At 42.6% G+C, this 132,459-nt stretch overlaps 1 protein-coding gene and 2 pseudogenes across 9 annotated transcripts; 2 read left to right on the top strand and 1 right to left on the bottom strand.

Moving 5' to 3' along the window:
* The first annotated feature begins 14,721 nt into the window (after positions 1 to 14,721).
* LOC118554025 (U6 spliceosomal RNA) lies at positions 14,722 to 14,830 on the top strand (annotated as a pseudogene).
* Positions 14,831 to 44,455: 29,625 nt separating this feature from the next.
* Positions 44,456 to 101,563, top strand: NLRP3 (NLR family pyrin domain containing 3). 9 transcript variants are annotated; one of them, XM_078067701.1, is made up of 10 exons: positions 44,456 to 44,479; positions 46,302 to 46,630; positions 49,639 to 49,737; positions 50,228 to 51,992; positions 54,077 to 54,250; positions 56,410 to 56,580; positions 58,104 to 58,274; positions 87,828 to 87,998; positions 88,481 to 88,651; positions 91,837 to 92,254. In XM_078067701.1, the coding sequence occupies exons 2-10, from the start codon at positions 46,348 to 46,350 to the stop codon at positions 91,934 to 91,936; spliced, it is 3,105 nt and encodes a 1,034-aa protein (XP_077923827.1). In that variant the 5' UTR covers positions 44,456 to 44,479; positions 46,302 to 46,347; the 3' UTR covers positions 91,937 to 92,254. The 9 variants fall into 9 exon arrangements, 8 of the variants coding, with proteins under 8 accessions (XP_077923827.1, XP_077923831.1, XP_035957907.1 ...); XM_078067702.1 differs by lacking the exons at positions 44,456 to 44,479; positions 91,837 to 92,254 and adding exons at positions 45,875 to 46,135; positions 101,262 to 101,563; XM_078067704.1 differs by lacking the exon at positions 44,456 to 44,479 and adding an exon at positions 45,875 to 46,135 and having other exon boundaries at positions 46,302 to 46,534.
* Positions 101,564 to 111,855: 10,292 nt separating this feature from the next.
* On the bottom strand, positions 111,856 to 112,866 carry LOC118542111 (olfactory receptor 2H2-like; annotated as a pseudogene).
* Positions 112,867 to 132,459: the final 19,593 nt, after the last annotated feature.

The raw sequence follows: 132,459 nt of genomic DNA, 5'->3' as shown, positions 1-132,459 counted from the left end.
CGCACCCGTGGGAGGAGGAATCACCGGCAGGTGCGAACCTCCATCCTCTTCATTAACTACAGCTGCTCCCCGGGTTCTGCTTAACGGGGGCGGGGGCAGTGTTGTCCTCTCCTCCCTCTTCCAGAAACGTCGCCAAACGCCAAAAAAGCGACCCAAATATACATTTCAAAGAGGCGTGAGAGGAGTCTGGGCTTCCTTCAGAACAAGGAGAATGTAAGGAATTTTGTTGTGGTTTTTCCACTCCTAGAGCAGGTGACCTAGTTCTGATGATGGAGGGGCTGCTGCTTCTCCTCGCTCTGTGTCAGCGTGTCGTTCCCGGAAATTTGTTCTCATTTTCACGCGTTTGCACACACATGCATACAGGGTGAGACGAGTTTCTTTGGCTTTCAATTTAAGAAAATGTGAAAGACAGTAGCCATATTAAACCCTGAGTTCCTAAAGAGCAGTCTGTGGGGTTACCTATATTGTACCCGAATCCCGGCCGCCCCCTCAAACCTTCCCAGTAGGAAACACAGGGCGAGAGCACGTCAGTCTCCATTTCTCAAAATGCGGTGTGCGGATACTCCCAGGACTTACGTGGTAGCTGGGAAGTTTGCACCTTTTGGCCCCCTTCGTCCATTCCGCTCCCTGCCCCCCGGCCAGCTCTGTATTTTAATGTGGAACAAAAGACGAGTTCCCCAGGCGGGGAGGGGCTGTAAAGCCCCAAGCGTCAATCTGCCCAAGCTCCGTCCGGGGACTAGACGCGCGCTGGGAGGCTGCGTCGCGGTGGCTCCGCAGGAACGCGAGGGCCAAGGTGCGCGCGTACCCGCGGGAGTGGAGCGGGGCGCGTAGTTCACGAGCCCCCTGCACAATGCCTGCTCCGAGCGCTTATCAGCGATCGTGTACTCTTCTAAAAATAAAGTGGCTTGCTGGAAGACTGAAAAACTCTCTAAAAATAAAAAAAGTAGTGTACTGTGCGCCCCGCCTCCCCCGGGAGATCCCCTGGAGCCGCCTCTCCGTGCCTCCCCGGCCTGTCGCCGCGAGTGACTTCCCTGCAGTCTTGGCCGGAGGTTACCCTGAGGCGTTCAGGGCATCAGGGCACGCGCTGGCGGGAATGCGCACCACGGGTCCTCCAAGACGGGACGAAACGCGGGGTGACAAGGGCGCGGCCTCCGTGCCGCGGGGGTTCAGGCTGCAGAGGGGCTCCAGACGCGCGGGTGCTGCGCAGACCCGGCGTGCCCAGCTGGCCAGCTGGGGCGCACACGTGCGGTGAAATGGTGACCCGCGTAGAGCCGCAGGTCCGGGGCGTTTTTATTTTATTTCTTATACAAATTGCAAGGTCAAGCGTTTCCCGCGGGACTCCTGTGGAGTCCAACGTAAGTCCGCCCGGTGCACCCCCGAGCGTAGCGGAGGTAAAACTGCCCACCAGGTTTACTTCACTGTCGCCGCCAGAGGGCGGAGAAGGGGCCGGAGCCGCGTTTGGCGTTCGGGTTCAAGTTGTGCTTTCTCCAGCCTGCCGGCGAGAAGGTGATTTGGGAAGGGTCACCCTGGGAACCCCGGGGCTGGCTCCCTTCCCAGTGCTGACGCGATTCCTCACATCTGAGCGGCCACAGCGACTGGCCGGGGGACGCGCGCCAGGCTCCCAGGGTCCCCGCGCCCCGGACGCACGAGCGCCCCACCGCCCACGCGCACCCGGGCCGCCCGGCTGAGCGCCCCCGCAGCGCGGGGTGGGGCTTCTCTGCGGAGTCCTCCCATTCCTCCTCCTCCGCCCTCCTCCTCCCCCTCCTCCCCTTCCTCCCTCTCCTCACCTTCCTCCTCCCCCTCCTCCTCCTCCTCCCCCCTCCTCCCCCCTCCTCCTCCTCCTCCCCCTCCCTCCCTCCTCCTCCCCCTCCTCCTCCCTCCCTCCCCCTCCTCCCCTCTCCTCCCCCTCCCCCTCCTCCCCTCTCCTCCCCCTCCTCCTCCTCCCCCCTCCTCCCCCCTCCTCCCCCCTCCTCCCCCCTCCTCCCCCTCCTCCCCTCTCCTCCCCCCTCCTCCCCCCTCCTCCCCCTCCTCCCCTCTCCTCCCCCTCCTCCCCTCTTCCTCCCCCCCTCCTCCCCCCTCCTCCTGCCAAGCACCCTACAAGTTGTCCCTTCGGTGTATGCTTCCCAGACGCGGTGTAAAGCACACCATTTGCCTACACTGTGGTCAGTGACGGATAATATCAAACTTCTAAAGTTTCAGCAAATCTGACCAGTGAGGGGTAGGTTCCTTCTGTTCCCATTTGCGTCTCCTCCTCTCTCTGTGGATAACCGTGTTTATGTCGATGACAGCCAGCATCGAAGGCGGCCCCTGTTGCTCACACCCTGTGGTCCCTCCCCATGCCGCAGGGTCCCTTTGTGGGCCCCTCAGCAGCTGCCGGCAAGACGAGGTGACAGAGGGTTGTGGCTCTCGTCCTGTCGGTCCCCCTCAGTCTCTCTCATCCTTGCTCCGGGAAGGCCGGCGATAGAGGACCAGTCTTAGGGGAGGGCCTTGTGGCCGGGAACGCAGCTCCCACCAGCGGCGGGCGGTGGGAGTGGGAGTGGGAGTGAGTCCTCAGACCCACAGCCGGAACCCACACCCCGGATGCACAGCCGCCATCTAACCCGGGTTTGCTCCAGGAAGCCCCTTGTTACACACATGGCAACAGCCAGCCCGTACGGCTTTTCTGCTCGCTTACTTGTAGCAGGTTTTTACACATTTTGGATATTAGTAATTTGTTGTATAAAATGAGAATATTTTCACCAATGCTATCCTGCATCATTTGATGTTTTAACTTTATGGCATCTTTTGGGGCACCTGGGTGGCTCAGTCGGTTAAGCGTCAGCCTTCCACTCGGGTCATGATCCCAGGGTCCTGGGATCGAGCCCCGCATTGGGCTCCCTGCTCGGCGGGAAGCCTGCATCTCCCTCTCCCTCTGCCACTCCCCCTGCTTGTGCTCTCTCGCTGTCAAATAAACAAAATCTTAAAAAAAACACCAAAACCCTTTATGGCTCTTTTGTCAAATACAAGGTTTAGAACCTGGGAACTGTGAAGCCGATTGGGGATAACCATTTCCAATTGAAGTCGGGGGAGAATACTGTCAAACTGAAGAAGATGCTTGGAGGTGTGGTGAGCGAGAGCTCTGAGACAAATTCCCGTCCAGGAGGCTCCGAGAGGGCGGTTGAGGGGAGTGTTTGCAGCGAGCGCAGATCAGCCACGGGGCTGCCACCGGCAGGGTGTGCGCTCCTGCACGTCCTCGACCTCCTCTGCCCCGCCGTGGGCTCACCTGTCCAGTGATGGTACCAAACAGGGTTCCTGTGGGAATGAAACACTGAATCCCTGTGCTACAGGACGCGAGACACAAACGGATGCCTGGACTCTGGGCTGCAGCAGGTACCCCACCCCCCGTGTACGGCTCACAGGGGGCTCCACGTCCCGGTTTAGAGTGCGGTCTTCTGCCTCACGGAGCCGGTGTTGTGGTGTCCGCTGTGATCATCCCCGGGCTTCGGCGTCCTCGGTGACGGAGTGGAGGTGTCGATCCTCCAGAGTGCGTGCCACACAGGATGGCTGTGAGTGTCTGGTAATAAATATATATTTGGTCTTTGTCCCTGGCTCCTGACACAGAATTTCTAGAACCCTTGGATTTACGGAGTGCGATGGGTCAGAGGATCACTTTTGGTCATTCCCAACAAGCCCCTTTTAAACATGCCTGAGTTTAAGCTACTGAGGGGCCTCTAGGTGGGGCCCCCGCATTGCCCTGGGTTGGGGGCTGGTTGGTGGACAAACCCATCATGTGAGTAGAGCATTGGAACCTTCAGCCCCATCCTCAGACCTCCCGGGAGGGGAGAGGGCTGGAGATTGAGTTCAATCACCAATATGCCCAGGCATTTAATCATTCATGCATGTGTAATGGCACCTCCATAAATACCCCAAGTGAGGGGGTTCGGGGAGCTTTCAGAAGGGTGAACACGGAGCCGTGGCAGGACGATGACGTGCCCACAGAGGGCACGGAAGCTCCGTCCCCTGCCCCAACCCTAATACCTTGTCTGTGTGCGGCCTCCATCGGGCCGTTACTGAGTTGTATCCTTTATGATAAACTAGCAAAGTGCTTTTCTGAGTTCTGTGAGTCATTCTAGGAAGGTCTGAGCTTGAGGTGGGGGGTGGGCATGGAAACCTTTGAATCTAGGAGCTGTCATGAGACGTGTGGGACCGAGCCCCGAGCCGGTGAGATTGCTCCGGGTATCTGTCAGAATCGAGTTATCGGGGAATTGGTGAGTGGAAATGAAGGATTAAATAGGGCGATGTTAGCTGTTTTCATTGTCCTCACACACAGTCTTCCAGGACGATCTTGAAATTACTGAGAAAGAAGAAACTGAGTCCTTTTCTCTTGTTTAAATCTGTCTTGATTGACACCAAGCCCCCTTTTTAGTTTTAGGTTTCTCTGTCTTTATTTTATTTTTTATTCATTTATTTTTTTTTGAAAGATTTTATTTATTTATTTGAGAGAGAGAGAATGAGCAGGGGGTAGGGACAAAAGCACAGGGAGAAGCAGACTCCCCGTTGAGCAGGGAGCCCGATGTGGGGCTTGACCCCAGGACCCCAGGATCATGACCCGAGCCGAAGGCAGATGCTTCACTGACTGAGCCACCCAGGCGCCCCTCATTTTTTATTTTTTTGAAAGTTTACTTCTTTCTTTATTTTTTAGTAATCTCTGCACCAGGCATGGGGCTCAGACTCACGATCCTGTGATCAAGAGTTGCATGCTCTTACAAGAGAGCCAGCCGGGCGCCCCAAACCTGAGTCCTTTTAAACCAACGCGTGTAAGTCAACGGATGCTGACCCTGTGGTTGTATTTGCAGACCTCGGGGCTGCCTCCTGGGGCCGTCGGGTGCGACGAGCATGTAGACATGCTCCAATAGTTGGGAGTGAAGGAAAGCGGAGAAACCGGGGAGGCAAGCCTGTCTGACCTGCCGAGTCGGCGCCTCTTCCACGCCTCGCTTCCTCTGGGTCATTCCAGAAGAGTGGGTGTCCAGGGGTAACCGTGTGAGGTAGCCGCCGCGAGTGTCTGTGATGGAGGTAAAGCTCGAGCGCTGCTGGGAGCAGTGGGGGGGATTGCAGGGCTGTGCTTCCACCAGGCTGCCGGAGACACAGGCCGTGTTCGAACCGGTGACCTTGGGCCGCTGTAAGGACCACGGCCGGGCAGGTTCTATGGCAGAGGTTACAGGTCGCCGTTCTGGGGGCTGTATGTCTGCGATTGGGGCCGTCAGGGCTGTTTCGTTCTGATGTCTCCCGGGCAGTGTGCTCCCACCGCCTCTTGGTGCTCGTGAAGACATGGGGGAGGTCTGTCTTCCTGTTCCTGTGAGGACACTGACTCCAGCCTGAGGCTCCACCCTGTGACCTCATCTAACAGGAGTCGCGTCCCAGAGCCCCAGCTCCCAACACCCTCCCATGGGGCTAGAGCTCCAGCTGAGGCCTCAGTCCACAGCCGGCTTGCACACAGCTCATGTGAGTCCGACCGGAAGCCTTGTGATCATCCCCACGGCCAGGCCGCCGTCCCCGGTTGTGCGGCGTGCGGCCTTCTGCGGGGAGCGGAGCACCACACACGGAGCCCCTCAGCCACACGTAGGCCGAGGGCTCTGCTGTGAGGCGACCCGCCCCGAGCTCTCTGGTCGGGATATTTGGGGTGTGGGATGAGGGCCATGGGGACCGGGCGGGGCTCTGGTCACATATCCAAACGTCATCGCGGCTCGTGTGTCCGCTCACCAGCCGAATCATCAAGCCCGGCCTTGTCCTGCGTGTGCTTCCCACGGGCCCACAGGGGCCCCCGGAGCCCGAGCTGGGCAGTGGGGTGTGTGTCCAGTCGTCCCGAGGGCTGAGGAGCATCACCAGCACTTAGTGAGTGGGCCAGGTTCTGCCTCAAGACATACATTCGTCCTAAAATACCAGTACTGTCTGCTCCTAGCGCCCTGCACCCCCTCTGTGAACACGGGGATGGTGCAGGAAGGCACGCGGGTGGCGGTGTGCATGAATTTGCTGGGGCGGCCGTAACAGAACCATAGAAATTTGTGTTTCCACAGTTGTGGAGGCTGAAGTGTGAGATCACGGTGTGGGCGGGGCTAGCTTCTGCTGAGGCCTCTCTCCTTGGCGTGTTGATCACCATTTTGGGCTCCCACGGCCATCCCTCTGTGCGAGTGGGTGTCCTAATCTCTTCATGTAAGGACATCAATCATATTGAATCAGGGCCAATTCAAGTGACCTAATTTAACTGTATTACCTCTCCAAAGACCCTATCTCCAAGGTGAGCCCTCTTCCACTGTTGGTGGGAATGCAAGTTGGTACAGCCACTTTGGAAAACAGTGTGGAGGTGCCTCAAAAATTTAAAAATAGAGCTACCCTATGACCCAGCAATTGCACTCCTGGGTATTTACCCCAAGGACACAGATGCAGTGAAAAGAAGGGCCATATGCACCCCAATGTTCACAGCAGCAATGTCCACAATAGCCAAACTGTGGAAAGAGCCGAGATGCCCTTCAACAGATGAATGGATAAAGAAGATGTGGTCCATATATACAAGGGAATATTACTCAGCCATCAGAAAGGATGAATACCCAACTTTTACATCCACATGGATGGGACTGGAGGAGATTATGCTAAGTGAAATAATTCAAGCAGAGAAAGTCAATTATCATATGGTTTCATTTATTTGTGGAACATAAGGAATAGCATGGAGGACATTAGGAGAAGGAAGGGAAAAATGAAGGGGGGGGAATCGGAGGGGGAGATGAACCATGAGAGACTATGGACTCTGAGAAACAAACAGGGTTTTAGAGGGGAGGGGGGATTGGTTAGCCCGGTGATGGGTATTAAGGAGGGCACGTACTGCATGGAGCACTGGGTGTTATACGCCAACAATGGATCGTGGATCACCACATGGTATAGTGGATAACTGAACATAAGAAAAATAAATTACGGTATTCCCTCCTCCCTCAAAATATACACCCCCCCCCAAAAAAAACAAAGACCCTATCTCCAAATATGGTCACATTCAGAGGTCCTGGGGGTTAGGACTTCAGCACAGGAATTTGGGAGGAACACCAGTGGGTCTGCAACACAGAGGAGGGGGTATGAAAGCGTCGTATGTTCAAGCAGCTGGGACGCATCAGGAAGCCTCTCTAGAGCGTTTCCCATTGCACCCATGACGGCAGGAAGTCCCAGGGAGCTGGGAGCACTCCCCGGGCCGTGTGAGTTCCGACCCGAGCACAAGCACACGGGTGTGGACCGCGCTGCCCTATCCCGTTCTGGTGGGCCCCGTTGATCTCTGCTGATCCCTCAACCTTCCGGGGACGTGAGCATTTTCTCAGGCACGCACGGGCCTGTGGAGCCTTGGAGGCCTGTAGATTGACTAGGGGAGAGTGGTGGGTTCAGGGTACTGAGTCCTGCTAGCCGAGGTTGGGGCTCAAGTTTTCTCTGATGCCCCTCTACACCCCATGATGTCTCTTCATATAGTCCCTGCACATTGCTTTCTTTTTTTCCCCCTTAACTTTATATTGAAAAAATGACATATGCTCATTTTAGACAAGTTGGAAAGTATAGAAAAGTATAAAAGAACAGAAAAAAATTCGTTATTAAAAATGTCTTCCCCAGAGGTCACTTTTATCACAATATTGCCAAACAGTCCTCTAAAGTCTTGCATAGCTTTTCAAGTAGTTGAGTTTATATTAGTTAATATAAATGCTCTCCTTACTGGTACAAAATGAGCATGTCCCTGGACACTTAGTCTGAGTTTTAATAGCTACAAACATTTTGTTACTTAGATGTGCCATGAGTTTTAACCATTCACCTTTTATTAGAATTGTAGGGTGGGTCCAGTTTTTTTCCACCATCATAAATAAAACTGAAACGAACATACACATGAAGATACAAAGTGCTTGCACATTTCTTTCTTTTTAAAGCTTTTTATTTATTTCAGTCACTTTTTATTTTAATACATTTCATTTATTTTCGAGAGACAGAAAGAGAGCATGCACAAGCAGAGGGAGAGGGAGAATCTCAAGCCGGCTCCCCACCGAACGCAGACCGATGGGGCTCGATCGCACTGCCCACGAGGTCGTGACCTGAGCCGAAACCAAGAGTGCAGGCTTCACCCACTGAGTCACCCACGTGCCCCTGGCTCACATCTTAAACACCATTCACCTGTTTGGTGTTTGTTCTTTTTGTTTGCTGTTATAAATATGTTTTCTTCCTTTTTACCTCTAATTTGTTTTGATACATGGAATGTACTGATTTCTGCAGTTTTGGGTTCAGCGGCAAGTTTCAACTTGCCTAGTGCTCTCAACAATTTCTGAGTTACCTCTCGGGCAAGGAAATTAGATTTCCTCAGGAAACCATCACATGGTCTGGAAAGAATGACAATGCGACGTTCCTGTTTGGTCCTTATACTGCTCATTTTTCTCTGACCTGACTGTGCAGGTTGCCACCTCCGGACCAGGGTTAAAAATACCCGTGGGTGGACTGGTCCTGCTCCCACGTGTAACGAGGACACTACTAGTTTTTCCATTCTGCGTGAGGTCGACTTTTGGGAGTCGTATCAGTTTGCTAGGACCGTCCTAACAAAGCACCACTAACCACATGAATGGACAGGTAGAAATTTATTGTCTGTCTGTTCCAAGGGCCGGGCAAATCTGAAATCACGGTGTTGACAGGGTGACGCACTCGGACACCCAGGACAGAGCCCTTCCTTGCTGCTTCTAAATGCCGGTGTTTGCCGGCAACCCTCGGCGCCCCTTGGCCTGCAGGTGCTCTGCCTGCATTCTCCCATGGCTGTCCCTGTGTCCGGGTCCTCACATTGTCCTCTCCCTCTGTCTAAGGACTAAGGGTCCACCCTCTTCAGGTACGACCTCGTCTTAACTCCCTACTTCTGCAACTAGCGTTACAACTGAACACGTTCTGCGAGTTAGGACTCCGACCTATCAATGCCGTCCGTAACTGGGGCGAGAGATATGCTCATCATCACGGCATGTACTTGGTCCTATGACTGTTACCGTAAGGAGTATTTACAAATCAGCAATCGATCAATAAAACATCAATAAAGACACTGAATTTTATTAAGTGTATCGCTAGCTTTCCTGGAGACGACCGAGTGATTGCTTTCATGCTCTTGTCCTATTACTGTGGTGAGCGCCATTAACCGGTTCCATTCTTTTCCAGTGTTACTGAGGTGCCCTTGACATACCGCCCCGCAGACGTTTAGGGTGTACAGCATGAGGACTTCGGTATCACAAAATGACTCCAAGATAAGGTCACTGAACATTCGTCATCGCATATACATACAAAACAGAAAACAGAATTTTTTTTCCCCCCTTGGGATGAGAACTTTTACGATTTACTCTCCTAGCAACACCAAGCGTACCATCGAGCTGTGTTAACTCTAGTCGTCATGATGTACGTCCCATCAGTGGTGCTTATTTCTTGTATAATGGGGAGCCTGGAAGGTTGTGCCTTGGCCCACCTTCATCCAGTTCTCCTGCACCCCCTGCCTCTGGTAACCACAAATCTCCTTCTGCATGGTTTTTTGGTTTTTTTTTTTAATTGCACACACAAGTGAGGTTGGACAGTACTAATCTTTTTCTGTCTGACCTATTTCACTTAGCATAAAGCCCTCAAGGTCTATGTTGTTGCAAATGGCAGGATTTCCCTTTTTTAATATACATATTATATATTAAAAACACATATATAATTATATTGCATACAATACAATATAATTATATATTAAAATATATATACAGTATATACAATTATATTGTATACAATACAATATATATATTATATATTAATATATATATACAATTATATTGTATACAATACTATATATATTATATATTAAAAAATATATATATACACAATATATACAATTATATTGTATACAATACAATATATATATTATATATTAAAAACATATATACATACATACCCCTGGGAGGGCTGCCTGGAGGAGTCACATCCCGTCCCTTCTGGAAACAGGTGCGCTCTCGGGGAAGGGAGCTGCGTGGGAGACGTGTAGGACTCGGATTTCAGGACTGGCTGCTTTTGCAACCACAGGGCGTTTTTCTCACAAAAGGTCATATATGTATATATATGAGAGAGAGACAGAGAGAGAAGGAGAGAGGAGAGGGAGAGATACCGCATTTTCTTTATCCACTCATCCATTGATGGACACTTAGGTTGTTTCCACAGCCCGGCTACTGTGCATAATGCTGCAATGAATGTGGGGGTACCGGCATCTTCAGCACTAATTTCATTTCCTTTGGATATATACCCAGAAGCTGAATTGCTAGCTCATATGGTAGTTCTACTTTTTAAGTTTTTGAGGAACTTCCCCACTGTTTTCCCTAGTGGGTGTACTAATTTACAGTTCCACCAACACTGCACAAGATTAACCAATTTCTTAACACTGGAAAGTCTCTCTCCACCCCCCTGCCCCCCCCTTTTTAAGTCTTTTGCTGCGCTACCAGATCCAGGGGTTTGTGGGTGCTCAGCAAATTTGTGTCTGTATTCCTCCTATCTGGTTGAAGCTGGAAGGAAGGAGCACCTTCCTCGAGTCCTGGAGCAGAGAGCTCAGGCAGGAGAACGGAGCAAGGCAGAGCTGACAGGGCTGAGAGGCAGGGGAGGTAGAGGGACACAGGCAGCACCCGGGTTTGCAGCTTGCCCTCTTCATTCTGTGGGTCCCAGGACGGAGGCTCTCGTCCCTGCAGCGACCTCTGTGGGCTCCCTACTAATGGCTGAAGACAACGTATCCTCCAGGCCCTGCGTGGCCTGACTGCACCACCTGAACCACTAAGCACTGTTGGATTAAAGAGAAAGACAGCAGGAGCGTTTTTCACACATGGAGGGCATCAGGACGTGGAGTTTGCAGAGGAAGGATAGCCCAGTGCCCCAAGAGCAGTCCCGCGTGCAGGGCCGAGCGGCGGGAACGTGCTCGCACCAAGGATGTGCATTCACAACAGTTCTCTTCCGCAGTTCTCCTTCGGGTTCTGTGAAGAGAAGACCGGCCGTCGTTTTGTGGTGACTCACGCAACTTCTCTTTTCAGACCGGTCCTCCCTAACATATTCAGATTTCTCTATAAAGCTCTAGCCAAAATTTTTATTTATTTATTTATTTTAATAGGTAAGAGGTAACATGATAATGCATAATAGCGTCAGAGGCTGTCAAAGCAGCAGATGGAGATTTGGGAGACACTCCAGATGGCTACGTGCAGTTCTTCAAGCGCAGCTGGGGAACCCTCCGAGCCCTGGCAGCCTTTCAGGGGATCCGCGAGGCTCCCACTACTTTCACAATAGTATGGAGACATCTCTTTTTCCGTCTCACAAGCGCGCAGTGGAATTTCAGTAGGCTCCGTGATGTATGGTATTGCAACAGAGAGAATGCAGAAGCAGATGTGAGAATTCAGTTTTCCACTCAATCAGACCTTCAGGAGATGTGCCAAGTGTAAAACAATGTCACTCCTCTTACAAGACGTTCGTTTGTTTTGGGAAACAGTTTTATAAAAACTGTGTTATGGAGGTTCACGTGTTTATTATTATTTTAAAACAAAGTAATAATTACTTAACATTTTTCTCCCCGTTAATTTATGACACCGTAAATATTGATGGATGTGGTGCTCCCACGAAGGCCCCCGGGGGTTCTCATTTCGGGGAGTGGAAAGGGTCCTTGAGACCAAATCCGTGGAGAACTGGTGCTGCAGACTTTTAAACGCTGAGCACGCCACCCTCTTCAGCCCTGCCGAGTCTCGGTCAAAGGGAGAGCATTAGATGGCACGGTTTCCAGCGTCGCTCCTGAACAGTTGCACGCTTGCAGGCGCCTTTCTGTGGCTGGCTGTCCCTGAGGCGCGAAGAGGAGCTGAAGGGAGGCGAGGGTGCAGGGAGCGCAGGGCCCCGCAGGCGTGGGGGCTCCGCGGTGCCCGGCTCAGAGGCTCAAGGCGTGCAGAGCCGGGGATCTGATTTAAACAGGATTGCGGATCTGCGAGCACAGAGGGGCGCAGGCAAGGTCCCGCGGGGCTGGATCACAGCCTGGAGAGGGTGTGGAGAGGGCGTGCCGAAGTCACGAGCTCGCAGCTCCGCGGGTGCGCAGCAGGGCGCACGGAGCCTTTGGTCCCAGTTCCCAGCAAAGGAGGCGCAGGCTCCCGCAGGCTCAGGGAAGGGAGCTGGGGCGGGGGTGGGGGTGGGGGGCCGCTGGGAGGGCTGCCTGGAGGAGTCACATCCCGTCCCTTCTGGAAACAGGCGCGCTCTCGGGGAAGGGAGCTGCGTGGGAGACTTGTAGGATTCGGATTTCAGGACTGGCTGCTTTTGCAACCACAGCGCGTTTTTTTCTCGCAAAAGGTCATAATAATCACTGGATGCCAGACTCACTACCCCTCCTGTCCTCGCCCACCCCTACAGGCGGCGACATGCCCCTTCATCCGGACAAACAGCATCTTCCGCCAGCCTCCCGGCCGTTCCCTGTCCCGGCCGTTCCAAGGCCTCGCGCGCGCCTCTCTCCTGGGTTTCCAGGCCTGTGCATGCTCCTCGGTGCGTCTTTTTCTTCATCTGCATCTGGGGGGGAGGGCGCGAGAACTGCCGCTGACAGCCACGAGCAGTAGAGGGCGGCAACGAGCAGCAGGCCGAGCTGGGGGCCACCCGGACCCCCGAGTTAGGCCCGGGCAGCTGTTGGGGCTGCAGAGGCCTGCGGGCCACGCATCAGGGTTCGCTTAGAGTCCTGGGCGGGAGAGCCAGAGAGATGCGGAGACAGACGGAGGCCGGGCCGGGCCCGCTGAGATCCCCCAGCGAGGCTGGCGCCGCGCTCGGGGTCTGGAAAGGAGAAGTGTCTGGAATGTGGGCAGGAAAAGTATTACGACAGCACGAGTCAGGCCGCTTCCATCCCCCCCCCCCCCCCCCGCTTTGTGATTTGAGTGCATTAAAAAAAAAAAAAGGAGAAGAGATGACAAAGCAGAGTTACGAAACGGGCGTGTGGGCCCTGGTTACCTGGGTAAACCTGCATTTCCATCTATTCAAGGTCCCGTGCAGTGATATCTTATTTCTAGGCGCCCAAAAAGGCAGTGATGGGGCTCTCCGCCCGGCGCAGAATTTAAAGTTCTGTTTCTGAACACGGTCATCTCACTCTGGGATTCTAGCCGAACTGGGGCGTTTTATACGAGTAGGAGCTTCAGCGACAGTTGTTGTTAAAGAAAAAAAATCACCCTGACACTTGTTACAGTGGGAAGACTTCGCAGGACTGTTGTGAACGGAGGTCTTCTCGCGGTAGGGAGAGCGATCCCGCTCAACCTGAAACCCCGCAGAGACAACTGGGGATTCACGCCGGAAACCAGGCAGGGCGCCGGGCTGAGGACCTCCTGAAACCCACCCAACAGCATTCTTGCCAGAGGCCCAGGGGGCTGAGCCTTCCAGGGTGGGGGTGAGAAGCCTGATCGGAGTCCTCGGGCGGGGGCAGGGCTTCGCAGGAGTCTCGGGGAAGCTGGCAAGGCCGGCAGAAGGCAGGGTGAGGGCCAATTTCAGGGCCTCCTCAAGAGCAGGCTCAAAGGAACCTGAGAGGATTCTGGTCAAGGTGAGGCTTCTGTCACTGTGCGACGTTACCTGAAAGGCTGATTTTTTTTTTTTTTAAATCTCCTACCATACTTAGAAATACCTTCAATAATATTGTGCTTTGAACAAAAGCCTTGCAGAAATATGAAAAAAATATTAGAATGATGTACTGCAGGGAGTATTGATGTAGGGAAGACATTAGGGTTCGAAGCCGACGGCCAAGAAAGAGTTCTCGAGACGTCTTTGGTACAAAAAGGTGGTTTTATTAAAGCGCAGGGACAGGACCCGTGGGCAGAAATAGCTGACCCGGGGTCATGAGGAGTGGCCCAGTATATACTTTCAAGTTGGGAGGGGGTTGGGAGAGCTTAAGTCTCTAAGGAATTTTGGAAGCAAGGTTTCCAGGACCTTGAGGGGGGCCAGCTGTTGTTGGGAGAAGGTCCTTTATTACCGTCTAATAAAACCTGAGTCATGAGTCCCTTCAGATGTCTATCGGTGGCCCGTATGCCTGGGGGATGATGGCCAACATGTATCTTGGGAGGTAGAGATAAAGGAAGTTTCCAAAAGAACTTTTATATGTTAAAGTAGACTCACAGGATCCTGGGGGGTCGGGCTAAGATTGCCTGTTGCCCTGAGCAAAGTATTAACATCCAGGCAGCTGAGTCCCTAGAGGAAGGTCACTCTGCCTGTTTGAAGGACTTGTCAGTGGGCTGTAGGTAGTGAGGAAATTTAATAATTGTTCTTCTGCCTTTATTTCCCACATCAAAATGGCCAGGAAATAGGCCTGGGCTTACACTTGTGTGTGTGTGTGGAAAATTATATATATCTCCACACTTTGACTTTTATGTTGATTATTTTTTCCAGCTTGATTGAGATATAGTTGACGTATAACACTGTGTCAATTTAAGGAGTACAGATTGTTGATTGGATACATTTATATGTTGCCGAATGGTCACCCCCATAGCCTGAGCTAGCGCCTCCGTCATAGCACATAATTACTGTCTCTTTTCCTAGTGAGAATATTTAAGATCTACTGCTTTTGCAACTTTCGAGTATGTAATACAGTATGGTTGACCATAATCCTTGTGTGCTGTTGGCGGAAATGTAAATTATTTCAACGACTTTGGAAAATAGAATGCAGGTTTCTCAAAAAATTAAAAATAGTACGACCATGTGCTCACTTCGGCAGCACAGATATTAAAATTGGAACAACACGGAGAAGGTTAGCGTGGCCCCCCTGCGCAAGGATGACACGCAAATTTGTGAAGCCGTCCATATTTTTAGAGAAATTTTCATTCCAATGAATTCATATATTATTGGACATTTACATAATTCAGGGTCAGAATAAATTGAAGTCTGTTGGTCCATGTGGCTTAGTGTCCCACCTTCACATTAAATGTCATGGCTATCTTTTATTTGAGAGAGAGAGAATGAGAGAGCGCACATGAGAGGGGGAGGGTCAGAGGGAGAAGCAGACTCCCTGCTGACCAGGGAGCCCGAAGCAGGACTCGATCCAGGGACTCCAGGATCATGACCTGAGCCGAAGGCAGTTGCTTAACCAACTGAGCCACCCAGGCGCCCCACCCCCGTCATGGCTATCTTTTAAGCATGAAAAAAAAAAAGAATAGAATTACCATATCATCCTGCTATCCCACTTCTGGGTATATCTCCAAAGGAAATGAAAACAGGATATCAAAGAGCTATCTTCACTCCCATGCAACATTACTCACTTTAGCCAAGATATGGAAACAACCCAAGCGTCCACCAATGGAGAGTGAGGGAGCTCCGATCTAGTCTGAGGCTTCTGATCTGCATCACAGAGGTGAGGATGCTTGCTTGCATCCTGGCCTGGGAACAGACAGGCACCTTTCCCTCCCAGTGTCTTCCATGATTATTCCCTACTATTCCCGCATCCTCCTCCGGCCCTGAGGCCTCTCCTTCCCCTTCATCAAGGCTAACCGTAGGCAACATGATGATGGGGACTTCAAGCTACTCCCTCCATCCACCCTGATTCTTTCCTAAATACAAAACTCCGTGCTTCTTTTTACGAGCACCTGTCCTCAGAGGTGGTGTGGATGGACCTGTTTATGTTACATGCATTTGAGCCTTTGCATTTTTCACATGGGACAAAAGGATCTGTTATCTGAAAAGACAATCCTAGACGTTTGTGAGCTGACAAGCTTGGGGAAGTATTGTTTAAGACAGGAGTCCCTCCCTAGTTCCCCTCCTGTTGGAAGCCGGCCAGTTGCCCCAAAGCCAGTTCACCTAACAGCAGTTTGCCCAATGCTCAATCACATTTGCCCTAAAATTGTACAACTCAGACTTCGCTTTCACATATTTTAGGATAGTTTCAGCACCTTTTGTGATTTGTCTATTAGATGGCATTTCCTATTTGTCTGCAATTTATCTAAAAAAAAAAAAAACCACACCTATTCAGTATCTAACCTGCTTTATTCTCAGGTTACCAATAAGAAACACACTTTTCAATACTTAATGTGTGGCTTACTATATTTTCCCATTTGACCCTTCTCCTTGGGGTTTTGCTCTGTTTAAATGGGCATTTATCAGTGTTCCCAGCTCACCTATTAGCATGGTTTGTGTGGGGATCCTGCGCTTGCCTGCATGCGGCTGTGATCTTGCTCATCTAGTGGTGCTTGTCTACACTTGGGTTCATGATGCTGGAAAGGGCTCAGGGATGTCCCTGTTGTCTTACTGTTACTGATTTCTAGTGTTAACCCATTATTGTAAGAGAACATGCTCTGTGTGATTTAAATTCTTCTAAATTTACTGAGATTTTTTTTTTTTTAATGGTCCAAGGCAAGGTCTACTTTGATAAATGTGCCAATGTTCTATGACCCCTTGGAAAAAAATGTGTGTTTTGCTGTTTTTGGGTGGAGTGTTCTGTGTATGTCAGTTCAATCCAGTTGGTTAATTTGGTGTTCAGTTCTTTTATGACCTCCCTGAATTGCTGTCTGTTCTATTGATTACTGAGAGTTGAAGTCCCAACTGCGATTGTACATCTATATATTTCTTCTTTCAGCTCTATCCGTTTTTGCATTCTCTTGTTCGGGTTTTTAAAAAAAGTGTTAATTTTTGTATACTGTATCTTTTTTTCCTGCTTTAGCTTTTCAACTTACCTCTATCATTGTATTTAGAATGACTGTAGATAGCTGTGGAATCTGAGTATGATGGGGTGGTAGGTAGGGTGAAAGACAAACCCCCCTGTTGGCCCCATTGGAACCTTGGAGTGGGGAGGGATAGAGGTGAGGGTGTTTTCTAGTGCTATTTGAGTGGGTATTGCCCTCCCAATTTTCTGTTTTTTGGTCTCCCTTTTCCTGGTGCTTTGACTAAGGGCAAGACACTTTTTTGCAACATTTTTTTTTTCGGTCGACTGTTGGTGGTTCTGGGTTGGAGATATGGGGGAATCTTTTTTCTCTACCCTTTTATGTTCTCAGTTGGGGCCCCAGTAACAAAAGACATTAACAAGAGAGAAGCTTACAGATTTGTTTACTATTAGTTTTATATGACATGGGAACCTTCATGAGGGAATAAAGATCTGAAGAAGCAGTTAAGTCTGAACATTTTTACAAGAGGTTTGATGAAGAGTGGGAAGTCATGGAAAGATGTGATAGGACAAAAAAAGGGTATAAGATAAAACTCCCAGTTATTTTACCAGCAAAAATGGGTTTATTCAGGAATAGCAGAGAATTGAGGTTTTATGACCTGCTTCAGGGGGAAGGTCAGAAAGTCCTTCCTTCACTTGCCATTTCTTAATTCCTTCATCCTGAAATATTCCATTATGCCAAGGGGCCATATTTGGGGGCAGAGTGTCCTGAACTCCATCAGAGGATTCTTTCCTGCTCTATCCAGGATGTAAGGGAGGCAATAAGGAAACCCAGGGGCCTTACCGTTCTGTGGTCATGATATCCCAAGGTCCACCTTCTTCTTTAGAACTTTCAGAGACTTCTTATGCTTTTTTTGTTGTGTTGTATCCAGGATTCTTTAGTTGTGCAAAGGAGGACTTGGGATGGAGTTCCTTCATTTTGGTGGAGCCACAGGACCCTACCTCAGATTTTAAAAGAATCTATTTATTAGAGTATAAACTACTTCATTCTTTTTAGCAACTGTGGAGCATTCCGTGGTCTGGGTGTATCACATTTTATTTAAACTGTAGAATGGCGTTTATTGAAAATAAACTCTGTAACCCCCACTGGGATTTCCATCACCCACTTTCCTTTAGGAGCACCAACCCAAAGCAATCTACACATTCGATGCAATTCCTATCAATATATCACCATCTTTCACAGAGCTAGAACAATCCTAAAAGCAATCTTGATCAAGAAAAGCAAAGCTGGTGGCATCACAATTCCGGACTTCCAGCTCTATTACAAAGCTGTCATCATCAAGACAGTATGGTACTGGCACAAAAACAGACACATAGATCAATGGGACAGAATAGAGAGCCCAGAAATGGACCCTCAACTCTATGGTCAGCTAATCTTTGACAAAGCAGGAAAGAATGTCCAATGGAAAAAAGACAGTCTCTTCAACAAATGGTGTTGGGAAAATTGGACAGCCACATGCAGAAGAATGAAACTGGACCATTTCTTTACACCACACACAAAAATAGATTCCAAATGGTTGAAAGACCTCAACGTGAGACAGGAGTCCATCAAAATCCTAGAGGAGAACAGAGGCAGTAACCTCTTTGACATCGGCCACAGCAACTTTTTTCATGACACGTCTCCAAAGGCAGGGGAAACAAAAGCAAAAATGAACTTTTGGGACTTCATCAAGATAAAAAGCTTCTTCACAGCAAAGGAAACAGTCAACAAAACTAAAAGGAAACCTATGGAATGGGAGAAGATATTTACAAAGGACATATCAGATAAAGGGGAAGTATCCAAAACCTATAAAGAACTTATCAAACTCAACATCATAAAACAAATAATCCAGTTAAAAAATGACCAGAAGACATGAATAGACATTTTTCCAAAGAAGACATACAAATGGCCAACAGAGACATGAAAAGATGTTCATCATCACCATCAGGGAAACACAAATCAAAACCTCAATGAGATACCACCTCACACCAGTCAGAATGTCTAAAATTAACAAGACAGGGAATGACAGATGTTGGCGAGGTTGTGGAGAAAGGGGAACCCTCCTACACTATTGGTGGGAATGCAAGCTGGTGCAGCCACTCTGGAAAACAGTATGTAGTTTCCTCAAAAAGTTGAAAATACAGCTACCCTAGGACCCAGCAATTGTACTCCTGGGTATTTACCCCAAAGATACAGATGTAGGGATCCGAAGGGGCACGTGCACCCCGATGTTTATAGCAGCAATGTCCACAATAGCCAAACTGTGGAAAGAGCCAAGATGTCCATCGACAGATGAATGGATAAGGAAGATGTGGCATATATGTACAATGGAATATTATGCAGCCATTAAAAATGAAATCTTGCCATTTGCAACGATGTGGATGGAACTGGAGGGTATTATGCTGAGCGAAATAAGTCAATCAGAGAAAGACATGTATCATATGACCTCACTGATATGAGGAATTTGAGAAACAAGACAGAGGATCATAGGGGAAGGGAGGGTAAAATGAAACAAGAAACTGGAGGGGGAAACAAAGCATAAGAGACTCTTAATCTCAGGAAACAAACTGAGGGTTGCTGGAGTGGAGGGGGGTGGGAGGGGTGGCTGGGTGAGGGACTTTGGGGAGCGTATGTGTTATGATGTGTAAGAATTGTGTAAGGCTGTTGAATCACAGACTTGTACCTCTGAAACAAATAATACATTATACGTTAATAATAATAGTAAAAAAAAGAAATTCACCTTCCTGAAGCAGGCAAAATACAGACTTAATCCGTCGGGCCTGAATGAATTTGCTTAGTTCCCATTAGTTTTAATGGGGCTGCACAATTAATCTATATCACCTAAAACAAGAGCTGTTTCAGGAACCAAATCACACAATTCAGTTTTCAGTCATGGAATAGTAAACATAGCTGGTAGAACAGGACCTTTTTTGATCTGCTCCATTTTATGTTTTAACTTAAACTTGATTGCCTACTAGTCCTTTAAGATAACATTTTTGCTGTAAAATAGTTTCATTTTGTGATGAAACACACCAACTGAATCATGAGGAATAAAATGAAGATTTCTCCAGACCCAGGGAGTGGGCCGTGTCAGCACCTTTGCGGCGCTGGGTAGTATGAGCTGGTGTGTGTTCGGTAGCCTGTCTCCGTACACACACGTTTATGTACACACATCCTCACAGGGTACCCTTGGCCTACTATGACTGGGGGTGTGCGTAAAACGTTTGAAAAGTGTTCTCATGCCAAATGGTAATTTCCTCTGACCTGCAAAGTGAAATTTAAACCAATCCCATGTCTTTATTAATACTTTTTTTAAAAGCTTTCTTATTGTTTTAGGTCATCTCTACACCCAGCATGGGGCTTGAACCTACAACCCTGAGATCAAGAGTCATACCCTCTACTCACTAAGACAGCCAGGCACCCCCCCTTTTTTTTTTAACAGTCCTAAAGGTAGAACCTTTTCTAACTAGATCAACATGAGTGTAAGTTGTGTAACTTATTATGAATATCATGGATATGCTCTAAATTTAAATTTTAAGAAGAAATACCATTGGAATTATGTTGATTACAGCTGATTTTAAGAAGTCACAGGGAGGTGCATAAGATCACTTGGAACATCATGTTTCTTATGACTGTACTTATATTCTCACAAAAGTTCTATACCATTTAGTTTAAAAATTTTGTATCAAATATTTGGAAAATTAGAAGCTTCTTTTTAACATGTGTTGATATGACTTGAATTATTATTTTCTGAAATTAAGAGCCCTGAATCTACCTGTAAATCTTTTCACATAATGTCATTTAAGCCTTTGTTTTATTATTGTTGATTTACAGCTTAGTTATTACTTAGGTTTTCTTTATAAGAATGCCATCAATGTGCATGCTTCTATGTTTTCCAAAAAACAAAAAAAAAAAAAAAAAAGAAAAAAAGGATGTGTCTGGATGAATGTATAAGAAAAAATAAAATCTTTCACTGTGAAAAAAATAAAAGAAAGAAAGAAACTATTGCCCATAGTGTGCACAGAATGCAATGGGATTAAGAAGAACGCATCAGGACCAGAAGGTTAGAGGTCAACTTTACTTCCCTACAGAACATCAGCAGCCTATGGTTAATGGCTCCTGAAGAAGATCAGTCCATACCTCTCTGGAGAAACTGGATACATCCAGAGGAAATAACTTATCGTATTTTTAAAAATTAAAAAAAATTTTTAAGTAGGTTCCATGCTCATCATGGAGCCCACTGTGGGGTTTGAACTCATGACCCTGAGATCAAGACGTGAGCTGAGAACAAGGGTCGGTCGCTTAACTGACTGAGCCACCCAGGTGCCCCATGAAATAACTTACCTTAAATTTGGAGTATCTTCAATAAAGTGGATAGTTTCATACCCTGCTCCACAAGAGAAGATCCTATTCCCATTTATAAGACTCACCCATGCCCTCAGAGCCTTAATCTATTCTTTTAGTGTCTCACTGTTAAATATAACAGATAATCAAGGATCTAGAGACATTTAAGGAAAACCTGCAAGAGAGAGAAAAAACGTGTGAAACCAAATGCAGAGGCAAAATCACGCTAAGAGAACAAAGTTAACAATACACCTATAGAGACAGATAAATGAGAACAGGATGTCATGAAGTAAGAATAATCTGATAACTAGAACTTTTAGAAGTTGAAATGCTCAGAGTCAATAAGAAAATGTATGGGATGGAAGCTAAGATACATAGAGTCTATTAGAAGATAGATATAAATGATAAACGGATTAAAGAGTCTGGGTGGATCAACCCAGAAAGGCTTACAAAGTCAATTATTTAGATTTTTAGAAAAATAAAACAGAGGAAATGGGGGAAGGTGGCATAATCAAAGAAATCACGTAAGAGGTTTTTCCAGTACTGACTGGCATTCTTTTTCAAATTAAAAGGGCTCCTTGAGTATCAATGCATAAAAGAGTCACATTGTTCTGAAATTTTAGGCCCAGGGAAGAAATGATCTTACCAGCACCCAGAGAAGAGGAGGAAATGAGCAAAGAGAAAGAAATCACATATAAAGTGACAAGAATTCAGATGTCATTGTGTTTCTCAAAATCAACATTTGATGCTAGAAGGATTCTCGACCTAAATTTTTCAACCCAGATAAACTATTAATCGAGTATGAGTACAAAGCATACACACTGTCCAGCATGAAGGGCTCGGGATATTTATCTGATGATTCTTTTCTCAAGAAGCTACGGGAAGAGAAGGAAGCAAATTAAGAAATAAAGATATGGGATCCTAACAATGAGGGCACTGAGTCAGGTCACTCAAGGAACCGTTCTAGACCTAGAGAGAAACCTGTCCAAGCTACGTCAGGAAGACTGAGGACCTGGATGACAATTTTTAGGAAAAAAGAGACAGAGAGAGACAGACAGAGACTCATAGGATTGATGGTTTGATAGCACATGTAATGGAGTGTCCGGATACAGCAACAAATCAAAACAAAAATTATGAAAAAATGAAGGCAATCATTACTCATGAAACATAAAAAAAAAAAAAAAGTAGAAGCAGATAATCTTGGATGAGTCCCTGGCTTTGCGTGAAGAGCATGAGCGAGGCCATAAATCGGTATGGCTTGCCTCACACTACGATGGGCTATACTGGGGGAGAGGATGGGGACGAAGGGAAGGAGAGGTGTGAAAGATCTAAATCTGCAGTTGTCATAGAAGGAAGTGGACAGTGGCTAAAACTGAAAAATCAAGAAGTAGCCGTGTAAACAAACTCAAAAGGAAAGAGATGAAGGGAGAAGAGTGCCCACATGGATCAGAGGAGGTGCTCCTGAGAGTGGGATGGGACAGGATCTTCACCCGGATGCACAGGAGGAGAAGCCCGGATCGCAGAGACTTAAACAAGACTGTTGTGGTTGTTGTTTGCCTTCTCTTCAGAGGAAGGTGACCTGGTCATGATGTCGCTGAGGCCCCGAGTGTTTTAACTGTTTATGTGCAGGCTTCCTCAGCCTGCAGTTTTTGGTTTCACAGATTCCGGACGGCGCTCGTAGCCTTGGAGTCTGCAGCTGCATTCCTGGCAGGTGCAAGAGGAAGGCGCACTCCAGCTGTCTTCCTCTGGGTAAAATAGGAGCTTTGGAAAAAGAGTAGTTGTACTGATACACTGTTACTCGCATCTATATTATTCAGCTATTTAAAGTATGCCTTTCAAAAGTTTCCAGTGGATTCGTGCCATGGTGCAAGCTTTGCCACAGTTACTTTTGGAACACTGTCATCACCGCAGATGTTCTAGTGGGGAACGTTCTGTCCCCGCGAGAAATCACTCCCCACTTCCTCCCAAATCCTCAGTGCTAGGCAACCGTGAACAAACCCTCTGTCTCTGTCCACCTGCCTACTGTGGACAGTTTATAGAAATGGAATCATATGTGGTCTTTGCGAGCAGCTTCTCTCTCTTCCTCTGTGTTTCAGAATCACGCGTGGGATTGCGCTGTTGATTACTGAATAGGGTTCCACTGGGTGGACACGCCACGCTGTGTTCAACCCCTCGACCGTTGCTTCCGTGTTTTCGCTGTTATGAATCATGCTGTTGAGCCCCGAGTGAGCAGGGGAAAGGTGATCGGGGCTCCCAGATGCAGCTTGCCGGCCACTTGGACTGGAGGGGGATGAGAAATCCCGGGGTGCTGTCCTCTCCCTCTCTGGTGAGACCCTGCATCCCACCACTGAGGCATGAGGGGGGAGGGGGCTGTATCTTCCTGGCCTCGTTCACCCAGGCTGGAGCTCTCCTCCTCCCAGGGAGAGGCAGGGCACACAGAGGGGAAGGAAGGAGCTACTTCGTGGCTGGGGTCACAGCTTCTCACTGTTCCTAGGAAGATTTAGGAGATTTTCTTGGGTAAATGCATCCTCATTGGCTGTCTACCTTTAGGACAATTTCCAGAAACTTTTTTTTTTTTTTAAAAAGGTTTTATTTATTTATTTATTTATTTATTTATTTATTTATTTATTTATTATTTCTGCATTTATTTATGTATGTGTGTAATCTCTACACCCACTGGGGGCTTGAACCCATGACCTCGAGATCAGGAGTAACACACTGGTCTCACTGAGCCGGCCAGGCGCCCCTCCAGAAACTTTCAAATGGTTGTTATTTTTATGCATTTCACCAGTTGTGGTTGTTTTGCTTGGGAATGGGTCCACGGAGCTCCTCACGCTGCTGTTCCGGAAGTGAAATACTTTTTTTTCCCCCTTATAACACTCATGATGATTAGACCATTTAATTTTTTTTTTTTGTATTTACCAATTTATCTAAAATGTCTTTAAAGTAACAATCTTCTGAAAGAAAGAAAGCGAGGTAAACATCAACATTCTTGCAAATCAATGCTTGTTTGTAACTATGTTTTCTCTTTAGAAACCTTGTTTCTAATCCAATCGAAATTAGAAAAATCAATGTTTCCTAGTAATAAAGTCTAAAAAGGTGCTGCCCAATCCAGAGTAAAAATTATATATATATATATATATATATATTTTTTTAATTTTATTATGTTATGTTAGTCACCATACATTACATCATTAGTTTTTGATGTGGTGATCCACGATCCATTGTTTTCGTATAACACCCAGTGCTCCATGCAGTACATGCCCTCCTTAATACCCATCACCAGGCTAACCCATCTCCCCACCTCCCTCCCCTCTAAAACCCTGTTTGTTACTCAGAGTCCATACTCTCACATGGTTCATCTCTCCCTCCGATCCCCCCCCCCTCATTTTTCCCTTCTTTCTCCTAATGTCTCCATGCTATTCCTTATGTTCCACAAATAAGTGAAACCATATGATAATTGACTTTCTCTACTTATTTCACTTAGCATAATCTCCTCCAGTCCCATCCATGTTGATGTAAAAGTTGGGTATTCATCCTTTCTGATGGCTGAGTAACATTCCATTGTATACATGGACCACATCTTCTTTGTCCAGTCATCTGTTGAAGGGCATCTCGGCTCTTTCCACAGTTTGGCTATTGTGGACATTGCTGCTATGAACATTGGGGTGCATATGGCCCTTCTTTTCACTACATCTGTGTCTTTGGGGTAAATCCCCAGGAGTGTAATTGCTGGGTCATAGGGTAGCTCTATTTTTAAATTTTTGAGGAACCTCCACACGGTTTTCCAAAGTGCCTGTAACCACCTTGCATTCCCACCAACAGTGTAAGAGGGTTCCCCTTTCTCCACAACCTCTCCAACATTTGTTGTTTCTGGCCCTGTCCATTTTTGCCATTCTAACTGGTGGAAGGTGGTATCTCAATGTGGTTTTGATTTGAATTTCCCTGATGGCTAGTGATGATGAACATTTTTTCATGTGTCTGTTAGCCATTTGTATGTCTTCTTCAGAGAAGTGTCTTTTCATATCTTCTGCCCACTTTTTGACTTGATTATTTGTTTTTTGGGTGTTGAGTTTGAGAAGTTCTTTTTTTTTTTTTTTTTAAAGATTTTATTTATTTATTTGACAGAGAGAGACATAGCGAGAGGGGGAACACAAGCAAGGGGAGTGGGAGAGGGAGAAGCAGGCTTCCCGTGGAGCAGGGAGCCTGATGTGGGGCTCGATCCCAGGACCCTGGGATCACGACCTGAGCCGAAGGCAGACGCTTAACGACTGAGCCACCCAGGCGCCCCTTGAAAAGTTCTTTATAGATCTTGGATACCAGCCTTTTATGTGTAGTGTCATTTGCAAAGATCTTCTCCCATTCTGTGGGTTGCCTCTTTGTTTTGTTGACTGTTTCCTTTGCTGTGCAGAAGCTTTTTATCTTGATGAAGTCCCAAAAGTTCATTTTTGCTTTTGTTTCACTAGCCTTTGGAGATATATCTTGAAAGAAGTTGCTGTGGGTGATGTCAAAGAGGTTACTGCCTATGTTGTCCTCTAGGATTTTGATGGATTCCTGTCTCACATTGAGGTCTTTCATCCACTTTGAGTTTATCTTGTGTATGGTGTTAGAGAATGGTCGAGTTTCATTGTTCTGCATGTGGCTGTCCAATTTTCCCAGCACCATTTATTGAAGAGACTGTCTTTTTTCCATTGCATGTTTTTTCCTGCTTTGTCGAAGATTATTTGACCATAGAGTTGAGGGTCCATATCTGGGTTCTCTATTCTGTTCCATTGGTCTATATGTCTGTTTTTGTGCCAGTACCATGCTCTGTTGGTGATCACAGCTTTGTAATATAGCTTGAAATCGGGCAACGTGATGCTCCCAGCTTTGTTTTTCTTTTTCAACATTTCCTTGGTGATTCGGGGTCTTTTCTGATTCCATACAAATTTTAGGTTTGTTTGTTCCAGCACTTTGAAAAATGTCATTGGAATTTTGATTGGGATGGCATTGAAGGTATAGATTGCTCTGGGTAGCGTAGACATTTTAACAATGTTTATTCTTCCGATCCATGAGCATGGAATATTTTTCCATCTTTTTCTGTCTTCTTCAGTTTCTTTCATGAGTGTTCTGTAGTTCCTAGAGTATAGATCCTTTACCTCTTTGGTTAGGTTTATTCCGAGGTATCTTATGGTTTTTGGTGCTATTGTAAATGGAATCGTTTCTTTAATATCTCTTTCTACAGTTGTGTTGTTAGTGTATAAGAAAGCAACTAATTTCTGTGCACTGATTTTGTATCCTGCCACATTACTGAATTGCTGTACGAGTTCTAGTAATTTGGAGGTGGAGTCTTTTGAGTTTTCCGCATAAAGTATCATGTCATCTGTGAAAAGAGAGAGTTTGACTTCTTCTTTGCCAATTTGAATACCTTTATTTCTTTTTGTTGTCTGATTGCTGTTGCTAGGACTTCTAGTACTATGTTGAACAATAGTGGTGAGAGTGGGCATCCTTGACATGTTCCTGATCTTAGGAGAAAGACTCTCAGCTTTTCCCCATTGAGGATGATATTCACTGTGGGTTTTTCATAGATGGATTTTATGAACTTGAGGAATAGTCCCTCTATCCCTATACTCTGAAGAGTTTTAATCAGGAAAGGATGTTGTATTTTGTCAAATGCTTTTTCTGCATCAATTGAGAGGACCGTATGGTTCTCTCCCTCCTCTTATTAATGTGTCTGTCACATTGATTGATTTGCGAATGTTGAACCACCCTTGCATCCTGGGGATAAATCCCACTTGGTCGTGGTGGATGATCCTTTTAATGTATTGTTGGATCCTATTAGCTAGGATTTTGTTGAGGATTTTGGAATCCATATTCATCAGGGATATCGGTCTGAACTTCTCCTTTTTGATGGGGTCTTTTTCTGGTTTGGGGATTAAGGTAATGCTGGCGTCATAGAATGAGTTTGGAGGTTTTCCTTCTGTTTCTATTTTTTGAAACAGCTTCAGTAGAATAGGTATTATTTCTTCTTTGAATGTTTGGTAGAATTCCCCAGGGAATCCATCAGGCCCTGGACTCTTGTTTTTTGGGAGGTTTTTGATCACTGCTTCCATCTCGTTACTGGTTATTGGCCTATTCAGGTTGTCCATTTCTTCCTGTTGCAGTCTTGGCAGCTTATAGGTTTCCAGGAAGGCCTCCATTTCATGCAGATTGCTCAGTTTATTGGCATATAGTTGTTGATAATAATATCTAATAATTGTTTCTATTTCCTTGGTGTTAGTGGTGATCTCTCCCCTTTAATTCATAATTATATTAATTTGGGTCCTTTCTCTTTTCTTTTGGATAAGTCTGGCCAGTGATTTATTGATCTTATTAATTCTTTCAAAGAACCAACTTCTAGTTTTGTTGATCTGATCTACTGTGTTTCTGGTTTCTAATTCATTGATTTCTGCTTTAATTTTAATTATTTCTCTTCTAATGCGTGGCTTAGGCATTGTTTGTTGCCTTTTCTCTAGTTCTTTAAGGTGTAGAGTTAGTTGGTGAATTTGGGATTTTTCTATTTTTTTGAGTGAGGCTTGGATGGCTATGTATTTCCCCCTTAGGACCGCCTTTGCAGTATCCCATAGGTTTTGGACCGATGTGTTTTTGTTCTCTTTGGTTTCTATGAATTGTTTAAGTTCTTCTTTGATTTCCTGGTTGACCCAAACATTCTAGAGCAGAGTGGTCTTTAGCTTCCAGGTGTTTGAATTTCTGCCAAATTTTTTCTTGTGATTGTGTTCCAGTTTTAAAGCATTATGGTCTGAGAATATGCAGGGAATAATCTCAATCTTTTGGTATCGGTTGAGACCTGATTTGTGACCCAGTATGTGGTCTATTCTGTAGAAAGTTCCATGTGTGCTCGAGAAGAATGAGTATTCTGTTGTTTTAGGGTGGGATGTTCTGTAAATATCTATGAGGTCCATCTGGTCCAATGTGTCATTCAAAGCTCTTGTTTCCTTGTTGATTTTCTGCTTAGATGATCTGTCTATTGCTGAGAGAGGAGTGTTGAGGTCTCCTACAATTAACGTATTGTTATCAATATGACTATTTTGGTTAACAGTTGGCTTATGTAGATGGCTGCTCCCATGTTGGAGGCATAGATATTTACAATTGTTAGATCTTCTTGTTGGATAGACCCTTTACGAATGATATAGTGTCCTTCTGTGTCTCTAATTACAGACTTTAGTTTAAAATCTAATTTGTCTGATATAAGAATTGCTACCCCAGCTTTCTTTTGAGGTCTGCTGGCATGGAAGATGGATCTCCATCCCTTCACTTTCAGTCTGGATGTATTTTTAGGTTCAAAATGAGTCTCTTATAGACAGCTTATGGGTGGGTCCTGTTTTTTTATCCAATCTGCAAACCTGTGCCGTTTTATGGGAACATTTAGGTCGTTCACGTTGAGAGTGATTATTGAAAGATATGAATTAATTGTCATCATGTTGCTTGTGAAGACGTTGTTTTTATACATTGTCCCTGTAAATTTCTGTTGTTTATATTACTCTTGGGGTCTTTCTTCTTTTATAGAACCCCCCTTAATATTTCTTGCAGAGTCGGCTTAGTGGTCACATATTCTTTCAGTTTCTGCCAGTCTTGGAAGCTCTGCCTCTCTCCATCCATTCTAAATGACAGCCTTGCCAGATAAAATATTCTTGGCTGCATGTTCTTCTCATTTAGTACCCTGAATATGTCTTGCCAGGCCTTTCTGGCTTGCCAGGTCTCTGTGGATAGGTCTGACGTTATTCTGATGTTCCTCCCTCTGTACGTAAGGAATCTCGTCCCCCTAACTGCCCTTAAGAAGGTTTCCTTGGTTCTAAGATTTGCAAGTTTTACTATTACATGCCGGGGTGTGGGCCTGTTTTCCTTTATCTTGGGAGGGGTCCTTTCTGCCTCTAGGACTCGAATGTTTGTTTCATTCCCCAGATTAGGGAATTTCTCAGCTCTGATTTGCTCAAATATATCTTTTAGTCCTCTCTCTCCACTGCCTCTGGGATTCCAATTATTCTGACATTGGAAGCTTCATGGTGTCACTTATTTCTCTGATTCTATTTTCATGGATTCTGAGTTGTTTTTCCCTGGCCTCCTCTTTTCCCTTTTTATCTATTTTATTGTCTTCCAGGTCGCTTATTTGTTTTTCTGCCTCAGTTACCCTAGCTGTTAGATTATCTAAATTGGATTGGATCTCGTTGATAGCATTTTTAAGTTCTGCCAGTTCACCTTTTATTTCTGCCCTTAGAGACTCTGTGTTGCCATTAATTGATTTCTCCATTCAAGCTATTGTCTTCACAATTGCTAGCCTGAATTCCATCTCCTACATCTTGGTTATATCTGCATCCATTTGTAAATCTGCAGCATAAGTCATAATCTCTGAGTCTTTTCTATTTTGGGGGCTCCTCCTAGTCATTCTGTTGATGGGTGTTTGAGGGAATGTATAGAGTCCAAATTATTGACCACAACCCAAGCAAGATGCACCTGTTTTCTTGGGACCTTAAGGTTGCTGGTCTCTTGTTTTCCCCGCCTGTCTTCTGCGGGAGGGGCCTGCCATGGTGTTACTCAGGCAACCCTATTTGGGCGGAGTTGCCCTGACCCCTGTGGAGGGGGATGGGCTCAGCAGGAATCAGTCTTTGGGGCTTTTGTTCTCTGGTGGCTTTCCTTGGCAGCTTTCTGCATCTCTTCTGTGAGTCAGAGCAGAAGAGACCATTTCCAACCCTCTGCCTCAGCACAGAGAGATCACAGTCTGTTCTTCAGTGAGCTCTCCAGGCCACACCGTCTGCATTTCTGTCCGTGCTGCTATAAACTGCAGCGGCCTGGGTTGTGCGCCCTTCCGCAGCACCCCCAGTCCTGCCTCCAGGTCGGGGCACGTCTCTGCCCTTTGTGCTTCTAAAACCGCCAGCCACCCTCAGTTTGCAGGCGCGACCCCGCCGCTCCGGGTTTCCGCCCTGGGGGCTGCCCTAACGTCCTTTCCCCACCGCTAGCGGTCTGCGAGTCTGTGCCCCGTCCCCTAGTGTGGGAGGCTGTCGCTCATCGGCGGTGTGGGATCCCCATGGCCAGGCACCCTCCCGCTGCCGTTTATCCTCCGATATCTGCCTGCAGAATCATGGCTCCCCATTTCGTACCTCAAAACCAACCGCCTGCGATATTCTGTTTGTAGAGATCCAGATCTTCTTACATCTCAGGCTGATTTCATGGGTGCTCAGAGTGGTCTGGTAGATATCCAGCTCAATTCCGGGAACCAGTTGAAATAGGTTCCCCTACTCCTCCGCCATCTTTCCTCTGTCACCTGCCCCTTGGGGTTGGGGAGGCGGTCACCTGCTGCTGCGACCAGAGTCCAGGGAGAAGGTGGATGAAGACCAGAAGCTAGACCATTTATTTTTAATCATAATCTTGAAACTCCTTGCACTGAAAAGTAAAGTCTCAGCGTAAACCATAAACTTCTGCTTCTGGCTATGATGAACAGCAAATATCCAACAAAAGCATGCACCAGAAGGGACTCTGCAAGCTTGATCTGAAAACACACCACTGTTTGGGGCCAGGTGGCCGGGGCAGATGGCCAGGGCAGGCAGGCCCTGTGGGGCTGGGACCCAGGGCAGATGCAAGCACCCAGCATTTCCAGCCGCTCTCCTCCTTAGGGAAATTAGCTAATTTACGGGTGGTGCTGGAGGCCAAGCAGGATGTGGCCACGTAGAGCCCGCAACGTCCTCATAGCCGGCTCTCCTGCAGCGTCTCAGCTCCTGGGGATGCACACTCAGTGTGCTGTGTCCAACCCCACCTTCCCTCATTGACCAGCTGGTTTCTCATAAAGGATGCAGATGAACAACCGGATGGTCCTCAGGGTGAGGTCCAGAGGCATCCTGAGTGCAGGAACTTCTCTGGAAGTGGATCTTCATAAGAGCTTCCTACAAAGGGCCACTTGGTAGCTTCTACTGAGATGTCCCTGACCAGGGTTGTGACACGCGTCTGCTCCTGTCCATGAGGGAGGCTGGGAACGAGTACCTGACCCAGAGCCCCATGCACCCCACGTGGGGAGGGGGGAGAGTGGGCTGCCAGGGAAGGGTGAGACTACCGTGTGGTTTTTAAAATCAGGTGTAGAAATTATTATAGAAGTTAATTTCAACTCTATGGTCAACTAATCTTTGACAGATCAGGAAAAAATATCCAATGGAAAAAAGACAGTCTCTTCCATAAATGGTGCTGGGAAAATTGGACAGCCACATGCAGAAGAATGAAACTCGGCCATTCTCTAACACCATTCACAAATATAAACTCAAAGTGGATGAAAGACCTCAATGTGAGACAGGAATCCATCAAAATCCTAGAGGACAACATAGGCAGTAACCTCTTTGACATCGGCCACAGCAACTTCTTTCAAGGTACATCTCCAAAAGCTAGTGAAACAAAAGCAAAAATGAACTTTTGGGACTTCATCAAGATAAAAAGCTTCTGCACAGCAAAGGAAACAGTCAACAAAACAAAGAGGCAACCCACAGAATGGGAGAAGATATTTGCAAATGACACTACACATAAAAGGCTGGTATCCAAGATCTATAAAGAACTTCTCAAACTCAACACCCAAAAAACAAATAATCAAGTCAAAAAATGGGCAGAAGATATGAAAAGTCACTTCTCTGAAGAAGACATACAAATGGCTAACAGATACATGAAAGAATGTTCATCATCATTAGCCATGAGGGAAATCCAAATCAAAACCACACTGAGATACCACCTTACACCAGTTAGAATGGCGAAAATTAATTTCAAAATATGAAAGCAAGCTGAGCTCCACATCATTTCACAGTATTTTCTCCTTTTGTTACAGAGTGGCTTACGTTTGTCCTCTGGCAGGTTTGTTTGGTTTCCTCCTTTTCCAAAGAGCGGGCATGGATGGCATTGGTATTTTTAAGGTTCTTATCTGTTCTTGATTATTTGCTTCAATGAATTGGCTGCATCCACCATTCTTAAGCCAACTTTTGCTTTAAGATTTTGATTAAATGATGCTGAGATTTTGATCAAGTCTGGGGGCAGCTTGATTGTTATGTTTTATAGATGCCTTTATCTGTTGACTTTTGTCCATAGGATTATTTCTCAGCCTTTGAAAGATATGCCCAATTGTTGTACATCCTGAATCATTTTCCCTTGAGACACATTGTGCCTTTTCAGCTAGTAGATTCAAGCAAGCCTTTAGTTTAGGAAAGTTTTCTTTAAGTTTTTGATTTTATTTTTCTTTTTTCCTATTGCATTTGCTCTTGTCTTCAGGGACAAGATTTATGTATATGTTGGATCTCCTTTTTCTCCACATCCTCGCCAACACCTGTCTCTTGTGTTGTTGATTTTATCCATTCTGACTGGTGTGAGGTGGTATCTAGTTGTGGTTTTGGTTTGTATTTTCCTGATGATGAGTGATGTTGAGCCTCTTTTTATGTGTCTGTTGACCATCTGGATGTCTTTTGGAGAAAATGTTTATTCAGGTCTTCTGCCCCTTTTTAATCAGCTTATTTTTATTTTGTTTACTTTTGGTGTAGAGTTTTACAACTTCTTTATATAGTTAGATATTAGCCCCTTATCAGATATACCATGTGCAAATATCTTCCCCATTCAGTAAGTTGCCTTTGTCATTTTTGTGCAAAAGCTTTTTAATGGCTGTGTTCCTTTCTGGAGGCTCTGGGGGGTGGGGATTGTTTTCCTGTGTTTTCCAGCTTCCAGAGTCCTCCTCACAGGGAGTCACTCTGAACTCTTCCCTCCCTCCGTCCCTTCCCCTTTTAAGGACCTGTGATGATGTAAGGTCAACGATGAGCAAGCTTCATGCCCTCTGCTGTCTTAACTGCTCTGGGCCATACACTGTAACATGCTCATGGCTTATGAAGATTGGTGTGTGGACACGGGGTGGGAGCGTTATTATGCCTAGACCTTCCAATCCCGAGGAGGGTGGGGCTGGAGTGGCTGCTTCTCTCCCGTGCATGTTCCTCACCCTGGAAAACCCTGCATTCCCTTTATTTCCATTGCAGAAGGGCTCCCTCCTTGCGTCCCTCTGATGCCAGCCCCAGGCTCCATGTGCCTGGGAGCCTCTCCTGCTTGGTGACTTCATCAGGTGGAGGTTCTTTCTCAGTCTCTTTCTTCTTGTCCTCAGTTGACTTAGAGATGACGCAGGGTTGGGGGCTTCTCCTCTGCCTTCTTTAACAGGAAGTCTTTTCAGCTTTTTGCATTATTATCTTTTTAAAGTTGCCAAAGGTCCTTAGAACAAAGAGGTGACACAGAACTGTGTGACGCAGGTGTATCTTCCTGCACACAGTCACCTCTCTTAGGGGTGACCGGAGAGGCAAAAATGTGTGTCGTGTCTATGTTTTAGTCTTTTCTCTATGCTTATAATCAAATTTTACATGTTCAATCCATCAGCAGTTTATGTAGGTGTATCTGGTAAAGTGAAGTATAATTGCTTACTTTTAGCTTTATGAACGTGAAAAGTAGCATTTATACTACAGCTCTGGTTTACTCTCTTCTGGGCTAAATGTTCACATTATTGTGCCATGATTACCACCGTCCGTCTCAAACTGGACCTCGTACCACTCAACAATTCCCCATGTCCCTCCCCTTGGTCCCCGCCAACCAGGAACGTTGGGGAGCACTAACGGGGCAGCATCTGAAGGAAGATGAAGCAACGAGCCACAGTTGGAACCCCATGACAAGGGTCTCCGGCGCTAGCACTCCTTGGAAAGAGTGATTCTATAGAAAGGCTTGTGGACACAGGCAAAGAGGTGGGAACAAAACAATCTTGTACAGATACAGGGCACAGGATGTTTGTTCGGAGGACTTGCCTTTTATGAAGTAGGAACTGAGACCTTTTTTTCATGATCACCAGCCAAATCTTCTTCAATCCATGTCCCTGGTGTAGAGGTCCAAGAATCAGCGGCTTATACGCCCATGGAAACCCATCTTGCCGGGGGAGGTGGTGGTTCCAGAGACGTGGCACACAGTAGCGGCATCAGGTGCCTCGGCCAGGCTTCTCCCTGCAAGAGCTCACAGACTCAGTCATGCAAAATCACAGTTTTATTTCCCAACCCTGCCTCTGTCTTCATGCAGCTCTGCCCTGCCTGCACATTGCCTTTCTGCCATGTGACTTGCTTCTGTCAACTGCACTTACAGTGGAGTCTTTTTCAAGGAAAGCCTGGATGCCTTGGGACCATGTGTCTCCTGTCCCTTCCCTTGTCCCTGGCACAGGGAGTGCATCCAGCTCCTGGGCTGCTCTCTGTCTTTGCTGGACCTCTCGGAGGTCTCCCTGACTGCACCTGGCTACCCGTCTTCCTCCCAGCTGCATCTGGCACCATGTCTTCATTGGTCTCGTGTGCTCTGGGATTTCTGGTTGTCCCAGAAGGCATGCTCCCTCCTTGGGTCTGGGCCATGGAGGGTTTTGTGCATACATCATGGCCTGACCACCTGGCCCCTCACACACCATTTCCTTGTTTTTGAAGAGGGACTTCTCTGAGAGGTGTGTGCTCTTTTTGAGCTACATTTGGGATAGTGAGGCAGGTTTTCTTGTGTGTTTGGATCCCCTCCACCTACTAGGAGCTTTTGTAATGCTTCATCTGGGGGATTGCACCACAGCTGTGTGGTTGGGCTCTGGGTCCTTACTCAGGGACTGTATTAGTCAGGTTCTCCAGAGAAACAGTGTCAGTAGATGTGTACATTTATGTATAAATACTATAAACTGAATGTTGGTGTCACCCCCGAAACTCATATGTTGAAACCTAATCCCTGATGAGATGGCATTTAGAGGTGGGGCCTTTGGGAGATCTTGGGTGACTAGAATGTAGTTAGAGCTCTTGTGTAGGATCTCAGGGAGAGCCCTCCCTCCTCCTGCATATTAGACAGATGGCCTTCTATGAGCCAGAAAGCAGGCCCTCATCAGATGCTGAATTTGCTGACTCCTTCATCTTAGACTACATGGCTTCCAGAACTGTGAGAAATAAATGCTTATTTTTTTCAGCCACCCATTTTATGGTCTGATATTTTTGTTATAGTAACCTGAACAGATGCAATATATATGTATATATTGTACATCTATCATATTTATATATGGATCTATATTTATTTCCCTATCTATCATCTATCTATCATCTATCTATCTATCTATATCTATCTATCTCTCTCTATCATCTATCATCTATCTATCATCATCTCTCTATCATCTGTATCTATCATCTATCAATCAATCTATCATCTATCAATCTATCATCTATCTATCTATCATCTATCATCTATCTATCTATCTATCTTCTATCATTTATCTATGGGGATTTTAAGGAATTGGCTCATGTAATTGTGGAAGCTGGCAAGTCCAAAATCTGCAGGGCAAGCTGGAGACCCACAAAGAAGTGATGTTGCAGTTTTGAGTCTGAAGGCAGCTTACAGGCAGAACTCCTTCTTCCTTGGGGTATCTCAGTCTTCTCTCTTAAGACCTTCAACTGGTTACACGAGTTGATCTCATCTAAAAAAATACCTTCACAGCAGCATCCAGACTGGTGCTTGACCAAATGTCTGGGTACGATGGCCTGGTCAAGTTGACACATTAAATTACCCACTGTAGGGACTCTCCATTTCTCCAATTCAGCCGCATATTAAAATTTTCATGTTCTTTGAAATTGTTTTTACAACACCTCACAGTCTTCCCTGTGCTATAGTATGAGATGAAATTTATTTTCTGAATTCATGAATGCTCATGCTGCTGGGAGCTCAACAAAGCTTTTCTCTCTCAAAAAGACTATATTCGACCATACAAGTCCTTTGTTCAAGGTCATCATTCTAACTTGAAATTCAGAGCTGACTGAAAACTCCTTATTTTGTGACCATGTAGCCACAGGGAAAACTATGAGAAGCAAAGAGTTAAGGAATGCTAGTGGCTGACAGCAGGAGAGTTCTTGAGAAATATTTCATAGTCCTAGGGCACAGACACCCACCCATTAGCACAGGTACGTTGTCAGCATATTACACCTGTACCAGGAAGTCTTAGCTCAGAGTCAACTCCAGGGAAGTGGAAACTCAAAGAGAAGAATAGTCATATCTCAAAAATAGCATCTACTCTGTATGTTGCCTTTGCATCTAAGGAACAAAAAAAACACCCATGAAATTGACTTAAACATCGAAGCATTTTATTGTTGGGCTGGTTGCTTCAGTGGACATGTTCCATGCATTCCTGGCTCTGCCATCCTTCCTGTTTTGTGCTCCCTCCACAAAATGGCCTCAGTGTTCCAGGCAATATTGCAAGCCCTGATGTGAGCTCCTCCATTGGTAAAGAACCAAACATTATCAAAATTCTTTCATAGGAGCACAGACTGCGCCCCCACCTCCCCGCCGTGAAGTTTTGGTCTTCCAGGACTTACTCACTAGTTCACTCCTTAAAAAATCATTATTAGAAGAACAAGATCCAATGTTTGGCTTGTATAAATTGGAATACACCCCTGGAGTTGGAGGAAAGAGTTGGCTTTTCCTGAGTCTTGTGGGGAAACGATAGATACTTATGCAAAATTGGAGTCCTATTACCAAGGAAGAAGATGGCCAATGGATGCTGGTCTGACCACCTAAGGGATCTGCTCCACTCCTGTGGAGTTCTGCCCTCATTTTAGGGTACAGTACATACTTAGCCTTTTGCAGCTCAGATTTTGACATGAATTAGAAAGTGGGAGAGAAAGGGTTAGCACCTGCTGGGGTAGAGAAAAAAGACCATGATTAGATAGGAGACTGGTATACTGATGAAGGCTGGAAGAGAAGGGCAGCCCAACTGTCCCTGCAGTTCTATTTCAAGGTGACCAAAATTCCACCAACTTGATACCTGGGTTAGTACCATTCTCTCTTTGTTTTTCTTTTTAAATTACAAAATTATAGGGGCACCAGGGGGACTCAGTCAGTTAAGTGTCTCCCTTCAGCTCAGGTCATGATCTCAGGGTCTTGGGATTGAGCCCCATGTAGGGTCCCTGCTCAGCGGGGACACTACCTCTCTCTTACTCTCCTTTTTGCTCTCTTTCTCTTAAATAAATAAATAAATAAAATATTAAAAAAATAAATTACAAAGTTATATATGCTTGTTGGAAAAAAGCTGATTAACAAAGAAATGTACAAAATAATAGCATTCTCTCTTTTTTTTTGAAGATTTTTTATTTATTTGAGAAAGTGAGAGATAGAGCATGAGCAGAGGGGGAGGGACAGAGGGGGAGGGGCAGACGGAGAGGGAGAAATAGGCTTCCCACTGAGCAGGGGGCCCTATGCAAAGCGGGACTTGATTCCAGGACCTTGGGATCATGACCTGAGCTGAAGGCAGATGCTTAACCAACGGAGCCACCCAGGTGCCCCACATTCTCTATTAATGTAGAAAATAAATATCCTCTGAAGCTTTCACTTCATATTTGTAGTTTCAAATATAGTTTTTTCAGATTTGTCTACACATGTACTAGTAAGGGCATATATATATTTTAAAAAATAAGTAATACCGTATGTACCTTCAATAAATTGCTTGTGTCTAATAGAATAATAATTCTGTAGGAAATTTTTTAAGGTTTCCAAGCAACAGAAGTTAAGCTCCAGGCAGCCCTTTCAGATAATGAAAAGAGTCAGACCAGGGCTGACAAACTCTGCAGTTGATGCACATGTCCTATTTTGTGCTTTCCCAACATGTGGCTATGAGCTCTGAAAATGACACTAAAGTAGCTAGAACGGAACTGTTCATTTTAATTAACCTAAATTTGAAACAACCAACACCACAGAAATACACTCAAAAGAGAATATTCTGAAAAGCTACATGCTAACAAATGGGAAAATTTGGAAGAAATGAATAAATTCCTAGAAATATATAAACTATTGAAGCTGAAACAAGAAGAAATAGAAAAAAATAGAATAGACCAACAAGCAGCAAAGAAACGGAATCAGTAATAAAAACCTCCCAAGAAATGAAAGTCCAGAGCCAGATGGATTCATAGGGGAATTCTACCAAACATTTAAAGAAGAGTTAATACCTATTCTTCTCAAACTATTCCAAAAAATAGAAAAGGAAAGAAAACTTCCAAATACATTCTATGAGACCAGAATTACCCTGATACCTAAACCAAATAAAGACCCCACTAAAAAAAAAACAAAAAACAAAAAAACAGAAGTACATGCCAATACCCCCGATGAACATGGATGCAAAAATTTCTAACAAAATACTAGCAAATTTAATCCAACAGTACATTAAAAGACCACAATCAAGTGAGATTTATTCCTGGGCTGCAAGGGTGGTTCCATATTCACAAATCAATCAATGTGATACACCAAAGCAATAAGAGAAAGGATAAGAACTATAACATTTATTCATGATAAAAACCCTCAACAAAGTAGGTTTAGAGGGAATGTATCTCAACATAGTAAAAGCCACATATGAAAAACCCACAGCTAACATCATCTTCAATGGAGAAAAACTGAAGCTTCTCCCCTGAGGTCAGGAACACGACAGGGATGCACTCTCACCACTATTGTTCAACATAGTACTAGAAGTCCTAGCCTCAGCAATCAGACAACAGAAAGAAATAAAAGGCATCCAAATTGTCAATGAAGAAGTCAAACTCTCACTCTTCAAAGACGACGTGATATTCTATGTAGAAAACCTGGAAGACTCCAGCAAAGAACTGCTAGAGCTGATACACGAATTCAGTAAAGTCACAGGATACAAAATCAATGTACAAAAATCTGTTGCATTTCTACACACCAATAATGAAGTAGCAGAAAAAGAAATCAAGGAATCAATCCCATTTGCAATTGCACCAAAAACAATAATATACCTTGGAATAAACCTGACCAAAGAAGTAAAAGGTCTGTACTCTGAAAACTATGAAACACTGAAGAAAGAAATTGGAGATGAAACATAGAAATGGAAAAACATCCAATGCTCATGGATTGGAAGAACAAAGATTGTTAAAATGTCTATACTACCCAAAGCAATCTACACATTCAATGTAATCCCTATCAAAATACCACCACTTTTTCTCAGAGCTAGAGCAAACAATCCTAAAATTTGTATGGAACCAGAAAAGATCCCAAATAGTCAAAGCAATCTTGAAAAAGAAAAGCAAAGCTGGAGGCATCACAATGCTGGACTTTAAGCTGTATTACAAAGTTATGATCATCCAGACAGTATAGTATTGGCACAAAAACAGACACATTGATCAATAGAACAAAATAAAGACCCCATAAATGGACCCTCAACTCTATGATCAACTAATCTTTGACAAATCAGGAAAGATTATCCAGTGGAAATAAGACAGTCTCTTCAATAAATTGTGTTGGGAAAAATGGAGAGCCACATGAAGAAGAATGAAGCTGGACCATTCTCTTACACCATACACAAAGATAAACTCAAAATGGATGGAAGAGTTCAATGTGAGACAGGAATCCATCAAAATCCTAGAGGAGAACACAGGCAGGAACCTCTTCGACCTCGGCTGCAGCAACTTCTTGCTAGACACGTCTCCAAAGGCAAGGGAAACAAAAGCAAAAATGAACTATTGGGACTTCATCAAGATACAAAGCTTCTGCACAGGGAAATAAACAGTCAACAAAACTAAGAGGCAAGCCATGGAATGGGAGAAGCTATTTGCAAATGACATTACAGATAAAAGGCTCGTATCCAAGATCTATAAAGAATTTCTCAAACTCAACACCCAAAAAAATAATCAAGTCAAAAAATGGGCAGAAGACATGAATAGACATTTCTCCAAAGAAGACATCCAAATGGCTAACAGACACATGAAAAAATGTTCAACATCATTAGCCATCAGGGAAATTCAAATCAAAACCACAATGAGATACCATCTTACTATCAGTTAGGATGGCAAAAATTGACAAGGCAAGAAACAAAAAATGTCGGTGAGGATGTGGAGAAAGGAGAACCCTCTTACCCTGTTGGCGGGAATGCAAGTTGGTACAGCCTCTCTAGAGAACAGTATCGAGCTTCCTCAAAAAGTTAAAAATAGAACTACCTTATGACCCAGCAATTGCACTACTAGATATTTATTCAAAGGATACAAAAGTACTGATTCAAAGGGGCACCTGCACCCCAATGTTTATAGCAGCAATTTCCACAACAGCCAAATTATGGAAAGATGTCCATCAACAGATGAACAGATAAAGATGTGGTTCATATATACAATGGAATATTACTCAGCCATCAGAAAGAATGAAATCTTGCCATTTGCATCAACATGGATGGAACTGGAGGGGATTATGCTACGTGAATAAAGCAATCAGAGAAAGACATTTATCAAAGGACTTCACTCATGTGTGGAATTTAAGAAACAAAACAAACAAGTGAAGGGAAAAAAGAAGAGAGAGGGAGAGAAAACAAGAAACAGATTCTTCACTATTGAGAACAAAGTGAGGGTTACCAGAGGGGAGGTGGGTAGAGGAGGATGGGTGAACCAGTTGTGCACTTGTCGTGAGCACTGAGCAATGTGTGGAATTGTCAAATCACTATGTTGTGCATCTGAAACTAATATTTCACCATATGTTAGCTAACTGGAATTTAAGTAAAAGCTTAAAATTAAAAAAAATCCTTAGAAAGTGGGGGAAAAGTGACTTTGAATCTCCATAGACACTGGCGGCTAGTGTCTCCTGTACAGATCAGTGGAGGGCTGACAGACGGAAGGGCACAGCCATCCCTGCACACTGCGAGAATCTCTCTTCCAGGAAACCAATGTCCTTCTCGCAGCCCATGTGGGAGAAGTGAAACTGTCTCCCCTGCCCACCCAGAGGGGATGATTGATGTGTCATGGTGTTCCCAGTGTGGGTGGAGGGAGCAGGGTGAGGATTTGGGGTGTCCTGCTCTGTTATTCCTGCTTTGCTTGGGTTTTCTAATATGATCCTGACTTTCAATGTTTTAAGTCTTTGTCCCCAGGTATGGAGTCTGGATTTTTGGGTCAGAAAAATCCGTGTGGCATTTCCTGGCTCTGCTCCCACCTGCTGAATCAGGGCTTGTCCCGGTCTCTTGGACTAGGACGTAGGGAGGGCGAATCACGTCTGCGCTGGCCGTATTTCTTTTCCCCTCACATCTGGCAGGCTGTTGTCCCTGTGGCTTACGTCAGTCATTGGTTTCCAGAGTGAGTTTACTTTTGTTTTCTTTTGGTTTCCTGTAGTTTGTTCAATGAGAAAGAATTTGTGGCAACTTTGGGTTTTCCTTACAGTGTGAGCTTCAAGTGTTTAATGGGCTTTTTTTTTTCAGTGCACCATGTAAAATTGTGGCTCTCCCCACTGTTTTTCGAGGAGGCATGAATACAAACAAAGAAGAAATGTTATGCTTCACTTTTGTGTTGGCTTTTGTATTCCCGCATCTGAAAGAGAACTTGTTTTGAATGCGGGATAACATGCACAGCATGGTGATTTTGTTCTTATCTAGTTTTCGTACGTGATTAGGGTATCTTTCCAAAATTCTGGAATGAATTTTGAACAGTGTACTTTGCATTCCCTCTGGTATTGTTTTTTGAGCCTCACAGCAAAGAGCATGGGTGAGCTGACAGGGATAGCAGGAGCCGAGCGTAAGTGTGGTGAAGGCTGGACATCGTATCTGTTCTTCCTCAGCCTCCCAGTGACTACTGCCTCTACGTAATTGTATCTAGTCAAACTGCATGGATTTTCAAACGATTTCTTGAGTTTCCCTAGTTCCCTACAAACCTGTTACGACGGCGTAAACAAGTACAACACAACCGTTTCTACCAAGTGCTGTCAAGGAGACAGAGGTACCGGAGCCCTCACGCATGGCTGGTGGTGCAACCACTTTGGAAGATAGTTTGACAGTTCCTTAGAGCTCAAGCACAGTCTTCTCACACCATCCTGCCATTCCACTCCTGGATATTTACTCAAGGGAAATGAAAGCATACACAAAAATCTGCATGCAAATATTTACAGTGGCTTTATTAACAGTTGCCCAAAACTGGACACAACCCACATATGGTTGTGTGGGAAGCGGATAAACACACTGTGGTTTGTGCATATGGTGGAATCCGTCCCAGCAGCGAAAGGGCATGGGGACTGCAGCACAAGGAGCGAGGCTCATGTGCATCAGAAGGAATGGAAGGACCTGGACGCAAAGGCTGCATATGCCGTCGGATTCTGTGTCTCTGACACTCTGGAAACCAGGCCAGTGGATGCCTGTGTCTGCGGGTGGGGATGGAGCGTGGCTAGGAAGAGGGAGAAGACGTTGGGGGGTGTTGGGAGTATTCCGAATGTCCGTTGTGGTGGTGGTTATGCGACCTTACATGCTGGTGAGAAGTCATCGATCTGTACAAGAAGAAGGCAAGAAGTCTTACTGTTTTGCTATGTTAGGAAAGATATACATACACTGATGAAAAACCGGGAAAAGTACCTGATTATTCGAGAAGGGAAAATTCATAATTAGTTGTTTTGATCATCCTAAGACAAAAAAAGTGTATTCTTGTCCCTAGAAGTCAGAAATCTCAAGTTCAAGGATCAATCCCACCATCAACTGGTTGGCCATATCCTTAAAAATGCCTAAGTCCACCCAGTTACTATTTGCTCATCTGTGAAACAAAATTGGAACCTGTCCTCTTCCTTCCACTGGCAGGTTCTGATAATCCTGCAACTGTGAAGGTTTCTTTTAGATCTACTCTGAAGAAGTGGTGTCTGTTAACTGATTATTTCTTCCTCATATGAGTGATGCCTGGTTATGGCAACACAATAAAATTCAAATAGTACAGAAAGATAGAAAAGAAAAAGGAAAAGCTCTCTCATCCTCAAAAAAAAAAAAAAAAATTACAATGCCTGGTTCTTGGTTCAGCCGTTCCTCTTGGGCGTGATTTTCCATGTCTGTGTCCTGAGCGTCTGAAATGCTTGCTGCTCCCTGGGACCGGCAGTGCTTGGCACTCAGGTCTGCTCTCCTGCCCTCGCTATGGTAGGAGTAGGTACCTCTCTTTCTTCTCACAGGGCATCCTGCACACAATTCTATAACAATGGTAGTAGCAGGACTTAACCACTGACTCCAGCTTCTCTGAATCAGGTTCTGCCCACTTAGCCATTTGTTCAATCCCTACGACAACCCTCTGCCCTCAGTGTCCCATTGGCACAGAGACAGAACTAGCGCCCCTCCTCTGGATGTGGAGTCTTGTCCCTCTCCCGGCAGGGCCCCACACGGGCCTGGGGAGCTGAGCACCTGTCCTGCACCATGCTCTATGAGACACAGGCCACTCTCGCACCGTGGGCCTGCAGCCGTCACCAGTGCTGGGAAACACCGTCTGGGTGCTTCTCTGTCCTCCCGCTCCTCGGGGGTCCAGCACGGGGCTTTTCAGGCTTGCGTTCTTGCCCGGCACACACCAGGTGCTCCATAAATGTTCGTAGAACAAGTGAGTCGGTCAGTCAGGGAGCGGAGTTTGTGTCTGTCCAAAGGAATTGAAATCAGGACCTCGGAGAGATGCCCACACGCCCACGCCCACTGGAGTAGTACTCCCAATAGTTAGATATGGAAACAAGCTGAGTGTCCATAAAAGGAGGAATGGATGAAGATGATGCAGCGTACATATCTACATCACACGCCATGGCTACTATTCAGCCATAAGAGAAAAGGAAATCCTGGCATTTGCAACAGCATGAGTGGACCTTGAGAGCATTATGCAAGGTGACATAGTGAGACAGAGAAAGACAAATGCTATATGACACCACTCGTGTGGAATCGGAATTAGTCAAAATCATAGAAACAGAGAGTGGAATGGCAGTGGCCAGGGGCTGCGCAGGGGAGGACTGGGGAAGTATCAGTCAGGGGCACCAAGTTTCTGTGATGCAAGATGACAAAGTCCTGGAGATCTGCTGTGGGGCATAGAGCCCATAACTGACCATTCTGTGTTGTGCACTAAATATTTACTAAAGGATAGATTTTGTATTAAGTGTTCTTACCATACAAACAAAAGAATAATGATAAAATAACAACAACAATAATAAAGGGGTGGGAGGAAACTTTGGGGGGAGATAAATGTGGTCTGGTGGAGGTGATGTTTTCACAAGCGTATTCTCACTTCAATAAAGTGGTTGCAGACAGTGACAGGTGATGTGGAGAGCCTGCAGCCTGCGGACTGCCTCCGGGTGATGGCTTGATGGCTGGTCGTGCTCTTGATCCTCTACCTGCCAGCCCTGGTGGGATCCTCCATCCCACTGTGCTCTCTGCCATCACAACCCTCCCATGGCTGCTGTGAGACCCGGAAGGAACATCCCCACCCCAATGGCCACTGAGGACAGTGCAGACATCTCTGGCTACAACCAGAGTTAAGAACACTATTCATTTGGTTTGGAAAATCCAGTGATATGAGTAACTGTTAGTCTCTGACTTTGCCTGTGATGCAAGCTCGTTTACTCCATGCTGAGCCCACATCCTTCCTGCCCCTGCTGGGCTGTGACCACTATAAATGCATCAAGTTTCCTCTCAGGCTGTTTCTGAGGCTGGCGTCTGGGTGAGTCCAGCTCTGTGGAGCTGTGTGGCTGAAAGGGTCTGGGGAGAAGTGAGGAGGGGATGTTGAGGGCCAGAGTTGTCTTGTTTAAGGCACTAGGGATTTCTTCTGCCAGCTTCCAAGTCTGCCCTTTAACAACAATTCTGGAAGTCCTTATATGTTTCTCATTATTGGGCTCTGTGCATGTATGCAAGTGTGTGAGTGCAGGGACAGGAACAGCAACTATAACTTACACCCACAACTGCAGCGGATTTGCCAAGCATCCCCCCCCGGGAGTGGATGGAGGGGATGCGTATGAGGAAAGAATTGCCCTGGACACCAAGGGACACAGGAGGTAAAGGTCAGGATAGAGTGCCCTAGGCTTAGGGACAGAGGAGAGGTAGAGTCCTGGTGTGGATGGAAGGACTGATGGAGGGGGACCTGGGAAGGTCTGTAAAACTGATGGATCTATCTGGACATGGCCCACCTCCCTGTCAAATGCATGAGGAATGAATTTGGTGGGTGCGTGGAGCCAGGGGTGAGAGTCAAGATGAAGGTAAAGGAGAGGTGAGCAGGCTTCAGTTGTGCACACTCAGCGGCGGTCACTCTATATTCCCACGTGCACTGTTCCACAGCTCCACAGGCCCTCTCCCTCCAGTTAGCATCATTTATGGCTTTGGGTGGACGTGCTTTCCCAAATTCAGTCATGTGAGGGGATCGATCCCAAACAAAGCCAACATGTTCATCAATCCAAAATCTGGGAGACGTGGAAGAGAGAAAGACACAGCAGCTGGCCTCTGCTCTTTGTGGAACCCTAATTCTACATAGGAAAACAGAGGCTTTGCATAGTAAATGCTGGGAATGTGTTTTTTGTCTTTTAACCACCTATTTTATTTTCTTTGATCTTTTTTGTTGGTGTCCGACTAAGAAACCTAGTTAAGTGGTGGAAGAAAGAGTCACACACCTTTTCATGCTTTGAAAGTAGTATTTAGGGACATGAGTTCAGAAATCAGTGACCCTGATCTATATCCTGGCTTTGAACCTCTTTTTTTTTTTTCTGTGAAACCCTGGGCAAGTCACTTAGTTTCTCCTAAGACTCGGTTCCTCTTCCATAAAATGGGTCTAGGCAAATGTGTACGAGAGACTCTCAGTAACCGTGAGCTCTAATAATGACTATGATTGTGAATGTTGCAAGGGGAGACCTCAAGGAGATGTCATGTGTTTATCATTCCCTCTATGCACCCTGAGTGTCATCTCATTTGTTTCTATCGATCAACAGATGGATGGAAGTGCAGTCGGAGACCATCCCCTTCTCCGCATGCATCTGTCTTCTCCTTTTTCCATCTAGCCATGTGTTACTCTGTTAACATCATACTTACTCATTTCCTGGGTCAAAACAGAAACAGGGAACCAGAGCCTTTCAAATGCAAGGAACTGAAAAGCCATATTTTCCATTCTGTCATTTTGTAGATAAAGAAACAGAAGCTGAGGAAGAGTTTGTCCTAGGCCATTGCCCAGGAATCAGTGAGAACAAAGTTCTCCCCGTGGTATGTTGAGGTAGCACTGTGAAGTGGGTTGGGCATATAGTACTGTTGACGTGATTGCGTTTGTGGGTTTAAGACACCGTTCTTCCATGGCTCAGGACACACTCCTGAGTCAAGCCAACAGGAAATCTTTCTGGTGGGTATTTGGGTCACTTTTCAAAACTAAAGATGGCAGCTCATTATGATCTGGTTATATATATATTTTTCCTTTGTATTCTGGGTTTTTCATGGTTTAGTTCTCTCTAAAGAGGGCAGACTTTTAAGAAGACTCTCCTTGCCTGTGTGCTGTTTTCACTGTCCAGCTTCCTGGTGTGGACCTATACCCAAGGACCCTGAGAAAAGACGCAGATGAGCATGGCAAGTGTCCGTTGCAAGCTGGCCCGTTACCTGGAGGATCTGGAGGATGCAGACTTTAAGAAGTTCAAGATGCACTTACAAGACTATCCTTCTCAGAAGGGGTGCAGCCCACTCCCTCGGAGTCAGACAGAGAAAGCCGACCACATGGATCTGGCCACTCTGATGATTGACTTCAACGGTGAGGAGAAGGCATGGGCCATGGCAGTGTGGATTTTTGCTGCAATCAACAGGAGAGACCTTTATGAGAAAGCTAAGAGGGATGAACCAGAGTGGGGTGAGTGGAAGGAAGACAGCATTTTTTACAAAATTGTGATAAAATACATATAACATAAAATTACCATTTAAGCCATTTCTAAGCAGTGTTAGGCACATTCATGTTGTGCAATCAGTCTCCACAACTTTTCTACATCTTGCAAAACTCTGTACCCACCAAACAACAATTCCTTGTTCCCCTTCCCCTCAGCCCCTGGAACCACCACCTTCTGTCTCTACGACTTTGACTACTCTTGGTACTTCTTATAAACTGCATCATAAAGTGTTTGTCTGTTTGTGTCTGGCTTACTTTATGTAGTATAAAGTCCTCGAGCCTCTTCCATGTTGTCACATGTGACATGATGTCATTCCTTTTTAAAGTAGAATGATATGTCATGGTATGTGTATACCACATTTTGTTCATCTATTCATCCATCAGTGGATATTCAGATTGCTTCTAGCTTATTGTGAATAATGCTGCTAGGAACATGAGGGTACGAACCTCTTTGAGACCCTGCTTTCAGTTCTTTTGGGTATATGTTCAGAAGTGGAATTATTGTATTATATAGTAATGCTAGGTTTCATTCTTTGAGGAACCACCATAATGTTTTCCAGAGTGGCTGCCCCATTTTGCACTCCCATCAACAGTGTACAAGGGCTCTATTTTTTCATCATCCCCACCAATGTTTATTTTTTTTTGTTTTGATAGTAGTTATTCTAATGGGTGTGAGATGATATCTCATTGTGGTTTTGATTTGCCTTTCCCTACTGACTACTGATACTAAATGATTTTTCATGTGCTTGTTCACCATTTGTTTATCTTTGGAGAAATGTCTATTCAACTTTTTCCCATATTTTAATTGGGTTATTTGTTTTGTTGTGGTTGACTTGTAAGGGTTCTTTATATGTCCTGGATACTAACACTTTATCAGATATATGATTTGCAAATATTTTCTCCCATTCCATGGATTGCCGTTTCACTCTGTTGATGGTATCCTTTGATTCAATGAAATTAGTATGTTTGTTTTTTAATAATTCCTTCTATCATCTTGGCTCTATCCTCTTTCTTCCTCTCATGATAGCACTATGAGAAGTTGGAGGAAAGAAGTTTGCTTTTTTCTAGCTTCTTTAAAAATGCAAGTCAGGGCTCGTCTACCCCTAGGAACTGTGGACATGTTGGGGGTGAAGTTTTTTGCTTCCTGGCTTGGTGTTCTGATCAAGGGAAGAGCACAAGCAAGGGCTCAGAGGAATCTAGAAAATCACAGGATGATGATGTTGAGCTAGTGGAAAGGAGGTATAAAAATGAATCAGCAGATCAGGAGAAGCATGGTGAGTGGGGCAGCAATATGGGTGAAATGAAGGAGAGAAACGTGACATGGGGGCATGAGACAGGGGTGCACAGCAGTGGGAGGTTATAAACAAATTACATATAATAACACAATTATAATTGTGTCAGTACTTATGTACTCACTAACCAAATTAAAGTGTAATAATCACAGTTACAGAAGTAGTTTACTAAGCAGTTTTTATGGATTTTGGTCATTCCTCATAAAATCTCCATGAGGCTGGCATTTTTTTTTTTTTTGTAGGCTGTACACCCCAATGTAGGGCTTGAACTTGCAACCTCTAGATCAAGAATTGCATGCTCTGCCGACGCCCAGCCAGGCGCCTTGAGGCTGGCACTTTCAGATGAACTTTCAATTTCATTACTAAATGAAATATGCCAGTCACAAAAAGACAAAGGCAGTATGATTCCGTTTGTAAGAGGTACTAGAGTAGATAAATTTATAGAGACAGGAAGTGGTTGCCAAGGGCTTCAGGCCGTGTGGACTGTGGAATTGTTGTTTAACGGCCATGGAGTTTCAGTTTTGCAAATAAAAGATAGTTCTGGAGATTGACCAACAATGTAAAGTGAGCCTGAAAGAGGTTCTGGTTGCCCGTGGCTCTGTTTCAGTCACAGAGCCAAGGCCTGGATTCAGTGCTGGGTGTGTCTTGGCTGGAGTCTGGCTCTTAACCACTGTGCTATCTTGGCTTCTGTACCTGGGCTGTGAGGTGGAAGAATTATACCTAGGGTTCGAGGTTTGTTTGTTCTTTGCTGGGGAGGACCAGGTTGTAGGGTTTTAGATAAGAATTAAGTCACGGTTTTGGTTTGAGTCAGTGTTTAGATTTTGTTTTGTGATTGGGTTACCAATAGCATTTGCATTCAGAATGAGTAGACACCTACCAGGAATCCTTTATGTTGCTCTTGGGTTCATCTGCTAAATGTTTCCCCTGGTGCTTAGCACTTGCTCTGTTGTACCTAACTGAAGCGCCTCTTCATTGGGATGTGTAATTTAGTGACTCTTTAGATCTGTAATTCTCAACTGTAGATGCATGTTGGAGCTTTCAAAATATAATGGTGCTGGTCCCCACCTCAGATAAATTGAAAATAATCACTGGGGGTGGAGCTTTTTTAAAGCTTCCTAGGTGAATCTCAAGTCAGCTGGGGATTGTGAACCACTGAATTCGACAAACCAGCTTGGTAATTCTCAATCATAAAAACCCAGAATGCGGGTACAATTAATTTCAGGCATTTGGGGGCAGGGGAGGAGAATCCTGCTGGCCCATAGCCATCTGGGGGTATTTAGACATTTAGTGTGGGGATGGCCTCAAAACCAGGGCACCAGGGGGAGTCTGCCAAAGACAAACAAGGATAAGAGAAACCTTGCCTGTCTCATGTGTTCACCGATTGATTTCTGGGCCTGGGAGAGATCCCGAGACTGGATACAGTGGGGACACAATGCTAGGTGTGTGAGTGACAGTGACATACAGTACTTTGAAATTAGGAGTGCACAAATGCCACAAACTGATGTTCAACTGTACACCTGTCATCCACAGCTCTGGCATGGGGGCACGTTTGGGAGATGTCTGAGATAGGTGACTTTGAGCTGTGCCAGGTGTTGAGTACTGGGTCTCAATTACATCACCTTAGTCAGGAGTCCTGGTTTTTAACTTTGTATTTCCTTTTCCTTCCCCCCCCCCCCCCCCCAGATAATGCACATGTGGTATGCCGGGAAGAAAGCCTTGAAGAGGAGTGGATGGGTTTATTAGGGTATCTGTCCAGAATCTCTATTTGTAAAAAAAAGAAAGGTAAGCAATGGGGGTAGTGCTTCCTGTTGGGTTTGGAAACCCAGGTTTGGAGCCTGGGAAGCTTGATCATTCTATATGTTCCTCCACCTTGGGGGGCAAAGGCCCACTTCAGGAAATCCACTATAGCTAAAGAAACAGATCAGTGTTCACATGGCTCCTTGTAGTCACAGAACCAAGGGAAGGTGATTGAGTGTCTCAGGTTCTAAAAGGTATGGGCTGCAGACTACCTAAAGGAATACGATTGAATATAAAGGATTTTCTGGCAGGTCACAGTGCCTATGGCACTTTGCTATTCTTCTGTTCAACTGTCTATAGGAAGATTCTGACATTCTAGATTTTCTGGGACTGTCCATACCCACGCAGTGAAGAGAATCTGCACCTCCCTTTGCTTAGCTCTCTGGTCATCACTCCCTGTGGACTACAGACCCTTGTCGATAGCTCATGTATGCTTGGACTTCTCCCAAAGTCTACTTTTCTGTCTTTGCTCCAGATTACTGTAAGAAGTACAAAAAACACGTGAGGAGCAGATTCCAGTGTATTAAAGACAGGAATGCCCGTCTGGGTGAGAGCGTGAACCTCAATAAACGCTACACGAGGCTGCGTCTTGTCAAGGAACACCAGAGCCAGCAGGAGAGGGAGCATGAGCTCCTGGCCATTGGCAGGACTTCAGCCAAGACGCTGGACAGCCCCATGAGTTCCCTGAGTATGGAATTGCTGTTTGAGCCTGACGACCAACACTCGGAGCCTGTTCACACAGTGGTATTCCAGGGAGCAGCAGGCATTGGGAAAACCATACTGGCCAGGAAGATCATGTTGGACTGGGCATCAGAGAAGATTTACCGGGACAGGTTTGACTATTTGTTTTATATCCACTGTCGGGAGGTGAGCCTTGGGACACGGAGGAGCCTGGGGGACCTGATCGTCAGCTGCTGCCCTGACCCAAACCCACCCATATACAAGATTGTGAGCAAGCCTTCCAGGATTCTCTTCCTCATGGATGGCTTCGATGAGCTGCAGGGCGCCTTTGATGAGCACACGGAGGCTCTCTGCACAAACTGGCAGAAGGTGGAGCGAGGAGACATTCTCCTGAGCAGCCTCATCAGAAAGAGGCTACTTCCTGAGGCCTCTTTACTCATCACCACAAGACCTGTGGCCCTGGAGAAACTGCAGCATTTGCTGGACCGTCCCCGTCATGTGGAGATCCTGGGTTTCTCAGAGGCCAAAAGAAAGGAATATTTCTTCAAGTATTTCTCTGATGAGCAACAAGCCACAGAGGCCTTCAGGCTGATTCAGGAGAATGAGATCCTTTTTACGATGTGCTTTATCCCCTTGGTCTGCTGGATTGTGTGCACTGGGTTGAAGCAGCAGATGGACAGCGGCAAGAGTCTTGCCCAGACATCTAAGACCACCACTGCAGTGTATGTCTTCTTCCTCTCCAGTTTGTTGCAATCCCGCGGAGAGAACCAGAAGCACCAAGTCTCTGCCAACATCCGGGGTCTCTGCTCGTTGGCTGCAGATGGAATCTGGAACCAGAAAATCCTGTTTGAGGAGTGTGACCTTAGGAATCATGGCCTTCAGAGGGCCGATGTGTCTGCTTTCTTGAGGATGAACCTATTCCAAAAGGAAGTGGACTGTGAGAAATTCTACAGCTTCATCCACATGACTTTCCAGGAGTTCTTTGCTGCCATGTACTACCTGCTGGAAGAGGAGGAACAGGGAGGGATGAGGAACCTGCCATGGAGTAGTTCCAAGCTTCCCAACCGAGATGTGACCGTCCTTCTTGAAAACTATGGCAAATTTGAAAAGGGGTATCTGATTTTTGTTGTCCGTTTCCTCTTTGGCCTTGTAAACCAGGAGAGAACCTCCTACTTGGAGAAGAAACTGAGTTGCAAGATCTCGCAGCAAATCAGGCTGGAGCTGCTGAAATGGATTAAAGAGAAAGCCGAGGCCAAGAATCTGCAGATCCAGCCCAGCCAGCTGGAGTTGTTCTACTGTTTGTATGAGATGCAAGAGGAGGACTTTGTGCAAAAGGCCATGGGCCATTTCCCCAAAATTGAGATCAGTCTCTCCACCAGAATGGATCATGTGGTTTCTTCCTTTTGTATTGAGAACTGTCACAGTGTGGAATCACTTTCACTGAGGCTGCTTCATAACTCCCCGAAGGAAGAGGAGGATGAGGAGGAGGAAGAGGAAGGGCAACACTCTGAGGTGGATCACTGTGTCCCCCTAGATCCTCGTGCTGCCTATACTCACCGGTAAGACAATTTGGCTTCGGGCAGATAATGGAATGGTAGTGTTGCCCTCCGCTTTCTAGCCACCTTTCTCTGGGCACTTGCTTTCTCTGCCTGCTTCTCAACTGTCTTTAAAATGTGGTTGCCACAGCTCCATAATAATGCCACCATCATCCATTTCTACCAGACTCCTTCAGTGGCAGAGATTGACTAATAGAGGAAAGGGAGGTGGACAAATGGATGAGAAAAAAGCCAATGAAGAAAATAAGCAAATGTTTGGTGGATGCCAAGTCAGTGCAAGGTATTATGTGGGGTAGAGAGTTGAACAGAAATGTTGTAAACTCAAATTGCTTGCAATCTACTTGGGGTTCAAGGAGCAAAACAACCCCAGTGACTGTCTCAGGAACACAGAGGACAGAAGGCCTTTAGTGCTGGGTGCTGGGGGGAGGTTTCTCAGAGGAGTGAGGTTGGGAGCCTGCCTTGAAGGACTGGTTGGATGTGGGTGAGTGCAGGAGAAGGTAAAGGGATTTTGGCAGTAGGGTCTGATGTCTGAGGAACAGTGTACGTAGGAGACTATGCTGAGGGATGTGGCTTCATTGGAACAGATAGAATGAGGGGAAAGTGAGGGAAATAGGGCTGGGAAGGAGAGGGTGCTTTTAAGCTCCTGCGTTATGTTTATAACCAGGAAGTCACCAACAGCACCCTCTTTGGGGTCGGTTCACCAGTGTTGCAGGAGATTGGAAGCCAGTTGCTGTGTTAGGACAGCAAAGCAGTTCAGTTACCTGGCCTCTGAAGTCCCTGCTTGGGAACTACCACAGCTACAGTGGGAGGGTGGATGCTCTGTGAACGCTTGGGTTTAACGTGCATAGAAAGCACTTGATATGGGACAAAATAAAGGAGAAAGGGGACTGGCCCTTCCACCAGGAATAATGAATTTTCAGCTCCCTCTCTCACCGTAGGCACCACTAGCAGGATGACCTTTTTATTTATCATTTGGTCATCAAGGACCACCCTCTGGGGCTTCAGTGGTGGCTAAGACCCAGGCCCTGTTCATAGCAACTTAAGGTTCAGTTGTGGGGACAGCTGGGAAACAAGGACAGACAGTAGAGAGGGATGGGCTATGGCAAGAACACCTATAGAATGTGCCAGAAGCACATGGTGAGGAGCCCTTGACCAGCTGGACTCTGAGAGATGGAGCATGAGAAACCTGAGTGTGGTCAAGGGGCAGCTTGAACCAAGGGAACAGTGGGTTCAGAGGGCAGAGGCTGGGGAAGCAGGTACATCCCTATGATGAAGTTCAGAATAGCTGGAGAGGGTGAGAGAAAGAGGGAAGGAGGCACACCTGCTCCTTAGGGCCCTAAAAACTATGCCGAGAAGAAACCTGACCAAGATCACACAGCTGTGAAGAAGGCTTGTATAGACTTGGACTAAAACTCCTGATGAAAAGCCTGACGCCCATCTCGTTAGATGACAGTTACCTTCTTCTGAGGGCAGGAGCTTGCTTTGTGTGTTCCAGAACCTTCTGAAGACCAGCAGCATGGGCATCCACCCCATGCTTGTTCGAAGTGCAGAATGGCAGGCCCAATCCTAGACACACAGAGTCAGAATCTGCATTTTAACAAGAGCCGCACGTTGGAACCATGTGGAAGTCTTAAAACTATCGATACACTTGGTCCCGCCTCAGAGATTCTGACTTTAGTCCTATGGTGTGGCCTGGCCTCAGGATTTTTGAGAGCATTGCTGATGCTATTATGCAGCCAATGTGAGATCTGGATCTCACAATGTGGTCTCTGGATCACTTAGCAGAGTGTCCAAGGCCATGGGCATGACAGCGGACTGACGACAGGGGGAGGGGAAAGACATCTGAGGGAGGCGCTGGAGGGTGTGCAAAGGCAGCCAGTCAGACTCATGCTGTTTCCATAATAAGGTGTGCAGGACAATCTTACCAGACCTCCCCCCCCCCGCCCTCGACCTTTGTTATTCCTCAGTAGGCAATCTTTGGTTCTGTGAGTCAGTTCTTAACCCTTGGGAGGTCTTTGTCTGAACTGGTGCCAGCCATTCCTGATTTTCTTTTCTTTCTTTCTTTCTTCCTTCTCTACAATTTCTAGGTTGGTGAATTGTCATGTCACCGTCAGCCTTTGGCAGGGTCTCTTCTCGGTCCTGAGCACTAACTCACTGAACCTCACTGAACTGAACCTCAGTGACAATGCTCTGGGGGACCCAGGGATAAAGGTGTTATGTGAAATGCTCCAGCATCCTGGCTGTAATATTCGGAGACTGTGGTAAGAACCTGTGTGCATGTGTGTGTGTGTGTGTGTGTGTATGTGTTTGTATCTGTGAGTGACATAGATAGAGGACTGGAGGAAGACCTCAGGGTCCAGATCAGTGGTTTATTAGTTTTCTAGGGCTACTATAACAAAGTTCCAGAGACCAAGACGCTTAAACAACAGAAATTCATATTCTCATAGTCCTGGAGGCTGGAAGTCCAAGATGAAGGTGTCAGCAGGGTTGGTTTCTCCTGAGGCCTCTCTTATTGGCTTCCAGATGGTGGTCTTCTCCTTGTATCTTCACATGGTCTCTGTGTTCATGTCTGATCTCCTCAAGGACACCAGTTGGGTTGGATTGGGGCCTGTCCTCATTTAACTCTTTAAAAGCTGATCTCTAAATATAGTCACAATTCTGAAATTCTAGGGATTAAGACTTCAACATATGATTTTTTTGGAGGGGTGGACACAGTTCAGCCCATAACAAGTGGGAAGGTAGAATGGATTGGAGGCCAGTTGTTTGGGAAGTTTCAAATGGGGAAGAATGAAGAGGAACTGAAAGTAAGCCATTTGTTGGTGATAATGACAAAAAGTGCATGACCTTCAATATCTTCCCTTTCCTCACTGGCCATCATCATAGATGAGAATTGGAGAGTTTCATCAGATACAATGGCTACTTGGGCTGGACCCCATCAAAACATTTTGTATAGGTTCAAATGTCACAGGGAATCTCTTTCAGCTTTCTTAGTAAAGAGTGCTTGCTCTGGGCTCACACTGTGAATCAGATTCACATTCCCCAATTGGAGATACGGGTTCTGGGCCATCCCACAAACCCTCTTCCATCACACATCTGCATTTTTGATGAGCTACACAGCCAGCGCTAAAGCCCATCACTCCAGGGTATTTTCATACATCCCTTTCTTGATCACCATACCACCGCAACACCAACCTTGTCAGTTATCTCCTATACAAACCAGTAACTCAGGCCCAGCAACCATGACTGTTTGCCAGGATATTGCAATGGCCCTCAAGACCATCAGCTTCATGGGGCAGGATTTGTGTTCATCTTTCCACTGTCTCTACAATGTCTGGACAAGTGTCCTAGCACACATTAATGCTTAAAAATACATACTGAATGAATACTGACTGGTCTCCCCACGTCCACTTTTACCACTTATAAATTTATTTCCCATACAGAAGTCAGAGGGTTATTTAGAAAATTCTACTTTGATTATGCCATTCCCTGGTTTAAATGTTTTCTCTTTGTTCTTTTGATAAATTACAAATCCTCTTCTTGCCTTCAAGGCTCTGGCTGGTTTTGGCTCTTCACCTGCCTCTCTGTCTCCATCCCATGCCAGTCTCCCCACTGCCCTGGTGGGTGCCCCTGTGTGATTCCAGAGAGTGAGACACAAACAGGGAGACATGGGTGATGATGAGATATTTTGCAGGTAAACAGAGGTTTAGTCATGCATTTACCTCTAGTCGGTGTGAAGAAAGGGGTAGAAAGGAAGATTTTTTAACAGGCGCTAGGACGATGAACTATTCAACTGGAAAGGAGAATGTTGTTCTTGTTCCTCTGACAGGGACATCTAGTAGTTGTTGGTGGTGGTGGTGATGGTGATAATGGTGTGTGTGTGTGTGTGTGTGTGTGTGTGTGGTTGTAAATCAAATCAAGAATTAAAGCTTCCTGCTATTTCAGTGTAGGTGGAGGGCTGGGATTTAATCATTAAACAGAAGGATGGGGAGAAGATTGACAAAGATAAGTAGATGGGTAAAGCCCCAGAGAGAACAGTGTCCACCTGAGGATTTTCACAGTGAGGAACATGTGATACAGAGGTGGAACACACAGGTTCACCACCGTGTTCCTTTATAAAACAGGGACATGCAGTATACACTGGAGAGCTGACCATTACTTATGGAGGGGGTTCACTGACGCACTCAGCAGTTGTGGTCTCAGGCTGTAGCTTGTGAGCCTGGGAGGTAACTTCACAATGTCTTGGGCTGCGTAGAGGAGTTCTGATAAGATCACACTTTCACCTAACTTTCCTTAAAATTTTCCCTTTGTAACATGAGACCACAAATGCCCCCATTTGGTGCTGAAAACAAGCATAAACCAGAAGGCAGTGACAGAAGCAGCCTGTGTTCTGACGCTTTCTGCTTCTGTACTTGGCATGAAGGTTGGGGCAGTGTTGCCTTTCCTATCAGTGCTGCTTCAACATCTCCTCGGTCCTGAGCAGCAACCAGAAGCTGGTGGAATTGGACCTGAGCCACAACACCCTGGGAGACTTTGGAATTAGACTTCTTTGTGTGGGGCTGAGACATCTATTCTGCAATCTGAAGAAGCTTTGGTGAGTCTGAGCTATTTTTCTTCTCAAAGAATGAGCTGGGGCTTCAATGATCCATGATGGCCTTCACTGCTCAGAAGATTTCCAGGTGTTCATCAATAATTCAATGAGTTACTGTTTGTTGTGGGAAGAGCCACAAACTAAGCCTTAGAAAGGAACTTAATCAAATTAATCATGCTCACTTTTAAGGTGTTTACAGTCTAGCTGAGAAAATACAACCAGTGAAATGCATTGCTCCAGAACGGTTTTGGGACTTTATGACAAACTCTTGGTCTCCACACCAAACAGGAAAAGAGGTGCTAACACAATGCAGACACTTGATATTTTATGCAGCCCTTCACTAAATGCTTCTGGGAGACTTGAATTTTGAATAAGAGAAAACATGGTGGGATTGGTTAGCCCGGTGATGGGTATTAAGGAGGGCACGTACTGCATGGAGCACTGGGTGTTATACAAAAACAATGGATTGTGGATCACCACATCAAAAACTAATGATGTAATGTATGGTGATTAACATAACATAATAAAATTAAAAAAAAGAGAAAACACTTGAAAATGGTAGGACCAATTCACACCCATTAGGATGGTTATTATAAAAAAACAAAACAACAAAACACAAGGGTGGGTGAGGAGAAATCGGAACCATCATAATTGCTGGTGGGAATGTAAAATGGTATAACTGGTGCGGAAAACAGTACGTCAGTTCCTCAAAAAAGTGAATATAGAATTACCGTATGAACCAGCAATTTCGCTTCCGGGTATATATAAAAAACAGTGAAATCAGGTATCCAAACATGTATTTGTACACCTGTGTCCATAGCAGCATTATTCACAATAGCCAGAAAGTAGAAACAACTCAAATACCCATGGATGAATGAATGGATTAAAAATGTGGTAGGGGGGTGGGGTTGGGGGTGGGGGAATGTGGAATGTACATGCATACAGCCTTTCGGGGGAATTTGGACACATGCTGCAACATGGATGAATCTTGAAGACGTTATACTAATTACAATAAGCCATATGCAAAAGGGCAGATATGTATGATTCCACTTACAGGAATGACCTAAAATAGTCAAATTCATAGAGACAAGAAATAGAATAGTGGGTCCCAGGGGCTGGGGGAGGGAGGAGTGGGGAGTTAGTGTTCAGTGGGTACCGAGTTTCAGTTTGGAAAGATGAAAAACTTCTGGCGATGGATGGTGGTCACAGCTACACAGCAATGAGAAGGTACTTAAATACTACTGAATTGTACACTTAAAAAGGATTACAGTGGTAAATTTTATGTTATGTATATTTTACCACAATAAAAATAGGTGTAGGGAGCTGAAAAGATGGAGTATTGGTATGGGCTTGGAAAGTGTTTATCTGCTGTAACACCAAACAAAAGGAAACGAACAGTTAATGTACGGTTTGGACACTTTTCCCGTGAGTGGACTGGACTGGGGGCAGCATCAGAGCAGGTGCTTCCGTGACTCACAGACGGTGAGGCGAGAAAAGTGTATGACATTGTGCCGTCTCTGTGGAAGGTTGGTCGGTTGCTGTCTCACCTCAGCATGTTGTGAGGACCTTGCATCCGTCCTGAGCACCAGCCGGTCCCTGACCAGACTCTACTTGGGGGAAAATGCCCTGGGAGACACAGGAGTTGGAATTTTATGTGAAAAAGCAAAGCATCCACAATGTAAGCTGCAGAAACTGGGGTAAGTCTTCATTGGTGTCTCAGCAGAAAAGCACCTTCTCTTCAGGGATGTATTGCTTGGGAAGCATGGATGGGGGCTGCTCTATAATAGGTTGATCAGACCGACTTGAGGGTAGAGATTGGAGGAGACAGTATATGAAGTGCTTGGAAGCAGGAGATACTACCTTCTACTAGTAAGGTATTTATGACTACAGAATTAGATATTCTTAGAGTTGAAAGAAACCCTAGGGACTGTTCAGCTCAATCCCCCACTGAGGGAAACACTTGCTTCTCAGACACTCACATGCATAGTCACTGGTTTCACGTGTGGACATTCCGAGCACACCAGCCATTGCTGTACAATGTGGCCACTGCATTAGGAGAGAGTTCTTATTTCTACGCAGCACCTTCTTTGATTTCTGTGTGTTGGTCCTTGTTCTGCTCCCCAGGGCTCTGCTGAAAGGTGTTGATCTCAATTCCCCAGAGACAACACTCACACTCCAGGCCTTCTCGTCTCTTGCCTCGACATCTCTAAATTCTCAAGAAGGATGTGGGTTCACATCTTCACCTACATAGTCATGCTGTCCTAGGGAAGGGCTGTTCTGTTCATGTCCCTGTTTGAAGTACATTGTCCAGACCTGAACCTGATACTCCTAAAGATGTACGGTGGACTGTAACTGTCACGGGGGGGGGGCAGGGGGCTCTGACTTCCTTATGTTTCTGGCCATCACATCAGATCACAAGTTCATATTGGAATTTTGCAGCAAATAATAGTGTGAAATTCTGACATGTTTTCTAACATTAACAGCCAAATCTCTGTGGACCCCAACTGGGTGTCTTACAAGTCAATTCAGTTTTGACACTATAAACCCAGAGGCAGCACAGACCCCACAGGTTAAGGGCCTAGTCCTGCACCCTCCCCACACTGGCAATGTCCGATACCAATGCAAGCAATGGGCACAAGTTACTTGTGCTTCTTTCTGACTCAGCTATGAACTGCGGGTTTCCAGAATCCTCTCCTCAGGTTTGAAAACTTGCCAGAACAGCTCACAGAAATCAGTGAAACACAACTTACATTTACATTTATTATAAAAGATATTATAAAAAATACAAATAAACAGCTAGATGAAGAGTCATATAGGGTGAGGTCCAGAAGGATCTGGAGCACAGGAGCTTCTGTCCCCATGTAGTTGGGGCATTTCAAACTCCCAGCATATGGATGCATTCACCAACCCAGAAGGTCTCCAAATCTCCTTGTTCAAGAGACTTCATAGAGTTTGATCTCCAGCCTTCCTCCTTTCTCCTTCCTCAAGATTGGTGGATGGGCTGAAATTTCCACTTTGCCAATCACTTGATCATTCTGGTGACCAGCCCCATCCTAAGGCCATCTATGGGAGCCACCTTCAGTCACCTCATTACTATAAACTCAGGTGTGATCAGAAGGGGCTCCTTTGAATAACAAAAGAGACTGCTCCACTTAGGACATTCCAAGGGTTTTAGAAACTCTGTGCCAGGAACTGGGCACAAAGACTAAACATATTTCTCATTATGACACAAAAATACCTACTGATAATTATGTGCTTACACATGTATCATGGCTCTTCCATGATCTTTACATGGATGACCTCAGCTGACCTCATAAAAATTATGCCAAGTAGATATCCGTGTCTCCAAAATGAAGCCAAGAGAGCTTAAGACCTTTGCCCAAGGACACCTGGATAGAAGGCAGGGGAACCAATGCAGACACAGCCCAGTGCGACCCCCTGCCTACTCCCTTAACTCCAGGGAAATACTGACTCATGATGTGTTGCTGGTGGGCTTTCTAGGGGGCTTCTACATCCTGCTCTCTCCGACCTGTGTGGGCCTCACATTCAGCTCTGCTAAATTTCATCTTATCTTTCTTCTGATGGATTGTTTGGGCATTTTTGGATTGTGATTCTGTCATTGTTACCTCTACCTACAACAAGCAAACTGTAAATGTCTTCATTCACATTACTGATATAAATACCAACCAGATGAGCACCAAGACAAAATACAGCAGGAAGGGCCTTTAATGAGGAATAATCCATTAATTCATCATTACAACCTACATATGTTCACAACATCCTTCTCCCTGTCCCATCAACCCATCCTCACATATCACCGTATCTCTTTCCTTGAAAAACCCCATCTTCCATGCCTCCATATCCTCTCCTTATTACTCTATCTCAGCAGTTTGGCTTCTACTCCTGGTTTGTTCCACGGACATCTTTTGGCCCCTTTATTTCTGGGCCTCCTCGGGGCTCACTTGTAGGTATTGACAGTTGCAGTGAGTAAGACACACCAAGAGTCAGTTTTCACAAACACTCTCATGGGGGCAGCAGACATTGGATAATAGACAAACCATATACAATACCTGTAAGTGGTATAATAAAAACGAGTTGGCAGTGAGGCCTGCTTTCTTGCCCAAGTGTTCAGCAAACGCCTCTTGAGCGACATGGGATCAGGTACTAACTGAAGTCAAAGTGTGAGCCATGCAGGAGCCAGGGAAAAAGAAACACTCCAGGGAAAGAATAGAAGTGAAGAGGCCCAGAGCATAGACTCTCAGTTGGCCCTCAGTGATCCTGGTTCTGACTTATACATCCTTCCCATCTCTATTTTAGCTGACATCTGTTGCCTATAATCCTGCTCATCATCTTCCTGAAACTCTTCTGTCTTGTTTTTGGGGCATTGCTCAGTCTTTCCTGCTAATTTTATAGCTTCTGCTTCTCTGTGTCCTACATTGACTTCTCTTCCTGTGGTCTGGGGATTTCACCACTGGTTTTCTTTTTTACTGTTGTTGGTACATTCCCTGGGAACTTTTATATGCCCCTTAGCTTCAGAAACAATGTGTATAGAGATGGCTCTGAAAACAGGTCTTAAACCCAAGTATAGCTCATTAGCTTTTTTTTTTTTTTAAACAGATTTCTCTGCCTTAGAGCAGTTTTAGATTCACAGAAGGATTGGGAGGAAGGTACTGAGATGTCCCACATGCCCTCTGCCCCGACACATGCATAGCCTCCCCTGTTATCAGCATCACTGACCAGAGTGAGACATTCATTACAGTTGATGACTGAAGGACATACCATAATCACGCAAAGTGCACAGTTTACACTGGCACTCGCTCTTGGTTATGTACATCATATGAGTTTGGGCAAGTGTAAAATGACATGTATCTACTACTATACTATTACAGAAAGTACTTTCGCTGCCCCCAAATCCTCTGTGCTTGGATTCTTCATCCCTCCCTTTTGCTAATCCCTAGCAACTACTGTTTTTTTTTTTTGTTGTTTGTTTGTTTGTTTTGTTTTTTAATTGAAGTAGAGTTAACACACGATGTTATATTAATTTTAGGTGTACCACAAAGTGATTTGGCAATTCTATACATGATGCTATGCTCACCATGATAAAGTCACCATGCAAAGTTATTACAATTTTATTGACTATATTCTCTATGCTGTATTTTTCATCCCCATAACTAATTTTTTTTTATAACCAGAAGTTATCCCCTTCACCTATTTTGCTCACCCTCCCCCAACCTCCCCCATCCTCTGGGAACCACCAGTTTGTTCCCTATATTTATGATTCTGTTTCTGTTTTTTGTTGATTTCTTGATTTTTGTTTTTTAGATTCCACATATAAGTGAAATCATATGATATATTAAATAGGATAGTTTTTCTCAATTTCTTTTTCTGTTCCTTCATTATTAGTGTATAGAAATGCAACCAATTTCTGTATATTAATTTTGTATCCTGCAACTTTACTGAATTCATTTATCAGTTCTAATAAGTTTTTTTTTTTTTTATTATTGGTGGATTCTTTAGGGTTTTCTATATATAGTATCATGTGATTGGCAAATAATGAAAGTTTTTCTTTTTCCTTATGACTTTGGATTCGGATTCCTTTTTTTTTCCTTGTCTGATTGCTGCAGCTAGGACTTCCAGTAATATGTTGAATAAAAGTGGTGAGAGTGGACATTCTTGTCTTATTCCTGGTCTTAGAGGAAAAGTTCTCAGTTTTCCACAATTGAATATGATGTTACCTGTGTTTTTCACATATGGCCTTTATTATGTTGAGGTGTATTCCCTCTAAACCCACTTTGTTGGGAGTTTTTATCATGAATTATGTTGTATTTTGTCAAATGATTTTTCTGCATGTATTGAGATGACCATATAGTTTTTGTTCTTTCTCTTGTTAATGTGATGTATCACATTGCTTGGTTTGTAAATATCAAAGCACTTTTGCATCCCTGGATAAATCCTACTTGACCATAATGAATGATTTTTTAATATATTGTTGAATATTTTGTTGAGAATTTTTTCATCTATGTTCATCAGGGTTATTGGCCCTGTAGTTCTCTCTCTCTCTCTCTCTCTTTTTTTTTTTTGGTAGTGTCTTTGTCTGGTTTTGGTATCGGAGTAATGCTGACCTCAGGGAATGAATTAGGAAGTTTTCCTTCCTCTTCTTTTGTTTGGAATATTTTGAGAGGAATAGGCAATACTCTTCTTTAAATGTTTGGTGGAATTCACCTGTGAAGCTATCTGGTCCTGGACTTTTGTTTGTTGGTAATTATTTGAATACTGATAAAATTTCATTAATTGGTCTGTTCAAATTTTTTATTTCTTCCTGATTCAATTTTGGACACTTATGTTTCTAAGAATTTATCCATCTCTTATAGGTTGTCCAATTTGTTAGCATATAAGTTTTCATAAAATTCTCTTATACTCATTTGTACTTCTGTGTTGTCTGTTGTTTTTTCTCCTTCATTTCTGATTTCATTTATCTGAGTCTCCTTCCTCTCTTGATGAGCCTGGCTAAGGGTTTATTCATTTTGTTTGTAGTTTCAAAGAATCAGCTTCTGGTTTCATTGATCTTTTCCACTGTTTCTTTAGTCTCTATTTGATTTATTTATGCTCTAATCTTTATTATTTCCTTATTTCTAGCTTTTAGCTGTGTTAGTTCATCTTTTTCTTGCTCTTTCAGGTGTTACATTAGGTTGTTTATTTGAGATTTTTCTTGTTTCTTGAGGTAGGCTTGTATTGCTATTAAGTTTTCTCTTAGAGGGGCGCCTGGGTGGCTCAGTCGGTTAAGCGTCTGCCTTCGGCTCAGGTCATGATCCTGGAGTCCCAGGATCGAGCCCCACAAGTCTGGCTCCCTGCTCAGCGGGAAGTCTGCTTCTCCCTCTCCTTCTGCCCCTCCCCTTGCTCCTTCTCTCTCTGTCTCTCTCTCACTCTCTCTCACTCACTCTCTCAAATAAATAAATAAAATCTTTAAGGAAAGTTTTCTCTTAGAACAGCTTTTGCTGCATCCCAAAGATTTTGGATTGGTGTGTTTTCATTTCCATTTGTCTCCATGTTTTTTTTTAAATTTTTTATTGTTATGTTAATCACCATACAATACATCATTAATTTTTGATGTAGTGTTCCATGATTCATTGTTTGTGCATAACACCCAGTGCTCCATGCAGAACGTGCCCTCTTTAATACCCATCACCAGGCTAACCCATCCCCCCACCCGACTCCCCTCTAGAACCCTCAGTTTGTTTTTCAGAGTCCATTGTCTTTTTTTTTTTTTAATTTCCTCTTTGATTTTTTGGTTGACCCATTCATTGTTTAGGAGAATGTTGTTTAAACTCCATGTATTGGTGCTTCCCAGATTTTTTCTTATAATTGATTTCTGGTTTTATACTGTTGTCAGAAAAGATGCTTGATATAACTTCAAACTTCTTAAATGTATTGAGATTTGTCTTGTGGAGAATGTTTTATATGCACTTGAAAAGAATGTGTATTCTGCTGTTTCTGGGCGGAATGTTCTGTATATATCTGTTAGCTCCGTCTGGTCCAATGTGTTGTTCAAAGCCACTGTTTTCTCATTGATTTTAGGTGTGGATGATCTATTCATTGGTGTAATCGGAGTGTTAAAATCCCCTATTATTATTGTATCACACTCATTTTCTCCATGTCTGTTAATAACTGCTTTACTTTTTAGGTATTCCTGTACTGGGTGCATAGATATTGACAATTGTTATATCCTCTTGTTGGATTGTTCCCTTTATCATTATATAGTGCCTTTTGTTTTTTTGTTACAATCTTTGCTTTAAAGTTTGTTTTGTCAGATACAAGTATTACTACCATGGCTTTTTTTTTCTTTTTCTATTTGCATGGTATGTTTTTCAATCCTTTCACTTTTAGCCTCTATGTGTCTTTAGGTCTGCAGTGAGTTTCTTGCAGGCAATATATAGATGGGTCTATTTTTTTTTTTTTTTCATTCAGTCAACCTATGTCTTTTGATTGGAGTACTTAGTCCATTTACATTTAAAGTAGTTATTGATAAGCATGCATTTGTTTCCATTTGGTTAATTGTTTTCTGGTTTTGTAGTTCCTTTCTTGTCCTCTTGCTCTCTTCCCTTGTGGTTTGATGGCATTCTTTAGTGTTATGTTTCGATTAATTTCTTTTTATTTTTTTGTGTATTTATTATAGGTTTTTGATTTGTAGTTACCATGAGGTTCATATATAGCATCTTATGTGTATAGCAGCCTATATTAAGTTGATGGTTGCTTGAGTTTGAACACATTCTAAAAGCACTAAATCTTTACTCCCCTTCCATGTTGTATGTATATGATGTCATATTTTATCTCTTTTATTTTTTTAAATTTTTAAAAAAGATTTTATTTATTTATTTGACAGAGAGAGACACATCGAGAGAGGGAACACAAGCAGGGGGAGTGGGAGAGGGAGAAGCAGGCTTCCCGCAGAGCAGGGAGACTGATGCGGGGCTCGATCCCAGGACCCTGGGATCATGACTGGAGCCAAAGGCAGATGCTTAACGACTGAGCCACCCAGTCGCCCTTTATTTCTTTTTTTAGTTTGTGTATCTCTTCACTGATATTTATATCATTTTTAGTAATTGATTTTACTACTCTCATGTTTTAACCTTCATACTGACTTATAAGTGATTTGTCTACTACCTTTACTGAATGTTTGCTTTTATCTGTGAAAGTTTTTTCTTTTATAATTTTCTTACTTCTAGTTATGGCTTTTTCTTTCCACTGAAAGTAACCCCTTTAACATTTCTTGTAAGGTTGGTATAGTGGTGATGAACTCCTTTAACTTTTGTTCATCTGGAAAATACTGTGTCTCTCTTTCTATTCTGAATGATAATCTTGCCAGGTAGAATATTCTTGATTGCAGAGTGTTTCCTTCCAGCATTTTGAATAAATCATGTCACTGTCTTCTGGCCTAAAATCCTTTTGCTGAAAATTTAAAAAATTTTCTTTATCATTACTTTTTTGTCATTTAAATTGTTATGCGTTCTTGTGTGAATGTCTTTAGGTTCATCTTGTTAGGAACTCTCTGTGCTTCCTGGACCTGGATGTCTGTTTCCTTCCCCAGATTAGAGAATTTTTCAGCTATTATTTTTTCAACTATGTTCTTGTTCTTCTTCTGGGATCCCTAGAATGTGAATGTTATGCTTGAAGATGTTGCTGAGTTCCTTTCACTTATTGTAATTTTTTCTTTTTCTTTTTTCTTCTTATGGTTCAGCTTGGTTGTTTTCCATTACCTTGTCTTCCAGATTGTTGATCCATTACTCTGCATCCTTAAATCTGCTGTTGATTCCCTCTGGTGTATTTTTTATTTCAGCTATTGAATTCTTTATCTCTGGCTTGTTCTTTTTTACATTTTCTATCTTTTTGTTGGGTTTCTCACTAAGTTCATCCACTCTTTTCTCAAGTCCTGTGAGTATCTTTATGACTGTTACTTTGAATTCTTTATCAGGCATATTGCTTATTTGTCTTTTATTTATCTCTTTTGCTGTAAATTTGTCTTGTTCTTTCATTTGGGGCATATTCCTTTTTCTCCTCATTTTGTCTGACTCTCTGTGTTTGTTTCTATGTATTAAGGAGGTTGGCTACATCTCCTGGTCTTGAAAGTAGTGACCTTGTGTACAAAAGATCCTGTGATTCCCTATGATGCAATGCTCCTGGTTAACAGAACCAGGCATTCCAGGTGTGTTCTTCTATGTGGGCTGCATACACCTTCTTGTGCCTGTTGTGGGTGCAGTGGATGGGATTTGGTTCCTGCTCTGTTGAGGGGCTTTCTGAGGCTGCGGCTGGCTCATAGGTAGGTGGGGTCAAAAATCAGGTTAGTTTTCTGGACTTAACCTCTCTGCCACAGATGTGGGTGCATGGAAAGGCAGGACATTCTTCCTGTGCAGCCAGCTAATAGGCTTAGCTGATGAAACTGTGGCTACACTGGTGTGCGGGGTTATTCCCCTATCTCTCCAGGGCAAGAGTCACCTCAGAGTGGTGGAGGTCCCTGCTGGGGCTGCTTGCTGGTTGTGGTGGGGCAGCTACTTTGGATGGACACTTGCTGAGGGGGGTGATTTGGATGTTGTGGATCTGTAGGGGAACACAGAGCAGGGCATGCAGTGTTAGCAAGATAGGTGGAGAATGTTAGTGCTGGCTCCGGCTAGTTTCCAGAGAAATGGTGCCCACTAACACTCTTACAGAAATCTTCTTAAGACCACTGCCCCTCCAGACATGATCTTAGATAAGTAAATAAATCTCTTTCACATATACCCCAGGCACTTTTTAAAAAAGAGTTATTTATTTATTTATTTATTTATTTATTTATTTATTTATTTATTTATTTTAAAGGGGAAGGGCAGAGGGAGAGGCAGAGAATCTCAAGCAGACTCCCCACTGAGTGTGGAGCCCAACACATATCTCAGTCTCACAACCTGAGCCAAAAACCTAGTGAACCGCCCAGGCTCCCCCCATCCAGCAGACACTTTCAACTTCTGCTTCTGTGCTGTGTTTTGGGCTAAATTATCTTTTATGCTGGTTATTTAAAAAAAAAAATTTTTAAGTTGGGGCACCTGGGTGGCTCAGTCTGGTAAGTGTCTTGACTCTTGATTTCTGCTCATGTCATGATCTCATGGGTCGTGGGATTGAGCCCGCGTTGGGCTTCCTGCTCAGCAGGGAGTCAGCTTGGGGTTCTTTCCCTCTCCCTCTGCCCCTTCTCCCACCAGTGCTCTCTCTGTCTCTCTCAAATAAATAAATAAATAAATAAAATCTTTAAAAATATTAAAAAAAATTTTTTTAAAGTAATCTCTACACCCAACATGGGGCTCAAACTCACAGACCTATCAAGAATCACACACTCTTCTGACTGAGCCAGCCAGGTACCTCTATAGTGCTGGTTATTTTAGGGCAAGGATTAAATTTTCCGTTGTCCTCTGGCTCTCCTGAAGTTGAGTCTGCTGATTTTTAAAATGCCCAGAGCTAATCCCCACTGACTTTCAAAGCCAGATGTATGGTTACTTGTCTTCCCAGTTTGAGTCCCCCATGCTTGTGGCATCCCTTTCACTTGTGGTTAGACTTGCCAGGCGTTTGGTTCTTGACCGTGTCTCCATGCCTGCTGTTTCCATTTGGCCTCCTCTCTGTGGAATGTCTTTTCCACCAGTTTTCCAATTATTTTCAGAGTTTTAGTTGTATAGATGTATCTGTTGCTGTGTCCATGGTACAAGATGAACTCAGGATCCTCTTACACCATCATCTTTTTTTAATAGTTTTTATTTAAATTCCGGTTAGTTAACATACAGTGTAATATTAGTTTCAGGTGTACAATATAGTGATTCAGCGCTTCCATACAACAGTCATTGCTCATCACAACAAGTGCCCTCCTTACTCCCCATCACCTATTTAACTCATCCCCTCACCCATCTCCCTTCTGGTAACCATCAGTGTTTCTTGGTTTATTTCTCTCTCTTTTTTTCCTTTGCTCATTTGTTTTGTTTCTTAAATTCCACACACGAGGGATGCCTGGGTGGCTCAGTTGGTTAAGCATCTGTCTTCAGCACAGGTCATGATCCCAGGGTCCTGGGATTGAGTCCCACATCGGGCTCCTTGCTCAGCAGGGAGCCTGCTTCTCCCTCTGCCTGCAGCTCCCCCTGCTTGTGCTCTCTCTCTATCTCTGCCAAATAAATAAATAAAATCTTTAATTAAAAAAAACCCTACACATGAGTGAAACTATATGGTATTTGCCTTTCTCTGACTGGTTTACTTCACTTAGCATAATACTCTCTAGCTCCATCCATGTTATTGCAAATGGCAAGATTTCTTTCTTTTTTATGGTTGAATAATATTCAATTGTATATCTATACCACATCTTGTTTAGCCATACATCAGTCAATGGACATTTGGGCTGTTTCCATCATTTGGCTATTGTAGATAATGTTGCTATAAATATCAGGATGCTTGTGTCTCTTTGAATTAGTATTTTTGTATCCTTTGGGTGAATACCTAGTAGTGCAATTGTTGGATCATAGGGTAGTTCTATTTTTAACTTTTTGGGGAACCTCCATACTATTTTCTAAAGTGGCTATACCAGTTTGCATGCCCACCAACAGTGTAAGAGGGTTCCCCTTTCTCCACATCCTCACCAACACCTGTTTCTTGTGTTGATTTTAGCCATTCTGACAGGTGTGAGGTGGTATCTCATTGTAGTTTTGATTTGTATTTCCCTGATGCTGAGTGATGTTGAACATCTATTCATGTGTCTATTGGCCATCTGTATGTCTTCTTAGGAAAAACATTGATTCATGTCTTCTGCCCATTTTTTAAGTGGACTATTTGTTTTTTGGGTGTTGAGTTTGAGAAGTTCTTTATAGATTTTGGATACTAACCCTTTATCAGATATGTTATTTGCAAATATCTTCTCCCATTCCGTAGGTTGCCTTTTAGTTTTCATGATTGTTTCCTTTGATGTGCAGAAGCTTTTTATCTTGATGAAGTCCCAATAGTTTATTTTTGCTTTTGTTTCCCTTGCCTCAGGAGACATATCTAGAAAGAAGTTGCTATGGCTGACCAAAGAGGTTATTGCCAGTGTTCTCTTCTAGGATTTTTTATGGTTTCAGGTCTCACATTTAGGTCTTTTACCCATTTTGAATTTATTTTTGTGTAAGGTGTAATAAAGTGGTCCAGTTTCATTTTTCTGCATGATGTTGTGCACTTTTTCCAACACCGTTTGTTGAAGAGACTTTTTTCCATTGGACATTCTTTCCTGCTTTGTTGAAGATTAGTTGACCATAGAGTTGTAGGTTCATTTCTGGGTTTTCTATTCTGTTCCATTGATCTATGTGTCTGTTTATGTGCCAGTACCGTGCTGTTTTGATCACAGCTTTGTAATATAACTCAAAGTCCAGAATTGTGATGCCTCCAGCTTTGCTTTTCTTTTTCAAGGTTGCTTTGGTTATTCAGGGTCTTTTGTTACTCCATACCAACGATCTTTTTGTATTTTTTTGATGCCTGATATGTGACCTAATATGTGATCTATTCTGGAGAATATCTCATTTGCACTTGAAAAGCATGTGTATTGTGCTGTTTGAGGATGCAATGTCTGAATATATCTGTGAAGTCCATCTGGTCCAGTGTGTCATTCAAAGACATTGTTTCCCTGTTGATTTTCTGCTTAGATGATCTGCCCATTGCTGTGAGTGGGGTGTTAAAGTCCCCTACTATTATTGTATTATTAGCAATTAGTTCCTTTATGTTCGTTATAAATTGTTTTATATATCTGGGTGCTCCCATGTTAGGTGCATAATATTTACAATTGTTAGGTCTTCTTGATGGATTGTCCCCTTTATTATGATATAGTGCCCTTCTTTTCTCTTGTTACAGTCTGTTTTAAAATCCAGGTGTCCAATATAAATATTGCTACTCCAGTTTTCTTTGGCATCCAGTTGGGTGACAAATGTTTCTCCACTTTCAATCATCAGGTGTCTTTAGGTCTAAAATGAGTCTTTGTACTGTAGAAAAACTAAGGGTTGCTGGAGGGGTGGTGGGTGGGTGGGGAATGGGCTAAATGGGTGATGGGCATTAAGGAGAGCACTCGGTGGGATGAATACTGGGTAATATATGTAAGTGATGAATCCCTAAATTCTACTCCTGAAACCAATACTACACTATATGTTAACTAACTTGAATTTAAATAATAATAAAAAATAAAATGGAAATTAGAAAAACTTGAAAAAAAATGTGTCTCTTGTAGGCAGCACATAGATGGATCTTGTTTTTTTTTATCCATTCTGACCCCTTTGTGTTTTGATTGGAGCATTTAGTCCATTTACTTTCTATGTAATTATTGATAAATATATATTTATTGCCATTTTATTGTTGATTTTGTCATTGTTTCTGGAGATTTTTCTCTGAGTCTTTCTCGTTTTTGCCACTTTTGGTTTCTCCTTTGCCCTCAAAAAATCCCTTTTAATATTTCTTGCAGGGATGGTTTAGTAATCACAAACTCCTTTAGTTTTTGTTTGTCTGGAAAACTCTATCTCTCCTTCTATCCTGAATGATAGTCTTGCTGGATAGAATATTCTTGGTTACAGATTTTTCCCATTTATCACGTTGAATATATCATGCCACTGTCTTCTGGCTTGTCAAGTTTCTGTTTAGAGATCTGCTGCTAACCTGATGAGTCTTTCCTCATAAGTTAAGGACTCCTTTTTTCTTGCTGCTTTTAGGATATTTTATCATTATATTTTGCAAATTTAATTACAATATATCTTGGTGTTGGCTTGCTTTTGTTGATTTTGATGGGAGTTTTCTGTGCCTGCTGGATCTGGATTTCTTCCCCAGATTAGGGAAGTTTTCAGCTATAATTTTCTCAAATTAGTTTTCTGCCCCCCTTTCTCTCTCTTCTTCTTCTAAGACTCTTATAATACAAGTGTTATTATAATTGATGACAGCCACTGAGTTAACTAAGTCTATTCTCATGTTCCAAAATTCTTTCTCTCTTTTGTTCGGCTTCATTATTTTCCATTATCTTGTCTTATATGCCATGAATTTCTTTCTCTACTTCTTCCAGCCTGCTGTTCATTGCATCAAGTCTGTTTCCAGTCTCGTTTATTGTGTTCTTCATCTCTGATTGATTCTTTTTAACTTTTACCTCTGTGATAAGGGTCTCACTGATGTCTTCTTTTCTCAAGCCCAGTCAGTATCCTTATGATTGTTGCTTTAAATTCTCCACCACACATGTTACTTATATCTGTTTCAATTAGATCTCTGGCCATCCCTTCTCTTGTTCTTTCATTTGGGATAAATTCTTCCATCTTGGCATTTTGTCTAAGACTCTGCCTTCCTCTCTGTGTTAGAAAAGCCTGTTATGTTTTCTGCTCCTGGGAGTAATGGCTTTATGAAGAAGTCATGTAGTGTCCAGAGCCCGGTGCTTCAGTGTCTCTGGTGTGTGTGGCGTGCACTGTGCTGTTGTGTTCTGGCTTCTCCACCCTTCAGGCCAGTCATCTGAAGAAGCACTGCTTGCCTGCTGTGGGCAGTGTTTGGTCTCTGACTTGCATGTGGTGAGTTTTAACATGGTGTGTTCTGGTCTGCTTGTGAAATGAGACCTGACAGCACTTCCATGAGATCAAGGGGCCCTGCAGAACTCTCTGGTCAGGAGATGTGGCAGGGCTATGTGTGGTCTTCTGGGGAGAGGGGCCCACCATGCTGAGAGTGAGGCGAGCTTTACTGAGAAGGGCAGTCACTCCAGAGCACAGGGCTGTGGGTCTTGGTGTAAGCAGGTTAGGCAGCCATTGTGGGTGCTGCCTTGCTTTCTTCAGGTGGTTCTGTGTTTATGCTGAGGGATGGAGGAGGGAAATGGCGCTAGCCATCTCCTTTTTTCCTGGAGAGGCATCTTCTTGAATGTTGCCTTCAGGAAAGTGCTCTGAGAAGAGGGAATAATTGCCCCGCTCTTTGCCCCAAGCATTTTCAGATCACTGTTTCAATGACACCTACTCCTATGTTGTTTGCTTGTATTCTCTCCAGGAGTAGGGTAGCACCCTCCAGTCTGTATTCCAATCAAGCCTGCTGACAAATTCAGCCCCTCTCATTTTCCCAGCCAATGCCTTTGGGGAATAGTCCTCCTGGTACTTTCCCCTATGTGCTCCCCTCTCTCTGACCCTTCTCTGTGACCATGGCTCCCTCCCCACCAGGCACCCATGATCCGTTTCTCCCCCAAACCATGTCTTCGACCCTCCCATCTTCTTTAATGTGGTCTCCTATGTCCCTTTAGTTGTACAGTGTGCTCTGTCAGTCTTCAGGTCAGTTTCTGGGGTATTTGTGATGATTTGATAGTTATCTAATTGTGTTCATGGGAAGAAATGAGACTAGGGTCCTCCTACTCTGAGGCCATCTTCTGAATTTCTCCTACTCCATCATCTTATTGAACCTCTTGTTTTCAAGTTTTGATATTTATGAATAAGGTGGCATACACATCTGTGTGAATGTTTTTGCACGGAAATAAGTTTTCAGATCCTTAGGGTAAATATCAAGGAGAGATATTGCTGCATCATGTAATTAAAGGATGTTTAGTTTTTCAAGAAGCCTCAAACTTGCTTTCTGAAGAGGGTGTAGACCATTCTGCATCCCCAACGCCATGAATGAGCACTCGTGTTGCTTCATATCCTCAGCAGCATTTGGCATTGTCAGTTTTCCATTGTGGCAATTGTAACGTGCATGTAGTCATATTTTGTTTTTAATTTGCATTTCTTTGATGACTTAGGATGTAGAGTGTCTTTTCATAAACTTACTAGTCATCTGTGTGTATTCTTTGGTAGGGTGTCTGTTAAGGTCTTTGGCCCATTTTTAAATCAGGTTGTTTATTTTCTTATTGGGTGTTAAGGGTTCTTTGTATATTCTGAATAGCAGTCCTTTATCATATATGTCTTTGGAAATATTTTCTCCCAGTATGGCTTGTCTTTTTATTCTCTTGACAGTATCTTAGAGAAGATAATTTTAACTTTAATAAAGTCCAACTTACCAATTATGTTTTTTCCTGCATCATGCCTTTGGGATTGTATCTTCTAGGAGTTTTATAATTTTGTGTTTTACATTTAGATCTGTTTTGAGTTAATTAAAAAATATTTTTGCATGTGAAGTGCATTAAGATCAGTGTCGAGTCATTTTTTTTTTTGCTTTTTTTTTTTTTTTTTTTTTTTTTGCGTGGATGTCTAGTTGTTCCAGCACCATTTGTTGAAAAGATTAACTTTGGTCCATTGTATTGTCCTTGCTCCTTTGTCAAAAATCAGTTGACTATGTAGGTCTATTTCTGAGCTTTTTATTCTGTTCTGTTGATCAGTTTGTCTGTTACTTTGCCAGTACCACACTGTTCTCATTATTGTTGCTTTATAGCAACTCTTGGAGTTCAGTAATGTCAGTGCTCTGAAATTGTTCTTTTCCTTCAATATTGTGTAGATTATTCTGGGTATTTTGCCTGTCCATATAGACTTCGGAATCAATTTGTATCTTAAAAACACTTGCTGGGATTTTGTTGAAATTGCATTAAATCTATAGATAAAATTGGGCAGACAGTCCATATTCATGGTTACAAGACTGAACAAGTCTTGACAACATTGAGTCTTCTAACCATGAACATGGACTGTCTGTCCATTTATTTGGTTTTTCTTTGATTTCTTTCATCAGAATTTTGTAGTTTTTTTTTTTTTATATGGATCTTTTATGTATCTTGTTAGGTACCCAGTATTTTGTCTTTTTGGGGTGCTGATATAAATAGTATTGTGTTTTATTTCAATTTCTACTTTTCATTGTTAATATATAGGAAAGTGATTAATTTTTGCATCTTAACCTCATATCCTGCAATCTTCCTCTAATCACTTTTCATCCTAAAAGTTTTTTAGTAAATTCTTTCAGATTTTCTATGTAAAAGATCATGCCATTTCCAAACAATTTTATTTATTCCTTTCTAATCTGTATACTTTTTATGGTTTTTCCTTTTGTTGTCTTATTGCATTAGCTAGGACTTCCAGTATGATGAATTAAAGGAGAGGGGACATCCTTGTCTTTTCCTGATTTAAGTGGGAAAGCTTTGAGTTCCTCACCACTATGTATGTTGTTAGCAGAAGATTTTTTTGTAGGTATTCTTTGTTAAATTGAGGAAGTTCCCTATTTCTAATTTGCTGAATACTCTGATCATGAATGAGTATTGGAATTTTGTCAAATGCTCTTCCTGATTCAAGATATCATCATGTGATTTCTCTTCTATAGTCTTTTGATGTGATGAGTTATATTAATTTATTTTTAAATGTTAAGTGATTTTCAAAGGTTGATTCGGTCTTGCATACCTGGGATAAATCCCATGTGGTTGTGGTGTATAATTCTTTTTAAACATTGTTGGATTCAATTTGGTAATATTTTGTTGAGATTCTTGCACCTACAGTATAAAAGGTATTTGTAATTTTCTTATCTTGTAATATCTTTGTCTGGTTTTGATATTAAGTTAATGTTGGCCTCATAGAATGAGTTTGAAAGTATTCCTTTTACTTCTTTCTTTTGAGAGAGATGTAGATAATTGGTAAAATTTCGTTCTTAAATATTTGTTAGAATTCACCAGTGAAATAATGTGTGTCTGGTGTTTATGTGTGTGTGTGTGTATTGTGTGTAAGTTTATTAATTATTGATTCAATTGCTTTAATAGATAAAAGCCTATTCAGATTGTCTATTTCTTCTTGTGTAAGTTTGACAGATTGTGTTCTTCAAGCATTAGTCCATTTTATCTAGCTTATTAACTTTGTGGGCAAAGGATTATTTATAGGATTCTTTTATTATCCTTTTAATATTCTTTGGATCTGTAGAGATTTTCCTTCTTTTATTTTCATATTAGTACTTTGTGTCCTCTTTTTTTTCTAGCCTTGCTAGAGGTTTGTCAATTTTATTATCCTTTTCAGTAAATCAGCTTTTGGATTCATTGATTTACTCTTTTAATTTGCTGTTTTTAATTTCATTGATTTCTGCTCTAATTTTATCATTATTTTCTCTGCTTACATTGGACTTAACTTGCTCTTCTTTTTCTAGTTTTCTAAGGTGGAACCTTAGATCTTTATTCCTTTCTCATATCTAATATCTAATATTTTCCAGTATATTATTTTCTAATACATGCTATAAATTTCCACCTAAACACTGCTTTTGCTGCATCTCACAAATCTTGATATGTTGTGTTTCCATTTTGATTTAGTTCAAAATATTTTTAAATCCCTTTTGAGATTTCTTCTCTGACCCATGTTTTATTTAGAAGTGTGTTGTTTAGTCTCCACATATTTTGGAATCTTCCAGCTATCTTTACATTATTTATTTCTAGTTTCATTCCATTGTGGTCTGATTCTATTTTTTAAACTTATTATTTTTTTAGGGGTGCCTGGGTGGCTCAGTTGGTTAAGCGTCTCCCTTCAGCTCCGGTCATGATCACAGGGTCCTGGGATGGAGCCCTGCATCGGGCTCTCTGCTCAGTGGGGAGCCTGCTTCTCCCTCTCCCTCTGCCTACTGCTCTGCCCACTCGTGCTCTCTCTCTCTGTTTCTGTCAAATGAGAGAGAGAGAGAGAGTGTGTGAGTGGAGGGGGGCAGAAGGAGAGAATCCCCAAGCAGACCACCCCCTGAACATGGAGCCAGATGCAGGGCTTGACCTCGTGACCCATGAGATCATGACTTGAGCCAAAAACCCAGAGTCAGATGTTTAACCGACTGAGCCACTCAGGTGCCTCTATTTTTTAAACTTGTTAAGGTATATTTTATGACCCAGAATGCAGTCTGTCTTGGTGAGTGGTACATGTGAATTTGAGAAGAATGTATATTTCTCTGCTGTTTGATGAAGTAGTCCATAGATATGAATTATATCCAGTTAACTGATGGTGTTGTTTAGTTCAACTATGTTCTTTTTTTCATAATTTTTATTTTTATTTTTTTTATATATTTTTTCTTTTTAAGTTTTTATTTTAATCCCAGTTAGTTAACATACCATGTTATATTAGTGTCAGGTGTACAATATACTGATTCAACAATTCCACACAACACCCAGTGTTCATCATGACAAGTGTACCCCTTAATCCCCATCACCTATTTCACCCATCCCCCCACATCCCCTCTGGTAACCATCAGTTTGTTCTCTATAATTAAGAGTCTGTTTCTTGATTAGTCTGTTTCTTGATTAGTCTCTTTCTCTTTTTTTCTCTTTGCTCATTTGTCTTGTTTCTTAAATTCCACATATGAGGGAAATCATATGGTATTTGTCTTTCTCTGACTGACTTATTTCACTTAGCATAATACATTCCAGCTCCATGCATGTCATTGCAAATGGCAAGATTTCATTATTTTTGATGGCTGAGCAATATTCCACTGTGTATATATACACCACATCTTTATCCATTCATCAGTCAATGTACACTTGGGCTCTTTCCATAGTTTGGCTATTGTTGATAATGCTTCTGTGAACATCAGGGTGCATGTGCCCCTTTAAATCTGTTTTTTTGTTTTTTGTTTTTGTTTTTGTTTTTTTTTAAATGGCTCCCAATCATAGTGCTGAAGTGCCATCTAACATTCCTTTTTTTTAAAATTAAATTTATTTATTTGTCAGAGAGAGAGAGAGAGAGCACAAGCAGGGAGAGTGGCAGGCAGAGGGAGAAGCAGGCTCCCCACTGAGCAAGGAGCCTGATGCGGGACTCGATTCCAGGGACCTGGGATCATGACCTGAGCCGAAGGCAGACGCTTAACTGACTGAGCCACCCAGGTGTCTCCAAATCTGTATTTTTGTATCCTTTGGGTAAATGCCTAGAAGTACAATTGCTGGGTTGTAGGGTAGTTCTATTTTTAACTTTTTGAGGAAACTCCATACTGTTTTCCAGAGTGGCTGCACCAGTTTGCATTCCTACCAGCAGCATAAGAGGGCTCCCCTTTCTCCACATCCTTGCCAACATCTGTTGATTCCTGTGTTTTTTAGCCATTCTGACAGGTGTGAGGTGGTATCTCATCGTGGTTTTGATTTGTAGTTCCCTGAAGGTGAGTAATATTGAACATCTTTTCATGTGTCTGTTGGCCAACTGGATGTCTTCTTTGGAAAAATGTCTATTCATGTCTTCTGCCCATTTTTTAACTGGGTTATTTGTTTTTTGGGTGTTGAGTTTGATAAGTTCTTAACAGATTTTGGATACTAACTCTTTATCAGATATATTATTTACAAATCTTCTCCCATTCTGTAGGTTGTCTTTTAGTTTTGTAGATGTTTCCTTCACTCTGCAGAAGATTTTTATCTTGATGAAATCCCAGTAGTTCATTTTGCCTTTGTTTCCCTGCCTCTGGAGATGTGTCTAGTAAGAAGTTGCTATGGCTGACGTCAAATAAGTTGCTGCCTGATTTCCTTTCTAGGATTTTGGTGGTTTCCTGCCTCACTTTTAGGTCTTTCATCCATTTTGAGTTTATCTTTGTGTGTGGTGTAAGAGAATGGTCCAGTTTCATTCTTCTGCATGTGGCTGTCCAATTTTCCCAACACCATTTGTTGAAGAGACTGTCTTTTTTCCATTGGACATTCTTTCCTGCTTTGTCGAAGATTAGTTGACCATAGAGGTGAGGGTCCATTTCTGTTCCATGGATCTATGTACTTGTTTTTGTGTGAGTATTGTACTGTCTTGATGACTACAGCTTTGTAATATATCTTGAAGTCCAGAATTGTGATGCTTCAAGCTTTGCTTTTCTTTCTCAGGATTGCTTTGTCTATTTGGAGTCTTTTCTGGTTCCATGCAAATTTTAAAATTGTTTGTTCTAGCTCTCTGAAGAACGCTGGTGTTATTTTGATGGGGTTGCATTAAATGTATAGATTGCTTTGGGTAGTATAGATATTTTAGCAATGTTTGTTCTTCCAATCCACTAGCATGGAATTTTTTCCCCATTTCTTTGTGTCCTCTTCAATTTCTTTTGTAAGTGTTCTATAGTTTTCAGAGTACAGATTTTTTACATCCTTGGTTAGGTTTATTCCTAGGTATCTTATTGTTTTTGGTGCAATTATAAATGGGATCAATTCCTTGATTTCTTTTTCTGCTACTTCATTATTGATGTATAGAAATGCAACAGACTTCTGTACATTGATCTTGTATACCGTGACTTCACTAAATTTGTGTATCAGTTCTAGCAATTTTTTGTGGAGTCTTATGATTTCTTCTTATTTTTATCATGAATTTATTACCATGCTGGTATATACAGATCTACAGATTTGGGCGTAATATTACATAGTATGCTTTACAGTAATTTATTTATGTTCTCACAGAATGATAAGCCTTTAGATGAATTTCTCCTTTCTTAATATTACAAGTGCTATGAAAAAACATATTTTGTATATATAACTTTATTTTTGTGTGGATATTTCTTTTGAGATGGATACCTATAAATGTAATTAATGAAGTAACAATTTTAGGCATTTTATATTTTGTTAGGTATGGCCAAATGTCCTGAACTTTAGGCCTCTATTTTTGGTTGCATTTTGCACTCCACCCCCCCCTCCATATTATGTAAGTGCCACACAGTGAGCATTTGCAAAATTCTTTAATTCTTTTTTTTTTTTTTTTTTTTTTTAGCATTTGGTGATCGTATTTTATTTTATTTTATTTTTTAATTTTTTTAAAATTCTTTAATTCTTATAACTTACTCTCCACCCTCATCCTTTGTCCCCTCTTGCCCTTTCTTTATTACTGCCTTGTTGATAATGGGACTTTCCAGGAAGATGATTAGCCCGTAAATAGAGGAAAATCCTAGATTGTCTTTACTTTCAGTTCCCTCTACCCCCTTGCTTCTTTTGCAAAACACCAGAGGAGTTTTCTAAAATGCAGATTTGAAAACATTGAGCTTTTTCTCAAAAAACTTCAAAAGGGGGCACCTGCGTGGCTCAGTCAATTAAGCGTCTGCCTTCAGATCAGGTCATGATCTCAGGGTCCTGGGATCGAGCCCCACATCGGGCTCCCTGCTCAGCGGGAAGCCTGCTTCTCCCTCTCCCACTCCCCCTGCTTGTGTTCCCTCTCTAGCTGTCTCTCTCTGTCAAATTAAAACACACACACACACACAAACTTCAAAAGTTCTTTGAAGTCAGAGTGTAGTTGCTGTGTCTTAGCATAGTACACAAAGCTGTCCCTGATCAGCTCTAGGTCATTGCTTCTGCCACACCCTTCACTCCATTCTGAGTCATATTGAATAAGTTTTTAGTCCTAAGAATGTGACCTCTTTTACTCTTCCTTCCCTTGCTTACCACTTTCCTTTTGCCTGGTATGCAAAATACTCTCCCGCCCTCATAGTCCATCTAGGAAGCTCCTTCTTATTTTTCAAGTAATTTCCCTGATTCTCAGCTTTTCCATTTAAAAAGAAGGACAAAACAATACCTAAATCTTGGTTTTGTAGTAATTCTATGAGATAATCCTATTTTAAGTCATTATTTCAGCCAACCATATAGTAAACACTCGATGAATATTAAATCTTCTTCCTCAATTTTCTTTGTGACACATTTTTATAACATAAGGTATATCATTAGTAAATAAATAAAAAAAAACCCACAATAATTTTTTTAAATTTTATTATGTTATGTCACCATACAATACATCATTAGTTTTTGATGTGGTGGTCCACGATCCACTGTTTTCGTATAACACCCAGTGCTCCATGCAGTACGTGCCCTCCTTAATACCCATCACCGGGCTAACCAATCCCCCCTCCCCTCTCCCCTCTAAAACCCTGTTTGTCTCTCAGAGTCCATAGTCTCTCATGGTTCATCTCTCCCTCAAATTTCACCCCCCCTCATTTTTCCCTTCCTTCTCCTAATGTCCTCCGTGCAATTCCTTATGTTCCACAAATAAGTGAAACCATATGATAACTGTCTGTCTCTGCTTGACTTATTTCACTTAGCATAATCTCCTCCAGTCCCATTCATGTGGATGTAAAAGTTGGGTATTCATCCTTTCTGATGGCTGAGTAATATTCCATTGTATATATGGACCACGTCTTCTTTATCCAGTCATCTGTTGAAGGGCAACTCGGCTCTTTCCACAGTTTGGCTATTGCGGACATTGCTGCTATGAACATTGGGGTGCATATGGCCCTTCTTTTCACTACATCTGTGTCTTCGGGGTAAATACCCAGTACTGCAATTGCTGGGTCATAAGGTATCTCTATTTTTAATTTTTTGAGGCACCTCCACACTGTTTTCCAAAGTGGCTGTACCAACTTGCATTCCCACCAACAGTGTAAGAGGGTTCCCCTTTCTCCACAACCTCTCCAACATTTGTTGTTTCTGGCCCTGTCCATTTTTGCCATTCTAACTGGTGGAAGGTGGTATCTCAATGTGGTTTTGATTTGAATTTCCCTGATGGCTAGTGATGATGAACATTTTTTCATGTGTCTGTTAGCCATTTGTATGTCTTCTTCAGAGAAGTGTGTTTTCATATCTTCTGCCCACTTTTTGACTTGATTGGGTGTTGAGTTTGAGAAGTTCTTTATAGAACTTGGATACCAGCCCTTTATCTGTAGTGTCATTTGCAAATATCTTCTCCCATTCTGTGGGTTGCCTCTTTGTTTTGTTGACTGTTTCCTTTGCTGTACAGTAGCTTTTTATCTTGATGAAGTCCCAAAAGTTCATTTTTGCTTTTGTTTCACTAGCTTTTGGAGATATATCTTGAAAGAAGTTGCTGTGGCCGATGTCAAAGAGGTTACTCCCTATGTTCTCCCCTAGGATTTTGATAGATTCCTGTCTCACATTGAGGTCTTTCATCCACTTTGAGTTTATATTTGTGTATGGTGTTAGAGAATGGTGGAGTTTCATTCTTCTGCATGTGGCTGTCCAATTTTCCCAGCACCATTTATTGAAGAGACTGTCTTTTTTCCATTGCATGTTTTTTCCTGCTTTGTCAAAGATTATTTGACCATAGAGTTGAGGGTCCATATCTGGGTTCTCTATTCTGTCCCATTGGTCTATATGTCTGTTTTTGTGCCAGTACCATGCTGTCTTGGTGATCACAGCTTTGTAATATAGCTTGAAATCGGGCAACGTGATGCCCCCAGCTTTGTTTTTCTTTGTCAACATTTCCTTGGCGATTCGGGGATTGTTTGTTCCAGCACTTTGAAAAATGTCATTGGGATTTTGATTGGGATGGCATTGAAGGTATAGATTGCTCTGGGTAGCATAGACATTTTAACAATGTTTATTCTTCTGATCCATGAGCATGGAATATTTTTCCATCTTTTTGTGTCTTCTTCAGTTTCTTTCATGAGGATTCTGTAGTTCCTAGAGTATAGATCCTTTACCTCTTTGGTTAGGTTTATTCCGAGGTATTTTATGGTTTTTGGTGCTATGGTAAATGGAATCATTTCTCTAATTTCTCTTTCTACAATTGCGTTGTTAGTGTATAAGAAAGCAACTGATTTCTGTGTATTGATTTTGTATCCTGCCACATTACTGCATTGCTGTATGCGTTCTAGTAATTTAGGGGTGGAGTCTTTTGGTTTTTCCACCTAAAGTATCATGTCATCTGCGAAAAGAGAGAGTTTGACTTCTTCTTTGCCAGTTTGAATACCTTTTATTTCTTTTTGTTGTCTGATTGCTGTTGCTAGGACTTCTAGTACTATGTTGAACAATAGTGGCAAGAGTGGGCATCCTTGACATGTTCCTGATCTTAAGGGAAAGGCTCTCAGCTTTTCCCCATTGAGGATGATATTCGCTGTGGGTTTTTCATAGATGGATTTTATGAGCTTGAGGAATGTTCCCTCTATCCCTATACTCTGAAGAGTTTTAATCAGGAAAGGATGTTGTATTTTGTCAAATGCTGGTTCTGCATCAATTGAGAGGACCATATGGTTCTTCTCTCTCCTCTTACTAATGTGTTCTATCACATTGATTGATTTGCAAATGTTGAACCACCCTTGCATCTCGGGGATAAATCCCACTTGGTCGTGGTGGATGATCCTTTTAATGTATTGTTGGATCCTATTAGGATTTTGTTGAGGATTTTGGGATCCATATTCATCAGGGATAACGGTCTGAACTTCTCCTTTTTGATGGGGTCTTTGTCTGGTTTGGGGATTAAGGTAATGCTGGCCTCATAGAATGAGTTTGGAAGTTTTCCTTCTCTTTCTATTTTTTGAAACAGCTTCAGTAGAATAGGTATTATTTCTTCTTTGAATGTTTGGTAGAATTCCCCAGGGAATCCATCAGGCCCTGGACTCTTGTTTTTTGGGAGGTTATGGATCACTGCTTCCATCTCGTCACTGGTTTTTGGCCTATTCAGGCTGTCAATTTCTTCCTTTTTCAGTCTTGGCAGCTTATAGGTTTCCAGGAAGGCCTCCATTTCATGCAGATTGCTCAGTTTATTGGCATATAGTTGTTGATAATAATTTCTAATAATTGTTTCTATTTCCTTGGTGTTAGTCATGATATCTCCCCTTTCATTCATAATTTTATTAATTTGGGTCCTTTCTCTTTTCTTTTGGATAAGTCTGGCCAGTGGTTTATCGATCTTAGTAATTCATTCAAAGAACCAACTTCTAGTTTCATTGATCTGATCTACTGTGTTTCTGGTTTCTAGTTCATTGATTTCTGCTCTAATTTTAATTATTTCTCTTCTAATGCATGGCTTAGGCATCATTTGTTGCTTTTTCTTTAGTTCTTTAAGGTGTAGAGTTAGTTGGTGAATTCGGGATTTTTTTATTTTTTTGAGTGAGGCTTGGATGGCTATGTATTTCCCCTTAGGACCGCCTTTGCAGTATCCCATAGGTTTTGGACCAATGTATTTTCGTTCTCATTGATTTCCATGAATTGTTTAAGTTCTTCTTTGATATCCTGGTTGACCCAAACATTCTGGAGCAGAGTGGTCTTTAGCTTCCAAGTGTTTGAATTTCTGCCAAATTTTTTCTTGTGATTGAGTTCCAGTTTTAAAGCATTGTGGTCTGAGAATATGCAGGGAATAATCTCAATCTTTTGGTATCGGTTGAGACCTGATTTGTGACCCAGTATGTGGTCTATTCTGGAGAAAGTTCCATGTGCGCTCGAGAAGAATGACTATTCTGTTGTTTTAGGGTGGAATGTTCTGTAAATATCGATGAGGTCCATCTGGTCCAGTGTATCATTCAAAGCTCTTGTTTCCCTGTTGATTTTCTGCTTAGATGATCTGTCCATTGCTGAGAGTGGAGTATTGAGGTCTCCTACAATTAACGTATTGTTATTAATACGACTCTTTATTTTGGTTAACAGTTGGCTTATGTAGATGGCTGCTCCCATGTTGGGGGCATAGATATTTACAATTGTTAGATCTTCTTGTTGGACAGACTTTTTCAGAATGATATAGTGTCCTTCTGTGTTTCTTATTACAGACTTTAGTTGGAAATCTAATTTGTCTGATATAAGAATTGTTACCCCAGCTTTCTTTTGAGGTCTGCTGGCATGGAAGATGGATCTCCATCCCTTCACTTTCAGTCTGGATGTATCTTTAGGTTCAAAATGAGTCTCTTGTAGGCAGCATATGGATGGGTCCTTTCTTTTTATCCAATCTGCAACCTTGTGCCGTTTTATGGGAGCATTTAGGCCATTCACGTTGAGAGTGATTATTGAAAGATATGAATTAATTGTCATCATGTTTCCTGTGAAGACGTTGTTTTTATAGATTGTCCCTGTAAATTTCTGTTGTATCTCACTCTTGGGGTCTTTCTCCTTTTATTGAACCCCCCTTCATATTTCTTGCAGGGCCAGCTTAGTGGTCACATATTCTTTCAGTTTCTGCTGGTCGTGGAAGCTCTGCATCTCTCCATCCATTCTAAATGACAGCCTTGCCAGATAAAGTATTTTTCGCTGCCCGTTCTTCTCATTAGTACCCTGAATATGTCTTGCCAGGCCTCTCTGGCTTGCCAGGTCTCTGTGGATAGGTCTGACGTTATTCTGATGTTCCTCCCTTTGTACGTAAGGAATCTCTTCCCCCAACTGCCCTTAAGATGGTTTCCTTGGTTCTAAGATTTGCAAGTTTTACTACTACATTTCGGGGTGTTGGCCTGTTTTCCTTTATCTTGGGAGGGGTCCTCTCTATCTCTAGGATGCGAATGTTTGTTTCATTCCCTAGATTAGGGAAGTTCTCAGCTACGATTTGCTCAAATATATCTTCTAGTCCTCTCTCTCTCTCCACTCCCTCCAGGATTCCAATTATTCTGACATTGGAACGCTTCATGGTGTCACTTATTTCTCTGATTCTATTTTCATGGATTCTGAGTTGTTTTTCCCTAGCCTCCTCTTTTCCCTTTTTATCTATTATATTGTCTTCCAGGTCGCTTATTCGTTCTTCTGTCTCACTTACCCTAGCTGTTAGATTATCTAGATTGGATTGGATCTCATTGATAGCATTTTTAAGTTCTGGCAATTCAGCTTTCATTTTTGCCCTTAGAGACTCTATGTTGCCATTAATTGATTTCTCCATTCTAGCCATTGTCTTCACAGTTGCTAGCCTGAATTCCATCTCCGACATCTTGGTTATATCTGCATCCATTTGTAAATCTGCAGCATAAGTCATAATCTCTGAGTCTTTTCTATTTTGGGGGCTCCTCCTCCTAGTCATTCTGTTGATGGGTGTTTGAGGGAATTTATAGAGTCCAAATTATTGACCAGAATTCAAGCAAGATGCACCTGTTTTCTAGGGACCTTAGGGTTGCTGCCCTCTTGTTTTCCCAGCCTGTCTTCTGGGGGAGGGGCCTGCTGCACTGTTACTCATGCAACCCTGTTTGGGCGGAGTTGCCCTGCCCCCCTGTGGTGGGGGATGGGCTCAGCAGGGATCAGTTTTGGGGGCTTTTGTTCTCTGGCGGCTTTACCTGTCTCTTCTGTGAGTCAGAGCAGAAGAGACCATTTCCAGCCCTCTGCCTCAGAGCAGAAAGACCACAGTCTGTTCTTCAGTGAGCTCTCCAGGCCACACTTCCTCTGTTTCTGTCCGTGCTGCTATAAACTGCAGTGTCCTGGGTTGTGCGCCCTTCCGCAGCGCTCCCAGTCCTGCCTCCAGGTCGGAGCGCGTCTCTGCCCTTTGTGCTTCTAAAACCGCCAGCTGCTCCCAGTCCCATGAGTGACCCCACCGCTCCGGGTTTCCGCCCTGGGGGCTGCCCTAAAGTCCTTTCCCCACAGCTACCGGTCTGCCAGTCTGTGCCCCGACCCCAGCGCGCGAGGCTGTTGCTCACCGGCGGTGTAGGATCCCCACGGACAGGCTCCCTCTCGCTGCTGTTTATCTTCTGATATCTGCCCCATGGAATCAGGGCTCCCTGCTTCATATCTCAAAACCAACCGCCTGCGATATTCTGTTTGTAGAGATCCAGATCTTCTTACATCTCAGGCTGGTTTCATGGGTGCTCAGAGTGGTCTGGTAGATATCCAGCTCAATTCTGGGGACCAGTTGAAATAGGGTCTCCTACTCCTCTGCCATCTTTCCTTCTGACACAATAATTTAACAATATAGTACATGGCAAGATATCTGCTCAGTGAATGTAGAACTGGGTAAATGGATTGGTTGAGACCAAGATGTGTGATCTTGGTTACATCCCTCTAATCAAGTGGATTGGCTGGTAGAACTTGGTTGTTTGATTGCCTAAACATTTCATTATGCACTCAATGCACCCATCACTCAGTCTCAATGGTAATTAAGTTTGATAATTGAGATGTGACTTATTCTTAACAAAACCACCTTGTGCTTGTAAGTGCTGCCATTTCATGCTGCCTTGCTAGTAAAACATCTGTTCATAATCCCTCTAGTCCTTTTCGGGAAATGATGGCAAAGCTTGCCATTTTGTAACTCACAAAATATTTTTTTTTTCCTTTCCTTTTGGATGACTATCTTCAATCTTCTGGAATGGTCTTCATCTTTGCTGTTCTTCATCTTCATCTAGTCTGTTCAGGCTGCTGCAACAAAAATACTATCGTCTGGGTGACTCAAACGACAAACATGTCTCATAGTTCTGGAGGCTGGAAGCCCAAGATCAAGGTGCCTTAGATCACCTGGTTTTGGGCTTTCCAACAGCCACCTTCTTGTTGTGTCCTCACATGGCAATAGGGACAAGGGAAGTCTTTGGGGTCTGTTTTATCAGGGCACTAATTCTATCATGAAGACTCCACCCTCCAGATCTAATTACCTCTTAATGGCTGCACCTCCTACCAGCACAATGCTAGTTAAGATTTCAACATATGATTTCAAGACAACACAAACAGCTAATAACAGCTAATAATCTTGCAAATACCTTCTGCATGTTAATTAAGGACCATCTAATGAGATTATGCTCAGCTAGAAATAAAGTTCTTACTAGAAGCCTTGCCTTGTTTTTTTTACTCATCCATCTTGGGCTTTATTCCCCTGTTTGTCTTGCATATTCAATTTTTTTTATTATGATTCATCCTTGACTGGTGAGATGGAAACCAGTAGGTAGATAAGTATTTGTGTTTCTTTTGATCACCTGCTGGTGCTACTTTCTATGTTTCTATTTTTCCTGATTCTAAGACATCTCGGAGCTTAAAAACATGTCATTGTTTAGGATTCTGGCAGGAAGGAATGTGATTGCATGAGATGTTGTTAAGTCAAGGTTTTGTTGAAGACCTAGCATATGTGGCTTTCTGTGTACTGTATTCCCCACTCTGAGCTTCTATGCTAGAGGAATGCAGCTCTCTACCCCAAAGCCCTCATGCTTCTGTTGGGTAAGAGAATATATTCAACTTGACCCAAGTGCAGCACACCAAACATCTTAGTCCCACTGAGTATAATGCAAATCTAGAGCTCTATGCTCTGAGAGCCCCCTTCCAGTGCAGAAGGAAGAGTGATATGGATAGAAGGGCCACAGAGGAGAGATGGCCCTATAAGGCTTAAGTCCAGGTCCCTCCCCACTCAACACTTGCTCTTTGACCTTAAGAGAAACACAGGATTTGATAAACCTCAGATTTCTAACCTGCAAAAGATACATAATAGTTACAGCTGCACTACCACCTTGCTCAGTTAATGTGAGAATCCAGTAAGGCAAGTCTTTGCAGTGTTGTCGGAATTATTAGTGAAGTATAATCTGGGATGTATTTCTGGAAGATGTGGTGTTAGGAAGCATGCGTGACACTGCTCCACAGAGAGCCTGCTTCTCCCTCTCCCACTCCCCCTGCTTGTGTTCCCTCTCTCGCTGTGTCTCTCTCTGTCAAATAAATAAAGTCTTAAAAAAAAAAAAGCAGCATGGATGGCAGAGGGAATATGTGTAAGAAGGAAGAAGAATGTGGAAGGAGTCTGGATCAGTTTGCTTTTGCTCTGTCTCTTCCACCAGTCCCAGCAAAGCATCTGCTCTGATGACTATTCATCTCTCTTATGGGTCCAGAGACAAGGAGTCATGCTCTCCTCAGATAGTATCCAAGATGCTGGCTCCTGACCTTGAAGGAGAAGGATGCAGCTGTTTTTTTTTTTTTTCCTAAGACTTCATTTATTTGAGAGAGAGAGAGAGGGAGAGAACCAGCTTGGGCTGGGGGGCAGAGAGAGGGAGAATCAGACTCCTCACTGAGCCCCTAGGGAGCCCGACGTGGGGCTCGATCACAGGACCCTGGGACCACAACCTAAGCCAAAGGCAGACATTTCACCAACTGAGCCACCCAAGCACCCCAAGGATGCACTTTTTAGATAAGATGAGATTCCCATGCTAAGATAGCTGTGCAATGTTCAAGAAAGGCTGAACATGGAGGCCTCGTTTCCTTGTTCCTTCTCCAGGTTGATGAATTCTGGCCTTACATCAGGTTGCTGTCCAGCTCTGTCCTCAGTGCTCAGCACTAACCAGAAGCTCACACACCTTTACCTACGGGGCAATGCTCTTGGAGACACGGGGGTGAAGCTGCTCTGTGAGGGCCTCTTGCACCCCAACTGCAAGCTTCAGATATTGGAGTAAGTCCCTTAGCTAATTACAATGAGGGGGATACATGGTGGCTAAGGTGGGGGAAATGATGATGGGATGATTTTTATCTGAGAAGGGATGGTGTTCTGCTAAGGTTTGGTTTATTACAGGATCATGGGACTTGGAGGGGTTCTACTTCTTGGTGGTGTAAAGGTAAATACTGGATTTCCTTTCACCACAAAAGAATAGGGTGATATGGCACTTGTGTTTTAGGGAAATTTGGAGAGAGGCATAGAATTTGGGAAAAATCAATTCACAAACTACTATTACTAATTTGATCTGCACAATCCAGTAGACTGGAAAAAAATACTTTCATCTGAAAAGGGGAGAAGAATAACCATGGGCACATACAGTTGTTCTAAATTCATTAATCCTGTGCTTTTTGTGCATTTGAAACATTGCAGCCTGAGATCTGGGGGAACTGGGGGATAGTTAAGGGGGCATTTTCTTTAAATCACCCTCTTTCTTGCAGATTAGATGGCTGTGGCCTCACCTCACACTGTTGCTGGGATCTTTCCACACTTCTGACCTCCAACAAGAGCCTGCGGGAGCTGAGCCTGGGTAGTAATGACCTGGGTGATCTAGGGGTCATGCTGCTCTGTGAAGTGCTAAAACAGCAGGGCTGCCTCCTAAAAAGCCTGAAGTAAGTGTGCTCTGCACAGATTTACATGGTAGGGTTCAGAGAACTAAGGACAAGTTGACCAGTTGTCAAAACCCAGGTGGCTTCATTTGTATTCAGCCTGAGGTTGGGCAGACTTTCTTATGAGTCACAAACCACATATTTAAATTCATCCAGACAGTTAGAATAATTAAGGTTCAGTTGGGTGTGAAAAGAATTTCCATTCATATTCCCGAAAGAAACCCAAGTCCCAATGAAAGTGGCCAAATAGAAGTAGATGGCCCTGCAAGGGACCATACGTACTTTGTAGACCTAGAGCAGCCCATGGTTCCTCTTAGCCGCAAAGGTCTTTGCACAGTGGGGTGTTCTTAGGATTTCTAAATGGGAAAAGAGAGTTCCAGAAGCATCAAGATTAGAAATTCCATAAGCCAGCTTGTGTGCATTGTGTTGAGTTTCATTATTAGTGATATCCCCTGGTATTCATTACCTTTCCAGTAAGAGCTTCCCAATGAGTCCTGTACCTTTGTCAGCCCTGAAAATCATTCTCCACAAAAGAACTTTCCCTCACTTGGCTTTAGGGGCCACACCTTCTCCACACTGGATTTTCTTCTCCTTCATTTGCTATTTCTGCTCAGTCTCCTTTGTGGATTCTTTTTATCATCCTGACTTGCACATGCTGAATCCCCTGGACTCAATCATTGAGCTAATTTTTCTTCTCTATACTTTATCCTGTGTTGACAGCATCCAGTGTTCTGGCTTTACCATATATATGCTGTGCCAGCCAATTTATACCTGCATAAATTCCATGTCCAAATGCTAGTCTGACCTTTCCATTTGTATGTTTAATAAATGTGCTAAATTTTACATGTCCAAATCCAAACCTGTATTACCCCCTCTGCCTAAAATCTGCTTCTTCCTCATCTTTGTCAGTGGTTGCTTAGTGAGATTTGCTCAGGCCAAAAACAACAAAAAAACACTCTAAATCATCTTTGACACCTATTTTTTCTTATGCACACGTCCAACTTGTTGGCATTTCTTGTTAGCTCTGCTTCCATAACATGCCTGCTTGTTGACCTCTTCCTGACTTCTGGCTTCATGACTCCTACCCTGGTTCAAAACCACCGTTCCGTCTTGTCTGGATTGTTCTGGTGGCATCTGCCAGGCAACTCTGCATCTATTATTATCCTGACCATGGCAGATGGAAGTTGTAGCTAAAACAGGAGCAAGTGATCATATCATTCCTACCCTCATGCTCTAGTGATTTCCTATTGCATTCAAAGTAAGATCCACAAACCCATGGCAGTGCCTGAGGCTGCCTGTGGTCTGGCCCCTGCTGCTTCTGCAAATTCATTGTCTCCTAATCCATGTTCCTTATGCTCCACACACACTGATCTTCTTGCAGTTTTGCAAAAATACGGTCACCTCCACAACTTGGCATTTCCTGTTCCCTCTGCCTGGACCTCTCTCCCCTTTGATAGTCATGTGTCTTGTTCCCATGTATCCTTAATCCTCTGCTTAGAGGTCTTCTTCTGTGTGTCTGTCTCTGACCATCCTACTGAAAATAGCAGTTTAGCATATTTGCCCCCCTTTTCTGCTTATTTTACACCATAGTGTGATCATCATCATACATATCTGCTATATCACTTTCTTGTTTATTTATTATCTATATCTTACCCAAATAATATAAATTCTATTAGTCCTGGGGCTTCTGTTCTAGTTCATGACCTCAAGGCTGAGAACCGGCTAGAATGCAGGTTTGAATAAACAGAATTTTGCATCCTTATGCAGACACAGTAGAGCACCGGTGCTGCAGGAAAAGCCAACATTCTCAGAGTGAAGAGAAATAGAAGGACAAAGGCAAGGGTAGGCCAGGATGAAGCTGAGACATTACTGTATGTGGAGTCCCTGACCCAGCCCTGAGGGACGCTCTGCAGATGAGGGACAGGCTTCAAACAGACTGAGGAACCTCTGGATGCAATCCACCTGTCTCATTAGCTCAGGGTGCCTTAAGCAACAGACATTTATTGCTCACAGATTTGAATATGGGAAGTCTAACATCACAGTGCCAACTGATTCAGGTTCTGGTGAGAGCTTTCGTCCAGGCTTGCAGATGGCTGCCTTCTTCCCGTGTCCCTACATGGAAGAGAGAGACAGAGGTGTGAGACAGTGTGTGCCCTGGCATCTCTTACCATAAGGGCACTGATCCCATCGTGATGACCCACCCCCGTGACCTCATTTAACCCTAATTATATCCCAAATGCTCCATTTCAAATACCATTACATGGAGGATTAGGGCTTCAATGCATGGATTTTGAAGAAACACAAACATTCAATCCATAACACAACCAAATCAAGATTGTTAAAAATGGTGCAGGACAAATGGTATGATTTCTTAGCTAAGTTGCAAGGGAAACTTAAGAAAAAAAAGAGACAAGAGGGAAGAAATTATATATCAAAGAAGACTTGACAGGCATACAAACAGTTGCAATGTGTAAACTTTATATGGCTTCTGATTAAATAAACCTCATATAAAAAATGTATCAGCCTGTTGAGGAAATTTAAACACTGGACATATGTTGATATTAAGGAATCACTGTTAACTTTTTTAGGTGTGATAATGGCATTGTGGTTGTGTTTATAGATGCATGCAATGCTGTGTTTGTAATAATCCATTGATGTGAAGAGTAGGTGGGTGATAGACGAAACGAGATTGGCCATGAGTTATTTTTTTAATTTATTTTTTTAAAAGATTTTATTTATTTGAGAGAGAAAGATTGAAAGAATGAGCAAGAACAAGAGAGCATGAGCAGGGGAGGGGGGCAGAGGGAGAGGGAGAAGCAGATTCCCTGCTGAGCAGGGAGCCTGATGACATGGGACTCGATCCCAGGACCCTGGGATCATGACCTGAGCTGAAGGCAGACGCTTAACTGACTGAGCCACGCAGGTGTCCCTGGGCATGGGTTATTAATTGTCAAATTTGGGTAATAGGCATAGGGATTGATTACCATTCTCTCTAAATTTACATGTTAAAACATTTCCAAACTTGAAGGTTGAAAATATAACAGAAAAACATTAGGCATGAAGTGTAGCATTGGAGAGCTTAGAAGTGTGTTAGATTAAGGGAAGTAAGGAGGTGAGATTTTTAAAGCAAAAACGCTGAGAGTGTTCTTTGAAGAATATAACATAAGGCTGTCAATTTGCTCTTACAGGTTGTGTGAAATGTATTTCAATTATGATACAAAATGTGCATTAGAAACACTTCAAGAAGAAAAGCCTGAGTTGACCATTGTCTTTGAGCCTTTTTGGTAGTGATAGACATGGGCTGCCAGATGCCAGCATTTTGGCTCCCTGCCATCCAGGTGTGGACAAGTGGGAGTGAGCACTCCTCCATTCAGGGTGAAGACCATCACTCCACGATGCCTCTGGTCCAGGGTGGGACAGCGAAATCTTGCTGATGGTGCATTTTACAGAGAATGTGAGCATCTACTTTACCCATGGCTTGAAGACACCAGGACAATGAAATCATCCAAATGAGGTGGTTCTCATTATAGAACCTCAGTCAGAGGATATGTTCCTTTTGGTGACCTCATATAACTAACTCATTTAATAAAGCACTTTTTCTGTGTTTCTTTTTCTCTTCTTACTCTCCCTCAGTCTCCTTTCCCTCATATCTTTTTTTACGCATCTTTGTTCTGTTTACTTTAACCCATATCACCATTATCACCCACTCCTATCTTTCTGACTATAATAGAACTAGTAAACTATATATTATGTTGCAGTTTTGTAGCAGCAACTTATTTATTTTTAATTTTTGTAACAGTTCTATTTTCTAATAAAATAATTCGTGTTTATTGTAGCTGGTTGAAAATTCAGAAAATTTAAAACTTTTTGTATTTATTGATCTAAATTGTTTCTTTCCCTTAATTTTATTTATTTTATTTTTTAAATTATTTATTATTATTATTATGTTCAATTAGCCAGCATATAATACATCATTACTTTTCAATGTAGTGTTCAAAGATTCATTAGTTGCGTATAACACACAGTGCTCATCACAACACGTGCCCTCCTTAATGTCCATCACCCGGGTACCCCATCCCCCCACCCCCCTCCCCTCTGGAACTCTCAGTTTGTTTCCCGGAGTCCAGAGTCTCTCATGGTTCGACTTCTTCTCTGATTTCTTCCAATTCAGTTTTCCCTCCCTTCCCCTGTGGTCCTCCACGCTATTCCTTATGTTCCACATATGAGTGAAACCATATGATAATTGTCTTTCTCTGATTGACTTATTTCACTTAGCATAATCCCCTCCAGTCCCATCCATGTTGATGTAAAAGTTGGGTATTCATCCTTTCTGATGACTGAGTAATATTCCATTGTATATATGAACCACATCTTCTTTATCCATTCATCTGTTGAAGGGCATCTTGACTCCTTCCATAGTTTGGCTATTGTGGATATTGCTGCTATAAACATTGGGATGCATGCGCCCCTTCTTTTCCCTATCTGTATCTTTGGGGTAAATACCCAGTAGTGCAATTGCTGGGTCATAGGGTAGCTCTATTTTCAACTTTTTGAGGCACCTGCATACTGTTTTCCAGAGTGGCTGCACCAGCTTGCATTCCCACCAACAGTGTAAGAGGGTTCCCCTTTCTTCACAACCTCTCCAACATTTGTTGTTTCTTGCCTTGTCAATTTCTGCCATTCTAACTGGTGTAAGGTGGTATCTCAGTGTGGTTTTGATTTGAATTTCCCTGATGGCTAATGATGAACATTTTTTTCATGTGTCTGTTAGCCATTTGTATGTCTTCTTCAGAGAAGTGTCTGTTCATGTCTTGTTCCCATTTTTTGACTTGATTATTTGTTTTTTGGGTGTTGAGTTTGAGAAGTTCTTTATAGATCTTGGATACCAGCCCTTTACCTGTAGTGTCCTTTGCAAATATCTTCTCCCATTCTGTGGGTTGCCTCTTTGTTTTGTTGACTGTTTCCTTTGCTGTGCAGAAGCTTCTTATCTTGATGAAGCCCCAAAAGTTCATTTTTGCTTTTGTTTCACTAGCCTTTGGAGATGTATCTTGAAAGAAGTTGCTGTGGCCGATGTCAAAGAGGTAATTGCGTATGTTCTCCTCTAGGATTTTGATGGATTCCTGTCTCACATTGAGGTCTTTCATCCACTTTGAGTTTATATTTGTGTATGGTGTTAGAGAATGGTCAAGTTTCATTCTTCTGCATGTGGCTGTCCAATTTTCCCAGCACCATTTATGGAAGAGACTGTCTTTTTTCCATTGCATATTTTTTCCTGCTTTGTCGAAGATTATTTGACCATAGAGTTGAGGGTCCATATCTGGGTTCTCTATTCTGTCCCATTGGTCTATATGTCTGTTTTTGTGCCAGTACCATGCTGTCTTGGTGATCACAGTTTTGTAATATAGCTTGAAATCAGGCAATGTGATGCCCCCAGCTTTGTTTTTCTTTTTCAACAGTTCCTTGGCAATTCGGGGTCTTTTCTGATTCCTTACACATTTTAGGATTGTTTGTTCCAGCATTTTTTAAAATGTCACTGGAATTTTGATTAGGATGGCATTGAAGGTATAGATTGCTCTGGGTAGCATAGACATTTTAACAATGTTTATTCTTCCGATCCATGAGCATGGAATATTTTTCCATCTTTTTGTGTTTTCTTCAATTTCTTTCATGAGTGTTCTGTAGTTCCTAGAGTATAGATCCTTTACCTCTTTGGTTAGGTTTATTCCGAGGTATCTTATGGTTTTTGGTGCTATTGTAAATGGAATCGTTTTTCTAATTTCTCTTTCTACAGTTGCGTTGTTAGTGTATAAGAAAGCAACTGATTTCTGTGCATTGATTTTGTATCCTGCCGCATTACTGAATTGCTGCCGCCTTTGCAGTATCCCATAGGTTTTGGACCGATGTGTTTTCGTTCTCATTGATTTCCATGAATTAAGTTCTTTGATTTCCTGGCTGACTCGAACATTCTTGAGTAGAGTGGTCTTTAGCTTCCAAGTGTTTTAATTTCTTCCAAATTTTTTCTTGTGATTGTGTTCCAGTTTTAAAGCATTATGGTCTGAGAATATGCAGGGAATAATCTCAATCTTTTGGTATCGGTTGAGACCTGATTTGTGACCCAGTATGTGGTCTATTCTGGAGAAAGTTCCATGTGCGCTTGAGAAGAATGAGTATTCTGTTGTTTTAGGGTGGGATGTTCTGTAAATATCTATGAGGTCCATCTGGTCCAGTGTATCATTCAAAGCTCTTGTTTCCTTGTTGATTTTCTGCTTAGATGATCTGTCTATTGCTGAGAGAGGAGTGTTGAGGTCTCCTACAATTAACGTATTGTTATCAATATGACTATTTTGGTTAACAGTTGGCTTATGTAGATGGCTGCTCCCATGTTGGAGGCATAGATATTTACAATTGTTAGATCTTCTTGTTGGATAGACCCTTTAAGAATGATAGAGTGTCCTTCTGTGTCTCTAATTACAGACTTTAGTTTAAAATCTAATTTGTCTGATATAAGAATTGCTACCCCAGCTTTCTTTTGAGGTCTGCTGGCATGGAAGATGGATCTCCATCCCTTCACTTTCAGTCTGGATGTATCTTTAGGTTCAAAATGAGTTTCTTGTCGACAGCATATGGATGGGTCCTGTCTTTTTATACAATCTGCAACCCTTTGCCATTTTATGGGAGCATTTAGGCCATTCACGTTGAGAGTGATTATTGAAAGATATGAATTAATTGTCATCATGTTGCCTGTGAAGTCCTTGTTTCTATAGATTGTCCCTGTAAATTTCTGTTGTATATCACTCTTGGGGTCTTTCTCCTTTTATAAAACCCCCCTTAATATTTCTTGCAGGGCCGGCTTAGTGGTCACATATTCTTTCAGTTTCTGCCAGTCGTAGAAGCTCTGCATCTCTCCATCCATTCTAAATGACAGCCTTGCCGGATAAAGTATTCTTGGCTGCATGTTCTTCTCGTTTAGTACCCTGAATATGTCTTGCCAGGCCTTTCTGGCTTGCCAGGTCTCTGTGGATAGGTCTGACGTTATTCTGATGTTCCTCCCTCTGTACGTAAGGAATCTCTTCCGCCTAACTGCCCTTAAGATGGTTTCCTTGGTTCTAAGATTTATGAGTTTTAGTATTACATGTCAGGGTGTTGGCCTGTTGTCCTTGATCTTGGGAGGGGTCCTGTCTGCTTCTAGGACACGAATGTTTATTTCATTCCCCAGATTAGGGAAGTTCTCAGCTACAATTTGCTCACATATATCTTCTGGTCCTCTCTCTCTCTCCACCCCCTCAGGGATCCCAACAATTCTGACATTGGAACATTTCATGGCATCATTTGTTTCTCTAATTCTGTTTTCATAGATTCTGAGCTGTTTCTCCCTGTCTTCCTCTTTTCCCGTTTTATCTATTAAATTGTCTTCCAGGTCACTTATTTGTTCTTCTGCCTCACTTACCCTAGCTGTTAAATTATCTAGATTAGATTGGATCTCATTGATAGCATTTTTAAGTTCTGCCAGTTCAATGTTCATTTCTGCCCTTAGAGATTCTATGTTGCCATTAATTGATTTCTCCATTCTAGCTATTGTCTTCACAACTGCTACCCTGAATTCCATTTCCGACATCTTGGTTTTATCTGCATCCATTTGTAAATCTGTGGCAGAAGTCACAGTCTCTGAGTCTTTCCTATTTTGGGGGTTCCTCTTCCTAGTCATTCTGTTAAGGGGTGATTGAGGGAGTGTACAGAGTCCAAATTATTGACCACAACCCAAGCAAATGCACCTGTTTTATAGGGACCTTAGGGTTGTAGGCCACTTGTTCTCCCAGACTGTCTTCTGGGGGAGGGGCCTGCCACACTTTTACTCAGGCAACAATGTCTGGGCAGAGTTGCCCTGCCCTCTGTGGGGGGGATGGGGTCAGTGAAAACCGGTTTTTTGGGGCTTTTGTTCACTGGCGGCCTTCCCTGGCAGCTTTTCACGTCTCTCTGAGAGTCAGAGCAGAAGAGACTGTTTCGAACCCTCTGCCTCAGAGCAGAGAGACCTCAGTCTGTTCTTCAGTGAGCTCTCCAGGCCACACTGTCTCCATTTCTTTTTTTTTTTTTTAATTTTTTTATTGTTATGTTAATCCCCATACATTACATCATTAGTTTTAGATATAGTGTTCCATGATTCATTGTTTGTGCACAACACCCAGTGCTCCATGCAGAACGTGCCCTCCTCAATACCCATCACCAGGCTAACCCATCCTCCCACCCCCCTCCCCTCTAGAACCCTCAGTTTGTTTTTCAGAGTCCATTGTCTCTCATAGTTCTTCTCCCCCTCCGATTTCCCCCCCTTCATTCTTCCCCTCCTGCTACATTCTTCTTCTTCTTTTTTTCTTTCTTAACATATATTGCATTATTTGTTTCAGAGGTACAGATCTGAGATTCAACAGTCTTGCACAATTCACAGCGCTTACCAGAACACATACCCTCCCCAGTGTCCATCATCCAGTCACCCCATCCCTCCCACCCCACCCCCCACTCCCGCAACCCTCAGTTTGTTTCCTGAGATTAAGAATTCCTCATATCACACTGTCTCCATTTCTGTCCGTGCTGCTATAAACTGCAGCGTCCTGAGTTGTGCGCCCCTCCGCAGTGCCCCCAGTCCTGCCTCCAGGTCTGGGCATGTCTCTGCCCTTTGTGCTTCTGAAACTGCCAGCCACTCCCAGTTCACACGCGTGGCCCCACCACTCCAGGTTGTAGTCCAGGGGCCTGCCCTAAAGTCCTTTCCCCACTGCTACCAGTCTGTGGGTCTGCCCCTGGTCCCCAACACGAGAGTCTTTTGGACCCTGGTGTTATTTCACCTTCCCGGCTCAAGCGCTTATGGCAGCTCCCTCCCCCTTCTGTTTATCTTCTGATATCTGCCCACGGAGTACGGCTCCCCACTTCATACCTTGAAACCAACCACCTGCGATATTCTGTTTGTGGAGATCCAGATATATTTTCTTACATCTAAGGCTGAATTCGTGGGTGTTCAGAGTGGTCTGGTAGATATCCAGCTCACTTCCAGGGACCAGTTGGAATAGGGTCCCCTACTCCTCTGCCATCTTTTCTCTCCTCCTCTTACTACAGTCTTTAGTTTAAAATCTAATTTCTCTGATATGAGAATTGCTACCCCAGCTTTCTTTTGAGGTCTGTTGGCATGATAGGTCCATTGGCATCTCCTCACTTTCAATCTAGAGGTGTCTTTAGGTTCAAAATGAGTCTCTTGTAGACAGCATATGGATGGGTCCTGTCTTTTTATCGAGTCTGCAACCCTGTGTCATTTTATGGGAGCATTTAGGCCATTCATGTTGAAGGTAACTATTGACAGATATGAATTTAGTGCCATTATATTGCCTGTAAAGTCCTGTTTTTATAAATGGTCTCTGTAGATTTCTGGTCTATATTACTCTTTGGGTCTTTCTTCTTTTGTAGAATCCCCCTTAATATTTCTTGCAGGGCTGGCTTGGTGGTCACATATTCTTTCAGTTTCTGCTGGTCCTGGAAGGTCTTTATCTCTCCATCCATTCTGAATGACAGCCTTGCTGGATAAAGTGTTCTTGGCTGCATGTTCTTCTCATTTAGTACCCTGAATATGTCTTGCCAGGCCTTTCTGGCTTGCCAGGTGTCTGTGGACAGGTCTGAGGTTATTCTGATGTTCATCCCTCTGTATGTAAGAAATCTCTTCTCCCTCACTGCTCTTAGGATAGTTTCCTTGGGGGGCGCCTGGGTGGCTCAGTTGGTAAAGCGACTGCCTTCGGCTCAGGTCATGATCCTGGAGTCCCTGGATCGAGTCCCGCATCGGGCTCCCTGCTCGGCAGGGAGCCTGCTTCTCCCTCTGACCCTCCCCCCCTCATGTGCTCTCTCTCTCATTCTCTCTGTCTCAAATAAATAAATAAAATCTTTAAAAAAAAAAAAAAAAAAAAAAAGGATAGTTTCCTTGGCTCTAAGATTTGCAAGTTTCATAATTATATGCTGGGGTGTTGGTCTATTTTTATTGATCTTGGGAGGGGTCCTCTCTTCCTCTTGGATGCGAATGTTTGTTTCATTCCCCAGATTAGGGAAGTTCTCAGCTATGATTTTCTCAAATATATCTTCTAGTCCTCTCTCTCCACCCCCTCAGGGATCCTAATAATTCTGACATTGGAACATTTCATGGTGTTATTGATCTCTCTAAATCTGTTCTCATGGGCTTCTAGCTGTTTGTCCTTATCGTCCTCAGCTTTGTTCCTTTCTATCAGCTTATCTTCTAGATCACTAATTCATTCTTCTGCCTCATTTACCCTGGTTGTTAGAGTATCTAGTTTAGACTGCATCTCATTCATAGCATTTTTAATTTCAGCCTGATTCAATCTCATTTCTGCCCTTAGAGATTCTATATTGTCGGTAATGCTTTTCTGAAGCCTAGGTATTGATTTCATAATTGCTACCCTGAAGTCTGTCTCTGACATCTTGCTTATATCCATGTCCATTAGGTTTGTGGCAGAGACCATTGTCCCTGGTTCTTTCCTTTGTTGGGATTTCCTTCTCCTAGTCATTCTGTTGAGGGATGGTTGAAGGAGTCCAACCCAAGCAAAATGCACCTATGAAAAAATCCAAAATAGTTCAAAAGCTACCACAGATACATCATCAAAGCCAAGATAATCCGAAACAATACAAAAGAAAGATAAAAGAGAAAAAAAAAGAGGGGGCTGGATAGAGAGATTATAATCTCTCAAGGTGGTCACAACAGGGTGATCTTCCTGTTCCTGCTTGATTTTTCGTCTCTGTGTTAGAAGACACTATATCCCAAAATAGCAAAGACATCAGAACTTACATATATATCAAGATAAAATTGAATAGAGTGAAAAATGGGCTAGTATGGGGTATAAATCTGTAAAACATATATGTGAAAAAGAAAATAAAAGTTAAGAAGTGACTTAAAAACATAGGTTGGGAAATATGAATCTATTTGAAATGGGAACAGGGCTAAAGAAAAGAAGAGTAAGAAAAGAAACTAATAAGGAAATGTAAAATTGTAGCATGGAGTATAAGCGAGTCTTGAGGGAACACCTGGAGCTCCCTATATTATTTTCCCCTGGCTCTGGAGGTTTTACAGTCCTGTGGGAAATAAGCTTGTCATTCACCTGTTCTTCCAGTCTGTCTTCAGGGGGAGGGGCCTGCTGCTCAGGTTCTCAGGCGTCTTTGCCTGGGTGGAGTTGCCCCACCCCTTTTGAGGGGATGGGCTTAATGTGAGCTGCCTTTTTTCCATGGCCTCTTTCCAGTTCTCTCTAGAGGGTCAGAGCAAACATGTCCATTTAAGGGGGTGCCCTTAACAAATCCTCCAGGTCAATCCATCTCCATCTCTGCTGGTACCAAACTCCACAGACTCACACATCTTCTGGGGGAGGGGCCTGTTGCATTGATTCTCAAATGTCTTTGCCCCATAGGGAATTGCTCTGCCTTTGCCTGGGGCTAGGCTAAGTAATCTGCTCCCATTTGCTCTATGTGGCTTTGTTCCCTGAAGGCTTTCCATGCAGGTTTAGAGGAAGGGAATGAAAATGGCAGCCTCCCAATCTCTGGCACCAGAGCTGAAAGTTCGGGTCCCCAGTCTTCTGTGAGCCCTCAGAGAAAAGCAGTCAATAACTCCTCTCTCCCTGGTCTCTGGCTGCACTCCGTGCTCACCCGGCCTGTGACCAAGCATTTCTATCTCAGGCAAAATACCCCATTTGGAATCTCTAAACCCAGCAGCCTCCTTCAGCACACTCCCGTGCCACTCCTCCTGGGGGAGGAAGGGGGCTCTCCCTGGTTCTGCTACTTATTGGGCCCCTTCTCTAAGATGAGTGGGCTGACTGTGCCATGGATCACAGTTTATGGCAACCCCAAGCTGAGAGCCCGCTCCTCGGCTCCGTCTCTGCAGCCAGCTTCCCTGCTCTGATACCTGGGAGCTCTGCCGCACTCAGGCACTCCCCGTCTTCCTGTGACCCCGAGGATCCTGAGACCACACTGTCCCAGCAAGGGTTCCACCTCCCGCTTAGCTGCTTGAGTGATATGCCTCACCGGGGCACACTTCTAAAAGTTCCACTTTTGTGCTCCACTGCTCTATCACTTGCCGGGAGCCCACTGACAGAGGCTCTCTGCCCCGCTGTCTATCTTCCCATATATTGCCTTGGATTCACTTCTCCACACCTCCTACCTTGTGGAAAATGATTTTGTCTATTTGTAGTTGCAGCTATTCTTTCCTTCCATCTCTGGTTGTGTTCATAATGGTTTGATAACTATCTAGCTGAATTCCTGGGACCAGATGAAATTAAGGTCTCCTACTCCTCTGGCATCTTGGACTCTTTTCCTTAATTTTAAAAGAAGGTGACTAGAAATCTTTTTACTTTAAACTACTGAAGATAAATTAAATTGCTTTATGCATTTAAAAAATCTCTTTGCCAAATGATTCACTTGTAATAAATGGGGGAAAAATCATCTTACCCTAACTCTGATGGCTGAAATTTCAGCTCTGGTAGGACAAGAAGTTGAAAATCACGCAAAGGTAAGTTTTAGAGTAGAGGGAACCTATACTCATAAATAAAAGTATTATGTTAAAAATGCATTTTGCCTTCAATTATAGGAATTTATCTTGGATTTATCTGATCTCAGGAGCAGTTCATCTGCTGTAGTTCATATTAATTGCCTCTCTGCACATGGGACAACTCTTGAACCACATGGGATTGTTCAGGATGGAAACACTGCTTCCTCTATTAAGTGAACCATCCAGACTTCTGCTGATCAAAGCATGACCTGTGGACTATTGATATAAGAAGCTTGTGCAAGAATGTAAATCAATCACATTACTAAGTCTGCCTTTTAGATAAGCTGTTTTTTTCCCCACTTGGTAAGACTATCTCAATAAAGGAAGCAGTATGTGATTTATATTCTGTTGCAAACTTTTTTTTTTTTTCCTTGTCTTGGACCAGCACTTGGGAGTAACTCAGATCTAGATTTTTGTTTTTTGCATCTTGGTGAAGTGAACTATTGCACACTGTCTCCCTGCTACACACACCTTGACATGCCAGGTAAAATGTAATAAAAACACAGTTAAGTTGGAAAAACTTCTGGGTACCAGGAACTTAAAACTGAATTAAGAGTTTACCAGTCAATCACCCAGAGGAATATCTGAATAAATAAAGATGCCACAGTATGACTATTAATTTGGAAAAATCCATGAGACTTTCTATACCAGTAGAACTAAAAAATGAGTAGTCTCTAGATAGAAGATTGATATACAAACATCAACAGCATGCAATTGGAAAAAAATCATTCTTCTCAAATATCATAGTAAAGATTGGATCAGGTATGAAGCAAATGGATGCTAAACTCTAAAGAGAGATGTAAATGAAGAGCAGGATACTTGAGTAGTCAGAAGGTATCTCTCCACAGTTGGCTAATCAGTTGCAAAAGAAAAATAGTAACTATATAAAGAAAAGAAATTAGATAGTAGCGTGACCATCTAATAAAAAATATCAATGGAGGCAAATGGATGTTGGCTTTTGGGTGAGACGACTTGAGAAGGACCTGTTATCACTTGTGTATAAGTCTGGCATAGAACGCATACCCAGAATCTAATCATCAGGAAACACTGGATCAACTCCAAATGTGGAAGTGCTATTAAAAAGGGGAGTTCTATCTGAAGAGGGGACTGTCTTCTTCAAGAATGTCAATGTCAGTATTGACAATGGTAATTCTTGGAGGGTGGTTATGGGATTGCTTTATATACTATTTTTATTCTTTTTTTTTTAAGATTTATTTTTGTTTGAGAGAGAGAACTCACAAGAGTGGAGGGAGGGGCAGAGAGAAAAGAGAATCCCAAGCAGACTGTGTGCTGAACACAGAGCCCTACACAGGGCTTGATCTCACAACCCTGAGATCATGATCTGAGCCAAATCAAGAGGAGTCTGATGCTCAACTAAGTGAGCCACCGAGGCACACCTACTATTCTTACTCTTGCCTCTTTTCTCTACATATGGAATTACTTCCTACTGAAAAGTTAAAAAAAAATCAAAATGATTAACAACATTCCTAAGCACCTACAATTTAAAATGTAATAAAATCCTATTAATTATAGCAATAAAAACTATCAGGTACCTGAAATAAATCTTTTAAAAATTGTACAAAAAATTATACAAAAAAGACCTAAATAAATGGAGAACTATTCATGGATGGGAAGGTTCAAAGTTTCAATAGCATGACAATGCAAGTTCTGTCCCCCACCCCCCACTTTCCACCAACTAACAAAAATTCAGTGCAATTGCCATTAGCATACTAACAGGGATTTTAATAGATTTGAGCAAGATGATTTTGAAAATGTATATGGAAAATAGCTGGGGGAGAGTATTGAGGGGAATTTTGACAACATAGGAGGATTTGCTGTACTAGATATTAAGGTGCTATAATTGGTCTATGTAGTAGAGGCAAGATAGAGTTCATGTGCTGCCATAGGAATGCATGGAAATGTAATCTGTGACATTGAAAATGATGAAAAAAGGAAGGACTAGTCAAGGAACCTAGCTGGGACAAATAGCCATAAACATGGGAACACTACTTCTCATATCATACAAATAATTTCCCTATGTAATAAAGACACAGCCATTCCACGGAGATTTCCTGCAGACCACCCAAAGCTAGGAGAGAGACATGGAACAGATTCTTCCCTGTAACCCTAAGTGGACCCAAGTGTGCTGGTATATCACTGTCAGATTCCTGCCCTCCAGAACTGTGGGATGTGCCTATCTACTGTTTAGACCATGCCATTTTTGGCAGCCCCAGCAAATATGTACAATCCATAACAGCGAAATGTATGGTTGGGTTACGATGGTGCCATTCACTCCCAGAATCTAGGCATTTGATGGAAGCTTTGAAGAAATGTCTGTAGGAAAGAAGGAGGTGCACCCGACACCAGTATGTCCTCATCTTAATTAGTTACAACTGCAATGATGTTTTTCCAAATAAGGTCATAATTCTGAGGTTGTCAGGATTGGGACTTCAATATATGAATTCTGGGAAACACAATTCAACTCATAAATGTAGTCTCTCGCCAAATTCATGTTCTCACATGTAGAATATATTCACTGTCTCCTAATATCCCCCAAAGTCTTAACCCATTTCAGCATCCAATTTCATCTGGATAGCATCTAAATCAGATATTGGTGAGCCTTGAGGGATGATTCATCCTCTCCAGCCGTGAACCTGTGAACAGACACCATGCCATGTGCTTCCCAAATATGATGGTGGTGCAGGCATAGGATAGACACTCCCATTCTAAGGGAAAGAACTCAGAAGGCAAACAGGGGTCAGTGGTCCCAAGCAAGCATGCAACCTGAAGGGCAGATTTCATTAGATTTGAAGACTTGGGAATAATCCTCTTTGGCTGTGCTCTACCTTCCTTGTCTACCCTCTGGGACCGAGGAAGAGACAGTCCCACCTCTGAGCCTGTACCCACTGTGTCCTGATGTGAATGGCAGCCTTGTCAAACTCTGACCACCTCTGGGATTATTCTTTCCTTTTCTTGAAGAATAATGTGTATTTCCAGATATATAGCTTGGTTGGCCCTTTTCCTGCCTGTGGAATCTTACACTGACAGCCTTCCTACATTTCATTCTGTATCTGCCTCCTTACATTTCCAAGCTTTCAGTGTTTCTGCTGATAGAACATTCACAGAAATTTTGTTGGTCTCCTGTGCAATTTATAGGGGTCCAAGCCATCAAAGAAGAGGGTCCTTCATAGATCTGTCCCATATAACCACACGTCTATTCCTGGCTTCAGCTGGGAGGGTTGACTGGGTAATGTCACTGTTGGATTGTGAAAGTGATATATTTATATATATATAAATATAAATAAACTACTACTTAAATAGTAAGTTACTATGTAAATATTTACTATTTATCTTTAGCCAAACAGTTATATTGAGATGTCTTAATGTTCTAGTGGTTTGTCTAGTGGATTCACCTAGTGATCTACTCATTTTTCCTATACAGATAATACCTTCAAATAATAACATTGCTGCATCTTCCTTTCTCATCCTCCTGCATCTTATTTTTCCTTCTTAGTTTGTTAGTTTATATAGTTTTTGATGTGAGAAAAAAAGGCAGAAGAGAAATGATTAAATTTCCTCACTACCTTCAGCCCACTGACAAGTCCTTGAGACAGGGAGAGTGACCTTCCTCTAGGGACTCACCTGCCTGGATGTTAATACTTTGCTAAGGGCAACAGGCAATCTTAGCCCGACCCCCCAGGATCCTGTGAGTCTACTTTAACATATAAAAGTTCTTTTGGAAACTTCCTTTATCTCTAAACCCCCCAAGATACATGTTGGTCATCATCCCCCAAGCATATGGCCCACTGATATATATCTGAAGGGTCTCAAGACTAAGGGTTTTTTTTAATACTAAAGTTTTATTAGATGGTAATAAATGACCTTTTCCCAACAACAACTAGCCCCTCAAGGTCCTGGAAACTTTGCTTCCAAATTCCTTAGAGACTTAAGCTCTCCCAACCCCCTCCCAACTTGAAAGTATATACTGGGCCACTCCTCATGACCCCGGGTCAGCTATTTCTGCCCCACGGGTCCTGTCCCCGTGCTTTAATAAAATCACCTTTTTGCACCAAAAACATCTCAAGAATTCTTTCTTGGCCCTCGGTTTCGAACACTAACATCTTTTCCTACATCAGTTTTCGCTATTTGGAGTGGTGGTGATATTTCTGTTATGCTCCATGTTTTAGTAGGAATCAACCTAAGATTCACAATTCTTGGTTTCTTTTAGAGTAAAATGGTATTTAGAGGTTACAATCAGGAGTGTGGGTCCAGGTAATATTTCTTGTTCCAAACTAAGATTAAAGCATTCTTACTTAACTTTCTTGGGTTTATATCTTTATTTTATATACAAAATCTTGGTTCCTAAGCACATCATTATATTTTGACTTTATCTTATTATCTATGTACCTATGTATCTATCGACTATCTATCATCTATCAAACATCCATATAAATAATTTCAAAATAATGACACAGAAATTCAAGATTTCTTCATGGTTGTTTTTGTCTGTGACATTTCCCTCTAGGTTGTACAACAACAGTATGGTTTGACAGCACATTAAAACTGTAAATCTCGGTAGAGATTACACCATTTTATGCTGAGATTGAAGCCTGTTCTGACTCTTCTCAACTGTAGATGAATTGTTTTTCTGACCAGATACCTTTAGATTCTACTTTTTTTTATCTTTGAAGCTAAGTAACTTCATCAACACTTCTCTTTCAATATTTCATGTTCTATTTCATTTTTTTGCCTTTCAATCTTCCAACTCAGTTCTCTTTCATTTCAAGAACGTCTTATGTTTTAATAATTTCCAGGTGCATCCTTTTTGGTCTTTTTTTTTAGTGATAATAATTTTGTGTAAAAGGACAATCATAGTCTTCTGCGCCTGTCATCATTTTCTATCTGCATGACTTGGTTTATCTTTGCTGCTTAATTTTCTGTAATTTTCTTCTATTTTCAGCAGGATATATATTTTTTAAAGATTTTATTTATTTATTTGAGGGCAAAAGAGAACGCATGAGTGCAAGGGAGGAGCAGAGGAAGAAGGAGAAGCAGGCTCCCCCTGAGCAGGGACCCTGATGTGGGGCTTGATCCCAGGACCTGAGACCATGACCTGAGCCCAAAGGCAGATGCTTCACCAACTGAGCCGCCCAGGCAGCCCTTCAGCAGTAGGTATTTTGCTTGTGCTTCCTCTAAAGTGTTTTGTGGTGGTACTAGATTATTGTCTGGAGACCTCTGAACTCCCGGGATCTGATCAGACCGTTTGCACCTTTGCCACTCATGTCACCACAGTGCGTGTTCATGCCATGCTTCCCACTAAAAGTCACAGGACCCAGAAGTTGGTGGGTTGAGGGCACTCCCCACTCTCTTCTGTCCTTCCCATCTCACCTCCAGCCAGAGGAATGTCTGAGTCTAACCTCTAAGAGCTATCCCAAGTCCCTGTTGCTAGAGATGGGGACTGCACCCCACAGACAGCCGCACATCACGCACAGCTGCATACCATACCTTCCCTGTTGTCATCACCACGGGGCACCCAGGGTCAAGATTATGGTCCCTGGACTGACCACACAGGCCAGTACCCCCTCACCATTCATTGACTGTGTGATCATGGAAGCTGCTTTATCTCTCTGTGTCTGCGTCCTCGTCTGTAAACACGACAAATGTCATCACATCTACCTCAATGGGTGTGAGGAGGAAAAGAGTTAATATCTGTAAAGCACTTAGAATAATGTCTGGCACTCAGGAGGTGCTCTTAAGTCTCCTTCAGCTCTAAATACGTCTGAGAAAATAGGACTATCATATTATTTGGATAAGACTGCAGGGTCTCATCAAATTCTCCATCTCCATAACAACAGAGCACAGTGTGACCGTGGGAGAGCAGCTGAGCATGAGAGCGGGACCTCTGCTCCAGACCAGGGATAGGCAGAGATCTGTGGCTATGAGTGTGACCGGGCAACCGTGCTTGTTTTCAGTCCTGGCCTTCACTTATTCCTGCTCAGAACTCTCTTAATGGACCTGTGCTTCTAACCTTTGAGGAGCTATTACCTTTCCTGTCAATAGCTGTCTGTTCAGAATATATGCCTGAACTGTGTTGTGTTCTCTATGGCTCTGTGTCGTGGACTGAATTTTATCCCCTCCAACTCTAAATTCCTATGCTGAAGCCCCAACTCCCAGTACCTCAGACTGTGACTGTATTTAAAGATAGAGACTTCAAAAAGGTAATTAAATTAAAGCACGCTCATTAGCCTCGGTTGTTATTCAATCTGATTGGTGTCCTTATAAGAAGAGGAGGTTAGGGCACATCCATGGGCAGAGAGAAAACCATGTGCACACACAAGAAGGTGGTTATCCACTGGCCAAGGAGAGAGACCTCAGGAGAAGCCAGCCCTGCTGACATGTTTATTTTGGACTTCGCAGCCTCTAAAACTGTGGCAAAATAACTTTCTGTCATTTGAGCTGCCCAACTTAATGTTATGGCAGCCCCAGCAAGCCAGCGCGCTCTAAATGCTCTGATGTAGTTAGTGCAGAAAGTCCATGCCCTTGGGCACTGACGAAAAGGTCTAAATTATATATCAACAGCCAAATGGTCATGGGGCCAAGTAAATGCACTCAGAGATCAAATAAATGATAATGAAATTTTGGCAGCAAGCATATAAAGTGAATGAGTGGGGTTCTAGGAATCAAGTAAAATTTGAAAGCTTTCTTCCACTTCCTCAAGGAAGACTTCACTTAGATGCGATCTACGGTTGAACATAAAACAGAGTTGTGTCCCCTGAGCTTGGATGGTAGAAACAAAGAAGTTATAAAAGAAATTGATGAGCTGTTTAAGAAGAAAGAAAGAAAAAGAAAGTGGGCAGAGGAAAAAGTAGGATGAAGAATGCAAAAGGAAGGGGACAAAATAGTTCTGCCTATAAAGATTATAGGTCGTCAGAAATGTTATGCATTCCATTAGTGAAGTGATTTGCTACTACTCAAGCCTCCTGAGATGAACGAGCAGTTCCCAGGACTGGAGCAGACCAGGCATAGAGACTGAAGGGAGAGAATGATTCAGTCGGCCCTGACGCAATGCCAAGTGTTTGCAGGACACATTCTAATGAGGGGGAGTCCCTGTCGGAGTGATCATGTGTGGAACTGTGCTTCCCGAGCTGTTCTGCTCATGTATATCACCTAGGAACTGGGGAAAACACAGATTCAGGCTTAGTGGGTCTAGGTTAGAACTTGGGATTCTGCATTTCTATCATGCTCCAGGTAACAGATTTGGTGTCATCTCTAAAATCTCACCATGCTGTAGGTCCAAGCTATAGAAACTTTCTCCTATGTTGTTTTTTTTTTTTAAAGTTTTGTGGTTTTTCATTTTACATAAAGTCCATGATGTATTTTTTAAAGATGTTATTTTATTTATTTTTTATATATATATAAATATATATATTTATTTTATTTTTTATTTTTATATATATATAATACTCTGTATTTGTATACACACACACACATATATATATATGCTTGCTGTTATATATATCACCATCCAGGTGATGCTGACACTGTGTATCCCACACTGGAGCAGGGAGGCTGCAGGCCCAAAGACACATGCATTTTACTGCTGGATAGAGGGGATCGCATTAGCAGGTTATGCTTTTGTCGACTTCTTTATTTACATCAACATTTAACTAAAAACAATCCTGTGGAATGCCTTCTCTGAAGATGGATCAAATTTTCCAACTGAAACCTTGCACATTGCATATAAAACAAATATTTAGGAAACATCTGAAAGAAGAGAGAAGAGACCAGCTGGGGGGCCTCAGGATAAAAGGAATGACACTGTGGTGAGGTCCCTGGGTTCTCTGTTTCTTTGTTTGCTTGTTTTTTATTCCTCTATCCCAGACCTGGAGCTGACAAAGCTCTTTTCAACAAATGATGGCTGGAGTAATTGGATATCTGCAAGCTAAATAAGCAAATAAACCTCTGCCCAACCTTACATTTTGTGTGAAAATCAACTAAAATGGGACGCCTTGCTGGCTCTGTCAGTGGAGCATGCAACTCTTGTTCTTGGGGTTGTGTGTTCAAGCCCCATGTTGGATGTAGAGATTACTTAAAAATAATAACATCTTTAAAAAAATGGATCATGGACTTTATGTAAAATGAAAAACCACAAAACTTAAAAAAAAAAAAAACAAAAAAAACAACCTAAGAGAAAATTTCTATAGCTTGGACCTACAACATGGTGAGATTTTAGAGATGACACCAAACGCATGATCCATAAAAGGAAAACTTCCTAAACTGGATTTCATTAGTATTTAAAATGTTTGGGGGCACCTGGGTAACTCAGTCAGTTGGGCATCTGACTGTTGATTTTGGCTCAGGTCGTCATCTCATGGGTTGGGTGAGATCGAGCCCAGATTCGGGCTCCATGATCAGTGCAGAATCTGCTTGAAGATTCTCTCCCTCTGCCCTTCTCCCCACTAGCTCTCTCTCTAGGAAAAATAAATAAATATTAAAAAAAATTTAAGGGGTGCCTGGGTGGCTCAATGGATTAAGTATCTGCCTTCGGCTCAGGTCATGATCTCAGGGTCCTGGGATCGAGTCCTGCATCAGGCTCCCTGCTCAGTGGGGAATCTGTTTCTGCCTCTCACTCTCTGTGCTCTCTGTCTCAAATAAATAAATGAAATCTTAAAAAAATTAAAATGTTTGTTGAGCGAAAGACTTTGTTAAAATGATGAAAAAAAAACAAACTACAGATAGGGAACGGGTATTTCCAAACCATATGTCTGATAAGAAACTTCCAAGTAGAATATATAAGGAAATCTCAAATTCAACAACAGAAAACAATTAAAAAACAGGCAAAGGATGAGCTTCATCGAGGAAGATGCACTGATGAAAGATGAAGAATGTTCATCATTGATAGCCATTAGAGAAATTCAAATTAAAATCAGTGAGATATTCTTAGGCATCTATCAGAATGGGTAAAATTAAAAAAAAATGACAACACTAAATGCTTGCAAGGATGCAGAGAAACTGGATCGCTCATATGTTGTTGGTGGGAAAGGTAAGTTGTATAGCTGCCCTGGGAAGCTTATGGCAGTTTCTTACAAAATTAAACAGCTGTTTACTACATGACCCAGCAATTGCACTCTTAGGCATTTATCCCAGAGAAACACAATTCTAATGACCACACAAAGCCTGTTCATAAATGTTCATAGCAGCTTTATTCTGATAGCCTGTCCTGGAGACAGCTCAGAATCTTTCAATGGGTGAATTAGATGGACTGAAGAATCAATACCCTGGAATATTTGGCAATAAGAAGGAGAAAAAAAAAAAAAACCTATTGATACACACAACAACCTGGATGAGTTTCCAGAGAATTATGCTGAACAAGAAATGCCAATCCCGAAAATGTCAATCCCGAAAGTCTACTTTCTATGTAGTTCTATTTGTATAAAATTCTTGAATTGGCCAAAATGTAGAAACACAGGATAGATGGGTTGATGCCAAGATTTAAGCAGGTGTGATGGGGCTGGGAGAGAAGCAGGTGTGACTGTCAAAGGCAATGGGAAGGATGCTGTGTGTGGGGAAATACTCTGTGTCTTCTGTGTATCAATGTCAGTATGCTTGCTGTTATATTGTCGTGCAGTTTTGCAAGATGTTACCATTGGTGGACACTGGGTAATGGGTCTATGGGATATCTATTAATTCTTACAGCTGCACATGCATCTACAATTACCTCAAAATACAATGTTTCATTTAAAATAAATCCAGTGTAGCAGGCACAGTGAGAATGCCTTTATAGCCATAAGATTGTAACGCTTTTGAGATTACTGTTTTCTTTAGGGTATTGCAAGAATGAGCACTCCTGTACTTGCTTCTTGTCATTATTCTGGTCAGACATGGAGCTCTTGCTTAACAGAAAGTGATGTGTGGGAATTACACTGAGAGTAATCCATAAGATGACCATGATGGTGCCTTCCCCTTGATTAGATTTGTATTCTGGGTTGCTTTCGTAGTGTCAAGAGTTATGAGAAGTGCCAGCTGTGAAGTCTGTGGCTTACAGCTCTGGACCCACACTCATCACTCAGCTTCATGGTGAGGCTGGTGCTGCGAGTGTGCATGCCATATTTCTGCTTCGCTTGATCATTTCTCATTAGGCCTCATGCAAAGGGGGTGATAGAGGCAAGTGGGCTGCTTGTGGGCTGGTGTTGGGAAGGAGATGTGCTCTTGCTTGGTTTCTTTCCTGTTCATTTAATCTCTAAGGGCATTATATTAGGTAAAAGCAGTTGAATGAAGATGCTCCACTGAGTGGTGAGCAAAACCAGTGTTTCTTCAATGACATCAGCCCAGCCAGCAATGCTTCTGACTCAGAAGTAGGAGGTCCAGAAACGTATGCTCCCTGGGGCCTCTTCTCTGGGCCACCAGTTTTAAAAATTCCTGTTCTTTCTTTGTGTCCCCCTAGTGCTAGGGGGTGCTTCTTTTTGCCTTTTCCTTCCTCCAATATCTAGTTAATAATTCCTTGTAATAAATGCCCTCTTTTTGTTTTTATAATGGAAGTGGTGTCTACTTCCTGATGGTAGCCTGACAAGAACAATGTTACTCCTACATTTTTGTTTAAGGATAACAGTTTCAGGTGCATCAAATTTACCTTTCATTGGTCCACTGTCTGTGCAAAGCGGGCTAAGGTCCCCTCCACTAGAGGTGATAGTTGAGTCCTCATGCGTGAGATACCACACGTCTGAGCAAATGAACTGGACAAAAGCTGATCTCCCCTCCAGTCTGAGCCTCTCCTTCCCTCTTCACTGGCCATTCTGTCTTTCCATAAGAGCCTCTTGAAAGCCCCCTTTATGTCCTTGTTCCTCAAAGTGTAGATGAGGGGGTTGAGAGTGGGGGTCACCACAGTGTAGAAAAGAGTTAGAACTTGCCTCCCTTCCGGGAGAAGTGACTCCGGGGTCGGATGTAAACGGCAGTGACACTGCAGTAGAAGAGAAAGACAACCACCAGGTGGGAAGAGCAGGTGCGGAAGGCCTTGCTCCTGCCTTCCCGGGATGGGATGGCCAGCACCGCCTGGGCTATGTGGCCGTAGGAGACAAGGATGAGCAGGAGCGGCCCCAGCAGGAAGATGGCACCCATCACTGAGATCTGGAGCTCGTTGATATGTGTGTCTCCGCAGGCCAGGCGGATCAGCGCAGGGACCTCACAGACAAAGTCGTCAACCCGGTGGTGACGGCAAAAGGGGAGTTTCATGGTGGTGGGAGACTGCAACAAGGTGCCGAAAATCCCACTTGCCCAGACCAGGAACGCCAGCTTGTGACACAGGGGCGGGTGCATGATTACCGCATGGTGCAGGGGTGAGCACACTGCCACGCAGCGATCGAAGGCCATGACCAGCAGCAGCACACACTGCAGCTCCCAGTCCCAGGAAGAGGTAGAGCTGGACTGCACATCCCAGGTAGCTGATGGTCTTGTCCGAGCCTCAGAAATTGACCAGCATCTGGGAGATCCAGCTGGTGGTAAAGCAGAGGTCCAGGATGGAGAGGTGGGCGAGGAAGTAGTACATGGGGGTGTGCAGGTGGGCGTCTAGGTGAGACAGGAGTATGATGGTGGTGTTGCCCACGAGGGTGACTGTGTAAAAGACAGACGCAGTCACAGATAGGGTCATTTCTAGCCTGGGGTTATCCGAGAGGCCCAAGAGGATGAAGCCATCTGGGATGGTGCCATTGGCATATCTATCCAGCACCCACCTGGAACTGCAAGGAGCAACACATCAATTAGAATATCACCTCCAAGAGGTAGAGAAAAGTGATTTTTGATTTTAGAAAATTGCCCTTTCTTTGTTAATAGTTTCTCTAAACTTTTACTGGCTTTTCTTTTATCTCAGTCCCTTTTTGGACATTTTCATCTGTTAATTTCTTCAAACTTGGATGGTTTTGGCAAACTCCTAGAACATGACACTGTGGTGTATTATTATTTAAAACTAACCCTTCCCACTATGACAACTTATGCCAACAAACTGGATAACTAGATAAAATGGAGAAAAACTGGGTGCCTGAGTGGCTCAGATGGTTAAGCGTCTGCCTTCGGCTCAGGTCATGATCCCAGGGTCCTGGGATCGAGTCCCGCATCGGGCTCTCTGCTCCTTGGGAGCCTGCTTCTCCCTCTGCCTCTCTCTCTCTCTCTGTCTCTCATGAATAAATAAATAAAATCTTAAAAAAAAAAAAAAAAAAAAAAGAAAAAAAGAAAATGGAGAAAAACTTTAGAAACATACAAACTACCAAAACTGAATCAGGAAGACATAGAAAATCTGAATAGATCAATTACTATTATAGAGAGTGAATCAGTAATAAAAAAATCTCCCAAAAAAGAAAAACCTAGGACTAGATGTCTTCACTGGTGAATTTTACCAAACATTTCTAAAAGAAATAACACCAAACCTTCTCAAACTTTTCCAAAAAAAAATCAGAGGAAAGAAAACTCCCAAATTCATTTAACAAGGGCAGCATTACCTTAATACAAACTCCAGATAAAGACACCACCAGAAAAGAGAACAACAGACCAACACCCTCATGAATATAGATGCAAATATTCTCAGTAAAATGTTAGCACGCTGAATTCGGTAGCACATTAAAAGGATCATGTCCCACAATCAGCAGAACTTATCCCTGGGATGCAAGGGTGGTTTAATATATGCAAATCAATCAATGTGATCCATCACATTAATACAATGAAAGACAAAATTATACAATTATTTCACTACAAGTGGAATAAATATTTGACAAAATTCAATATTGTAAATAGAATCATTCTTTTTCCAGATAATTCATCATTAGTGTATAGAAATATTACTGATTTCTGTTTGTTAACTTTGTGCCCTGAAACGTTACTGAATTTGTTAGTTTTTTGGTGGAGTTTTTATGATTTTCTTTACATAAAATCATGTCATCTGCAAATAAGAACATTTTACTTCTTCCTTTCCAATTCTGATGGCTTTTGTTTCTTTTTCTTGCCTGATTATTTCAACCTATGTCAAGGATTTTTTTTTTTCCATTTTTTCCTTTTAGGAGTTTTATGGTTTCAGATCTTACATTGAAGTTTTTAAACTATTTTGAGTTAACTTTTGTCAGTGATATAAGACAAGAGTCTAATTTTATTCTATTACATGTGAATATCCAATCTTGACAGCATGATTTCTTGAAGAAACTGTTTTTTTGTGTGTTAGTTCTGGGGCTCGCTCATCAAATATTAGTTGACTATATATGCATGGTTTTATTTCTGGGTTCTCTATTCCATTCTTTTGATGTAGTTACCTGTTTTTATGTTAGTACCACACTGTTTTGATTACCATGACTTTATAGTATAGCTTCAAATTAGGAAGTGTAATGTCTTTTGTTTTATTCTTCTTCATAATTGCTTTGGCAATTCAGGGTCATTTGTGGTTCCAAATAAATTCTAAAATTGATTTTTCTACTTCTGTAAAAATGCCATTGAATTCTTACAGGATTGCATTGAATCTATACATGGCTTTTTGATAGTATTGACATTACAAGAATATTAGTCCTTCCAATTCACAAACACAAGATACCTTTCTTTTTTTTTTATATATTTTTTTAATTTTTAAAAAATTTTTTTTATTGTTATGTTAATCCCCATACATTACATCATTAGTTTTAGATATAGTGTTCCATGATTCATTGTTTGTACATAACACCCAGTGCTCCATGCAGAACGTGCCCTCCTCAATACCCATCACCAGGCTAACCCATCCTCCCACCCCCCTCCCCTCTAGAACCCTCAGTTTGTTTTTCAGAGTCCATTGTCTCTCATAGTTCTTCTCCCCCTCTGATTTCCCCCCCTTCATTCTTCCCCTCCTGCTACATTCTTCTTCTTCTTTTTTTCTTTCTTAACATATATTGCATTATTTGTTTCAGAGGTACAGATCTGAGATTCAACAGTCTTGCACAATTCACAGCGCTTACCAGAACACATACCCTCCCCAGTGTCCATCACCCAGTCACAAGATACCTTTCTATTTATTTGTGTCCTACACTATTTCTTTCACCAATGTGTTATAATTTTTAGAGTGGAGATCTTTCACCTCCTTTGTTAAGTGTTTTCTTAAGTATTTTACTTTTTTGATGACATTGCCTGATCAATCTGGCTAGAATTTTCAGTACTATGTTGAATAAATGCAGTGAGAGAGTACACTCTTTTCTTCTTGTTGATCTTAGAGGAAAAGCTCTCAACTCAACCTTTCAAAATTGAGTACAGTATTAGCTGTGGGCTTGTCATAGATAGCCTTTATTACTTCAAGCCACATTCCTTCTATACCTAATTTGTCAAGAGTATTTTTTTGAATAGGTTGGCAATGTTTTTTGAATATGACACATAAAGCACAAGCAACATAATAAAAAATAAACAAGCGAACAGACATCAAACTAAAAAGCTTCTGCACAGCAAAAGAAATAATCATCAGAATGAAAAGGCAACTTATGGAATAGGAGAAAATATTTGCAAATCTTGTATCTGATAAGGGATAAATATCCAGAATATATAAAGAACTCATACAACACAACACAATACACACACACACTTAACTAAAAGATGAGCAAAGGACCTGAACAGAATTTTTTCCAACAAAGATATACAAAAGGCCAACAGGTACATGAAAAGATGTTCAACCTCACTAGTTGTTAGAGAAACACAAATCAAAACCACAATAAAATATTACCTCATGATTGTTGAAATAATCATTATGAAAAAGACAAGGGATAATAAATACTAGTGTGGATGTGAAGAAAAGGGATCCTTGTTTACTGTTGGTGAGATTGTAAATTGGTATAGCCACTATGGAAAACTGTATAGGATCTTGAAAAAATTAAAAATATCCCTACTATATGATGCAGTAATTCCACTCCTGGGAATCTGTCCAAAGCAAATGAAACAATAACTAGAAGATACTTGCACCCACATGTTCATACCAGCACTATATACAATAGCCAAGACACAGAAACAACCTAAGTGTCCATTGACAGATGACTGGGTAAAGAATTTGTTATATAGGCCATAATTAGATATAAGAAAATTGTAACTAAAAAGATGTGAAATATGACACATATACATAAAATATGGAGGGAGTGAAAAAAAGAAAGAATTTTTTAAAAATGTGTTTGAACTTAAATGATCATCAACTTAATATAGACTGCTATATACTTAAGATGTTATATATGAACCTCATGGTAACCACAAAGCCAAAACTCATGCTAAATAGATAAAAATGAAGGGAAAGAGCCAAATATAACACTTCAGAAACTCATCAGTTATAGTGAAAAAGAGCAGGAGAAGAAAGGAACAGAGAAAAACTACAAAACAATGAGAAATCAATGAACAAAATGGCAATACATACATACCTATCAATAATTACTTTAGATATAAATGACCTAAATGCTCCAATCAAAAGACATAGGGTGGTAGAATGAATTAAAAAAAAAAAAAATCTGTATGCTGCCTGCAAGAGACTCATCTTAGACCTAAAGATACATATAGACTAAAAGTCAATAGATGGAAAGATATTTACCATGCAAATGGAAGCAAGACAACAGCAACAAGAACAAATGGGGTAGTAATGCTTATATCAGGCAAAATAGACTTTAAAACAAAGACTGTGACAATAGACAAAGAAAGGCATTACATAATGATAAAGGGATCAATCCAACAAGAGGGTATAACAATTGTAAATATCTATGCACCCAACAAAGGAGCACCTAAATACATAAAGCAAATATTAATGGAAATAAAGAGAGAAATTGATGGTAATACAATAATAGTAGGGACTTTAACATACCCCTTTCATCAATAGATAGATCATCAATGCAGAAAATCAATAAGGAAATAATATCTTTGAATAATATATTAGATCAGATGGACATAACAGATACATAGAAACCATTCCATCAAACAAAACAAAACACACATCCTTTTCAAGTACACATAGAACATGCTCCAGAATACATCACATATTAGGCCATAAAACAAGCCTCAATAAATTAAAAAAATACTGAAATCATACCATGCATCTTTTCCAACCACAACAGTATGAAACTAGAAATAAATCACAAGGAAAAAAAAACTGGAGAAAAGCAAAAACATGTGGAGGCTAAACAACAAGTTACTAAACAACCAATGTGTCAACACACCAATCAAAGAAAAAATTTAAAAAATACATAGAGACAAATGAAAATAAAAACACAATGGCCCAAACTCTTCAGAACACAGGGAAAGCAGTTCTATGAAGGAAATATATAGTGGTGTAGGCCTATCTCAAGAAACAAGAAAAAGCTCAAATAAACAATCTCAAACCTCATAACTAAAGGAACTGGAAAAAGAAGAACAAGTAAAGCCCAAGGTGAGTAGAAGGAGGGAAATAATAAAGATTAGACTGGAAATAAATGACATAGGGACAAAAAAAAAAAAAAAAAAAAAAGAAAAAAATCAATGAAACCAAAAGCTGGTTCTTTGAAAAGATCAATAAAATTGACAAACCTTTAGCCAGACTCATCAAAGAAGGAAGAAAGAAAGAAAGGAAGAAAGAAAGAAAGAAAGAAAGAAAGAAGGAAAGAAGGAAAGAAAGAAAGAATGAAAGAAAGAAAGAAAAGAAAGAAAGAGAAAGGACTTAAATAAACAAAAGCAGAAATGAAGGAGGGGAAATTACAACTGACACCACAGAAATACAAAGAATTATAAAATAATACCATGAAAAACTATATGCCAACAAATTGGACAACCTAGAAAAAGTGAATAAATCCTAAAAACATGCAATCTTCCAAAACTGAATCAGGAAGAAATAGAAAATCTGAACAGATCAATGACTAGTAACAAAAGTGAATTGGTGATCAAAAAACTACTAAAAAAATAAAAGTCCAGAACCAGATGGCTTCACAGGTGAATTTTACAAAAAATTTGAAGAAGAGTTAATACCTATTCTCAAATTATTCCAAAAATGTAGAAGATGAAGAAAAGCTTCCAAATTCATTCCATGAGGCCAGCATAACCCTCATATCAAAATCAGACAGACTCCACAAAGAAAACTACAGACCAATATCCTTGATAAGCATAGATGTAAAAATCCTCAACAAAATATTAGCAAACCAAGTCAAACAATACATTAGAAGGATCATTCACCATGATCAAGTGGGATTTATTTCAGGGATGCAAGAATGGTTCAATAATCACAAATGAATCCATGCCATACATCACATCAACAAAACAAAGGATAAAAATCATATGATCACTCAATAGATGAAGAGAAAGTATTTACAAAATCCAACATCCATTCCCAATGAAAACTCTCAACAAAGTGGGTTTAGAGGGAACATAGCTCAATATAATTATTGCCATATGTGAAAAACCTATAGCTACCATCATAGTGGTGAAAAACTAACAGCTTTTTCCCTAAGGTCAGGAACAAAACAAGGATGCCCATTCTCACCACCTTTATTCAACATAGTATTGGAAATCCTGGCCACAGAAATCAGAAAAGATAAAGACATAAGAGGCATCCATATTGGTAAAGAAGGAGTTAAACAATCATTATTTGCAGATGACATAATACTATACATAGGAAATCCTAAATACTCCACCAAAAACTACTAGGAGTAATAAATGAATTCAGTAAAGTTGTAGGATATAAAATTAACATAGAGAAACAGGTTGCATTTCTATACACTAATAATGAAGTCACAGAAACAGAAATTAAGAAAACATTTTCCATTTATGGTTGCACCAAAAATAATAAAATACCTAGGAATAAACTTAACCAAGGAGGTGAAGGACTATACTCTCAAACTATAAAAAATTGATGAAAGGAATTGAAGATGGCACAAATAGAAAGATATTCCGTGCTCATGATTTAGAAGAACTAATATTGTTAAAATGCCCACAATACTCAAAGCAATCTATACATTTAATGCACTCCCTATAAAAAGACCAACAGCATTTTCCGAAAAACTAGAACAAATAATCCTAAAATTTGTATGGAACCACAAAACACCCTGTATAGCCAAAGCAATCTTGAGAAGGAAAAAATAAAGCTGGAGATATCACAATTCCAGATTTCAAGATATAATATAAGGCTGTGGTAATAAAAACAGTGTTATACTGGCACAAAATAGATTCAAAGATCAATGGAACAGAATAGAAAGCCCAGAAATAGACCCAAACTTTTATAATCAATTAATCTATGACAAAGAAGGCAAGAATATACAAAGTCAGTCTCTTCAACAAATGGTGTTGGGATGAGATAGCTACATGCAAAGCAATGAAACTGGACCATTTCTTATACCATACACAAAAATAAACTCAAGGTGGATTAAAGACCTAAAAGTAACACCTGAAACCATAAAAATCCTAGATGAGACACAGGCAATAATTTCTCTGACATTGGCCATAGCAACATTTTTCTAGATATGTCTCCTGAGGCAAGGGAAACAAAAGCACAAATAAACTCTTGGGACTTCCTCAAAATAAAAAGTTCCTGCACAGTGAAGTAAACAATGAAACTAAAAGGCAACCTACTAAATGGGAATATTTGCAAGTGATATATTCAATAAAGGATTAATATCCAAAATATTTAAGGAATTATACCACTCAGCATCAAAACAAGCAAACAATTCAATACAATTAAAAAAGGGGCAGAAAAAGTGAATGGACATTTTCCCAAAAAAGACATATAAATGGCCAACAGACACATGAGAAGATGCTCAAAATCACACATCATCAGGGAAATACAGATCCAAACCACAATGAGAGATCATTTTACACCTGTCAGAATGGCTAAAATCAACAACACAAGAAATAACAAGTGTTGGCAAGGATGTGGAGAAAAAAGGAAATCTCATACACTGTTGGTGGAAATGTAAATTGGTACAGCCACTGTGGAAAACAGGAAGGAGTTTCCTCAAAAAGTTAAAAATAGAAATACCATATGATCCAATAATCCCACTACTGAGTATTTATCCAAAAAAACCAAAAACACTACTTTGAAAAGATACATGCATCCCTATATTTATTGCAGCATTATTTATAATAGCCAAGATAAGGAAGCAATCTCTATCCATTGATAGACGAATGGGTAAAGAAGATGTGGTATGTGTGTGTATATGTGTGTGCATGTGTGTGTGTAATGGAATATTACACTGACATTAAAAAAGACTGCGCAATTTGCAACAACATGGATGGACTTAAAGGGTATTATGCTAAGTGAAATAAGTCAAACTGAGAAAGACAAATATATGATTTTACTCACATGTGGAAATTAAGAAAAACCAAATAAACAAACAAGCAATAGCAGAATCAGACCTACAAATACAGAGAACACACTGATGGCTGCCAGAGGCATGGAGGGTGGGGGTGTTCATTTTTTTTTTTTTATTATGTTCTGTTAATCACCATACATTACATCATTAGTTTTTGATGTAGTGTTCCATGATTCATTGTTTGTGCATAACACCCAGTGCTCCATGCAGAACGTGCCCTCCTTAATACCCATCACCAGGCTAACCCATCCCTCCACCCCCCTCCCCTCTAGAACCCTCAGTTTGTTTTTCAGAGTCCACAGTCTCTCATGGTTCGTCTCCCCCTCCGATTTTCCCCCCTTCATTCTTCCCCTCCTGCTATCTTCTTCTTCTTCTTTTTTTTTAACATATAATGTATTATTTGTTTCAGAGGTACAGATCTGTGATTCAACAGTCTTGCACAATTCACAGTGCTCACCATAACACATACCCTCCCCAATGTCTATCACCCAGCCACCCCATCCCTCCCACCCCCCACCGCTCCAGCAACCCTCAGTTTGTTTCCTGAGATTAAGAATTCCTCATATCAGTGAGGTCATATGATACATGTCTTTCTCTGATTGACTTATTTCGCTCAGCATAACACCCTCCAGTTCCATCCACATTGTTGCAAATGGCAAGATTTCATTCCTTTTGATGGCTGCATAATATTCCATTGTATATATATACCACCTCTTCTTTATCCATTCATCTGTCAATGGACATCTTGGCTCTTTCCACAGTTTGGCTATTGTGGACATTGCTGCTATAAACATCGGGGTGCACGTACCCTTTCGGATCCCTACTTTTGTATCTTTGGGGTAAATACCCAGTAGTGCAATTGCTAGATCATATGGTAGCTCTATTTTCAACTTTTTGAGGAACCTCCATACTGTTTTCCAGAGTGGCTGCACCAGCTTGCATTCCCGCCAACAGTGTAGGAGGGTTCCCCTTTCTCCGCACCCCCGCCAACATCTGTCATTTCCTGACTTGTTAATTTTAGCCATTCTGACTGGTGTGAGGTGGTATCTCATTGAGGTTTTGATTTGGATTTCCCTGATGCCAAGCGATGTTGAGCACTTTTTCATGTGTCTGTTGGCCGTTTGGATGTCTTCTTTGGAAAAATGTCTGTTCATGTCTTCTGCCCATTTCTTGATTGGATTCTTTGTTCTTTTGGTGTTGAGATTAAGAAGTTCTTTATAGATTTTGGATACTAGCCCTTTATCTGATATGTCATTTGCAAGTATCTTCTCGGGTGGGGGTGTTTAAAATGGGTGAAGCAGAGTGGGTGGTACAGGCTTCCAGTTACAGAACGAATAAGTCATGGGGATGAAAGATACAGCCAAAGGGAATATAGTCAGTGGAATTGTAATAGTGTCATACGGTGACAGATGGTAGCTACACATAACATATAAGCTTGTCAAATCACCAAGTTGTACACCTGAAACTAATGTAACATTGTGTGTCAACAGTACTCAAGTAAAAAATTAAAAAATAAAATTTATGATATATATATACATGATGGAACATTATTCAGCCATAAAAAGAGGAAATCTTGTCAATTATAACAATATTGATGGACCTTGAGGATCTTTTAAGTGAAATTAGACAGAGAAAGACAAGTACTGTTGATCTCACTTATATGTGAAATGTAAAAACAAAAACAAAAACAAAAACAGAAAACCATGAACTCCTAGAGAAAGAGATGAGATTTGTGGTTACCCCAGATTTGTGGTTGGAAGTAAGGGCAATTGCAGGAAGGTGGTCAACAGTTACCAGCTTCCAGTTATAAAGTAAATTAGCACTGGGAATGTGTGTATAAATGATGTTTAATGCTGCTGTAGGCTGTATAGGAAATTTGCTGAGAGTAGATCCTAAGAGTTCTCATCACAAGGAGAGAATTTTCTCTCTCTCTCTCTCTTTTTTTTTTTTTGCTTTTTGTTATTGTATCTATATGAGAAATGGGTGTGATCATTTCATACTATATGTGAGTCAAACCATGATGCAGTAACTTATACAGTGATGTGTATCAATTATATCTTAATAAGCTGGACAACAACCTGCCTACCTTTGTCATCCTTTTGGAAATAGCATCATTTGATTCTTCTACCCTTTTCTTTAGAATCAAGGCTACCCTTTTGTTTCTGCTTATGTTATTTTAGGTTGAAATTTGTGTTTTCTATCTGGAAAAAAAAAAAAACTCCAAACAAATCCACTTTTGTGCTCATCCTGAGTCATGTCTACCTTTTTCCTAATGAGCAGAATTTGACATCTAATATGTCACTCAGTGATATTTCCATTGATCATTGATGAAACCACCATGGTTTTGAGAACTAATGATGTATTTTATGAGAGTGCATGTTCTGTGCTCTCCTATTTGAAGTTGTGACAGAGGTTGGCAGCAAACAGCCACACAGGTGCTCTCCTCCCATGTCTGGAAGAACCTAGACCAGGGGGTCTTGGAGCATATTAATTTACTAGATATGCTTGTCCCATTTGGCCCTCACTCCATGGAGTTGGCCATGTTTTTTCCTAATATACATGTCTGCAAGTCTCAACTTCTTATGTGACTGAATATCAAAATGGTCCCAGGGACATTTTCAAACTGTTTATATGGTACAGCTGACTACACCACTTCAGTATGTGAGGGTCTCTGCTGATACGAGGTGTTATTACTACTGCAGTGTCTTTCCTGATGGTCTTGCTTGTGCAAGCTGCGTTAAAGTAGGGCTAAGAACACCTTAGTCTGTTCATTGCAAGTCTTTCCTATGCAACCAGCACTGGGCGGTCCAACAGGCTGTGCTCTGGACCCGAACTCTGCCAATACCCCAAGGCAATGGCTTTGTGGTTCCTCCTCAGGAAAATGGTCCCTACACGTGCCTTTCCTGCCCCATCTTTCTACCTGTCCAGCCTTAATTCATGTAAAACCCCAGTTGTAGTTATAGTTGGTGATAAGCAGTAGAGAATCTGGGCATACCTTTGGGCAGGCCAGGCAAATCTAAAACAGAGCAGAGTCACAACAAAAGGAGTATCCACTGAGGAAAGAGCACTCTCTCACCTAGTGCACATGTTGGGGGACTAGGAAGTATTTCTGTGGTGCATATTATGGACCTCATGATAGAAGTTGGTCCCCCATTGCATCCTGCACAGTGATCTTCTGACAATTCTCCTGCCATGCCATTTGCTGACCTCACTGATCCTGTCCACTCGTGCATGCAAGGGCTCCCACCTTCCCCCTGGATGTCCTCCAGCAACCCTGATGATGAGGATATCATGGCATCTGCTACCTGTAAGGACTTACAGAAATTAGTTTTACAACAGCTACTTGGAATTTAGGGAAATATTCTCTTGGCTGCTACTTAACGATGTAATATACTTCATTTCTCTCCCCATCTGCATCTAAATACGTGAATTGCCAACAATTTTCAGTTTGTACTGTCAATGCATACCTGCTGTAGTTTTTATTACTATTTAAATTATTAATATATTAAGTTCTAGTATTAATCAAATTGATATTAAATCTTAATGACAAAATAAATACATCTTACTTTTTTACTTTTACTCATGTAATTTCATGCCCAATCCCATTTTCATTCTTATGTGGCAGTTGGCTATGTCCTCTTACAGATGGATAAGCTACATGTCTACATGTTGTGGCAAGTGCCTGGCAATGGACACTCAAAGGGCAGATTGCTCTGCCCTTAGCTGAGGATATCGATTTCTGAAGTTTCTGAAAATGCAGAGAACCGTTGAGCAGGGAAAACACATACACTAATCTCAATCCCTTTTGAGTATGTGCCTGGAATGTGTTCCTTTCCCCTTTCCCCCTCAGCCTATCAAATCACCGCTGTTCCCAAAGACATCACTTAGGTTCCCACTTCTTGCTCAGAGGATTTTAGGGTATAGTATTTCAGCCTAGGTTTGGTCACTGCGTGAGCAGCGGAGTAAATGACTTACCTCCAGAACACCATAGTTGTTGAAGGGGGGCTGGGATTAGAGACCTGCTTTTATTAGCATCTCGGTGCACAGAATCAGGGAGAGATAATGGCCCTGGAAATTTCCTGCCTATCCCAGAAAGACTCCGCCCGCTGATAAGGCCACTGGGACCTCTTCCCAGATGAAAATTAGCCTTTCATCTGAGTGTCTTCTGTGGCGGGCTCTCTGTCATCTCGGTGCTTATCTGTACCTGCTCTGAGCGATCAGGGATGGGGACCCTTGTGGGCACACCATGGAGGACTTCCCTCCTGTCTTCTAAGCTGCTTAAATCAGACTTGTTCATAAATCAATTCTGTCAATAGAAGGCTCAATAAATCCTATTGGTCTTTGGAGTCTTGTCCTCAGACTGGCTCTCATCCTCATGGTTTCCTCTGGCCAGGTGTCTGCATTGGGAATGTAGTGTTTTCTTCCTCATGGACAAAAGACAAAGATGCTCAGAAGAGACATTGAGATCCAGTGGAAAGGATTTCTTATATGTTGTTTATTCTAAATTTTATGTATGCCTGTAGAAGAATATTCATAATACTAAATTCTCTATACCCTGTGTCCCCGCAGTAGTCACTGTCATGGTTTTATGTGTGTTCATGAGGTCACATGCAAACTCAACTATATATGTTAATTTTCCCCTCTAAAGTTGGAGAGAAAATGATAGGCTCAAAAACATCAAGGGGACAAATCAGTCCTTGGGTTTTCACTTTCTTCTTCTCCTTACCATCACAAAGACAAAACAGTACAGAAAACAAAAACCACATTATGTACGGGGTCAACACCCTGTTTTTAAAAAGCACAACAATATTTTGTAAGTTTTTACCAACTAGTTGTTGAAGATTGAGAACATGACTTTGCCTTTTAGATACTCGGTTTTCTCTTCCTTAACGCACTGGCCTTGGTTAGAGGATTACCTGTCTGCCCATTGCCACCAGAGATCTTGCCGTGGTTACGTATCAATGGATCACTAACAACAACGGTGCTTCATGTCTGAGAAGAGAACATATCTGGTAGTGAACGTAAATTTGCAGCTGTTTGTACAGCTAGGGCTTCTGCCTCTCCAGGGAGGGCTCCGGTCACCGGCATTGTTTACAGTGACTTCATACACGTCTTTGCCTCATTCATCGTGCACATGACTGCCAGGGCCCCTAAGGAAGCACCAGCCATAAGGAGACTGTATTTGGGGGCCTGAGAAGAAGGAAGGTAAGAGATGAAAACTCCCTTGAAGGGAATGAGGAGACTGAGGGAAGCAGGACTCTATGGGAAGGCTCCTAATGGGAGAGGAAGGGATAGAAAGTGGACATTTTGATGGATTTTTGGAGTAGTGGTGTTGGGGTCTGGAACCATCAGCCAAGAAAGAATTCTTGAGATGGCTTTGGTGCAAAAAGGTGGTTTTATTAAAGCATGGGGGCAGGACCCGTGGGTAGAAAGAGCTCCTGCCCTGGGATTGTGAGAGGCATCTGATTACATACCTTGGGATTGGGGGGGAGTAAAGGTAAGGGAAGTTCCAAAAGGACTTTCATCTGCTAAAGACTAACAGGATCCTGGAGGCCTGGCTATGGTCAAGCTGAGGTGATTTTTCCCTCTAGTGAGGCATTAACATTAACACAGTTGGGAACTTCCTAGAGGAATCGTATACTCTGCCTGCCTCAAGTGTATGTCAAAGGGCTGCAGGTCAGAAGGACATTTAACTTTATCTACATTTCCTTCTGCCTTTGTTTCCCACATCAATTTCCTGTTGGGTTTTGTTTTCTGCTTCTGGAGTCCTAGGTTTGAAAAGTTTGAACAGGTGTCCTTTTCTAGTACCACAGCAAGTCAGGGCCCCTGCCCTAGATTCTGTGGGACAGAAGTGGCCAGCTGACCCTCACTGAGGGAGGGACCCCACAGATGCCAGCTTCAGAGCCACACGCTGGAGTCCACCTACATCCTCAACCACAAATAATCGTGAACACGTACTCCGTGTAGGTGCTTAGAAATAACTATCAGGGTAAAGAATGGTTTCTTCACACCACTGAATGAACAGAAGCTTCAACCTCAGTGGGGAAGCTCCAGGGGCATGAGAAATCACAGGAGTGAAAAACACACCTCAGAATACTGCAGAAATATCCTAAACGGGGAAATCTATAGACACAGAAAGTAGCTTAGGTCCGGAGGTGTGTGGTGGAATGGAGGTTTGGGGGTGATGCCTAAGTGGGGATGGATTTTCTTAAAGGTAAAAAATTCTGAGATTTGGTGATGGATTTACAACTGTGTGAGTATACTAAAAGTTATCGAATTCTACATTTTACATGAATGGATTATACGGTATCCAATTACATCTCAGTAAGACTGTTGTTTTATTTTTTTTTGAAAAAATTTTAAAGATTTTATTTATTTATTTGACAGGGAGAGAGAGAGAGAAGGAGAGAGCAGGGAGCCCGATGTGGGACTCGATCCCAGGACCCTGGGATCATGACCTGAGCCGAAGGCAGACACTTACCAACTGAGCCACCCAGGCGTCCCAAGACTGTTGTTTTAAACATTATTTATAGTTATAACTATATCAGATAGTTATCTCAGTACATCTTTCTGCCTCAAGATTTAGTCCTTGATTTTTTTTATGTAGGTTTTATCCCCTTTTTTAATTGGATGTGAAGGGGTAGGGCATCCGTGATGTTTTTGCAACAGTAGGAAGGTTTCTTCAAGCCTCTGCCTTTCCCTGATGCAGGTGAGGAGACTCAGGGGTGGGATAGTTGACAGAGCATGGAAAAGGGTGATTGTGATTTGTGTCATGGAGATTTGGGCAGTGATGGGGCAGATGCATTAACAAGGATGTTTTTAGTTTTTCCTCTGCCTTGCCTTTTTTTTTTTTTAAAGATTTTATTTATTTATTTGAGAGAGACAGAGAGAGAAAGCACATTGGCGGGGGGAGGGTCAGAGGGAAAAGCAGACTCCCTGCCGAGCAGGGAGCCCGATGTGGGACTCGATCCAGGGACTCCAGGATCATGACCTGAGCCGAAGGCAGTCGCTTAACCAACTGAACCACCCAGGTGCCCCTCTGCCTTGCCTTTATGTCCAACCTTGACAAGTTATGAAGTCTACACTCCACTGGCATTGACCCCAGTTTCCGCCTGTGCTTTTGATTTTCTGTGCTGTCTTTGCCCCCTTTGCTTGCTCCTGCCGGAGCCTCAGGAGACCAGCAGTGGCTCCCCATGGGCAGGAAGACTGCGAATTCAGCAGGGTCCTGCTCATCCTTGGGTGGGTCTGCTGTTCTGGCATTGACCTAGGAGGCAACATTTTAAATGCGAACTTTAAGTGATTCTGAGGAAAGGAGACCATTGTTGTCCTTTGAGAAAACTAGCTTGGTGGGAGTGGTGGACACATTCCCAGTGAGTCGCTTATTTGCTGTGCAATCTTGACTAATCTAAATCACACTCTTTCATCGTGTAAAATGGAGATGCAAAAATATGTATTCTTTAGTGATTTTTTAAAAGATGTTTGTAAAGCTCCAGCCCTGAGCAGCAATATAGGAGGTGTTCAATAACTGGTTTCCTTCCTGTTTTCAGTTTCCATGGGCTTCATGTTTACTTCCTTTTCTTCTTGTGTCATATACAACATGGAAGTACTGTGTTCAGTACAGGAACCAGGATTAGCCTGTGAGGTGGCTATCATCCCCAGCATGAATCAGGATTAGCCTGTGGATGACTATCATGGCCAGCATGAATCAGGATTAGCCTGTGGATGACTATCATGGCCAGCATGAATCAGGATTAGCCTGTGGATGACTATCATGGCCAGCATGAATCAGGATTAGCCTGTGGATGACTATCATCTCCAGCATGAATCAGGATTAGCCTGTGGATGACTATCATCGCCAGCATGAATCAGGATTAGCCTGTGGGTGACTATCATTGCCAGCACGAATCAGGATTAGCCTGTGGATGACTATCATTGCCAGCATGAATCAGGATTAGCCTGTGGGTGACTATCATGGCCAGCACATTTCACAAATGAGGAAGCCATGATCTGAGTCCTAGTTGGCAGTGTGTCTTCCATCCTGCCTCTGGAGCATGACTGGCCAGACTCTTCATTCATTCATTCAGACAACAAGAATTTGTAAGCGCAGGGCACTGGGACCAAAGAAGAAGTCTCCACCAACACAGAACATTCTGTGGGGAGGAACAGATGCTAAGAACAATTGGAAAGAAAACTAAAAGGTTGTGCAAGGCATGGTGGGAGAAGCTTTACCGAGGAATGATTGACACACATTGTGTATATGTATGGTGTATAACCTGATGTTCTCATGTATGTATATGCTGTGAAATAATTCAGGTAGACACACTTGTAAGGGAGAATAAGAGCCCAGGAGAGTTTCCTTACCAGATGTTACAACTTCCGTAATGCCGCAACCACTAAATCCTCTTGGTGGCAGGTGCAAGCGTCCAGTGATTGATTGTAAGCACAGGCGATGGAATGTTCAGCATGATGACTGTAGTTCACAAGACCCCACTGCATATTTGAAAGTCATGAGAAGAGACGAATTAAAAGTGCTCACCCCAGGGAAAAAATTGTAACTATGTGTGGTGCTGGATATTAACTAATCTTACTGTAATCATTTTGAAATATATGCATATATCAAATGATTACGTGGTATACCTTAAAATTATACAATGGATGCTATATGCTAATTCTACCTCTAGAAAACCAGAAAAAATACCCTGGTGATATTGGTGCAAATAGGTCAAGGACACTAAATGAAGGTTGAGAAAGTGGCCGATTTCCTGGGTGACTGGAAGTAGAATTGTAGGACATAGGACGAGCAGGTGGAGGTAAAGGAGACCAGGGGTTTGCATGAAGTCAGGGCAGTGTTCTGCTCAGACATGGGGTGGTTTGGTCCCAGACTGCAGCGGGGCACTGCACACATCCAGGGCCTGCCCTGAGAATGGGTCCCATGTGGCCACGCCTGGCCGGGCTCTCTGTCTTCTTGCTCTAATGAAAGCAGCGGGGGTGGCAGCTTGCTCCATTGTCCTTCCACGTAAAGCTCGTGTTTAAAACACTGCTTCTGGGCCGGTGCCGGAGGATTGCCACATCACCTTTGGGAACAGAGCTGGGTCTTTCTCCTCTGCCGCGGGCCCCTTTGAGTCCATGGTATCTCCCAGAGAGTGTTTGAAGCTTACACTATGTCCATGACTTATACTTCCAGCAAGGGAAGAACATCGCTAAGAATTGAGAACAGCACAGAGTTGTCTGTAAACAGTACAATCTGGATTACAGATTTCCTTCCAGTCTGTGCCCACTGGGAGATGAGCATCAGGATGGAAGAAACCAAGGCTCTGGGGTCTTCTGGATTGTTGGGGTGGAGCCAGAGACCGCTGGGAACCCCTGCCAACAAGGGGTGCTCCTGTCTCTAAGAGACTGTTTTCTTGGAGAACTTTGAGCTCCTACGATTTACTCCAAGCCCTTCAGCTGAAGTGTTGAGCCCTTCCTCAGCAGAAACATGGTGACATGCCGCTCACGGGAGCCTCATGCCTGGTGTGTGAGCATGGCAGTCTGTCTTTCCCCTCTGTCCCACTGCACCTGCAGCTCTCATGCTCCAGGCTCCTATAGCCTGGATCCCACAGGGATGCTCTTCACCTCCCCCTGTGGATGGATTTGCCCCTCTCATGCCTTCTGGTTCTCTTTACTTCAAGATATTGTCATGTGTGAGAGGAGGCTTTTGTAGTCAGTGTCTGTGGTATAAGAAAAAATGCATATATTTGATCTTTGTCCCTAGTGCTTGGCACAGAGCGTCAAAAACCCTTCAGATTTCCTGAGTGATAGGAGTGTCTTCTGTTGTTCATAAAAGGCCCCTTTCAGCCAGACCTGGATTTCTGCTAATGTAACTTATGGTGGGTCCTTGCACAGTTTCCAGGGAGGGCCTGGCCCCACCAGAAAGACCAAACATGGGTTTAGGACTTTGAGCTCCAACCCCCCACCTTCTTTTGAGGAGGGGATGGGGGATGGAGACTGGGCAGGTCACATTGTCAACGAGTTAATCAACCATGCCTGTGTAATAAATCCCCCAAACAAACTCACGACACCGAGGTTTGGCAGAGTGCCAACACTGATGTACTGGGAAGGGACAGGGCCTGGAAGCTCTGCGTCCCCCACCCCAAAGCTGACCTTGCCCTGCGCATCTCTCCCATTCGGCTGTTTCTGAGTTGTATCCTTTATAATAAAATGGTCATCACAAGCATAGCACTTTTCAATGAGTTCTACAAATCATTGAACCTGAAGGATGGGCTCTGGGAAACCCAGAATTTAAAGCTAAATCATTTAAAATTGTAGGTGGTCCCTGAGACTTGTGGCTGGCCTCTTAAGTGGGGGAAGGTCCTGTGGGACTGAGACCCTTCCATCTATGGGTTCTGTGGTAACTGCACGGCTTGTGTCTACACTGGATTGGATTGTTGGACACCTGATTGGGGGTGAATGATTGGTCAGCAAGCATGTAGGGTCCTAAACACTTCACTCACCTTGTGACCATGCACAAGTCACTCCACTTCCCTCTTTGTGCAAAAATGCAGGTAATGTTTATATCTGTCTCGTTTTCATACTTTGAGATTTAAAAGGGCTACTATTGCATTCAGAGTGCTGCCTGGGATACAATGTCTATTTTTATCTCTTTCTCCTCTCATTATCTTTGAGGGGTAAATGTCAGAAATAGGGTCATGGGTTAAAGGCTCAATTTCAGCTTCCCTTCTAGTGGGCAACATTCTCAGTGGATTAGGGGACTTGGTTTGGAATGGGGTCTCTGGAACCCAACCTCCCAGGATAGAAAAGTTCGTTTTGGGCAAAAAGTGTCTGTTTTTCAACTTTGTGATTTGTTGTTTAGTTATATTGAGAATTACCTGAACAGACATGTAAGCCTCATTTTAGGAATTATTAGCATTGATGCCTGGAGTACAAGAATGTCTCTAGGACTGTGAACTCACCTTCATTAAGCATCTTTCTGCTCCAGAAACTGTGCTGCGTATTCTAACTAAGGAGTTGTCAGGTACGAGTCATACCTTTCAGTAATTTGGAGCCGTGATATCAGCATCTAAGTCATAAACAGGTGTATCAGTCAGAACACAGCCCTGTGACAGAAACTAGACCAATCGTTTTAACTGAGGGAATTTAATATAAAGATTGTGGGGAATTAAGCGTTGGCTATCTGAAAAGAGAAGCACAACACAAAGGTTTTACGGGGGGAATGACTTCAGCAAACGTGGGTGTTTGGAGGAGGGTCCCATGTAGCGGAGCCCCAGCCTCTGAGACGGGAGCGCCGCTGGGCTGCTGTTGGTGTGAAGGGCTGGCCTTGCAGGTGTGCAGAGTGGAGTCAGCTTCTGCCCCTAGGGTGAGGCAGCCTTGCTGAGGAAGCCTCGAGGGACAAAGGGAAGCCAAACGGAGAACTTCTCTCCCTTCCAGCCTGGCAGACCGACTGGAGAGCTTCCCACGAGACATGTTTCCAGGAAGCAGCTGATGGGCAAAATCATTTTGCTCTCCACGTCCCAACTTGGCATCACAAAGAGGAGGACAGAGGGGTCAACTTGCTGTCAAAAGGGTGGTTTCATAGCTGGCACAGTATTACTTAGTATAGGGCGTGGGTGTAAAAAAAATAAATTTGAGAATCGTGTGTGTGTGTGTGTGTGTGTCAAGAGATGAGTAAGTGAGGCTTCAGAAGCTGGGAGTAAGGAAACAGGGAACTAGGAGAAATTCTGACAGTTTATTTTAGTTTGTCAAGGAAGGCTTTGTCTACTAGTGGGGATTGGAGGTTAAAAGGAAGAAGAAGATGAATATATATATATATATATATATATATATATATATATATATATATAGCACATCTTTGTCCATTCATCTATGGATGGACACTGGGTTGCTTTCGTGTCTTGGCCGTTGTAAATAAAGCTGCAATAAACATAAGGGTGCGTGTATCTTTTTAA

This window comes from Halichoerus grypus, chromosome 2, assembly GCF_964656455.1.
Source record: "Halichoerus grypus chromosome 2, mHalGry1.hap1.1, whole genome shotgun sequence".
Lineage (NCBI taxonomy): Eukaryota > Metazoa > Chordata > Mammalia > Carnivora > Phocidae > Halichoerus > Halichoerus grypus.
The sequence above is the reverse complement of the archived record's forward strand: the minus strand, read 5'-3'. Positions and strand labels throughout refer to the sequence as shown.

Bases quoted from the DNA above. Each gene is read 5' to 3' on its own strand.
- NLRP3 (XM_078067701.1), top strand. From the start codon at position 46,348: ATGAGCATGGCAAGTGTCCGTTGCAAGCTGGCCCGTTACCTGGAGGAT. The intron at 49,738-50,227 runs GTAAGCAATGGG...TCTTTGCTCCAG, and splicing joins TATTTGTAAAAAAAAGAAAG to ATTACTGTAAGAAGTACAAA. The intron at 54,251-56,409 runs GTAAGAACCTGT...CTTGGCATGAAG, and splicing joins TGTAATATTCGGAGACTGTG to GTTGGGGCAGTGTTGCCTTT.